General features: G+C 53.6%; 8 protein-coding genes across 13 annotated transcripts in view; 4 read left to right on the top strand and 4 right to left on the bottom strand.

Annotated features, from left to right (window-relative positions):
• SPSB1 (splA/ryanodine receptor domain and SOCS box containing 1) overlaps nucleotides 1-16,900 on the bottom strand; it is a 23,764-nt gene extending 6,864 nt beyond the window's left edge. Inside the window, exon 1 of the mRNA XM_041419548.1 lies at nucleotides 16,866-16,900. The gene's annotated coding sequence lies outside the window, so the exon portion shown is untranslated. The remainder of the gene's footprint in view (nucleotides 1-16,865) is intronic.
• LOC121344142 (translation initiation factor IF-2-like) lies at nucleotides 14,255-17,810 on the top strand. Its single transcript, XM_041419853.1, has 4 exons — nucleotides 14,255-14,259; nucleotides 16,257-16,695; nucleotides 16,903-17,177; nucleotides 17,269-17,810. Exons 1-4 carry the CDS (start codon nucleotides 14,255-14,257, stop codon nucleotides 17,717-17,719), a joined length of 1,170 nt encoding a protein of 389 aa, XP_041275787.1. The 3' UTR covers nucleotides 17,720-17,810.
• Nucleotides 17,811-23,195: 5,385 nt separating this feature from the next.
• Nucleotides 23,196-32,152, bottom strand: H6PD (hexose-6-phosphate dehydrogenase/glucose 1-dehydrogenase). Of its 3 annotated transcripts, none has more exons than XM_041419785.1 (7): nucleotides 32,112-32,152; nucleotides 31,881-31,992; nucleotides 30,547-30,688; nucleotides 28,617-29,272; nucleotides 27,458-27,575; nucleotides 25,700-25,969; nucleotides 23,196-25,055 (listed from the first exon to the last, which is right to left on the bottom strand). In XM_041419785.1, the coding sequence occupies exons 4-7, from the start codon at nucleotides 29,241-29,243 to the stop codon at nucleotides 23,698-23,700; spliced, it is 2,373 nt and encodes a 790-aa protein (XP_041275719.1). In that variant the 5' UTR covers nucleotides 29,244-29,272; nucleotides 30,547-30,688; nucleotides 31,881-31,992; nucleotides 32,112-32,152; the 3' UTR covers nucleotides 23,196-23,697. The 3 variants fall into 3 exon arrangements, with proteins under 3 accessions (XP_041275719.1, XP_041275720.1, XP_041275718.1); XM_041419786.1 differs by lacking the exon at nucleotides 32,112-32,152 and having other exon boundaries at nucleotides 28,617-28,973; nucleotides 29,085-29,272; nucleotides 31,881-32,080; XM_041419784.1 differs by lacking the exon at nucleotides 32,112-32,152 and having other exon boundaries at nucleotides 31,881-32,080.
• Nucleotides 32,153-56,014: 23,862 nt separating this feature from the next.
• On the bottom strand, nucleotides 56,015-60,960 carry LOC121344141 (U1 small nuclear ribonucleoprotein 70 kDa-like). Its single transcript, XM_041419852.1, has 4 exons — nucleotides 60,915-60,960; nucleotides 59,732-60,202; nucleotides 59,393-59,631; nucleotides 56,015-56,442 (listed from the first exon to the last, which is right to left on the bottom strand). Exons 1-4 carry the CDS (start codon nucleotides 60,958-60,960, stop codon nucleotides 56,434-56,436), a joined length of 765 nt encoding a protein of 254 aa, XP_041275786.1. The 3' UTR covers nucleotides 56,015-56,433.
• GPR157 (G protein-coupled receptor 157) lies at nucleotides 60,873-72,411 on the top strand. Of its 3 annotated transcripts, none has more exons than XM_041419685.1 (6): nucleotides 60,873-61,335; nucleotides 65,068-65,103; nucleotides 67,170-67,383; nucleotides 68,611-68,805; nucleotides 69,670-69,947; nucleotides 71,643-71,664. In XM_041419685.1, exons 1-5 carry the CDS (start codon nucleotides 60,959-60,961, stop codon nucleotides 69,910-69,912), a joined length of 1,065 nt encoding a protein of 354 aa, XP_041275619.1. In that variant the 5' UTR covers nucleotides 60,873-60,958; the 3' UTR covers nucleotides 69,913-69,947; nucleotides 71,643-71,664. The 3 variants fall into 3 exon arrangements, with proteins under 3 accessions (XP_041275619.1, XP_041275618.1, XP_041275620.1); XM_041419684.1 differs by lacking the exon at nucleotides 71,643-71,664 and adding an exon at nucleotides 71,775-72,411 and having other exon boundaries at nucleotides 60,876-61,335; XM_041419686.1 differs by lacking the exons at nucleotides 65,068-65,103; nucleotides 71,643-71,664 and adding an exon at nucleotides 71,775-72,411 and having other exon boundaries at nucleotides 60,878-61,335.
• A 149-nt stretch (nucleotides 72,412-72,560) lies between these two features.
• Nucleotides 72,561-84,404, top strand: LOC121344026 (solute carrier family 2, facilitated glucose transporter member 5-like). Its single transcript, XM_041419683.1, has 13 exons — nucleotides 72,561-74,820; nucleotides 75,289-75,407; nucleotides 77,004-77,102; nucleotides 77,409-77,569; nucleotides 78,364-78,488; nucleotides 80,271-80,423; nucleotides 80,504-80,629; nucleotides 81,346-81,533; nucleotides 81,877-81,987; nucleotides 82,249-82,350; nucleotides 82,713-82,788; nucleotides 83,057-83,184; nucleotides 83,790-84,404. Exons 2-13 carry the CDS (start codon nucleotides 75,351-75,353, stop codon nucleotides 84,015-84,017), a joined length of 1,554 nt encoding a protein of 517 aa, XP_041275617.1. The 5' UTR covers nucleotides 72,561-74,820; nucleotides 75,289-75,350; the 3' UTR covers nucleotides 84,018-84,404.
• Nucleotides 84,405-84,546: 142 nt separating this feature from the next.
• Nucleotides 84,547-93,241, bottom strand: CA6 (carbonic anhydrase 6). The gene is made up of 8 exons (XM_041419851.1): nucleotides 93,205-93,241; nucleotides 90,351-90,499; nucleotides 89,768-89,863; nucleotides 89,411-89,477; nucleotides 88,776-88,933; nucleotides 86,816-86,938; nucleotides 86,323-86,416; nucleotides 84,547-86,112 (listed from the first exon to the last, which is right to left on the bottom strand). Exons 1-8 carry the CDS (start codon nucleotides 93,224-93,226, stop codon nucleotides 85,196-85,198), a joined length of 1,626 nt encoding a protein of 541 aa, XP_041275785.1. The 5' UTR covers nucleotides 93,227-93,241; the 3' UTR covers nucleotides 84,547-85,195.
• Nucleotides 93,242-104,385: 11,144 nt separating this feature from the next.
• Nucleotides 104,386-116,844, top strand: ENO1 (enolase 1). 2 transcript variants are annotated; one of them, XM_041419386.1, is made up of 12 exons: nucleotides 104,386-104,537; nucleotides 107,826-107,919; nucleotides 109,197-109,292; nucleotides 111,384-111,442; nucleotides 112,400-112,469; nucleotides 112,641-112,774; nucleotides 112,907-113,129; nucleotides 114,665-114,862; nucleotides 115,086-115,287; nucleotides 115,432-115,540; nucleotides 115,936-115,994; nucleotides 116,387-116,844. In XM_041419386.1, the coding sequence occupies exons 1-12, from the start codon at nucleotides 104,406-104,408 to the stop codon at nucleotides 116,454-116,456; spliced, it is 1,446 nt and encodes a 481-aa protein (XP_041275320.1). In that variant the 5' UTR covers nucleotides 104,386-104,405; the 3' UTR covers nucleotides 116,457-116,844. The 2 variants fall into 2 exon arrangements, with proteins under 2 accessions (XP_041275320.1, XP_041275319.1); XM_041419385.1 differs by lacking the exon at nucleotides 111,384-111,442 and adding an exon at nucleotides 111,719-111,777 and having other exon boundaries at nucleotides 104,387-104,537.
• The last annotated feature ends 18,644 nt before the right edge of the window (nucleotides 116,845-135,488 follow it).

The raw sequence follows: 135,488 nt of genomic DNA, 5'->3' as shown, positions 1-135,488 counted from the left end.
TTCTTTAAAAGTCACATCCCAAAGCACAGGCTGCAAGTACAGATATTTCAGACTATTCAGGGACCTCAGATGTTGGGCCCTGAGACAGAAGATGCCACTTCAATGGGCCCAACCACTTTATCAGCTGCTGAGATGCCCACCACATCCTGGAAGCTAAATAAATACCACCCACAACACCCAAACAAACCCTGGGCCGTGCAAGCCAGCTGGTCACCAGCTGAAAACAAGCAGTGACAGAGGGAGGACAGCCAGGGGACGCCAGGGATGGCTGGGCTGCTGTGCCCCAGGAGTCTGCATGGCTCACAGCCCCTCAGGGGACAAGGAGCAGCAGCATCTCCAACCCAGGCATCCCCAGAGCAAGCCAAAACAGACCTCGGGAGAGGCACGTTAATGCTGACCCAGAGCAGGGATTTTGGAGAAGATTCAGCTCAGGCTCTTTGCTCAGGCTGGGTGAATCCAGACAGGAGCACCAGGTGAACTCCCTGGCACCCCAGGGCCTGAGGCACATGGACAAAAGCTGTCAACAAGGGACTGGCAAGGCACACGTGGAAGTCCACAGGCAAATTCAGCTGTTGGAATTTTGATTAGGATAAGGGAACAAAACATTGACAGAGGGAGGAGAGGCAGAGATTTCCTGTGCAGCACATGTGAGCACACAGCATAGGAAACAAGAACCAAAACAAAGCAGACTGCAGCAGACCTCAGTGAAGCACAAAACACTCAGGAGAAGCAAGGGAACACAACCGTGCTCTTCATTGGCAAAACAATGCCTGGCTCGTTGTGGCTTTTTGCCTTTTGCCAACACAAGCTTCGTGGTATTTCTCTGAGGCTGCTGCAGCAGAAGGGGAATCACACCCCAGTGAGAGCCCTGAGTGCCTGCTCTGCCCCAGAGCAGCTCCCAAACTCTGGCACCACTCATCCCCCACACTGCCCAGGAGCCTTGCCCAGGCACTGCCCAGCACATGGAAGACAACGGCCAGAATAAGGAGAAAGGGGTGAAGAAAGGTAAAATATTGAAACAGAGGGGTGGGTTAGAGCAGGGCAGGGCAGGTGCAGTCAGCCCATGCCAGGATTGAGGTGTAACACAGCTCCTGGGCAGGGCAAGGGAACAATCCCTGCTCACAGCTGGCTCTGCTGCTCCTGGCACCAGCCTGCTGCAGAGGGCAGGGTGGCACCTTGCCCTGCAGCCAGGAGCACAGAGATGCCCCCATCTCTCAGAAGGAAAAGGCTCCTCAGACAGTGCAGGCACTCTCCTGCACAGGAGGGAGACAGAAAGGCCAGTCCTGTGAAATGAATGGATTCATGCAGCCCCACAGGAGACACAGCCAGCCATAAACCAGAAGAGATGCTGGGGAATGAGCTGCTTCAAAACCTTTGAGCTGCTGCAGGTTTAAGTACAAATGTAAACACTGAAAGTGCTTTTATCTGTCTTATCAACAGCTCAGGCTTGCTTCAACTCTGCTCTGCTTTGCCAACACCAGCTCATCCCCAGGATGCACTCCTGCTCCCATGCTATTTTCAGTTCCATTGTTAACCTTCTGGGCTTAAAAACCAGGGAGTGAAATCCTAAGGGTGACTCAGAGAAAAGGATCCACTGCAATTTTCAGCCAGAATTAGACCTGCCTTCCATTTAGGTGCTCAGAGCAAGCTCTCAGCTTGCCATACCAGAAGGAAATGCCAGGCTCCAAAACAACTGCTTGCTGCAAATGGATCAAGGCAGGAGACAGCAGAGACATTTAAATGGAAGGCAAATCCTGCTGTTAAATAGGGAGAACAGCTCTGCAAGTAAGCCTGTGGCAGAGCAGAGCTGCTGTCCAGCTTCCCTCTGCTGCTCAGGAGCTCTGGAACCTCACAGAGTTTGTCCCCAGCTTGCTCTGCACCTGCAGGACCTGTCTGCAGCACCAACAACAGGGACACATCCAGGACCCTCAGCTCCTTGATTCCTGTTTTGCTTTATTTCTTCAAGTCGGTTTACTGTGGCTTTATCTCCTTCCCATAACATTCACTAGGTGTACTTGCACAGATAAGAGGCCAAACCTTTAAACACCTCGCAGGCTCTGGGTGCTCTGCAGACAATGAATCAGAGCCCTGCCCTAGAGATTTCCAGCCTGGAACACACCTCAGGAGAAGAAAAGGAAATTAATATACTGCACATGGCCAGTGACTTGCTTGCAGCTTTAGAAGTTGAACCAGAGGAACCCTGACAGCACCAGTGAACGGGACTAAAAACCCACTGCAGTTTTGCTCAGGTTTCTGTGATTTCAGTAGAAAAGCATAAGGAAAACTTGGTTAATTTTCTTGGGCTGAATGTCCACCCTGCAAGGCAAGAGCCAGAGGAGGCACACAGCTGCCATTCTGCTGGCTAACCTGCAGCAGGCAGGAATGTGCACAGCCAGCAGCCAGACACCCCAGAAACACCCTCCACAATGCCTCCCCTTCTTTAGAACTGTTCCACACCAGGGATTTCCCCTCTCCCCTGGAGGGGCTGAGAGCAGACCCCTTGATCAGAGATATTCTGTGTAACCAAGCTGAAAGGTGGGCCAGCAATGCCACAGCACATCTGAGGTGGGCTCAAGAGGGAAGGAGCCTCCAAGAGCACCCAGACCTCAGCCCCAAGGAGCCAGGACACTGCACTCTCCCTGCTGCTAGTTCTGAGCACCTGAAACACAGCAGGTGACCTGCACTGGGTGTTTGTGCAGGTCTGGGTGGGCTGGCACACCTGGCACACCTGGCCCAGGAGGGCTGGCACAACTGGCCCAGCAGGAGGAGGGCTGACACACCTGGCTCAGGAGGGCTGGCACACCTGGCACACCTGGCCCAGGAGGGCTGGCACACCTGGCCCATCCAGGTGACCTTGTCACTCTCTTCAGCTTCCTGAAGGGTGGCTGTGCTGAGCTGGGGGTCAGTCTCTTTCTCCAGGCAACAACAGACAGAACAAGAGGACACAGGCTCAAGCTGTGCCAAGGGAGATACAGCTAGACTTAAGGAGGAAGCTTTTCACAGAAAGAGTGGTCAAATACTGGAATCATCTGCCCAGGAAAGTGGTGCAGTCACCATCCCTGGATGTGTTCAGAAAAAGACTGGATGTGGCACTTGGTGCCATGACCTAGCTGAGGTGTTAGAACATGGGTTGGATGATCTTAAGGGTCCCTTCCAGCCTAGAAATCCTGTGATTCTGTGTGAACACAGCCCCTCTCTCCCTCACCTGGCACTGCCCAGGCAGCTCTGCTGGAGGTTTCTGGCTCTTGGGCAATGCCCTCTGGCCCGTGCCTGCGGGGTCTGGCTCTCCAGAGCCAGCTCTGAGGTTACCCAGAGCAGCACGTCTGAGCACATGAAAACACGAGGCAGTAACCACCACCCATCCTCAACCAAGCCACTTGCTAGACACTTAAACAAATTTCCACTGCCACCTACCCAGCCAGTTCCTGTGGACTACAATGCTGCATCATCTGGCAGAAAATAGTTCTAAGCAACAGGAGAGAGTTTACTTGGCAAAATATTTGTAATGGTGGAAGCAACTCAGAAGGAGTTCCAGAAGTTTGTGCCAGAGATCTTCTCTCCCACTGAAGGCAGGTCACAAACAGCAATTTTGGTTGCAGAGAAAAGGCATTTCTTTAAATGAAAGAAGTGAACTCGGGCTGGTTTTCCTCACAGAGGAAGTTCAGGGGATGTTTCAGAGGTCATTAGGCTCCTTCCAGCTCTGCATAAGGTGAATTATCAATGTCAACTGCATGTCAAAGCCAGGCACAAATCAGGACTCTTTAAAATAGCTTCTCACAGGCAGATTGCAGTCATTTGTCTGCAACAATTATGGTCCTGGCATGAGGCACTGCTGGTCCAGCTTCCTCTGGCCAGCCCACTTAGGCAGGACCCTGGAGCAGTTCTTTTGTCTCCCTTCCAGAACGACCTGGCAGGAGTTTTGTCCCGGCTGTTCTGAGGACAGCGGCGGCGTGAGGAAGCTCTGCAGGTTAAACTGTTATTATTAATTATTATTAATTGCTGCTGAGTCCAGCAGCTCAGCCCTCACCCTGCTCTGCTGTGCCCATTTCCTGCGGCCTCTGCAGACCAAGCCCAAGGAGGCTCTGGCTGGAAACAGCTCCGTTGGTGCTGCTGCAGCTCGCAGATGCTACAGAGACCCCAGCAACCTGCTCTTTTCTCAGCATGTTAGCTGCACATCAGGAGTTTACTCTGAACACACAGCCCTGGCTGCAGAACACCCAGCCCTGAGCAGCATCATGCTTGTTTTCCCTCCAGCACTGGAGCCATTGGATGGGCTGCATTTAGAGAGGCATTTCCTCCACAATTAAGCCACCATGAATTTTAAACAGTAAATGTTTATGTTCAGAACTATTTGCATTAAAGAAGCCCGGAATAAGACGCCCTCTTGCACAACAACTCCCTGATTTTTGTTACTCCCCCACTTAATTTGCAGCCTGCACTGCCCACTGTCCATCCCCCAGCTCTGTTTAACGCTCTGGATTCATTAGTTTTGTCTGATAACGAGCAGTGGGTGGAAAGGATGAAGTTTGATGTTTCTACCCCTGCCCAGAGTTTCCACTCCTGCACCAAAAGCACTTTTTAGGCTGTGGCTGTGAGATTGGCCAACACCACCACCAACCCCTCAGGACCAAACTTTTGATAGCAAGGCACTGCTTTCCCCTAGAAACAGTGAATGAATTAATTTTGAACAGAAATCCGTGTTCTCAGCAGCCACCTACCAGAAGTGCACTGTCCCTTCCCAGTGACAGCAGGGCAGAGCACTTCCCAAAAAGATGGTTTGAAACCATCCTCAGTGGAGTGTGAGGACTCAACCCCAGCTCCCAAAGGCAATACAACATCGTGTCAGGACACAGAGCCAGCAGGACTCCTCCTCTCAGGTAAAGCAGCTGGAGCTATTTTAATATTAAGGTCGTTCAGTTACTGTCTCTTCCTTTTTTCATTTAAGCACTGCTAACAGTAAAGCAAAAATCCCCACAACAGAGCAGCTGCCAAGCACCAGATTACTCAGCCTGCTACTCCCAAACACGTTTATTGTGTCTGCAGCTTCAGCACATGCATTTACATCAAACACAGCCCTGCCAGAGGGGAAGTTGTGCAAGTGTCTGGTGCTGCTCAGCACTACAGAAACAGCATTGCTGAAACCTGGGCCGTGCACTGGAAACAGATCCATCCTGGTCCACTGCAGGAGTCTCTGCTCCCTGCAGGCAGACTCTCACAGCTCTGGATGCTGCTCTGCCTCAGAGGCCAGGGCAGCACATCCAGCAAAATCAGGGCCTCGTGCTGCAGAGCTGGAGCTCTGCTCCATCCCTGCCTCCCTGGCACTCCAGCCTTGCTCTCTCTCACCATTTACTCCTGTGAGCCTTCAAAACCACAGCCTGCCCAACCTCTGGGCAGCCTGGTCCAAAGCCTGGCAAGCTGCACGGTGACAGAACTCCTCATACTTGGGGTTAAGCATCTCCCTCCCTGTCCAAGTCATTCCAGTTCCTTAACCAGCCCGTTTCAGGCTGAATTTTGTGTTAATCCTCAGGTCAAATAAGTCCCAAACAAGTGAATTCAACCCCTTGTCCCAGCTGTTAGTGCCTTCACACCACACAGCAAATTCCTCTAAGCAACACAAACGTGGATCAGTTCTCATTCCTCACTGCCTTACCTCGACACAGGGAAGAACTCAGCATTCCTCTGTAACATTTACCCAGATCTCTTCATCCTGGGCTTCCTAAGTGCTGAAGAAAAGGACTGAGGCTGCAAGCTCGTGTAGGAAGACCCCAGTGGATGTTTCACACTCTGACCTGCAGCTTCAGGCTCTTCCCATCCCCGGTCTGTGGAGTCTCAGGGTGTCACCACTGGAGACAAAAGCCCACAAGAGGAGACAGCTGAGTCACTGAGGAAGTGACTTTTCTCTTACTGTTTAGGAACCCATTCTGCTCACTTGGCAAAAGGATGTTTTCAGCAGTCACCACCCGAAGCAGGGGTTCCTCACAGGTTCCTCAAAGCAGGAGCCCCAGAGCCTGTCAGATTCTCCAGTGCCTCCAGCAGCTGCTCATAGGCAAAACCAGCTCCCATGGTGTCCCTCAGGGAGTCCCAGCAGGTATTTCCCTGCCCCTGCTCTGAAATGAGATCTGGACCATGCCCTGCTCCATCAGAGAGCTCTTGGAAGGTGCTGAATGATGACAACAGCATCTTCTCTTCCCTGCCCTGGCCAAGCCAGCACAGCCCAAGTTTAGGAATTCTCCATCCCTGGTGCAGGAGCTGGGCTGTGGCTCAGCCCTACCCATCAGCTGTCCTCCCTCTGAGGACAGGCAGGCTCCAGCCCCACATCTGTAGGAATGTGCCCCCTAATGACACAGTGGCAAAACTAACCTTGGTCCCCCAAAAAAAGGGAAGAAGCCCAGAAGTTTCTCTCAACTGTTAGGTGAAAAGCCACCTTATAGAGCCTCAGGGACTTCACCAAACACCAGAGAACATCTAATTGGATAGAAGCCAAAAAGTCCTGCCTGATCAATCAGGTAGAAAAGAACAGAACAAAAGAGAAGAGGGGCTTTTGTGAAGTGTTTCTACCAGGAGCAGACCCCTGTACCTGGCTCGAGTTTTTCTGTTTGTTATTTTGCCTTTTATTAAACCTTTTTTTGTTTCTAACACCACAGCAGAAGCCATCCTGCTTATTTTATACCCCCAAAGTTGTAGCTGAGCTGTCCTTGGGTGCATTAAGTGTTTTTCTAGGGCTTATAAGAACTGGCCCGGGAAAAACAACTTAATACACATCCCCTCTGGGAAGCACGGCAGGGACAGGGCTCCTCTTTGAAGAGGAAAAGATGGAAGGTGCTCACACGGAGCTGGTGCTCAGGACAGGGCTCTGAAGGCAGGATGAATTCTGCCTGGCCACAGATGCCAGCCCTGCCTGAAGGGCCGTGCTCCCCTCAGTGCCCCACGCCCGGGGCTGTGGTTGGCACCCCCTGAGAGCTGGGAGAACAAGCTGCACACACACCCTGGGCACGACACAGAGCCTGGCACTCCTTCCCAGCTCCACCTGCAGCTCCCAGCCCAGGGAAGGCACTGGTGCTCCCAGGGAAGGAGGGAGCTGCACGTTCCCCTGCAGCGGGCAGGGCTCAGCAGCTGCCAGCGCTCAGGTTTGCTTCCAAGGAATCACCTCCAAGATAAAAACAGCAGTTCTATTATCAAAGTTAACTAGGTACTTTGCTTTGAAATACAGTTTCTTCCCCTCCATCAAAGGGCTGTTAATTTTAGTCTTGTAGCAAAAAAAAAGAAAAAAAAAATAGTTGAAGAAATGAAAGCAGCATCTGCTTGGAAGAGATGAAGGCAGGATAAAAGGTGTCTGTGACAGAAAGCTGGCAGCAGCCTTGTGTTTGCTATTCAAGTTTAATCTGGGAACAACAGCCACCCTTAAACACAACAAAAGCTGTGGAAAAACCCTTTGCAAATCCAACAACATAGCCAGAAGATGCAATTTCTCTTCTCCAATTGCTGCAGCAGCCAGCTGAGGTGGGGAGCCCAGACAAACCCAAGCTTGCTACACCAGGGTCACCCAGAACCTCAAGTCCACAACATCCCTGCTTCAGCTTCCAGTTCCTTCTCCCTCCCCCAGGTCTGCAGAGTTTCCTAGAGATCTCCCAGAGCAGAAGGAAGCTCCCAGAGCAGCTCCAGGACGGCTGGGCACCGAGGCAGAGCAGAGCAAACGGCAGTGACACTTCTGCTGTGCCCAGGACAGGCTGCTCCTGCACAGGCTCCACCAGCATCACCCCTGCTGCAGTGGAAGAAGTGAAGCACGGATGCCCAGCCTGCCTCTGGGCAGCAGGGAGTGTGGAAAGCTGCTCCATGTGACCTTAAAGGGTTTGGAGCTGTCAGGCAGGGAGAATCCCCGTGCCCAGCACACTCTGCCCCAGCCTGTGCCAGCCTCCAGCAAAACCTGCTGCTCACCTCCCACTCCTGAGGCAGCTGCCAGGAGCTGTGCCACTCAAACCCCGGCCACAGGAGCAAAAACCCAAGGAAAGAGCAGGATAAACACGGAACAGAGCAGGGCCCAGACGCGTGCCAACATTCAGCAAAGCACTCCAGCAGTGGGCTGGCCGAGGGGAGCCCTCCCCAGGCTGCAGCACACTCCAGCTGGGAGGGATGGCCCAGCAGCTCCCAAGTGCTGAACTAAGAGGATATTCCTGGCAGACAGATTGCACAAGAGACAGCTCACACTGCCAGCTTTACTGGAACACACTCAGCAACTCCCCAGAGCGGAGCATGCCGGGATGATGCTGGATTTCTGACTTGTCATTAGCCAAAAAAGTTTAATGACATGGTTGGACTCTGTGTTTAGCTATAATTGACCTGGGACATCCCATAATTAGGAAGAGACACTGCACATCTCGCTGGAGCTGGCAGCGAGCACAGACTCGGCGTGATGCAATTCTGCTTTCCCCATCACCTGAAAGGGTCCCTGGAAATTGCTGTGGTGGTTTGAGAGAGGCAGGGTGACCCAAAAGCTTTGGCTGGCTTCCTAAATCATCCACCAAAAGGCTTCAAAAAGCAGCAATTTTGAGAAGCCTTTCCAGCTTGCCTGCTTGAAGTTTTATCCCTGTAAAAGCTCCAGCAGACAAATCATATTTGCGAGTGCAGAGTGCACCAAAATGAGGAGGATAAAAGCACATTATACCAACTGTGGCTGCAGGAATGCACATGCTGCTTGCAGAGGACATCTGCACTGTCAGGTGGCCAGATATCCCAGAGCAACTTTTTCCTGGAAATAGCAGTTGTGGTAATACAGAACAAATGTTTTTTTTGCCAAAAAAAAGTGACCAAGACATGCACTGCAGCATTGCTCACAGTAGCTGCAATACTGGTTCAAGTGGAAGGGGTGAAATTTGCCCCTCAGCCTTACTGGGACACACTCAGAAATTCACTCCTAAGCAACAGCTTGACAGGCTTGAACTCTGTAAATCCAGTGATATTTGAAGTGGTTTCCTCACCCCCTCCAGGGTGCAGCATGTCCTGCAGGGGAGGAACGAGCCAGCCACTGCTCAGCATCTGAGCTCTGTGTGGTGGTGACAGGGAATGCCAGGATGGTTTTTACCCCTTCTCTTTCCACCTTCCAAATGCTCTGATGCCACCACAGAAGGCTGAGTAAGCAGGGTCTGAAGAACACACATGTCCTTCCTTCCTTCCCTCCCTCCCTCCCCAGGGCTCCTCAGCAGACTAAACTGTGGCTTTCCCCTCTCAAACAACAAAATTCCATACCTGTAATTGTGCCAACAGCTTTCTGCTGTGACTATCCAGACTTGGCCATCCTCTCCATGAAGGTGACCCACTGGGAGACCTCTGCAGTGCAGGAGACAAGAACCAGGGCAGGAGTCAGTGATGAAACACTCCTGAGCCCTTATCTGGCCTCTAAACAGCTGCCAGCACTTCCAGCCTTCAAAGGCAAGACAAAAGCTGTACAGCCAACCTAGCCTCCCTACATACCACAGCCACCACAGGTCCTCATAAGTCAACATGCCTTCCAAATAAGTGTTTAACATAAACATTTGTAGAGTCACTTAATTCCTGGTGAACCCAGCTATTTGATGTGGGCCACGGAAAGCTCCCATGACATCAATGGAAAGTTTCCAGTTAGAAAAACCAGGTTTGAGACAGATTAATAGAAGTTAAGAAATAGAAATTAAGAAGCCTTGTAGAAACAGTCAGGAGATCTGTTCTTAAGCAAGATGCACTCAACAAGCAGAAAAGAGAAGCTGCCTTGCTTTTTCAAGGTTTAGAGATCAAGAAGAGCAGAGGTAAGGCAGTCATGCTGCCTCCAGTGTGTAGGCTTCTGTCTTTTCTGGGCTGCTCAGTCTCTAAGTATGTTCAGCTGTTCCTTGGCTGCTGCTGAAGTTCTGATTCCTCCTTTGGAGCAGGCTTGGCTGAGATTTGCTGTGTGCAAACACCAGTTAGAAAGCAGTGAGAAAGCCACTGCCACCCACCACCCAGTGCACCACAACGTCCCCAACACGGGACAGATGTAAACTGTCTGGAACATCGAACAAAGCCACCACATCCAACAGCCTTTTCCTCCATTAAAACCTCACACCAGACTAAACTCACCTTGAGGTTTTGTTCCTGCAGTCAGCCCATCACACTGCTGCTGCTGACATTCAATGGGAGCACCAGCTGAACCCCACAGGTAACACCAACCCTTGGAGAAATCAGCCAGGACTGGCCAGAGCTGCCTGTGGAGCTGCTCACCCTGGAGAAATCCATCCAAGCACGGATAATTGGACTGCCCAGCTCTTCTGTCAGACTCTAGGTAAAACAGGGTTCCACTGAGGGTCCTGCAAAGCCACCCTGTCACCAGCTGGGCCATCAGCTCTGTCCCCCTGGACCCCAGGACTTCCACCTGGCACCACAAGCCTGGGTCAGACACCACTTCTGCTCAGACTCCTCCTGTGCTCCTCTCAAACGTGCCAAAACAAGATTAGAGAGCATGCTGAATGTTTTCCTGCTGAGTAGGGTTTTATGCCAACACAATCCCTGCTGTGCCTTCTGCTGTGCTGCTCTGCACCTTGAGATGGAGATTCCCATGAGGCCAAGGATTCTTCCAGAAGCAGTCTAGACTGAGCCTCAGGTGGTGTTTTTGCCAAGTTTGAAGACAGCCTAATCCAAATAGCATAAGAGCACATGCCTCTGAACAAGTGCTGGTTGTGACACCTTCCTCTCCACACGAGTGGCTGTAAGCTTCAACCCCATTTTCCTGTCTTAAATACACAGGGGAATTCTCCTCAGCCCTGACACACAGCACGCTGCTCTCCAGTGCCCACCTGCATCAAGAAATCTCTTCTCCCTAAAGCTCCAGGAGCCACTCAGTTCTGATTTCTTACCAAAACTTGCAATTCTCCTCCATTTGAACAGACAAGCATTGCTATAATTGTCCCAGAGGATAAGACACATACCCCGTTCTGCTCTTGCCTGTTCCCAGGTGCATCCCAAAAGCCTTGCCACACTCTGGCCTAAAGCCTGACCTGCTCAGCTTAGTCAGGGGCTGCTGCCATGTCCCAATGTGCAGGCTCCTGCCCCAGGAGCCACATCCTCCACCAAGGACAAAGATGGAAGGCACCTCCTGAGCCACAGCCGAGTTCCCTTCTGCAGAAAATGCAGCAGGAGGTCCTTAGAGGAGAGATACACCAGGCATGCATTGATGTGCACCCAGCAGCACCGAGTCCCTTCCAAAGTGAACAAAGCCCAGCAGCAGACTGGCTGGAAAACACCTGGAGGTCACAGCTTCCCTGGCAGCAGTGCCCTGCTCTGCAGAGAGCACTGCACAACCCTCCCTGCAGGTGTGGGCACTGCACAGTGCCAGCCTCCCTGCAGCTGTGGGCACTGCACAGTGCCAGCCTCCCTGCAGCTGTGGGCACTGCACAGTGCCAGCCTCCCTGCAGCTGTGGGCACTGCACAGTGCCAGCCTCCCTGCAGGTGTGAGCACTGCACAGTGCCAGCCTCCCTGCAGCTGTGGGCACTGCTCCTTCCAGGCAACCTCACCAGGTGTCCCCTCCCCCTGGAAGTGTTGGCACACAGAGCTGTGCCTCTTGCAAATCCAGTTCCGTGCCACACCAGGCTCTGGCAGATTACCCAGATAAAGGCTGGGATTTAAGTTATTTAACGTTATTGTCACTCGTGCCACAAGTGCAGATTTGGACCTGCGTGGGCACTGTGGGCACACAGGAGCTGCCCCTTCAACAGGGTCACCAGAAGGCAACACCTGCAGCCCCCTGACACCCTGCTAGCCAGGAACAGCAGCACAGCCACACCAACACCAGTGCCAGTGAAACAGGGAAGATGCAGCTGAGTGAGCCCCCAGGAAAGCTCTCCACTCCCTCCAAAACTGCTCCTTGACACACTTTAAAAAATCCAACTATTCAGCAGCTTGTTGGTCCTTGAGTGGATCACCTGAAGATAATTAACTAAGGCAGCTCTCAAGAAGTGACAGTACCCAAGTCCCAGGATGGAGCTCAGTCACTGACACATTCAAAAACACAAGATACACACCTTGCCCTTTTTCCTCTCCCCATCTCAACCTTCAGCAAGTCCAACCCCCAGCCTGGAACCCCAGGAGCACAGTCTGGTGTTGGTCTGTCTCCACTCCCAGATTTCCACCACCACCCAAGCTCCCAACAGCAGATTGGCTGCCCCTTTTGAATTGTGCAGCTTGGCAGGCCAGCGTGCCACGTTCCCAGCCTTGCAGCAACATCCTGCAGCAGCCAGGGCCGTGGTGCAGCCCTCCTGCCCTGCAGACCCAGCGGGGCTGGCAGGTGCCTGTCCCTGAATCAGCCCCAGGGCCAGCTCTGGGGCTGGAACCTCTCCCAGCTGCCCATCTGACCCCTGCCAGAGGGGAGCACAGCATGGGAACGCTGCGAGGTGAGGAATGGGGAGTAACAGAGGGAAAAGCAGCGCCCTGGCTCACTGCACATTAACATCCAATAGTCTGGTTCACTCCCACCCCCAGCTCCAGCCTGTTCCAGCTGCACAGAACACGAGCAGTGACACTGTGGGGACACCAGGCAGGGCAGCTCAGAACCCCGACAGAGGGGACAGCACAGCCTGCAGCAGCTCGCGCCTGTCACACCAGCCCGGAACACACAGTCCAAGCATCCCCATTTCCTGCCCACAGGCATCAAGCCAGGTACTTTCTGCATCCACACAGGCCCACAGCCCTTCTCTGCACAAGGGTCAGCAGGTTTATTCTGCAGCTGCTGCAGTTTACAGGAACTGGGACACAGACACGAGCCCTCCCCGTTCAGCTCACCCCTCACCAGCTGGTCACACAACTCTGAGTATTTCTTCACATGGGCTCCTCTTGAACCTTCAAGCCCCAGATGCATGACTGCCCTGGGATTAGTGTGGACAAAGCAGCCCCTCCCTCACTGTCCACATGTAAACATGACTGGTTTAGCCTTCAAAGAGCACTGAATATCCAGTGAGACTCCAGGGCTGACTGAATATCCAGGGAGGTTCTCCACGTGGAGCTGCTGCCAGCACAGCACAACGCCATCCACCCCTCACCCCCAGCAGGAAGGACCACAGGCTACTGTGTGCAAGCATTTCAGGAGTCATTCTTGTTCTCCTCTCACTGAGCAGCAATGCAGCACAGAGCCAGGGGCCCGACGTGCCACCCAGCAATGAATCAGGGCATCAGGGCAAGAACCACGCCTGGCAAACTCCAGGGCCTGCTACTAACCTGCAATCACTATAGTTAGGGTGCAGGCATTTCTCACATCTCTGCAGCAAGTAGATTTTAATTTACAAGAGGCCATTCAGAGCAGAATTTATCCACGGAGAAGCTTGCACCAAGAATTTCCAAACATCTGAGACCAATGCAGCCTTCTCATGTAGAGAACGCCTTGGCCTTACCCCTTGCTTGCTTTTCTTGGCAGTTTACCATCTGTGGCTCACGTTCTTCAGAACGAAGTTGTTTCTGCAGTTTTTGTGCAACTGAGTGCCTTTGTACATTTATGGTGTCAAGGCCCCATCTGGGATCTCCTCAGGACAGATTCCTGACTTGATAACATACCAGCTCTCCAAAGAAAGCAGTTTGAAGCTAACATCCACACAGCTGCTCCGACTTAGAAGCTTCATCAAATTCCCCTTGCAGGCTAAAAGAAAAAGCCCATGTTTGGTAACTCCATTCAGACATCACCACCTTCTGCCCCAAAGCTCTCAACTGCTCTCGCTCTGGTGTCTGACAGATGGTGCTGGTTGTTGGGGTGCTTTTGTTTGTTTGTTTAAGTAAAAAGCTTTCTCCTGAAAGAGAAAGCTTTGTAAGAGAACAAAGAAATGTGTCACTTTCTCCTCCCAGGGGAGGTTTTACTGTTACACAGCAGCAGCGCTGCTTCAGCTTCAAGTCTGTCTTCCCATCTTCTAGAACAGAAAAAACTCACAAAGCCATGAGACAAGGAAATATCAGTGCACGAGACCCTCCAGTGTTAAGGAAAAAAGCTAAGGCAAAGACATGTGGCTGTTTCTCTACTAAATGAGAAAAAGATGCTAACCCAAAAGACTCTGAATCTGACCTGCAATGCTGCTGAAGTACAACACCTAAAACCAGAAGGGAGGATGACAAGGCATCATCTTTTTGCTATTTTTTAGCTGGATTTTCTCACACTCAGCAGAGAGTATTTGGCCATTACCTGCAGGCCACATCTCATCTTTGTTAAGGACAACTGCACTCTTCCCCCAGCAATTATTCATGGAAACAGGGGCAGCCTCAGCAGTTACTGACATGGAGTAACCCAAGGGAAGATTTCTTTGTTTTCCAGAGCAGTGCAGTGACTGAAAGTGAGTCAACACCTTGACATGAGCTCATTCTGCAAAGGCCACCAGCAAAGGAAGCCAGTGCCTGCAGTCTGGTACCAGACACTTACTCACTTTTACTCTGCAGGCATCACAGAGCTTTGTCTGAAAGCAACTGGTGTCTGACTCGTGACTTGGCAAGGCAAGCTGTGGGTATGAGCTCCATCACACACCTGGAAACACAAAGGACCGGGGCAGCAGCTCCACAGACCCGTGTGGGAAGCTCACAGCTCTGTCAGCTGCTCCTCACTGCTGATGTGCTGAGCTGCCCTGCCAGTTAATGCAAGTACCAGTGTGGGAAGCTCACAGCTCAGGCTGCTCCTCACTGCTGATGTGCTGAGCTGCCCTGCCAGTTAATGCAAGTACAAGGCTCCTGCCACAGGACATGAAGATAAGCTCAGCCCAGCTGAAATCATCTCACTGGTACTGCCTGCCAGCCCCAGTCAATCCTCAGCCCCTGTCAACACCAGCCCTGGGTGACTCCAGGCTCAGTAAGTACTAAAGCCCAAAATTACAACCACCACTTGCACTGGCCTCTCAGAGCCCACCAAAGCCAATTCCAGTGTATGCAGAGGCATCAGCCACAAAATCTGACCAAAACACAAACCACAGAGAGCCACAGAACACACTCCAATCCACATCTTGTATTCTTCAAAAGCTACATTGTGACTTGGAGTATTATCTGTCAGCACTGTCTGCACGCAGTCCCAAAACCTGGCACAGTGGCCTCACTGGCTCATTAGCTACAGATTTTAAATTCCAGGAACTTAATGAATTCTTAATTAGCCCTCACAAGACAAGCAGACCTTGCAGGCTGCTTTCACTTTTTCTGAGGAAAGGAAACAGGGTCCACGGGGAAAAAAGCAACCCAGAGACAGGAGAGCAACAAGCAGAGGCCAGTCCCCACCTCCAGCAGCAGCGAGTGCCTGCACACGAGCACAGCTGAACAGTTCCTGGAACAGCAGCCCACGTCCCAGCAGCATCCAGCAGTTTACAAACAAGCCCCAAAGCACATTATAGTGCACTTCAGTAACCTCCAGAGCAGAGGAGAGAGGCTGCAAAGGCTGCTGCACTGCAACAACCCAGCATCCCCTGAGGAACACACTGCTGCAGCTCATCCCCTGCCTTCAAGGGAGGTGAAGAGCAAATTGCTGCTTGATGCATCCATCAGCACCACTACTGAGAGCCTGGCAGGGCCAGCACAGTGACAGGTGACAGCTCAGGGAAGATGCTCCTCCACTTCTGCAAACAGCAGCACGGCTCTGTGGCATTCCTGGCTGTTCCCTAATTAACTCACCACGGAAAAATCTTTCCTTGCAGGCTGGGAGAGCCACTCTGACCATCCCATGGCCAGACCACTCTCACTGTAAGGCCCTGGAGGCTCTGCCCAGTGTGGTCCTGATGATGCAGCAGCCAACTTACACCAGCAAGACTCAGCTGTCTGTGCTACTGAGCTTTGCAACGCTGCATCTGGTGTAGAAATCAGATGTTAGAGGGGTGGGAAAGACGCAGATTACTCCTGGGACAAAAGGTTCATTGAGCCATCCTGCATTGCTACCATGGAAAAAAAAAAAAAAAAAAAAAAAAAAAAAAAAAGAAAGAGATGATCTATCTCCAAGGAGCAACTCCCACTTTTACAATCATTTTGTAAACTTCCTTATCTCGAGCCACGGCTCACACAATTGACAGTTTTTGAGTCAGGCACGGCCACCAGGCACCCTGGCTGCCCACTTCAGCCAGGGAATAAGGACAAAACACAGCACGGTCCAGCAGGAGGCTACAGCAAGGCTGACCTTATAACGGCAGTCCAGGGCCTTCAGATAGAGGATTATGTAAAGCCCCGTTGTGTTCGCAGAGGTTCATGTAGTAAGAGACGAGACACAGTAACCAGACCTTGTAAGGTGTGCTCCGGACCCCCGCGGTAACCGCAGACCCCGCACCGGTTACCGGTGTCTGCTCCCCGAACCCCCACGGTACCGAGCGACCCGCACCGGTTACCGGTGTCTGCCCCCCGAACCCACACGGTACCGGGCTCCGGCAGCCGCCCCTCCCGCGGCATCCCCGGCGCGGCTGCGGAGCCCCGGGGCCATCACCCCATATCAGAGCCCCCCGGGGCCACCACCCCATCATCAGCGCCCCCCGGGGCCAGCACCCCATCATCAGTGCCCCCCGGGCCATCACCCCATCATCAGAGCCCCCCGGGGCCAGCACTCCATCATCAGAGCCCCCCCGGGCCATCACCCCATCATCAGCGCCCCCCGGGGCCAGCACCCCATCATCAGAGCCCCCCGGGCCATCACCCCATCATCAGAGCCCCCCGGGGCCACCACCCCATCATCAGCGCCCCCCGGGGCCCCTCGCCCCATCAGGGTCCCGGGCCGCTCCCCGCTGCCAGCACCGGGCCCCGGCAGGGCTGCGGCCACCGCTCGGCCTCGCCCCGGCTCCGCAGCTGGCACCGCCCGCGGGCCCTGCCCGGCCGCGCTCGGCGGGCACGGAGAGGCCGCGGAGCCGCCCCGCACCGCCCGGCCCCCGGCTCCTACCGTGCCCGGGCTGCCCGCCGGACCATGGCCCCGCTAGGGCTGGAAACGGAGCGGAACCGAGCAGAGAACAGGGCCGGGAGCAGCGGGACCGGCGGGGGAAGCTGCGGAGCGGGCCGGGAGCAGCGGGGCCGGGAGCAAAGGATCGCGGAGCATTGGTTCGGGGAGCAGCGGGGCCGGGGAGCCGCGGTTCGGAGAGCAGCGGGGCCGGGAGCAGCGGGGCCGGGAGCATCGGTTCGGGGAGCAGCGGGGCCGGCAGCACCGGATCGCGGAGCATCGGTTCGGGGAGCAGCGGGGCCGGGAGCACCGGATCGCGGAGCATCGGTTCGCGGAGCAGCGGGCCGGGGAGCCGCGGTTCGGAGAGCAGCAGGGCCGGGGAGCAGCGGGGCCGGGAGCACCGGATCGCGGAGCATCGGTTCGGGGAGCAGCGGGGCCGGGGCGCTGCCGCCGGCGGAGGTCGCGATCGCGGGCACAGCGACAGCCCCGCCGCGGCCGCCCCTGTGCCCATCCCCGGGCCGCAGGCGGCACCGTTTTGTGTGCAATCTGGGCTGTTCGGTGCCGTTGTGCCACCCTCGCTCCAGGAGCGGCTGGGAACAGCGGGCAGCCCCGGGCGTGGCGCTGGGGATCTCCGTGCGGGCACCCCTCGGTGTCCATCCTCGGTGTCCGCACAGGCACACGGTGTTCCGCATTTCTGCACACGAAGGGGGGTCGGGCACGGGAAGGGCTGCCCGGGGAGCTGGCGGAGTCTCCGTGCCCCGAGGTGTTTAGGGAATGCGCTCGGTGCCATGCTCCGGTTGACGTGGTGGTGTTATGTCACAGGATGGACTCGGGGATCTCAGAGGGCTTTTCCAACCTAACCGATTCTGTGATTTGTTTCAGCCACTCCTGGGAATGGCTATTTGCTTTTTAAAGACTCATTTGTTTACCGAAATAAACCTGGGAAGTACAGTTCTGTTCATTTCAGTCCTCATTCCAAAAACAGCCCTTTGGACAAATCTGACCCGGTAGTGCCCCTTGGAGGTGATTAATTTTTCAGTGCTTCCAGACAAAAGGACTGGTTTGTAGCAATACTGCTCGAGCTGTAAAGCCGTGGATTGTCATAAATTCAGCAAGCCATACTGCAGGGATACCTCCAAGGACCACCTAGGAGCTGCAGGAAGTGCTGTGTGATTCAGGAGGTGGCAGCCTGCCATCTGAGTCACTGTGGAATGAATGCCCCTGCACGCTGCTGCACTCATTGTTTTTTGGGATTGGACATGAGCATGGGTCTTGACATTTCTCGTCACTGATGGTCTTGGGGCATACGTGAGAAAAAAAGCACTGTTCATTCACTAATTTGTTGAGCATATTTTGATATCTGTGGGGAACAGTTGCTCTATGCCAGCCACTGTGGTCCTTCAAAAAAACCCACATTCACATCAGAATAAATGTATTACTCTAGCTGACCAGATCAGCCTGTGACTGACAGGCTGGTCAGTGGACTGTGGTCCTTCAAAAAAAAACACATTCACATCAGAATAAATGTATTACTCTAGCTGACCAGAAACACCGTGGAGATTGTGGATACAGCACAAATATATTCTTTCACACCCTGCAAAATAAAAATAGGAGGGTTTGTGTCAAACAGATACATATCTGGGTAGCTTTTTCAAAACTACTTTGCTTTGGCTTGGTCCTGCTCATATTTAAGTTACTTTCCCCAACTAATTTCAGGGAGAAGTGGGGTGGAGGAGTGAGAGGAGCAGCAGGGAAGCTGGAGGAAACCAGACGTGACAAGTGCTGAAGCAGAACTTCTCAGCTTTGTGGTGGCTTCTCGCCAGATGAGATCACAGCTCCTATGGAATCCTGTCTGCTTTTATTTCCTTAATATTTGACTTTCTTGCTTCCTCAAGAAATAGGGATTGCTGATCTTCAGCCACTTGCTTTGGGCACTGTCTCCATCTCAAACAACAGCACAAACTGAGGCAGAGGGAGGTGACTGACAGGGGCCAGAGTTTGTGGCCTGCAGTGGGATCCCTCTGACTGACTGGGGATGGAGCCTGGATCAGCAGAGACTTTTCCAGCTCCCATCCTTGTGAATTTATGCTGAGACTATCAAAAGGAAGGTGGGAGGAGGAATGGCTTGGCATGCCTGCTTTCTTGTGGTCAGCATTCAGCGCTGCAGATCAGCTCTGGGGTCTGCATGGGGATGAGCATCCACCTTCTGACAACTGCGTCCCTTTTGAATGTCTGGAGTCAAATATTTAAATCCTTTGGACTCTCAGCATGGACTGTGAGGCTGGAGCAGACTCTGGATGTGTTTTCTGCCTGGGTGGCACTGCCCTTGCAGCGGGAGGCTGAGGGCTGCAGCAGCAGAGGGGATCCTGTTGCTGTACCCAGCAGGACAGGCAGAGAGCCCGAGCTCCCTGTGCCCTGGGGAGAGCAGCAGAGCAGCCACTCTGCCCCAAAACACGTCCCTGCTGCATGCAGGCTGTGCCTGCGGGCTCTGAGGGACACACTGCAGCACAGAGGAACAACGAGAGCCTGTGAGTGCAGCCGCAAAGCCGAAGCAGCCCAGTGTGCTGCAGGACAGAGGGGCTGTGAAAACACCAGGGAGAAACACTGCCAAGCCTGCCCAGAGCACAATCAACAAACCCTGCCCAGCTGGAAGATGGGGTGGAGAAGGGAGTAAAAGAGAGTGGGATGGAGGAGAAAAAAGAGGTGTTCCCCAGGGGCGCTTTGCAGGAAAAAGAAGTGGTTATCTTCGTTTTAGTCCCTTCTTGAGAACTGAGATGCCAGCACAGCCAGCACAGCACTTCACACACTGCAACACAAGTAAATGCAGCTGCTGAATGAAACGAAACCCTTCATAAAAAATAAAAATAAGAAAGCAGAACCCAGGTATTTTGCTTTGCGTTCACCTGGAGAGCAGAGTCGTGCTGTGATGCTCCTCTCACGACTCCTCTGCCTTTCTGTCTCAGCACAGGGTGCTGGATGTGAGGGTGCCTTAAAGGATGGGATATATGTAACGGGAGCAGAATTTCCTCCCTGTCCTTAGAGCAGCACTTACAACCCCAGCAGGGCCGAGTCACCTGAGGTACTGTCGGTGACTGTCTCCTCACGAGGGGAGCACCCCGAAACCACAGTGGTTCACTGCTGGCACAGTCCTGCAGGTGCACAAAGGGGCCACTCCCGACACCCCTGCGCTGGTGTCACACACAGCCGGGCTCCTCCGGCACGACAGGGCTGGGAAAGGCTCCCAGCAGCACGGGCAAGCAGCACCCTCTGCTGCCTCCAGAGCGGCTCTGGGCTTGCAGAGAGGAGCGAGGAAAGGCACAGCAGCGATTCCTCTGCAAACGAGGGCTGCTCGGTGTGCTGGACACTGAGCCGGGACAGCTCTGTGTGCTGCAGACTGAGCAGGGACAGATCTGTGTGCTGGACACTCGGACATTGAGCAGGGGCAGCTCTGCGTGCTGGACCCTGAGCAGGGGCAGCTCTGCGTGCTGGACCCTGAGCAGGGGCAGCTCTGCGTGCTGGACCCTGAGCAGGGGCAGCTCTGCGTGCTGGACCCTGAGCAGGGGCAGCTCTGCGTGCTGGACCCTGAGCAGGGGCAGCTCTGCGTGCTGGACCCTGAGCAGGGGCAGCTCTGCGTGCTGGACCCTGAGCAGGGGCAGCTCTGCGTGCTGGACCCTGAGCAGGGGCAGCTCTGCGTGCTGGACCCTGAGCAGGGGCAGCTCTGCGTGCTGGACCCTGAGCAGGGGCAGCTCTGCGTGCTGGACCCTGAGCAGGGGCAGCTCTGCGTGCTGGACCCTGAGCAGGGGCAGCTCTGCGTGCTGGACCCTGAGCAGGGGCAGCTCTGCGTGCTGGACCCTGAGCAGGGGCAGCTCTGCGTGCTGGACCCTGAGCAGGGGCAGCTCTGCGTGCTGGACCCTGAGCAGGGGCAGCTCTGCGTGCTGGACCCTGAGCAGGGGCAGCTCTGCGTGCTGGACCCTGAGCAGGGGCAGCTCTGCGTGCTGGACCCTGAGCAGGGGCAGCTCTGCGTGCTGGACCCTGAGCAGGGGCAGCTCTGCGTGCTGGACCCTGAGCAGGGGCAGCTCTGCGTGCTGGACCCTGAGCAGGGGCAGCTCTGCGTGCTGGACCCTGAGCAGGGGCAGCTCTGCGTGCTGGACCCTGAGCAGGGGCAGCTCTGCGTGCTGGACCCTGAGCAGGGGCAGCTCTGCGTGCTGGACCCTGAGCAGGGGCAGCTCTGCGTGCTGGACCCTGAGCAGGGGCAGCTCTGCGTGCTGGACCCTGAGCAGGGGCAGCTCTGCGTGCTGGACCCTGAGCAGGGGCAGCTCTGCGTGCTGGACCCTGAGCAGGGGCAGCTCTGCGTGCTGGACCCTGAGCAGGGGCAGCTCTGCGTGCTGGACCCTGAGCAGGGGCAGCTCTGCGTGCTGGACCCTGAGCAGGGGCAGCTCTGCGTGCTGGACCCTGAGCAGGGGCAGCTCTGCGTGCTGGACCCTGAGCAGGGGCAGCTCTGCGTGCTGGACCCTGAGCAGGGGCAGCTCTGCGTGCTGGACCCTGAGCAGGGGCAGCTCTGCGTGCTGGACCCTGAGCAGGGGCAGCTCTGCGTGCTGGACCCTGAGCAGGGGCAGCTCTGCGTGCTGGACCCTGAGCAGGGGCAGCTCTGCGTGCTGGACCCTGAGCAGGGGCAGCTCTGCGTGCTGGACCCTGAGCAGGGGCAGCTCTGCGTGCTGGACCCTGAGCAGGGGCAGCTCTGTGCTGGACACTCGGACACTCAGCCAGGGCAGCTCTGAGTGCTGGACACTCAGCAGGGGCTGCTCTGCTCTGTGCTGTGCTGACAGGGTCCATGGAAATGCAACTCAGAGCAAAAGTGGATCAGGGGAAGCTTTCCTGAGCCTGGCCATCCCAGCACCCTGCACAGCACTGGGTGATTCCATCTTCTCACCTTAAAAGGGCTTTGGCTGCTCCTTGTTTTGAAAAGTCCTGGCCTTGCCTGGACGAGACAACAAAAAGAAAAAACAAAAAGCAAGAGTCAGAGTGAACATTTAATACTGCAGCGACATTGTCCACTTTGCACAACTAAAACCCTACAACTTCACTCAGCAGGAGGACAGGGAAAGACCACCCATCTCTGGAAGAAATTAAAAGACACTTCTGGTTAAAAACTACTTATTTTTTAATAAATATAATTCTTTATTCATTAAACAACATGAAAAGAATCACAAAACTTTACTCATGGGAAAAAAATTTTTACAATTTGATTTATAAAAGTTGAAGTGAAAAATTAGTTATTTCCAGTGTTTGTTTTCTGTAAAACATATAATCATACCATTGAATTGTAGGAATGCACTTGATTTTTAAAAAAATGAATAAAATTTAGTATCAATAATCACTTATGGGAGAAACAGACTGCAAGAAGTTACTCCATGGAGCTGCCTTTGCAAAGAAAGGTTAATACAAGCTCTCAAGAAGGTGAACACCTTCTATTAATAACTTTCACAAAATAAAAATAGCCCTGCTTCCTTGGCCATCAGCCCGGTGGATTGCTACCATTCCTCCTCATCAGATTTGTTGCTCATTTAACCCTTCTTCCCATCCAGTCTCTCTCTTTCCAGTCATAAATTTTGTATATTCAAAAATATTTGGTTTTCATTTAGCAAATGCTAAGTATTAAAGAGTTCAACAGAAACTGTCTGTGTGGAAAAAAAATACCCTTCTGAAAAATCCCCCAAACAACCTAGATAGCTCCATTCACCAAGGAAAACATGTGGAAACTTTTAATGGATTTTAATAAAATCTCGGATACCTTTTGGGGTGACCCACTAGATAGAGACTTCAGAAATAAACCCTATTTTCACCTGCAAAAACAGTAGCTCCCTGGGGAAAAACCCACGTGCTAATTTCAAAGTGCAAATAAAGCTTTCAGTGTTCATTTCAAGAGTTGCCAGCCACATATTACCAAGCGAGTGTGCAAAAATAAGAAAACTCTAATGCCACAGTCACCTGTAAGACAGGAATAAACTCTTATTCATAACAATATAGTTACTCTCTCATAGGTCACTTTTTCATTAAAACTTGTTCCCTCACACCAAATACAAAAGAACTGGAATGAAGTTAACGCGGGCATCTTTTGCTTAAAAATAGAAGATTTCTCTGCTAGCTAAACCCAACAATTGCTCTGAGCACCAAGCTTTCCCTCAGTAATTATTGCAGTGCTGGCAAACAGCAGCTGTGTGAGCTGCCACACTCCTCAGCCTGCCCCCCATTATTTTCAGAGCCCCAAAACATCCAGGGCACACCACCATCACTGCCCTGACACAACAACTCTGGCCCAGCCAGGCTGAGTAGCCTGCCCCCCTTATTTTCAGAGCCCCAAAACACCCAGGGTTACACATCCACGTGCACACCACCATCACTGCCCTGACACAACAACTCTGGCCCAGCCAGGCTGAGCAGGGCAGGGACGAATGTGGTACTGTTGTCTTTTAGCCTGAGAATTACATAAAATTAGAAAGAATTTGGCAGGCAGTTGATTTAACAAGCCCCCCGAAGCGCCTGTGAGGTAGTGACATGCCAGTAAGGCCTGACAGGAGAACTGAGGCACTTCAAGGTGAAGCAATTTGTCCAAAGTCCCAGTGAGGGCCCGGAGCAGAGCCAGAGAGGCTGCACTGGGCTCTGGCTCCTCCTGAGCTCTGCCCCCTGAGCCCGGCTCCCCCAGGCTCCAGCCCAGCGCTGCCGCAGGCCGTGCATGTCCCCGAAGGGAGGGTCAGGGGTGAGGCTGCTGCTGGCAACGAGGACACGGTGCAGGACAAGCCAGGCCACGCGGACGAGGCGGGAGGGACGCCGCCAGGCATCACCCCAGCAGAGCTTCGTAATCCACGTACCAGACCAGCTGGCCAGAGCTGGGGCTGACGCCCGAGATCGGCCACTTGCGGGGCTCGCGGCCCACCCTGCTGAGCAGCGTGGTGATGTCGTGCTTGCCCTTGCCCAGGACCAGCACGAACACCCGCCGGGCCCTGTTGATGAGGGGCAGGCTGAGGCTCATCCTCTGGTGAGGCTTGACGGGGCTCTCGGTCAGCACCACGGTGGGAGCCCCTTCCAGGCCGCTTTCGGAGCGGGGGAAGAGCGAGGCCGTGTGCCCGTCCGCGCCCACGCCCAGCAGCACCAGGTCGAAGCTGGCGTTGGCCACCAGGGCCACGATGTCCTTGGCGTAGAGCTCGGCGCCGCCGTCCTCCTCCACGCAGAGGCGCCGGTTGAGGTGCACGGGCATGGGGTGGATGTTGAAGTAGGGCACCCTGACGTGCTGCAGGAGGTGCCGGTGCAGGCCCAGGAAGTTGGACTCGCCGTCGGTCAGGGGCACGCAGCGCTCGTCCACCAGCCACACGTGGCTGTGCTGCCAGGGGAAGCTGTAGTGGTGCCTGGCCAGCCTCTGGAACAGCCCCACGGGGCTGGAGCCGCCCGACAGGGCCAGGTGGAACTGCCCCGAGCGGGCCACGCTCCTCACGGCCGCCTCCTCCATGTCGGAGGCCAGCTGGGCGATCAGCTCCTCGGCCCAGGCCGAGACCAGCGGGCTCTGCCGGAATTTGGACTGGATGGCCCTGAAGTCACTTGGCAGCTGCCCGCTGGGGTTCAGCAGCTCTGCTGGCTCTGGCAGGGTGAACGCCACTCCCCCGGGCACCATCTCGAAGTCCAGCAGCTGCTGGTTCTCCACGCCCCCGGGGTAGAGGCGCGGGGGCTGGCGGGAGGTGCTGTCCAGCAGAGGGGTCCAGAAGGCCCAGGAGGCCAGCAGGCTCTCCGTGGTGATGAAGAAATCCTTCCTGCCGTGGTAGATGTGGGAGATGAGGACGGAATAGGCATCCCTCTCCTTCACAGGGCTGTACACGTAGAAATCAGACAGTGGCTGTCCGAAGACGTGCAGGTCTGACCGAGCCCCCGCTTCTTTCCAGCTGTCTTTGGGCATGGCAGGCTGGAAGAGGTTCCTGCTCACCAGCACAGCAGGGGTGTTGAGAGCGCCGTGCCCGAAGTAGAAGATGATCTGCTTGGGTTTACACTGGCTGAGCCCTGCATCCCTCAGAGTGCCGCTCTGAGGGCAGTAGGCCCTGCTCCTGAAGAGGACGCGGGCGTAGCCCACCCGCTCATCCAGAGCCTTCCCGGAGGTGAGGAGGAACGGGACCCCTTCCCAGCGCGGGCTGTGGCTGTGGATCAGCACTCCTGCAAGGACAGACACCCACCACACCTGAGCAGCAGGCACTCCTGGGTCATCTCCAGCACCTGCCCACCTCCTCAGCTCCTCTGGTAGCCACTGTGTCTCTAGCTCCACATTCAGCCCTTCCATGACTTCACTGCCTACCCAGAACTCGATGATCTTCATGGTCCCTTCCCACACAGGCCATCCATGATTCTCACACCCTCCCAGCTATCCCACTTGTTCAGCCTCCTTTCATCTGGCAGGAAACCAGTTTCTGAGCATGAGCATCATTTAGACAATTCTCTTCATGCTCACAGCATGGCTGGAGATGGCTTCGTGGCTCACTCATCACAGACAATAAAGCTTTACCTCTCAACTCAAGTTTATGGGAAGGCAAAGGAGTTTACAGGCCACTTCTAAAAACTGCAGAGATCTTATAATAATAGGCCTTAGCCCTTACACTTCCCATTCCCTGGATCACTGGTTAACTGACACAATAACAGCACTATTTTGTCCAGCTCCCAGTTACCAGGTCAGTGGTTGCCTGGGCACATCCCAGAGCCAGCAGTGAGCCCCAGGGCCATGGGGCTGGTACTGCAGCGCTCACAGCTCCTGCTCTCCTCAGCTCTCACTGCTCCCCTGGCCAGGGCCCAGCCCAAAGCCTCACCTGCAAAGGTTGGTGTGGTGCTGACGTAGCCCCGCGCCTCGGGCAGCTCCTCCTGCACCTGGCTGTCGTAGGCCTGGTACTGCCCCAGCACGGCGCTGCCCCTCTGCAGCCCCCACAGGGACTGGAAGGCCTGCAGCTTGTGCTGCACCACCTCCTGGGCGCTGCTGACGTTGGCAGGGAGCTCCATGACGAGGAACATCAGGGCCTCGGTGAGGTGGTTCTGCAGCACGTCCCGGATCACCCCGTACTGCTCGTAGAAGCTGGTGCGGCCTGGGCACGGCGAGGAGGAAAAATGCTGCTCAGGTGACCTGGCTCCCCTGCCTGCATCTCAGCGTGGGGCCAGGCACAGCAAAGCTCCAAGCTCCTCTCCTCCCCACCCAGCAATTAACCTGAAGCAATCAGCTCAGCGAGGCTGTGGGTGTCCTGGCACTGGCTGTGTTCAGGGTCTGGTTGGACAGGGCTTTGGGCAACCTGTCCTAGTGGGAGTTATCACTGCTTGCAGCAGGACGAGATGGTTTTCCTGCCCTCAGAAGGCTCTGGCTGAGCCATACCCTTGGGAGACAAAATTTCGTGCACAGAGCCACGCTTCCCTTTCCCTGCCTGGCTTCTCGTGCAGGAGGGAACAGTGGCAGAAGGACAGTGCACTGCTGGAGTGACTCAAGGCTGTGTGTCACCAGCAGCAGGCTGCATCACGAGCACAGGCTCCCCCCACTGACTGATCATTTCTCTCCCCCCCAGTCCAAAGGCACATTCAGTAATGGGATCAATGCTGCAGACTTGCTGGGAGCCAGGCTGCCAGCTGAAGCTGCACAGGGGAAAACAGACATCAAATGACATCAAATGACAAATGACATCAAATGACAAAGTTGTTCAGTGAGGGGGAGGGCACAGGGAGTAGCTGGAGCTGTGCACAGACAAAGCAGCTCTCCCTAAACCTCTCTGCAGTGCACCCCTCTCCCACAAACAGGCTCAGGTGAGCTCTGGGCTGCCAAACCAAAGATTCCACCCCAAGTTTGACAAAACTGCATTAACTGAGTCTGTGGTGGCTGAGTGAGGGAGGCACAGGTAAGGGGAAGCAGTCCTGCTGGTGCAGCAGCCAGGGCACCTGCCGTGGCCAGGAGTGCTGCAGGCAGCAGCCCAGCCCAGGAGCTTTGTGCTGAGCACTGCAGAGGGGATGCTGCAGCATTGCAGGCAGGCAGTGCAGCCGTGTCCTTCAGCAGGAGCCCCACGCCGCCTCTCTGGGCTGGGACTGTCCCTCTGCAGTGCTCCTACCACAGAGAGGAGGGGACACAAACAGGCAGGCAAAGCCAGACTGGCCCAGGGACAGAAACATCCCGGCAGGAGATGCACAAACACCTCCCAAAGAACAGTACAAAGGCACACTCGGGTGAGCCTGGGGTCTGACAGGACAGCAGGACAGCTGAAGTGGCCTTAGACTGCATCAATTCCAAACCCAGGGCTGTTGACCAAGACCTGGGATAGCAAGGTCAGCAATCCCCCAGAGCTCTGCAGCAGAAAAAGGGGGGGATTCTGCCCCCTCTCCCAGATGAATTACAAATGGATTTTTTCCTTAGAGGCAGCAATTCTACCTGGAAGTGAGTCAGTCTCCAGCACAGGAAGGGTGGGACAGTCCCTCTCTGTTTCCAGGGAGCAACACACCATTCACCTGTTCCTTTTGTATTTCTGTACCAGCAGCACCTCAAGGGCCACCTCCCCATTGCTGAGGAGCCTCACCCACCCTGCACATGCCTCACCAACCTTTAGCATCCACAGTCTCCTTCAAGACAACCTCCACTCTTTCCACATGATGTCGGTTCCAAATTGGGTCCAGAAACCGTCGGTTCTGATCCCGAAAGGGCAGGATGTGGGCCACAGCCTGTGAGGGGAAAAGTTCCAAGAGCCAATAAAAACTTGGCAGATTGCCACGGTGCCTCTGCCTCCCTGCCCCACGCAGCAGAGCAGAGTGGGTCAGAGAGGAGAAAAGCGGCAGCAGAGCCTGCAGTGGTGCACAGGAAGGTCGCCAGAGGCTGTTCAGAGCAGACATTAAAGGTCTTTCTGAGGTGTTTTGAGGTTTCATGTGAAAAGGCTGAACTACAAACTGCAGAGCACTCAGTCTGTCAGAGGACAAAGGGCTGAGTCAGACGTGTAAGGCTCCAAAGTGCTGAAATACATCACTTCAGATGCTTACACCACTAAAGCCATCTGCTCTTTTGGGGAGACAAACCCCTAAAACAAAACAGAAGAAATCCCCCCTCTCTGTGGAGATGCTCTCCAGAGCTGGACATGCAACTTCTGAGTAAAACCTGGCCACACTGCCTTGGCTGGAACAGGCTGCTTTAAAGTGTGGCACCACATTCCTGAGAAACAAGGATGGCGTGTCCTTGAACACACTCCCTGTGGGACAGTGCAGCTCCACATCCTGAGCTGTACCTGCAGCAGACAGCCCTTCAGGGCAGGAAGAAACCTTCCCTAAGCATCCCCCAGAACGAACATCCCATCAGCTCCTTATCATATCAAATGAAGGAGTGCTTCCAGAAGCCATGGCTAAGCAGAGAGGCCTGTGTGGAATGAGATGTGGAGCTGGGAGAGGACAGGTGCTGCTTACCCAGCGAAACCAAAGCCCTGACCTTGGGGAGGAGGCCAGAGGAGTTCTGCATCTCTGCTCCAGGCACGGAGCCCAGCCCTGCTCTGCAGAAGGGACCCTCACCACCCCAACAGCACGAAGCCCTGCTTTGGTCTGCACATCTCTGCTCTCCCAGGACAGAGACACAGGATTCCAGGAGCAAATGGAGGCTCTGGATCACAAAGAGAGGCTCAGCATGGATTCGGGAGGGGAACAACGCTCTCACCAAACACAGAACTAACCACCAGCAGTCTCCCAGGCACCGAGCCCCTCCGGCTGCCGGGGGCTGCTCACCTGCTTGCCCAGGTAATGGTCCACACGGTACATCTCCTCCTCCCTGAAGAAGCCTGCCAGCTGTGCAGCCAGCTGCTGGGCCGACCGCAGGTCGTGGCCGAAGGGCTTCTCCAGCACCACGCGCAGCCAGGCCCCGGCGCGCGGCCGGCAGCTGCCGTTGATGTGCCCCGCGATCTCCGTGTAGGCAAACGGGGGCACGGAGAAGTAGAAGATCCTGCCAGCCTCCTGCAGCCCCTCCTGGCGAAGCAGGCTCTCGATCTCTCTGCTCAGGGCTGCGTAGTTCTCGGCGGTCTTCAGCTGGTGGTACTGGCTCAGCTTCAGGAACTGGTCCTTGAGCACGGCACACCGGTCGGGAGCCTGGTCCGGGGGGCAGGACAGCTTCTTCAGCACGTCGAACATCAGCCTCTGCCCCGGCTCCGGAGCTGCCAGGGCAGCCCCGTGGAATGTGAAGCTGTGGCCACTGCTCACTTGGTCCATGTAGAGCTGGAATAGACCCTGCCACAAATACTTCTTGGCCAGGTCGCCCGTGGCTCCCAGCAGGACCACGGAGATGTGGCCCTGGGATGCTGCAGCTGCGGATGGCAGGGCTCCCACGAACAACACCGTGCACAGCACCCTCCCCAGCATCCTGGGGAGAAGAGGGGCAGCCAGGAACACTACAGGGCAGGAATAAAAACACTAATCATTCCATGCTGTGGCACTGCAGAACACAACACAAAGTACCTGCTTTCCCCAGAAGAGCCAGGGGCTCCTCCACCCAACAGCCTCTCCTCCCCTTGATCTGAATCAAGGCAGTAATTTGGGTTCCTGACAAACCTGCAGCCTCCTTCTGCACCCCCAGAAGAGCCAGGGGCTTCTGCCTGGCGCCTCCACCCAACAGCCTCTCCTCCCCTTGATCTGAATCAAGGCAGTAATTTGGGCTCCTGACAAACCTGCAGCCTCCTTCTGCACACCAGAAGTGGAAGGCAGTGTGTGCTGAAGGCCCTTGGGCAGCACTGTTCCCACAGCTGAGGGGGTGTCAGTGCCTTTGCACAGGGAAACAAACTGGAACCCATTTTCATCCAAACCTCAGAGCTGGCCACAGAGGAGCACACTGCCTGCGCCCCGAGCACACGTGCACACTGAATCCTGCTTCCAACATCCTGCTTGGGACTGCTGGGCTGCCTTGGCATGGCTTCATGTCAATATTGTCACAGCAGCTCAGGGACAAACACGAGCACTGGCAGCCCCAGGCTCCTCTTCTTTCACTTGCTGGCTCCTGTGCCCCACCACTGAACTGGGTTCTAATGGCTGCTGGGAGACTGGTGTGATAAAAAACCAGCTCTGGGGAAGAAGTTCAGCCCTCAGATTGATGTGAGCCAGTCCAGATGCTGCCTCATGGTGCTGTGTCTGTGGCCAGGAGACAGCCTGGGGTTTGTGCTCTGCCTCCTGCAGCCTCCACCACTGAAGAGCAGGTCCTGTTCTGCCCTTCTCCACTCAGTGCCCATTCAAACCACTGCAGCCAGGCCAAGAAGTCCCTTTGCTCACTCGTAGTTATTCAAAATTAAATTGTTTTTAAGAGAAAAGACAGATTTAGCACTTACACTGAGAAACACAGCAATGACTTTGCATCTCCAGAGATGTAATGTCACTGAAGAGAGGTTTAGTCACTCCTGCATGGGTGACTAAACCACTGTGCTGCTCTCATTACATCAGGTATTATATCAGCAGCTCTCACACTGGCTATCTCCTTCCCTTAATGTCATTTCATAAGCTGTGTTTAGTTGGACCAGAGCCCTCACAGCACACAATGTTCTTTACTTTAAAAACTTTGAGCTCTGGTCAATAAATGATGATAACTAAATAACTACAAGCAACATCTGGATATCTCTCCCTGTCTGCAGCTTGAACTGGTCTGCAGAAATCTTGTGTTTCTCTCCAGCAGACTCACCTGTAGCTTTAGAGACCACAAAAGCAGCTGGAGATGTTTCTCCTGCCCAGCCTGTCCCAGCACAGATCCTGCTCCTCCTGTGACTGGGTGTCTCTGATCAGTGCTCAGGTGTGCAGGACAGATAAGGCAGGCTGTTCCCTTCCTGGAAAACGGGAGGAAAGAGCCAATTACAACAGAGAAAAAACCAAAAGTGCCTGAGCCAGCAAGGTCCCAGCAAGGTCCCAGCACAGCCGTGCTCGCAGTCCTGCCCTGCTGGCTGTGCTGGAGCCTTTGGCTGCTGTTTGTGAGCAGGTAAAACACAGGCAGGGTGGCAATTCCTGCTCCCAGACAGCTGCACCCAGCTGAAATGCAGTCTGTAAGTTTAACTGCTCTCTGCCCAGCCCTGTGCCGTGGCTGTCTGCCCTCCTTCCCTTCTCTCCTCGCTCTTTGAGCTCCCTGGACCCACTGAGGGAAGCCAGCCAGCTGCCAAGGGGCACTGCTGAGGTTCTGCCTGCAGAATAAATGATTCTCTGGTTCCCCTTCCCCTGCTGTGGGGTTATGACACAGATGACAAAAGTTCCTCAGTGCAATAAAGGGGTATTGGCACTTCCTGAGCAACCTTTGCCCAGGAACCAGAGGCACTGACACCCTGGCAGCCCTGCTGTGCTGGCTGGGGCAGGCACAGCGAGGAATGGGATGGCTCTGGGTGGGCCATGCTGCTCCAGACCCATGGAAAAATGGGAATTAGCCAGGGAACTTCCTGGCAGGTTCAGCCACAGTCACGTGTGTTCCCAAACCAACAGACAGGCAGTTTCACAACCCTCCCAATTGCAAAATATTGAGCTACACTGCACGGAATAAGCTCAGTAAACCCAGCAGTGTTTGTTTACTGCTTTCATATCAGCTAATCATTACTGCTCCCAATAAAAAATAACACTCCAAAAATCCCCCAGCCAGGCAGAACAAAGTTACTCTGTCAGGCTTCAGGAAAACACTCCTGGGCCTGATCCACATAAAACACAGAGGAGCTTGGCCCAGCAGCCTGGCTGTGCACTCCCCTGCACAGCCACTGCAGCTCCCGTCCACAGGAGCTCACTTCATTTCTAGGGAAAAAATGCAAAAGAGCTGGACTTGGATGGTCCTTGTGGGACCCTTCCAGCTGAGGATATTCTATGGTTCTATGGAAAATCAGCATGGCCTGGGGATCCCACAGGGCTCTGCACACAAGGAAAGGGCTCTGGGATTCTCTGAGGACTGGGGAAACCCTACTGGTGTTCTGTACGTGCAAACAGCAGGGCAGGAATGACCTCACCATCAGCTTCTGGAGAAATCCGAGCCTTAATGAGGAGACTCACATTCAAAGCAAGTTGGGAGGTGCACGAATTCGTGTTTGGCCCTTCTGGCTCTGACTCAGCCTCACTCCGTGTGCTCTGGCCCCAGCATCGTGACAGCACCGCTTCCAAAACCCTGGAAAAGCAGGACAGGGGACCGTGAGGAACCTGGCCCAGTGCGTGGGCAGAGCACGGAACGGGGGGGCTGAGCCACGGGTGACAGGGATGAGCCACAGGTGATAGGGCTGAGCCTACCTGTGACAGGGATGAGCCACGGGTGACAGGGCTGAGCCCATCGGGGGCAGGGATGAGCTCACCTGTGACAGCCATGAGCCCACCTGTGGCAGCCATGAGCCACGGGTGACAGGGATGAGCCCATGGGGGGCACGGCTGAGCCCATGGGGGGCAGGGATGAGCCCACCTGTGACAGGGATGATCCCCGTGCTGTCACAGCTCCCGGGCACCGAGCGGGACCCGCCCGCCGCCCCCGCCCCCGGCGCTGTCGCTCCCCGGCCCCGGGAAGGCCGGGCCGGTTCTCGGGCTGCGGGCAGCGGGGCCGGAGCGGGCTGTGCCCGCAGGGAGCGCCCGGCCCGGGCTCCTCTGTCCGTGCCTGCCCCTCCTGGGGGGCCGGGAGCAGCGCCGCTCCATCCCCGATCCCTCCATCCCCATCCCGATCCCTCCATCCCCATCCCCATCCCCATCTCTCCATCCGCATCCCTCCACCCGCGTTCCGGCCGCCCACGCGGCCGCGCCCGCCCCGCGCAGACTCTGTGGTTGGCGGCGGCTCGCGCCCGGTGGCGGCGCTCGGGCGGGAGGAAAAAACCCGCAGGGCTGAGTGGCTTTGGGGACACGGGGACACCGAACCCCCCGAGGGGACACGGGGACACAGAGCCCCCCGAGGGACACAGAATCCCCCCGGGGGACACGGACCCCGCCCAGCACCGGCGCTAGGAGCGCTCACTTTGCCTGCTCAGAGCAGCGCAAAGCCCAGCCCAGCTCAGGGGCACCTGCAGCACCGAGGGGCAGCAGAGCCCCTCTGCAGCAAACTCACTTTTGTGCTTCGTTTCCCCCACTCCTAAACAAAGAACCCCTTGCTGTGGAACAGATTTCCACCGCAATGCCAAAACACAGCCTCTGCCCCGGGTTTATAGGGGCTCTGAATTGATAAGCTGTCCTCTCCAGCTTAATGCTTTCTCCTCTCAAACACCATCTTTAAACACCACCCTGAACAGCTCTTTTTCCTACAGAGCTTTTTATTTGCTTGGAGAACATCTGTCTCCTTAATGCCCCTTTCCTTGCTAGCTGCCTTTTATGCCTTTATTGCCATCACATGTCTCATCTGTCACACTGGACCTTTTTCCCTTAAAGGCACACACAGCTCAGGAGGTCTGAAAAGGCTTTGACAAAAGCACATTCTGATCCAAACCATCATCCTCACAAAATCTTACTTGCCCCAAATTATGAGATGTTACAGCTCCTTAATGAAACAGCTGAGATATTTTTAACATGGTCAAAAAACCTATTTTATAATCTGACCTTCAGCTCAGAAATAGCTGCACTATTTTTTTTTTCCAACTTTCCAAAGAAATGACTGCATAAAGCAAACCACCCCTACAGTTTCAGCCTCAGTATTTAAAGTTTGGCATCATATAATGAGCTGAAAACGTGGTCTCTCAACAGAAGACATTAAATGACTGCTACTACTCCCAGCTTCCAGCTCTTTATAATAATAACTAACTTAAGTGACCAGAGGCTGTTTTGTCATTGCAGTGGAAATCTGCACTGCTCTGAGCAGGCACAGTGAGCTTCAGCAGGGCAAGGTTTTGGTGAGGAAACTTGCCTGTTACCTGCCAGACTGACCAGCCTCTGCAAAGGGGTTTAGTGCCAGAGAACTGCAGGTGTGGCTGTAAACGACAGCCGTTTCTGGGATGCTTTAATTCCTCGGTTCTCTGGTGTCCTGGCAGCCCTGCGTGCTGCTGGAGCTACTGCTACTACTCCCACCTTCCAGCTCTTCTATAATGATAACTAACTTAAGTGACCAGAGGCTGTTTTGTCATTGCAGTGGAAATCTGCACTGCTCTGAGCAGGCACAGTGAGCTTCAGCAGGGCAAGGTTTTGGTGAGGAAACTTGCCTGTTACCTGCCAGACTGACCAGCCTCTGCAGAGGGGTTTAGTGCCAGAGAACTGCAGGTGTGGCTGTAAACGACAGCCGTTTCTGGGATGCTTTAATTCCTCGGTTCTCTGGTGTCCTGGCAGCCCTGCGTGCTGCTGGTGTGGCTGCAAACGACAGTCCTTTCTGGGATGCTTTAATTCCTCGGTTCTCTGGTGTCCTGGCAGCCCTGCGTGCTGCTGCAGAGCTGCTGGAGCTGGGCAGGGGCTGTGCTGGGGGATGAGCTCCCAGGAAAGGAGTTCTGGGCTATCAGGTTCACTTGGCTTTGGGTACAGCTGTTAACTTCTGCTGTGAAGCAAAAAAGAACAGCTGGACAGCAGCTGGAGCTCTTAGGAAATAAAATCACTGTCTGTGGCTTCCCAAAAAGCAGGCTGCAGAGATGTGGCAGCGGCTCCTGAGATGGTGGGGGCAGAATAAGAAAGAGGGGCTTTGTTGTGGCTGCTGGGGCAGGTGGAGGGCTCACCTGCTGAACAGGTCCTGCTCTGTGCTCAGGTGTGCTCAGCCTCCAGCCCAGTTCAGGATGTTTAGATTTAAATGCTTCGGTTTGGTGTTAAGCAATGCCACTTCTGTGCATCCAAACTCTCTTTGGGGGTTGGAAAGCTGACCCACACAGCAGCAGCACTCCCCAGACCCTGCTCTGGGCTTCTGCCTGGCCAGCTGGGCTCTTGAAGAGCTCAGCACCAAAGTACAGCTGGGACACTCCAAGGCGAGAGAGCATCAGAGTAAAGCTGCCTCTTAGCAGCTTTTGTTCCTGTTGTTTGGTGGCTTTCCTCTCCAGACTGTGGCTTTGAAATGGCAAAAGCCTTGCCCAGGGAATGCCACTGGGCTGGGCTGGGCTGGGCAGCGAGGATGGCACCTCCTGCCAGCCCCTCTCTGCTGCTTCCCCAGCCACTCCTGGCACCAAGGCAGGGCTTGGTGGCCCGGCAGAGCCCTGGCACCGGGACAGGTGACAGCCCTGCTGCACTGGGGGTGCCCTCTGGCACCCTGCAGCAGCCAGGAGCAGCTGGAAACTCCTTGGAAGCAGGGCAGGGGGAAAGGAGCTGGGGTGGGGAGGAGGAGAGCCCATCTTCACCCGGTGCTCTGCTTGAGCCCACCAGAAGTGATCAATCCAGTAAGCTGTGCCTGCATCTGCCTCCTGCTCTGGGGAAGTGATGCTCTCCTCGGCTGGATCAGCAGATTACAGACTGAGTGCTGGCACCTTCCCAGTGCTCCTGCACTGGGACAAGCTGCCTCCTGCCTCTCCCTCAGCCTTGGACTGAATGAGGGTGGAAGTGGAGGTTCTGGGCTAAAAATGCTGTTTTTTCCTTGGAGAATGGGGAAACGTGGGGTTCCTCTTGTGCAAGGGAGCAGAGCACACCAGGCAGCTTTGCTGACCAAAGACATCCCTGTGCCTCCTGGGGGCTCCTGCTGCACTAACCAAAAGAGTGGCTTGTGCCTGTCCCAGCTGAGGAGAAACAACCACAAAGCAACGACTGATTCCCACTGCTGAAGCTGGAAATGTGCAGAGATGGGCTGGAATCTGCCTGCTCAAGGAGCAGAGGCAGCTCTCGGGCCAGGGGCTGCCTCCTCTCTGCCTGTGGTGTTAAGAAAACCCATCCTTGTTGGTTCATTTACTTCAGAAAGAAGCCCAGGGTGGGTACCTGGTGCTGCTGCCTGGCTGGCACTGACAGCTTTTGACAGAAATTGCTTCTCTTGGCCTGTGACATGAGGGAGACACAAGACAGGCAGTAGGAAGTGCTGTCATGGTTAAGTGAAGCCTCCCCAAATGTACTTGATTGGGGTTTGATAGTTCCTGTGTCCTAGATAAATATTGACTGATGAGGGATGGCACACTGAGCCTTGGGGCTCCCAACGGGCACTGCTCTGCTGCTTATCAGTTCTATCAGTTCTATCAGTTTTATCCGTCTTAGCAGTTCTATCATTTTTATCAGTTTTATCAGTTGTATCAGTTCTATCAATTTTATCAGTTCTATCAGTTTTATCAGTTATATCAGTTCTATCAGTTTTATCAGTTCTATCAGTTCTATCAGTTCTATCAGTTTTATCAGTTCTATCAATTTTATCAGTTCTATCAGTTCTATCAGTTTTATCAGTTCTATCAGTTATATCAGTTATATCAGTTTTATCAGTTTTATCAGTTCTATCAGTTCTATCAATTTTATCAATTTTATCAGTTTTATCAGTTCCATCAGTCCTATCAGTTCTATCAGTTTAATCAATTTTATCAGTTCTATCAGTTCTATCAGTTCTATCAGTTTCCTGACCAGTGCTGCAGCACAGCAGGGCTGATCAGCCCAGGCTGCTGCACTCAGGGCACAAATGCAGCTGTGGACAGCCAGAGGTTTTCTCTGAGACGCTGCCCCTCTGCTCTTATCTCCATGTCCTGTTAAGATTAGGCTCACTGATAAAGCCTAAACCCAAAATCCTTCCCGGTAACACCCTCGTTCTCCTAGAGCAAAGTGAAATGCACCAAAATGCATGAGCATGTTGCTATAAATGGACTGTGGTGCAGCAGGGAATTGGTGCAGAGTTTGGGATGCTGCGTGCTGTGCGCTGCATTCCTGGCACCCTGCACGCAGCCCAGCTCTGAGCTGCCGGGCTCTGCACTGGTGCCCTCCTCACCCTGCTGCTGCAGGTTAACCCTGGGGTTTTGTGGGCCCCGTGGCCTTGAAATGCTTCATTAAATCAGTGTTTGCTAAGCCTTGGCAAAGACGGGGAAAACCGCAGTGAAATGTTTTTGCCGTCCAGGGGAGTCTCCCCTTGCTGCTGGTTTCAGCACACGCTCAGGTGCCACCCAGGTGGGGTGGGCTGGGAATTTCTGCTGGGAACGCTCCCTGTGCCATGCAGGAGCTGCAGCAGTGCAGAGCTGGTAGCAGGGCACAAGGAACCACGAACACAATGCTGAGTACCAGGTTTGTCTCTCTCCGAGGTTGTGTAAAACCAGGATTATTGAGCATATTACCTTCAGCAACAGGTACAGAGAAATAAAAAGTGATCCAGAGCTCTGCAGAGGGGGATGAGTGCAGCGCTGGGTGCAGACCTGAATCTCCATCTCTCCAGGAAAAGAAGAGACATCCTGTGCATTGGGCTGTGCAGCTGAGGGGTGCAAGGGGTCCACTCAAAAAACTAATCTCCAAATGGAAAAGCAATGATGGTGAAAGGGGAGGAAAAGGCTCCAGGGCAGTGCCAGGACTCTCTCAGATGCAGATAATCAGCAGATCTGAAAACTTGATCTGAAAGCTTTCAAGGGGGGGGGGAGCAGAAGGCACTAATAAATTGAGATTGACCCAGAGGTACACTCTGTGCTTTGCTGTGATGCATTGGAGTGTGTAGGTGAAAAACTGACGTGTTTCAAAATTATCCCTTTGCAGCTGTTGCTTCCAGAGCCAGCACGTTGCAGAGCTCTTGCCCAAATATTTAAAATGCTCTGTGCCCCTGGAAATGTCCTTCAATAACCTTGAGCTTAGAGTGGTTTCCCCTGCCTCAGTCTCGCTGAAGACCAGAAGAAGAGAACCAGGAGTCCCTGTGCTTGGTAATTCCAGGATGTAAAGTGTCTTCTCTGGACACTTGTTCCCCTGGACACTTCTCTTCCATGGATCAGAAAATGGGCTGGTGCCTGTTGTCTCTGTGCTCTGCCATGAAAATGGGCTGAATCCCCCGTGGAATGCAAACTCTGCATCATTGCCTGCAGCCTTCCTGGGCCTGGATCAATGGAATAGCTGGGGATGAACTGTGCATTTTGTCAAACCACTAAGGGGCAGGGATTAAATTACACGGGGCAGAAAGCATTTCTAGGCCTGAGCTGGTTTAAAACAAGGTAGTTTAGCTGAAGTTAGTGACAGGCCTTTGGATGAGGTGTTGCACTGTTCTGTGTATCAGGAAAAGAAATGTCAAGTGCTTGGGGGATGCGTGAGCTTTTTGTTTGGGGTGTTTGTTTTATTTTTTCCAAATGTATTATTTATACTTGCAGCTTCTGTCTGAGTTCTTGACGTGGCTGAGACCTCTCAGCAATGCCGTGGAGGACGAGATTTTGCCCTGTTCATTCTGTCACCCCCTGTCCTCCCTGGCACAGTTAAGGAACGCATTCCCTGCACCTCACAGCAGAGAACACGCTGCCGACTCCTGAGCCAGCTCCAGCCTGCTCCCCAAACTGACACCAGCTCAGGGGGGAGCAGGGTGCGCTCCAGAGGCTCCTGCAGATCGCTGGTTTGCTTTTTGTTTTTGCTCTTGGAACAGCAGCGTGGCCAGGTGAGAAAACCCGGCAGCGACGAGAGCTCCGAGTCCCCACCTGGCTGGGAAATCCGGCTGCACAGGAGCCGGCGTTCCAGACCCGATCCTATAGGATCAGGCTTCTTGCAGTGTCAGGGATTTAAGACTTTTTAACTCCCCCTCCCCCGTTTTTCTCCCTCGCCCGTGTGAGCAGCTCGGGCTCTCCCGGCATCACTCCGGAGCCAGCGCCGTGTGGCAGCGCTCCGCCAGCTCCTGCCGCTGCAACTTTTGCTGCTCCAGACATCGCTGCATCCCTGCGAAAGCACAGCTCCTCCGGCCGGATCTGGGGTAAGAAGAGACAACTTGGGAGGGAGAGGAGCTTTCCCAACCCGCTTTAATGGAAGCTCTTTTCCTTTGCATGCTCTTTTAGGAAGGGAGGTGTTTTAAAGAGGCTGCAGTCCTTCCTCCTGCAGGGCTGTCTTTTATGATTGATAAAAGCTCAAAGAGTGCAACTTCTGCCGTGTGCTTGCTAATTAAACTTCATTCAGTTCGTTTCCTTTCTGCCTTTTACATTCTCCTTGGGACCAGCGTGAGGGAAGCTGAATCAGTGGATGTTTTTTTTTTTTTTTTTTTTTTAAACCGCTCTGCTTTTTTAAAACAAGCCGACAAAACCAAATTTAAAAAAAAAAATGGGAAAAAAAAATAAAGCAGAGAGAAGAGAAGCCGGCAGAAGCACTGGCGAGGAGCTGCGGCCGTGCATGCCGGCAGGCAGGTGGGATTTTCCCGGCTGCTGCTGGTGCAGTTGTGCTGCAGTCCGAGCCCCGCGCTGGCTGCGGAGCTTTGCGGGAGCGCAGCAGGAGCTGCCGCAGCCCCCGGGCACGGCAAGTGCCCGCAGCTGGCACTGCCCCGCCGGGCTGGCACTGCCCCGCCGGGCCGGCACTGCCCCGCCGTGTCCCCGCCGTGTCCCCGCTGTCCCCGCGGGGGGAATGCGGCGCTGCCGCTTTAAGGGTGCGGAGCTGCCCGGGCGCTGCTCCTCCGGGGCATCCGCAGAGCAGCATCCTCGGCCAGGGATTCCCTCCCTGCCTCCCGAGCTGAGCCTTCTCCCGCACTCGGGGCTTTGCAGCCCCCAATGGTTCCCTTTCACCCCGCATTTCCGAGCCGTGCCTTTAAAAAACGCGTCTGGAGATGTCCAGGCTGGGAGCTGAGCTCCAGCAGCCTCCTCCCAAAATCGCGTGTCCTTGTAGCTGCTGAGCCGAGCTCGGAAAGCGTCCTGGGAGAACCCCAGCACAGCGGTCTCATGACCTCCAGGCGCTGCTGCCTTTCTACGGCCGCCCGAAGTTGAATTTGCATGAGGATGTGTCAGCACAGCCTCTTACTGCAGAAGTTTGACTTGCGTTTTCTGGAGGCATGTGCAGTCTGATTTATTAATGGCGCAAGGACCGCTTGGTTAATTTTAACTATAAAGTTTAAAAAAAAAATCACTTTGACAAAAATATCTGCTAGCAACTTGCATTCTCCTAGTGTAAAAATATCTATTCATTGAAATGTAGCTTCTTAGCAATTCCAGAGTCTTGGGAACTGTATGGGGCAAGGGGGAAAAAATGCAGTTTGAGCAATTATCAATTCTGTTGCAATAGCAGTGAAGTCAGCTGTGCTGAAATCCCTGCAGATCTGGGTTTGATATTCTGTGTCTGGGGGAGGCTGCTCAGCAGTCAGTGCTTACAGCACATCCCGAGCCAGAGCCTCGCTGCAGCCTGCAGCTGATGCTGGCTGACATTAGCAGCATCTCAATATTTGACTGAATATTTGACTTCCCTGCTCCAGTGATGTCTCCTGACACCAGGAAGGGTGTTCTGCTCCCCGCTGGGGCTGAGGCAATTACTGGTGTCTGCCACTCTGTTTGAGAGTAGCAGTGCATGTTTACACTGATTAGATCTGTAATTGGGGTGGGCTTTAATCGTGTGCTTGCACAAGGACCAAGAGAAGTCACTGGGATCTGTAGGAAAGGCAGTGTTATCCCCAGCACAGGGGAGCTGGGACTGGAGTGTGATCTCTCAAGGTCACAGTGCCAGCTGATGGCAGAGACGAGCCCTTGGCACCCTCAGCTGCTCCTTCACATTCACCAAAACTTTCAGATCTTCCTTCAGGGATGTCTGTGGCCCTGAGTCACGGAGGCACAAGGGGAGCCAAACCCCAGAGTTTTGTGTGATTTAATGCAGACTTTATGCAGCACACTCACACCCTGTTACTTCTCTTCCTTACATCATCATCTTAATGAGCAAGGAGACTCAAACTCATCTGTACAGTACTTGTGCATTAGTTTGTGGCCTTCGTGGAGATCTCTCTAATTGGTAGAACAGGAGCAAAGTGAAAGTAACTGAGCTAAGAGCAGGCTTGGTGTAAATCACTGAGGGGCAATGAGTGTGCCAGGGTGCTGGGTGTGTGGAAAGGTTCTCAGCATAAATAAAATCAGTCTCTGCCTTAGGGAAAAATCACACAACTGCTGTAGAACTGAACAGAACAGACTCCCCAGAGGGGCTCCAGTGGGGCAAGCTGCTGCATTCCCTGGCTTTGCTCTCCAGAAGTGGGCAGACAGCCTCTCATGCCTCCCCACAAACCTGGCGTGATGACTGCCCAGCAGAGGGAAAATAAGAGTGATTGTAGAGGGGGAGAATGGGACAAATCAGAGAACTGAGGCTTTCAGCTGGGAGCCCCTGAAGTGTCCCTGGCCTGGAGATCAGGTGATGTGTAGCTGGTGCTCTGCTGCTGGAGGGAAGTTCATGGCACAGACCCCTTCAGTGCTGAGCAGTGGCAGGAAGAGTCCCAAAACACAAAATAGCACCAGGGTGCACAGGGAGGGAGAGTGCACAGGGAGGGAGAGTACACTTCCTGCTATTTCTCCTCTCACATCCTCTGCTGCTCCAGCAGTCCTTGCTTTGCACACCTGGGAAGGCGCCCTCAGCACTAAAATTAAATCTTAACAGGAATTCACAGCCCCTCCAGTGGCACCTGGAGCTCCTGTGCTGAGCCTGGAGCAGCCCAGGTAGATCCCCAGGCAGTGTGAACACAACCTCAGCCAGGCTCTGAGCAGCCTGAGAGCAGAGATTCAGTGCCTCTGACACCTGCACTGTGCTGTGCCTGATCAAAGGCCATATTTCAGCTGATTTCTTCCTCCAACGCCAGTCTGATCTGGAAAGCAGTGATCCTTTCCTCTCCTGGCTGCCATAGTGAATTTTAGAGTGAGTTTTAGCATTCTGGGCTGCCTGGGGTATTCACTCTGCTGGAGTCTTTTCCTTTAGTGAGAGGAAAGTGTCTTGAGAAAGAAGTGGCTTTATGAAATGCGAGGAGTTTACTCCTGGTGCTGCTGAGCTTGCACAGACAGATGCCATCCGAAATCCTCTGGTTACGGCAGCACCGCTGCCAGAGCCTCAGACAGCTCAGCTTCACCACAAGTTTAAGGAGTGGGACTTCAATTGTGCTTTGCTTGTTGCTACTTGACTTTTGAGCTCTGTTTCCAGGGGGCTGGTACAGAAATGTTTCTGGAGGACTGGGTCAAGTGGCAGCATGTATTTTTGGAGAAGGTCACGGGCCCTGTGCCTGGTGCCCCCACTGCAAAGGGCAGAGAGCCATTAAATATCTGGGTGTGTTTGTGTGAGCTCTGTGCTGCTCAGGCAGGGCAGCAGCAGGCTCTGTGCTGGGCTGCAGGGATGGAGCTCCTTTCCAGGCTAATTTGTGCTCCTTATTCCCTCCCTTAATTTACGACAGGCTCTGTGGGTATTGAGCAGCACTGCAGCAAACCCACACGCTCCAAGTTTCTCTCTTCCAAGAGCTCTGGTGTTATCATGAGTGAAGGAACACAGGAGTGCTGTGAGGAAGGGTCTGCTCTACAAAATGGGATTTTGGACCCCGGTGGAGGGTCACTGGCAATGCCTGCTCCTGGGAGGGATTGGGAAGATGCACTTTTCCTTCCTTTTTAATGGAAAGCAGCTTTGCCCGCTTTCCTGCAGAGCAGGAACTCTCAGGCTGGGGCAAGGAGAGAGGCTGCTTCTTGCAAAACCTCTGCAGGTTCTTCCAGCTGGCTTTTCCCTGCAGAACTGGAGTGACCAGGAGTGCAGGGGGAGGGCAGCTCGTTGGCTCAGTCCTGTGCTGCACCACTGTGTTCAAAACCCTCCCCAGCTGCTGCCAATTGCTTTCTGCCCATCCCTGTCTGACACGTGAACACAAGAATTCCCATGTGCTGGGAATCTTAATGTTTCCTTCTCCTACCTCCGTGCCTGGGTATAAATGTCCTTAAGATGTAATTTTTCCAGCTCAGCCTTCAGAATTTCTAATGATGCCCAGAGAGCTGGGCTGCAGTGGGGCTGCCATCCTTGTGCCTTTCCCTGCTTCCCAGACAGCTGAGCTTTTGAGAAGGGGCAGTCCCTGCTGCTGAGGGAGGGAGAACTAACATTTGGCAAATCTCAAAGAGTTTTCATTTGCGTCAATATTCTGCAGCAAATAACTTTGCACATTTGTAAACAGAGGGCAAACTTACCACATTTTAAGAGCTTTCTGGGGGTGAATTGGAAGTACTCTGCTCTTGTCTGACAAAACAATATTCAGTGAGGGATGTGCTTATCCAAGATGCCTTTCACTTGGTTTAGAAGCAGAAATTCTGTTGAATCCTGTGGAAACAAAATAAGGTCCCTGCCCTAGAAAGCTCACAGGCAAGAGCTTGCTCAAGAAAAGAGTGGAAATGGCCTTGAACTGTCTGTTGACCTTGAGCTGTTGGTGAGATTTTTGGTTTTAAAATCTTGGTGGATTGTAACTGAGCACCGCTCGTGAGCCCTTTGCCAGCCCTGTCCTTCAGACAGGCCTGGCTGCTTGATGCCATTTGGCTGAAGATGGGCAGGGATGTGGAGAGCCACTCTGAAGGTCACTGCCAGACTGGGCAGGGCAGGGAGGAGGCTGGTGGCCGAGGTCACCCCTCAGGAGCTGAGTTTGGCCCCCTGGAGCTGCCAGGCCCTGGGATGGGGGACATCTCCCAGGGGACACCGGAGCGTGCCCTCCCTCAGCCGCGGGCACGCTTGGCAGGTGCCATTCGGCTGAAGATGGGCAGGGATGTGGAGAAGGTCACTGCCAGACTGGGCAGGGCAGGGAGGAGGCTGGTGGCCGAGGTCACCCCTCAGGAGCTGAGTTTGGCCCCCTGGAGCTGCCAGGCCCTGGGATGGGGGACATCTCCCAGGGGACACCGGAGCGTGCCCTCCCTCAGCCGCGGGCACGCTTGGCAGCGCTCACCGTGCCAATGCAGTGCCACAGAGCAGGTGACACCCCCTGTGTCCCCTGCAGGCTTTGCAGAGGTGTTCGACACTCAGGGAGCTGCTCCAGGGCCTCAAGGAAAGGTCCTGGGGGTGAAGGGCAGGAGGAAGGGGGCACGGGAGGCTCGGGAGAGCTGGGCACCGAGGAGTGGAGCTGCAGCCCCGGGCGGCCACAGCCGGGCTGAGCACCTGGAGGGGTTCTGGGGGTGCTCGGGGCAGGGGGGCTCTGCGGAGGGGCACAGGGAGCAGCTGCCCCCGGGGCTCAGAGCAAACCAGAGCCGCTCCTCCTGGAGGCTCGCTGCTGCCCCGGGGACTCGGTGTCCGGTTACCGAGCGTCAGCTCCGCGTCCGGGGGACCGGGGAGAGCAGGGAACACTCTGTGGTTTGCTGGCAAGTCACCCGCTCTTTGATGCACTGCAGCAAAAGCCCTGTCTGGAAACTCCTCGGCAAAAAGGACATTGCAGGGGAAGGGGAGGGGGGGACCACGGACGCAAAGATGCTGCTGCAAGGGCTGTGACAGCCAAGGCTGGCCCGTGCTGCCTCCCCTGCAGCCATTTAGTGATTGAGTTGGCCAAGCCCATTGCCTGGTGTCCGGGGCTGGATGCTGTGTCCTTTCCCTGCATGTCCTTCAGGCGCAGGAGGGCCAGGACTGCGTGCTGCTGTGTCCCCAGGGGCTCAGGGCAGCCGTGCAGGGCTCGGGAGCAGCTCCGGGAGGAGCAGGGAGAAGGGCGAGGAGCCGCCGCTGCAGCAGCACCTCTGCAGTGGCCTCGGGCAGGCTGCCCCAGCCTTGGGGACACGAGTGACAGAGGCAGCTGGGGAGCAAGGAGCAGGCTGCCCCCGCCTTGGGGACACCAGTGACAGAGGCAGCTGGGGAGCAAGGAGCAGGCTGCCCCAGCCTTGGGGGACACCAGTGACACAGGCAGCTGGGGAGCAAGGAGCAGGCTGCCCCCGCCTTGGGGACACCAGTGACAGAGGCAGCTGGGGAGCAAGCAGCAGGCTGCCCCAGGGGGATCCTTGGCTCGGTGTGGCAGCCTGCCTGCCCTGCAGCTGAGATAAGGGTGGTTCTCTCATTTATCTCCTGGGGGCTGAAGCTCTGCCCTTGGCAATGGCCCTTCCTGGCCCCCAGCTGATTCCCTGTTGTGCAGATGAAGACTGCAACCTGCAGGCCACCCTGTTCTGGGGGGATTACCCCCAAAGTGACACCCCAGGGATGGGGGAAGACCCCCCTGCTGTCTGGTGCCACATCTGGGCAGGAGCAGGGCTGCTGGCCACAGGATCACAGGAGGGCTCAGGAGTGCATCCCAGCTCTGGGCAGCACAGCAGAGTGGCCACCTTGCTCTGGAAGGACTTGCAAGGGAGTGTGGTAGGGCTTTTAACCTGGTGTTTCAAAGTGAACCTGTTATCTTAACTCCTCATACCACAGAAAACATAGTGAGGAAGAGAAGGGGGATGCTTGCTGACGTTACCAGCTCCCTGTGGTGCCAGTGACTGATATTTGGCACTGGAGAAGCGAAGTTTGAGGAGCCCCTGGATGCAGAAAAGCCTCAGAGCTCTGCTCCTGATGCTTGCTGAGTGCAGAGCCCCCTCAATGGCCTCAGAGCTGCTTCTGCCCAGGCAGGAGCGAGGAGCTTGGAGAAAGGTGCATCAGGAAAAGCATTTCTGTCCTGTCATTTCAAGGAGAGGCAAGGGCTTGCAGTGGCAGGAGAGGAGGAGTGCACAGGTGAGCAGTGTCAGTTTTCTGCTGGCCTGGCACCACCCCTGGGTGCAGTGCTGCTGCTCAGATCCCCTCCCTAAGCCCTCTGTGTGTGAGGCACTGAACCTGACCCCTTTTCTTGCTGGAAGCTCTGTTGGTTCTGCAGATGTGAGCGTGGAACAAAATAAAAATACCTGCAGTCTGCTGGGCGTGGGGGAGGGAAAGGAGCTGACAGCAAAATCCCAGCTCTCTTAAACTGACCCACCAGAGACCCTTTGCTTCCAGCTCCCAGTCTGAGCTGCCCCCGGTGTCACTGAAGGACACTGTCACCCCCTGTCCCCCGGGTGCCTGCAGGGTGGGGATGTCTCTCCAGCAGCTTGGATTTGGCCGGGAGATGTCACTCCCAGGACAAGGTGTCCCCTCTGCCTGGCTCCCAGCAGAGGGAAGCAGCAGCTCACATCTCCAGCCCTGAGCTGCCCTGGTGTCACTGAGACAGCCAAACAAGCCCCACAACACCTGCCCAGGTAAAGACTGATTTCTCCTGCTGCTGGACAGTAAAACTTTTAAATAGCAGGGAATTGCTACCTGTAATTGCACCAGCTAATCCTACCTGCAAGCTCTGTCCTCCACCTCAGGTGCTATTCTTAGTCCAGCCCCTGCTGGATTCCTGACAGAGCAAACACTGAGGCTTGGTCTGTGCCTTTGGAGAGATGAGTGGGCTGAGAGAATTGGGAAGGACCTTCCCTTTTATTCTGGAGAACCTGCTTTTCTGAGGGAAATGAGTCCAGTGCTGCTGGAAATGCTCAGGCAGTGGTGGGAGTGCAGATGGATGAACTTGGTGAACTGTGGCTGGCCCTAACTCAGCCCGAGGGAGCAAACGGAATGACTTCAGCATCTTGTGACTCTTTGCTCTTGTGACCTTAGCCCAAAAGTCTCTCTTTTCTCTTTTTGCCTCTTTTTGATCTGAAACTGGGTCTCCAGCTCGCTGCTCTCCCATTTTTTCCATCAGCTAATTGGCAGGATCCCTGTGCCATGCAGGCCCTGCTCCTGTGGGTGAGTGTGACAGTGTGACCCTGGAGAGGAGGGACACAGCCCAGGAGGAGACCAGCAGCTCTTCAAGGGGTGTCTGCTTGCTGCAGGACTAATGTGCCTGCCATGCCCTCAGCAGCATTTCCCCCCTGAGACCACAGGAACAGGTTTTTCCATTGCAGAAAAAAAAAAAAAAAAAAAAAAGCAGAAAATATGTTTAAGTCCCTCTACTTTGGGCTTTTGCAGCCGAGTGGAACTCAGTGTCTTCCAGTCTCTCAGTGCTTCCTCACAGGGCAGCAGCAAGACATGTCAAGTGTGGAGATGTACCTGCACCTGCCAGCTGAGCCTTCCCAAGGAGCACAACCTCTCCTCATGCAACTGGAACATGTCTGAGCAGGAGCAGGGCAGCACAGGGAGGGAGGAGTGTGAGCAGCCTGGTGTTTCACTGGGAGCTGCCTGGAACACCATCCCTCGCTCTGTGCTTGAGCTGGCTCAGGTGCTTGTGCTGACCCTTCTGCTTCCTGCTCCTGCCGAAGGGGAAATGTTCACAGGCTGTTCTGGGAAAGCTTTTGCAGTGATCCTGGGCACTTTGCTCCGTGTTCACACCTGTGCAGCTGCAGAGACGTTGTGCCCATCTGATGATCTGTGGTTTCTCCCCAAAGCGTGTGTGCAGCGGTGCATGGCTGCAGCAGAGGTGCCAGAGGGATCTGCAGGGCAGCTGAGCACAGTTGGACCTGCACCTGGGTTTTCCAGTCAGCAGGTTCCTGCCAGCTCGTGCTCCCGGAGCAGCCTGAGGACTTCTCCTGTGCTGCTGCTGCAGTTCCAGCTGGAAATGTCCCTGGTCCCCAGCCCCTGTCCCCTCAGTGCTGTCAGCAGAGCAGCTGCAGGGGGAGGCAATGCCAGCTTCAGGCTCCAGTGGCGTGGATCACTCTGGAGAGTGAAGCAGGTGCCTTTGCCTCCCTGCACAGCCTGCAGCTCTAACAACCGGTGCTGGGGGAGAGGGGGAGCTTCCTGGGAGATGGGCTGCATGGACGGGCAGAGGAAACCCTCCAGAGCCTGTGGGGTGAGTTTGGGGTCTGTGCTCCAGCCTTGGCTCCTGCGCCCAGGGTGTTCTGCTGAGGGTGGATGGATGGATGGATGGATCCCAGCTCCCAGCTGCCTTTCCAGCTCCTGGAGCCTCTGAGAGGATTGCAAACTTGTAGGTGACATCCCTTTGCCAGGAATCCTGCATCCCTCCTCCTCGTGTGGTCTTCCTCAGTGAAACGCTGGATTCAGCCCTGGAACCGTGTGTGGAACTTCAGGGAGTCTGAGCACCTCTGCCCCGGAGCTGGGGCAGGAGTCAACCCTGAGCTGGGGCAGGAATCAATCCTGTTCTGTGACAGGAATCAGGAGCTGGGGCAGGAATCAATCCTGTTCTGTGACAGGAATCAGGAGCTGGGGCAGGAATCAGCCCTGAGCTGGGGCAGGAATCAATCCTGAGCTGGGGCAGGAATCAGTCCTGTTCTGTGACAGGAATCCCGTGCTGTGACAGGAATCAATCCTGTACTGGGGCAGGAATCAGGAGGTGGGGCAGGAATCCCGTGCTGTGGCCGGAGCTGCTCCGTGTTCATGTCCGTGTCCCTGCACTCCCCGCTGTCCCCGCTGTCCCCGCTGTCCGTATCCCTGTCCCCCTGTCCCGCTGTCCCGCTGTCCCGCTGTCCCTGTCCCGCTGTCCCTGTCCCGCTGTCCCCGTTGTCCCCGCTGTCCCTGCTGTCCGTGTCCCCGTCCCGCTGTCCCCGCGGGGCTGGCTCTGCCTGCGGCCGGGCAGGCTCAGGAAGGCAGAGCCTTTCCCGGGGCTTGTCCGGGCTTGTCCGGGTCTGAGCCCGCCTCTGGCCGGGCGCTGCGGGCCCGCGGGGCTCTGCCTGCGGCTGCGGCAGCCCCGGAGCGCCGGAGAGCGGCGGAGGAGCCGAGCCCGGTACCGGAGCCGAGCCCGGGTAAGCTCTGATCCCGGTACTTGTCCCGAGCCCGGTGCCATCCCCGAGCCCCGGTACCGGAGCCGAGCCCGGGTAAGCTCTGATCCCGGTACCTGCCCCGAGCACAGGTAAGCCCCGAGCCCCGGTAAGCCCCGAGCCCCGGTAAGCTCTGACCCCGGTACCTGCCCCGAGCCCCGGTAAGCTCTGACCCCGGTGCCTGCCCCGAGCCCGGTACCAGCCCCGAGCCCAGGTAAGCTCTGATCCCGGTGCCTGCCCCGAGCCCCTGCTAGTCTGTCATGTCGGGGTAAAGAAGGTTTCCTTCTCCTTTCTCTTTCTCTCCCCTTCCTCTTCTGTCGCCCTTTTCCTTCAGGCCCCTCGTGCAGAATCCCACGCTGCCTTTGGGGATGCTGGTCTGGGTTTGGGGAAGCTGGTCTGGATTTGGGGATCCCGGTCTGATTTTAGGGATGCTGGTCTGGATTTGTGGATGCAGGCCTGGTTTTGGGGATGCAGGTCTGGATTTGGGGATCCCGGTCTCGTTTTGGGGATGCAGATCTGGATTTGGAGATCCCAGAAAGCAGTTGCACTCTGGATTTGGGGATCCTGGTCAGGTTTTGGGGATGCCGGTCGGTTTTGGGGATCCCGGTCAGGTTTTGGGGATCCCGGTCTGGTTTTGGGGATGCCGGTCGGTTTTGGGGATCCTGGTCAGGTTTTGGGGATCCCGGTCGGTTTTGGGGATCCCGGTCGGTTTTGGGGACCCCGGCCGGTTTCGGGGATCCCGGTCGGTTTCGGGGATGCCAGTCAGGTTTTGGGGATGCCGGTCGGTTTCGGGGATCCCAGGAAGCAGCACAGCCAAAGAGCAGCGCTGTGCCCGCGCTGCCCGTGCGGGCAGGGCTGGGGGCTGCAGAGCCGGGAGCAGGGGGGATCCCGGGGGGCTGGGTGACACCAGAGCCCGAATCCGTGTGGATTGGGCTCTCGGTGCTGCATTGCCGTGTCAGGGTTTACACGGGGAGCATAAAGCACCCAGCTGTCCCCTCCCCTGCCACACCTGCACAAGCTGTCCTCCCATCCCGTCCCCAGTGCTGCTGCCTGGCCCAGCGTGTTCCCCCAATTCCCTTTGTGCTGGAAAGTGTAAATAACACAGCTCAAGTGCTCGCACGGGGGAGGAAAGCTCTGGTTTGCCTTGATTCTGACAGCACCCGTGCTTTATATCTGATATAAAATGCTTTCAATTGTAAGCAGCCCACCCCTCATCTGTGCAGTTTGATGTTTTATTAGCTGTATATGTGCCAGGGTATTTTGGAGTTTCCACAAGCAGTCAGTTTTGTAGGCAAGTCTGCTTGCTTGTATTTTGAAGGTAAACCACCAGTAATCTTCTAGGAACTGGTACAGATCATTTCTCAATGCAAATGGAGAGAAGTTAACAACACATGAGCCATTGTTTTGTTTCCAAAGAGAGACTCAGCTGAAGGGGCTTATACCAGAGTGGGGATCTAATTCAGCTTTCAGGTTTATATTTCTTTCTGTTTTCATTTGAATATATTGTGGCAGAAGGTACCAGGCATTCAACCCATGCCCAGCCTGCCTGGAGCAGCCTTCCCCCTGAAAAAACAATCCTGCACCCAGTGGACCAGAGGAGGCTTTGGTAAGAGAAATTAGAGTTAAAAAATTGAGGGATTAAAAAAATTCCTGCAGATGTTCCCCCTGGTGCTGTAAGGCTGCTGCTGCACCTGCACAGGGGAGGCAGCTGAGGTGCAGGACTGTCCTTGTCTGCAGTGCTGCAGTCACTGCTGGGGAGCTGAGGAATGCATCTCCCAGGGCTGGTGTCCTTTCTGCTCGGGAGGTGTAGCCAGGGTCGGGCTGGGGGAAGATGGGGGAGAGTAACAAAGGTAAAATTGGGTGGTCTGGCCTTGGAAGAAAGGAGAGGGGCAGGTCCAGGGGTTCTCCAGAGATCCCTCAAAGCCCTGATAAAGGAGGAGGCTGAGTCTAACAAGGTAACAAAGGTGCTGTGACAGTGAAATCTCTGCTCTGCATCAGCCTGGCAGCATCCTGTGTCCCAGCAGGAACATCTTGACTTGGATAAACTTGTTTTTCCAGGCCCACCTGGGGTGTAAGCCCCAGATTCCTGTTTGGGCTGACAAGCTGGAGCAGGGATGGGATGCTGAGAGCCCAGCCTGGCTCCTGAGCCCAGCCTGGCAGTGCTGGGTTAATGAGTCATGGCTCTCCCTGGCTGCAGCAGGCTGGACTCTGCCCAGGCTGTCCCGAGCTCCTGAATCAGCAGAATCCCTCAGCCTGCTGTCCTCAGGCTGTCCTGGCTCTGCAGAGAGAGCTGGCAGGAGCAGGGGCAGCTCTGCTTGCAGGAGCATCCCTGCAGCCAGGCTGGGCTGGGCTGGGCTGGGATGGGATGGGCTGAGATGGGATGGGATGGAATGGGATGGGATGGGATGGGCTGAGATGGGATGGGATGGGATGGGATGGGCTGAGATGGGGTGGGATGAGCTGAGCTGGGCTGACAGCAGCCTCTGCTCATGACCAGAGCTGTGTCATGCACCACAATTAACAGCTCTGGCAATTAACAGCTCTGCTCAGCTGCTGCTGGAGCTGAGAGCTCCTCAAAGACCTTCTCCAGGGCAACATGGGCAGAACTGGTGTCTGTGGTACCTGACAAGTGAGCACAGCAGCTTTGGCAGAACATTTGGGCTCTGCCTGAACCTTTGGGCTCAGTCTGTGTGTTTTATCTGAGTTGGCTGGGATGCAGGAGGCAGTGGTGTGAAGGAAGGGAACATGCACCACGTCCATGCACTAGGGTGTGAAATACATTCTGGGGGCACAGAGGTGCTCTCGTGGTCACTGAGACAGGGCTGCTTTAAAAGCCTGGCAGTCAGAGCTCAGGATGTTGCTGCTGGACATCTCTGATCTCATCTGGGAGAGAAGAGGGTGGAAAAAAGTGAGGAAAGCTCTGTAACTCATTGTTACTGCAAGGGGAAGAGCAGAATTTCCGAGAATGTGGAAAGCAGAGTGTGGAGTTTTTGTTCTCAGTGGCTCAGGGCAAAGGTCTTGCCTCATTTCCCCAGGTGTTGCCCCATTTCCAGTCTGGGCTCAGCCTGGGAGTGGTGGCAGGGCTGGGAGGAGCCACAGCCCCATCAGAGGGTGGAACTGCCCAAGAGTTCAGGTGCCTGCAGCTCCTGGAGCCTCTGCTCCTCCTGCCTGCCTCGGATCAGCCTGGAATAGGAGCATGGCATCACCTGGAGCAGGAGGTGACATCACCTGGAGCAGGAGGTGACATCACCTGGGAGCAGGAGCATGGCATCACCTGGAGCAGGAGCATGGCATCACCTGGAGCAGGAGGTGACATTACCTGGGAACAGGAGGTTGGCATCACCTAGAGCAGGAAGTGGCATCACCTAGAGCAGGAAGTGGCATCACCTGGAGCAGGAGGTGGCATCACCTGGAGCAGCAGGTGGGGTCACCTGGGCCTCCCATGGACCTCAGGGACTGCTGCCAGCTGGACCAGCTCCTGCCACTGCCCTGGAGGGACCTGGTCAATCTCTCTCCTCTCTGGGGAGTGTCTGCCCATCTCTTGGGGGAGTTCCTGCGGTTAATCAAAGAAAGGCCAGCAGGAGTTAAGGTGGCGTCTCGTATTTAGGATGCTGTGAGGAGCCTGGAGGAGAAGACAGCACAGGAGGAATCCAATAATGACAGGGCTCAGTGAGCACTGCCAGCAGTCAAAGCCCAGAACCGTTTGCTGGATGATTTGGTGAGATATTGCAGGAGAAGGTGGGATAACAGAGCTCTAACCTGAGAATAAAGTCAGGGTATAAACTCCACTTGTTGACAGCAGGAGGAAGGCACAGTGCTGGGTACAAGCTCAAACAAATGTGCTTGATTAAATGAAGCTTGTGGGATCACATATTTCTGTGCTGACAAAGTGACTGCTGCAGATCTCACCTGGCAGGACCTTTTACCTTTCTTGGAATGCAGATTTTCTGTAACAGGAGAGTTTTTCCACCCTCCACACCCCTCAGCTTTCCTTACAGTGAGGATTTCTTCCCCTGCTACATGATCCACCAAACAGCTTTTTGCTGCTGCTTTGTCACCCCCACGGTGACACTGAGCAGGGGCTGGCATCCAGCCACCTTCCCCAGCAGCCAGGGGGGAGTTGCTGTGGTTTCTGCATCCTGGGGTCCCTCTCTCCAGGTAAAGCACCCCACAGTCAATGGGGAGTGAAACAGGCCACCTGTTCTCTTTTCCCTAAAGAGAAAATTGCCATTTTGGGGAAAAATGGAGCCCTTAAATGGAAAATTCAACAAATTGTAAACATTGGGTGGCACCTCTTTAAATTGTGCTTTTGTGAATTTATTTGTTTTCTCCTTTCCTAAAGCACTGGGGATTCTTATAGGTAGCAAGCAGCAGACGTTGGCTAAAATGATCTGAAAAATTAAAAGCAGTGTCATTATCTTTCTGCAGAGATGTTCCCCAAAACATCTTTTCCTGGCCGTGTCGTGCTTGGTTTTTAGTGGCTCAAAGGAAAGTTTTACAGCTCCCAAAACAGCAATTCTGCATCCCGAGGAGGATGAAGGATGAAGCAGGATCTGCCTCTCCTGTACCAGATTGTTTTGCTCTCCTATGGCTGTGCTTGTCCCTGAGCTTTCCTTGCCCTTGAGAGAGGCAGGTTTGTCCTGGTCCTGGTGGGAAATCTTGCAGGGGTGATGAGGACAAGGTTGGAACAGGACAGCTCCTTCAGAGAGGGGCAGGACAGGAGCTGGGTGCCCCTGCCAGGTCTTGGTCCTGATGTTTGAGAATTGTTTTGGGATTGAAATCAGCCCTTTTCTCCTCAGGGTGAGAAGGTCACGGCCAGGAAGGGATTTGTGATTAATGGTGCAGGCTGCTGGGGATGGAGCCCTGGCAGTGCCTGGCAGTGCCTGGTGTGCCCTGGTGTGCCCTGGTGTGCCCTGGTGTGCCCTGGTGTGCCCTGGCAGTGCCGTGGTGTGCCCTGGCAGTGCCTGGGGTGCCCTGGTGTGCCCTGGTGTGCCCTGGCAGTGCCTGGTGTGCCCTGGTGTGCCCTGGCTGTGCCCTGGCTGTGCCCTGGCATTGCCCTGGCAGTGCCTGGCAGTGCCTGGTGTGCCCTGGTTGTGCCTGGCAGTGCCCTGGCTGTGCCCTGGCAGTGCCTGGTGGGTGTCACTGCTCTGTGCAGTCCTGGGGGGTGCCATGGGCAGCCACAGCACTTGTGTCACCTTTGTGATGCCAGGGCTGTCCCCAGCAGCTGCTCTGCCGTCCGTGCGAGGGGAGCCTGGGGCCTCGCTGTGCTTCTGGCAGGAAACCCAAGAGCTCTGTCTTCAATCTCGGTGAAAACACCTGCTCCAGATCCTGCCCTGCTGGGGAGAGCCAGGGGGGTGGGCTCTGCCCTTCACCTGCCTGCAGCCCGAGGGGCTCCCCTTGCCCTGCAGGTCTGCTGCCTTGGCACGGGAGGAAATGTCATTGCACTGGGAGCAGAGCAAAAAGAGCAAAAAGAGAGCCCGGAGTCTCAGCCCGCTCTGCCTTGCTGTCTGAGCACAGAGCAGACTCTGGAGCTCTTGGAATTTGAGACTCGGTGCACTGGGAGGGGGATGGAGGCTCAGGTGTCAGAGATGCAGGTGTGGGGTGCAGGGGGCTCCTCCCGAGCAGCACCTTTGCTCTCTGCGTTGCACAAGAGCCCCTTGGGCAATCAGTGCTGCTCCTGAGCCTGTGGGGAGAGGGAAGCAGCTCCTTGGTCCTGCAGGCTGCCTTCTCCCTGGTTTTGTGTTTCCAGAGGGCTGCGGGAATGCTGGAGAAGCCCAGACCTTGGTGTGACAGCCAAAGCCACTGGACAGGTGAGCCTGTGCCTCTCTGCTTTGTGCTCCTGGTGAATTCTCTTTCTGTCCTGCCTGTGCAGGGAGCACACCAACAGTCTGAGCAGGTTTGTGTCTTAAACTGTTCAGCATTTGGGAGCACTTTAATGTTCCACTGCCTTGCCTGACTGGTGGTGTGGGAGCCCTGGGAGCTCATTGGGATAAATACAGATTTCAGACAAGCCAGCTGTGTTTGTCCTGTTAATATTGGTGATTTTTAGAGGCCCTAACCACGGTCTGGGGGCAAGGGACAGGACACCAGTTGATTTATGAGTTTCTCCTCCCTCGAAAGCTTTTTCCTCAGTACTGCTGCACGCTTCCCTGACTCTGTGTTTGTCCCCAGACCCCTGAGAGCCAGAAGAGAGGAGGATTCCAGCCCCCCCCGCCTGGTGCCAGCTGTGAGTGTTTCTTTGGCAGTGTCTTAGCTGGTTGTTGTGAGCAATGGTCAAGGAAGCAATCAGCAAGTATACTGCCCTAGAAGTGCTGCACGTTGTTGGGCTGCCTCACCTCGCCCCGGGGCAGGGGCACTGCCCGAGGAGCTCCAGAGGAGACCAGCACCAGGAGGAGATGAACCCCGCTGCAAGTTCTCTTCTTTGTTGTTGCTACAGGACACAAGACAACGCTGCTGCTCCCAGGCCAGGAAGAGAGAGATTTATTTTCTCTATAGATTTCCAAAGGTGACACAGGATAGGAGGGTGACAGTGCCACCTCTCCAGGGACACTGGACAAGCCAACAGTCCATCAGGTTTCTCCTCCTCCATAAAGGAACGCAAAACAATGAGTTGTTTACAGAAAGGGTGTGAGAAAGTTCGATACAAGACAGTGAACATCAGAAGGCTTAGAAAATCTTAAGAAATCAGGGCGACACTTTGTCCTTGCCCAGTGCCTCTGGAGGGCTCTGCTGCACCTTCCCCTGCAGCTCAGCTGTGCTTTTGCTGCCTGGCACTTTCCCTGCTGCAAATCCCTTGCACAAGCAGCTGCAGCGAGGCTCCGGGGCAGCTGTGGGCGTCGTGAATCCGAGGCTCTCCTTGCCAGGTTTGTGTCTCACCTGTGCTAGAGCCACACCTGTGGGCAGCCCTTTGCCCTGCACAGGCTGTGGGATTGGCACTAAAAGCTGCACCCCAGAAATCCTGCCACGGTGCAGTCCAAGCCTTGCTGTTATGGGTGATGAGAATACTAGTTATGGGTGATGAGAATATTAATTATGGGTAATGAGAATATTAGAGAAATATCCTGCACCTGCACTGCAGGCCCTTTCATTCTGTGTCAGTGCCCTCCCCCAAAGTGCCACCCCTCCCTCCACGCTGCAGTCTGAGCTGCTGGGTCCTGTCACCAGCTCCTAAATGTAACTTCTGGTGCTTGTTGGTGGCATGCTCTGTTTCATTATGGCATGTACAGTATTAATATCTTTATTTTTCTCCACACAGCCGCAGCATGAAGGAATATCCCATATTAATCCCCTAATTTAAATTTGAAATTAATAACTATCACAACACTTGGAGCATCCTTTAATCCATTGATTGCTGCTGGCTTGGTTCCAGCAGTGTCACTAATTACATTCTGCCTGCAAAAAAAAAAGTTCTCATTGCTGGTGGCTTTTCTTCTGAGAGCTGCTGGCTGGAATTCCTGTGCCATCCCTGCAGCCTGAGACACTTTTTAATGCTAATGGAATTGTTTAAAATGACTGAGCATCTCTGCTGGCTGCAGGAGAAGGCCCTGGGCTTGCTGAGGGGGTGCCCAGGGTGGGGGCTGTGTGTGGGGCACAGACTCTCTGTTTTGGGGTCCCTCTGGCACAGGACACACTCAGTCCCACCCCAGCAGCTTTTCCAGGGTTGTGTTTGCTCCTCCATCCCCACCCTGAGCCTGCCAACAGCTGAGGGTTTGTTACTCCAGGAGCTGCTCTTGTGCTGAAGGTCTGCTTAAAGGGCATTTCCAGAGGGCTGGGCATAAATTAAAATAGCTTTAATTAAACTTCTTTTCAGCTAGTGCATCCAGAGGACGTGGAACAAACCAAAACCAGCTTTAATCCCCTCACTTCCAGTTACTGTGATGACACGAGGTGGCACTGCCCCCAAGGTTTGCTGTGTGGCACTTCTGGCTCCTGGAGGAGAGTGGGAGCTGTTGGAATTCAGGGTGGATGGAGTGGCTGCTCCTCCAGCTGCCTGCCTGCCTTGCTGCTCCTTTTCCTAGCTAGACACGCAGGGAATGTATTTCCTTGGGGGCTTTTTACTTCAGTCTTCTGAATCTCCTTGAAGAAAGGTGTCTGGAGATGGTTCTGAGGGCTCTGAGTGATCATTCTGGAATTTCCTGAGCAGCCCGGGTGTCTCTCAGCAGTGCTGTGTCCAAAGCTGGCAGCATTAGAGTCTATCCAAACTGGAAGAGAAGGGGTTAATGAAGTCAAGGATCAGGTCCTTAATCTGTGCCAGGAGTGCAAGAAATGTAGATTTTTTGTTGTCACAGGCTAGAAGGAGCCACAAAGGACAGCATGAGGGTTTTCCCTGTCTCAGGAGCCTTCTCTGACCCTCGCTCCCCTGGCTCTCCTTTCAGCCCCCGCAGTGACCCCGAGCATCAGCTGGTGGCTTTGAAAAATGCTCCCACTCTCCAGGAAATGAAGAGCCCAGGTGCTGGTAAAACTCTTGGCCCTGTTTTTTCCTGACTTGTGTTCCAGTTCCAGGGCCAGGTCTCTGTTTCAGGTTTGTTCCCCCTGGCTGGGTCTCACACAAACCCTGCCTGGCTGCGCTGAGGGTCTGTGGGAATGGATTTACAGGAATTCCCTGGGCTGTGCAGGGTGCATTTCATCCTGGATCCCTCTGAGGAGGGTGGGACTTGTGTGTCTGAGCTGCTCTCAGGCTGGGCCCTGAGGAGCTGGGCAGTTCAGAAGGAATTGTTCTGCCTTCCTTGGCTGGAAGCAGCTCCATGGTGTTTGGGACCCAGACATTGAAGGGTTCTGGTTACTGCAGTGCTCATCTGCTTTCAAACCTTTTTTAAGGGGTTCAGTGGAACTGGGCTCACCTTGTTTCAGCTGGGAGCAGTGCCCGAGCTGGGGGTGCGGGCAGGTACAGGAGGAGGTGACACCTCCCCGTGCTGTGACAGGGACCAGCAGTGCCCTCTGTGGGGCTGGGGACACTGGGGGGGCTGCTCTGGGGGCAGGGGCTGCTCCTCCACCCGGGCTCAGGGCAGCTCAGGGCTCCCTTGGCTCAGAAATAAACAGAATAAACGGTGCAGGGGCTGGGATGTGGGGCTGGGATGTGGGGCAGTGATAGGGGCTGGGATGTGGGGCAGTGATAGGGGCTGGGATGTGGGGCTGGGATGTGGGGCAGTGATAGGGGCTGGGATGTTGGGCAGTGATAGGGGCTGGGATGTGAGGCTGCATTGTGGGGCAGTGTTAATGTGGCTGGGATGTGGGGCAGTGTTAGAGGATGGGATGTGATGCTGGCTTGTAGGGCAGTGTTAATGCCTGGGATGTGGGGCAGTGACAGGGGCTGGGATGTGGGGCTGGGATGTGGGGCAGTGACAGGGGCTGGGATGTGGGGCAGTGACAGGGGCTGGGATGTGGGGCCGTGTTAGAGGATGGGATGTGGGGCAGTGACAGGGGCTGGGATGTGGGGCAGTTTCCGTGGCCCAGGGCAAGCCCAGGCTCTCCTCCCTGGCCAGCCCTGAGCTGGGCTTGGAGCATTTCAGGGCAGTAAACCAGAACTTCTGCTGATGTGCTCTTCCCAAGGAGTGTCCATCTCTGGTAGAAGTCTCCAGAGGGCAGCAGGCCCGCGGGAGCAGCAGCCCTGTCCAGGCTCTGTCTGTGACATGCAGAGCTGCTCCTCATCCTCACTGAACAGCCCCAAGGCATACGGCCAGGTTCCCAGTTAATGGAGAACTGTGCCTCAGCCCAGCTTCCTACCCAGCTGCAAAGTCAAAACTTCTGGTTGAAGCCATTAAATAAAAATTTAAAAGGTTATATCGGTACATTCTGTCTCACAGTGGAGGTAAATTTATGTAGTTCCAGCTCACCCAGTGCTTTATAAGATGCAGAGTGCAGCCTGTGTGTCAGAAAGCTCTTTTAGTAGTTGGTGGGGTGAATTCCAGTCATTAAAAAAGATTTTCTGTGTCTTTTCACCAAATACCATGTTGCTTTATCTCCCTATGCTGTAAAAAGCATCTGAAAGTGAAATTCTGAAAGGAGAATTTTCATGGTGCGCAGTTGCTCTATGACAAACCACTTCCTTAGATTTTTGTCCCTGAGCTGTAGACAATGCTGCCTTTGAACTGAGATGTGTCTTGGGCACTTCCCAGACATTCCTGCTCTCCGGGCAGCTGCAGATTCCCTGGGGCTGGAGCACAGAGACAGCTGCTCCCTGCCCTGCAGAGAGGTGACAGCATCGGGTGCCAGGAATGCCACAGAGGTGCTGAGTGTCCTGCGGAGGTGCCAAAAAAAATGGGAGGTGATGGGGATCTTTAGTAAGAATTATTTGCCTTTTGTCGCTCAGGTTTGAAGCACAGACTCTGGGTGTGAAAACAGGGAGAGACCCGGCAGAAAATCCTCTGCCTGTCCTATTTCTGATTGTTGAGGCAAAGATCCATTTCTCTGGGTTTTAGCTCAGCAATTTATGATGACCTGACGAGCCTTTTTTTTTTTTTTTTTTTTAAGAACTGAAAGAGTTCTAAAAAAAAAGAAAATCAAGAAAGAGAATCAAGATAAATCCAGAACTTGCCTCTCCACTGACTTGTGGATTCAGATATTCCTATCTGGCAAGACTTAATTAAGCTGTGCTGTGGAGCCACATCCATCACCCAAAAAAAGGCAGCACTCAGCAGGCAGGGTGTTTGCTGACGTGCTTTGACTGGATGTCTGTGCTAGGTGGGGCTTGTGCTACAAAAGTGGGGAAAAGGGAAACGGGGAACAAGGAGGAAGCCAAGAATGTGCGAGAGCAGCAACTGGGAATGCAGCCCTGACAAAGCTTTGTCTCCTGGGTTGTTTTTTGGGTGGGTTTTTTTGGGGTTTTTTGGTTTTTTTTTGGTTTTTTTTGGTTTTTTTTTTTTTTTTTTGGTTTGGTTTGGTTTGGGTTTTTTTTTTTTGAGGGCTCAGATGGGAGCTGAAGAAAGCCTGCAATAGTGGTACAGTTTAAAAAGCTGTTGGTGCCAGGTTGTGTGCGGGGCACGTGCAAGTTGCTGCAGCTTCCTTTTTCTACAAAGAACATGCAGGGGGCATCACGCTCCGAAATAAATTCCTAAAAAAAGTAAAGGCTGCTGGGCTGAAGTTTAACCGAGTGGTAACTAGGGTACGTTGGAAGAAGATCTCGTTTCCAAAGGCAGCAGCTTGTGTACAAACCTGTGGATGAATCCCGGGGCCCGGGCTCAGCAGGAGAGTGTGCGCTGTCCTGGGGAAGAGGTGTCCGTAGGAAAGGAGAGACAGCGGCAGCCCCGGGCTTGGATCCTTCCCGCTCCCGCTCGTCGGCCGGGGCGGGATTTTCCATTGAAAGAAAAAAAAGCAAAAAAGGGTTTTCTGCGCTGCGGGGCCGCGGTGCGTGCGCTCCGGCGGGAGCGGCTCCCGGCCCCGGTCCTTATCCCGGCCCCGGTCCTGCTCCTGGTCCTTGTCTCAGTCCTTATTCCGGTCCCGCTCCCGGTCCTTGTCCCGTTCCCGGTTCTTGTCCCGATCCCGATCCTTGTCTGTCCCGGTCCTGCTCCTGGTCCTTGTCCCGTTCCCGGTTCTTGTCCCGATCCCGATCCTTGTCCCGGTCCTTATTCCGGTCCTGTTCCCGGTCCTTGTCCCGTTCCCGGTTCTTGTCCCGATCCCGATCCTTGTCCCGGTCCTTATTCCGGTCCTGCTCCCGATCCTTGTCCCGCTCCCAGTCCTTGTCCCAGTCTTTGTCATTGTCCCGGTCCTTATCCTGATCCCAGTCCTTGTCCCGTTCCCGGTCCTTATTCCGTTCCCGCTCCCTGTCCCGCTCCCTGTCCCTGTCCCGCTCCCGGTCCCATTCCCTGTCCCTGTGCCGTTCCGGTCCCGGTCGGGATTCCCCGGGCAGCGAGGGCCGGGCCGCTCTCACATGACGGCGGGGGCGGGCCGGGCCCCGCCGCTCCCGGGGCTCTGCGGCGGCTGCTGCGCTGCTCCGCCCGGGGCCGGGGCCGGTGCCGGGCTCCGCTCACCGCGGGCAGGGCAGGGCGGTCACTCCGGCGGAGCGCGCCCGCCCCGCGGGGCTGCATCGCGCTGTCCCCCGCTCCATCCCGCTGTCCCCCCGCTGTCCCCTCTCCGCTGTCCTCTCGCTGTCCCTCGCTATCCCCTCGTTGTCCCCGCTGTCCCTCACTGTCCCCGCTGTCCCCTCTATCCCGGCTGTCCCCTCACTATCCCTTCACTGTCCCCGCTGTCCCTCTCTGTCCCCTCTATCCCGGCTGTCCCCTCCCTATCCCTTCACTGTCCCCGCTGTCCCTCGCTGTCCTCTCTGTCCCCGCTATCCTCACTATCCCCCCTCTGTCCCCGCTGTCCCTCGCTCTCCCTGCTGTCCCCGCTATCCTCACTGTCCCCGCGCTGTCCCGCTGTCCCCCCGCTGTCCCTCTCTGTCCTCTCTGTCCCGCTATCCCCTCACTGTCCCCCCACTGTCTCGGCTGTCCCTCCCTGTCCCCGCTGTCCCCGCTGTCCCTCCCTGTCCCTGCTGTCCCCGCTATCCTCACTGTCCCCCCGCTATCCTCACTGTCCCCCCGCTGTCTCCTCACTGTCCCCCCTCTGTCCCCGCTGTCCCTCGCTCTCCCTGCTGTCCCCGCTATCCTCACTGTCCCCCCGCTATCCCCTCACTGTCCCCCCGCTGTCCCCTCTGTCCCCGCTGTCCCGGTGTCCCTGCTGTCCCCGCTATCCTCACTGTCCCCGCGCTGTCCCGCTGTCCCCCCGCTGTCCCTCCGGGCCATGCCGGCCCCGCTGCCCCCGACCCGTTTGCAGTCGGCGGAGCGGGGCGCGGTGCTGCTGTCGTGCGCGCTGTCCTGCGCGGGCTCGGCGCTGCTGCTGGGCTCGCAGGCGCGCTGGCCGGAGCTGCGGACGCGGCCGCGGCAGCTGCTGCTGCACCTGAGCCTGGCCGACCTGCTCTCCGCCCTCTCCTACTTCTACGGCGTGCTGCGGGACTTCCAGAGCACCTCGTGGGACTGCGTGCTGCAGGGCGCCCTGTCCACCTTCGCCAACACCAGCTCCTTCTTCTGGACCATGGCCATCGCCCTCTACCTGTACCTGAGCATCGTCAGGGGCTCGCCCGCAGGCCCGGGCTTGCTCTGGGCTTTCCACGCCGTCAGGTGGGTGCTGTGGGATGTGCTGGGACCCCCAGGCACCCCACCCTGCGCTGGGATGGAGCCTCCGGTGTCCTTTGAGCCTCTGCACTTTCCTTCTCTTTTCTCCTCAAATTCCTTTTAAACAGGGATCTTGCTGTCTTTCAATGACCAGCCCTGCTTGTTCCCCCTTTCCCTTCCCAAGTGAACAGTTGGAGACGTGGAAAAGCTGAAGGTTTTTTTTGTTTTTTTTTTTTGTTCAACATCGCTTAGGAAAATCTCTGGCAAGTTCTAATCACTGGAAATCCTGGCTTCTGCTTTCCCTGCAGTCTGCTGTGATGCTCTAAGAAATAACAAAACAAACCTTGTGTCTTTGGTACCTGCCTGCTGCTGCCCAAGCTTCCGTGTTTGGGATCTGTTTCCACAGGTCCCCACCCTCCCTGTCCTCCCTGTCAGCCTGGCCTGTGGATCCTTCCCCTCTGCCCAGGCAGGTTGCTGTAATTCCATACTCACAGGGAATTGTTGCCCACAAGTGATGAAACTGCTAGGGAAGCGCTCTGAAGGTTGTTTTGGCGTGTTTGATTGAAAGCAAGACAAACCAGTCCACAGCGTAGCTTTATGTCTCAGTTTCTGCTATTTAGGGCACTGATTTTCCACATTGTGTTTAGTAAAAGCTTTCATTATGCAATTGGAGCTTGTGGAATCATGTGCTACGTCCACGCTGAGCAAAACAGTGATCCTTCAGTCCCCCGTGCTGCCAAGCTTCTGCAGTAAATTATAAGAGGAGTGATCTGCTTTAAAAGGGAATAAAAAAAGCCCTCAGGACAAGTAGAGCATTTTCTTTGGTTTCTTAGTCAAATTTTTGACACCTTTTAGTTTCAAACAGCAGAATTTGGCAGATGATTGCAGAGAGCCGAGTCCAGGTGAGGATGGGCCAGGGAGACCTTGAGGCTGAGTGTGAGCCAGGAGGAACTTCAGTCCCTGCTGGAGCTGCTGCTGGGTGAGGAGCTGAGGGGCTGCTCGAGGCCCTGGGCACGCCAGGCTGCTGCTGGGCTGGGCAGGATGCACTGCAGGAGCATTTCTGCTGCTCCATCTCCAGCAAATTGAGGGTGGCACTCAGAGCTGCGGTGAGCACAGGGTGCTGGGGAAGAGCCACGTGTTGCTTAATGGATGTAAAAACCAAGCCTGTCTCCTTCCTGGGCATTCTGGCTCCACCAGGCACTTCAAAGAGCTCAGGCAAAGCTGGCCTAGTTGTAATTTTGCTGTCTGCTAATTGCTTGTGTGGCTTTTGTCTGTGCTTCTGTTTCTCCATCTGGTTTAATGCTCCTCAGCCTTGTCAGCTACCAAGTGTGGAGAGAAGCAGAGCCACTGAAGCAGTGCTGGCTGCTGTCTGTGCACTCCCTGAAAGCTGTAAAAATCCTGGGAGAGAGATTGCTCCACCCCTGCAGGGAGAGATGCTCACACTGAGCAGCTCTGGGTGAATTTGGTTTATTTTTGGTTCTTTACAGTAAAAATGAAATGCCATCTTCAGTCCTTGCTGTTGATCAGCACCATCTGCTCTATTTAAAGGCTGTTGGGCACCTGTGGTCAGGTCCTGCTTTGTAAATGCCTCCTGTTCTGTGCAGAGCCAGTGTTCAAAGCTGCTTCTGATTTATGAGGTGTCTGAAAAGCCAGAGCCAACAAGTGAGGACGTGTTCCCTGCCCATCCCCTCGTGACACATCACCCTGCTTTCCTTCCCTGCACTTTTGTAGCTACCTGGGAGATGAAATTCTGGACTTAATGCTTGGAGATGGAGCTGACTAAATACACGCTGGAAGTCAGAAGCTGGAATTTTCCTGAGGGAAATCAGGATGTCACAGTGGCTCAGACCCGTCAGACAGGTCTGTGCCCCAGGGATCCATTCCTGTGGTAACACATCCACCAGTTCCAGCCTCTGCTTTGGTTTTAAACCTGGTGAGCTCAGATGAAAACAAGCCCACAGCCAGCTTTGGAAACACTTACATGGCTGTAAAATGTGAGTTCTGGCACGCAGCGTGCCGTGCAGGCTGCCCAGTGCTGCTGAATTTCCAGGGCTCAGGTGTCCTCTGCTGGGAACATCACCTTGGCTGGGAGAGCTCATCCACACTGGGGCTGAGTGACGGGCCAGGCAGAGCCCACCTCGGGCTGTTTCCTGCTTGGGTTTTGATACCAACAGCTGACAACATTTGGAAGGGTTTTCATGTCATGGTCAGGCTGTGCAGGTCATCATAACCATAAATATACTCACTGTAAAAAATCTGTTACATATGCATGCTTATATATTAAAATATGTTTTATATATACACATTTATAACCATGCGTATCTATTATGTTATATATTTAAAATATATATATATACATTTATAAACAGGCATATCTATTATATTATATATTTTAAAAAATATATATATATACACACATTTATAACCAGGCATATCTATCATATATTAAAAAATATATATTATTTATATATATAAACACATTTATAACCAGGCATATCTATTCATGTTAAATATTAAAATAAATTATTTATATACATACACATTCATAAGCATGCATATATATTATGTTATATATATATATATATATATATACGTTTATAACCATGCATATCTATTAATTATAACCATGCATATCTATTCTGTTATATATATATATTTAATATTTTATATATATATGCACATTTATAACCATGCATATCTATTATGTTATATATATATATTTAATATTTTATATATATATGCACATTTTTAACCATGTATATCTATTCATGTTATATATATATATATATAATATTTGATATATATATGCACATTTTTAACCATGTATATCTATTCACATCCATGGAGTGCCTGGCTCCTCTCGTGCACGTCTGCACTGTCCCTCTCTCCTTCACGGGCTGCCTCCTGCAGGGTGGGATGGGGCAGATTTGGGAGTTCTGCTCGCCAGGTGTGCTCAGAGCTCCTTCCCGACTGCCTGACTTCTCCCTCCTTCCCGAGTACAAACTCCCGCAGGCAGGACGGCTCCTTGGCTCACCTGTGCAGGCAGGTGACACAGATCACCTGCTTGTGGGAGCCTGGGGGGAAACCAGAGCGTGGTCACTGGGCAAGCTGACCCCAGGAAAGCAGGGCAAGTGGAGCTGGGCACTGCTGGAGCTGAGGGTCCTCACCTTGCCTTGTTTTGCTGTGGCCGTGCAAAGACCTGCTGGGCTGGATGGTTTTTTAATCATAGGTGACCAGGAGCTCTGCTGTGTCTGTCCTGCAGGTTGGATTTCCAGCCTTTTACAGGAGAGGAGTGCTCGTCCCTTCTCTCCCAACTGTTTGCATCCAGGTGTGCTCTGCAGAGGCCCAGCCTGCTCTTTGGGGCTCAGAGGGATATTTCTGCTTCTCTGTTACCTGGATCCCTTTTATTCCAGTGCTCACACACCCCTGGGTGATGATCTCTCCCGATCCCTCCTTTTCCCCTCTCCTAGTTCAGAAAAGCACTGACGTTTGGCAGCCCTCCTGAATCTGTCGCTTTGGAGCTCCTGAGAACTGAATCACCAGTCTCAGTTCTCCTTTCCAGCCTGCAGAAATGCAGCTGAACTTCACAGAAATGTCTGATTCCTTCCTAGGTCCTCTCTGATTTCCCTTTGTTGGTGGTCCTTTTGCCTGGTGTTAGTGGTAAATGTCCTTCTGATCCCAGACTGCTATTCCAGTGCAGATTAACTTCCTGCTCACTTTGATTCTTCCTTTCCCCAGCTGTCACCTGAAGGTTTTTGGGTCCCTTTCTCAGTGGTGAGTTATTTCCTCCCGTGGCCTCTCTGTGTCTGTACTTGCACTGTCCTCTCTTACATCCACACTCCATCATTGGACCTGGTTTTATTGTCATTCTTTTGCAGTTTCAGCTCACTGGTGAGATCACTATTTGTAAAATCCTGTCAAATTAGTGTCTTAATTCACTTCCTTTTTCTTGCTGCCTTTGTGCCTTTCCATGGTTTCTTTTAGGAAGTGCCATTTCTCTTGAATTCTTTACCCTGGTGCTCGGTGCTTGCAGGAGTGCTGAGAATGGAATGTCTTTGCATCTGCAGTTGTTTTCTGAGAAATCCCCAGTTTTACCAAAAGGGCTCCTGAATTGTGTGGAAACTTTCATGGTGGTGGTGACGTTTGGGATGTTTTTAGAAGCCTGCTCTGATAACAGAGTGGGGAGGGCTTCCTGCAGCACAACTGTCCTTAAATAACAGCACTGGCTTGGAATAGCTCTGCCTGTTCTGAGCTGAGCCCTGAGACAAAATGTTCCCAACGGGCTGCAGAGTGGACTCTAAATTTTCTTACAGCCTTATATTTGTGTTTGTTTATTTTGTGAGTGGGTGAATCCAGACATTACTTAAGAGTAGGAAATGGGGCATTTTGGAAATCTAATATCATGGGGTTATCTCTGGTTCTGCAGCTGGGCTGTGGAGGCTCAGATAATCTGTTTGCCTACCTGGTCTGGTGTCTGATTTTTGGGGCAGGATCCTTTCATGCTCCCTGCAGCTGCTCCAGGCTGTCAGTGGAAGGCTGACAGAGAGCCAGGCAGTGATGGATTTGTTTTCTGTGCACCTGGGGAGAGCAGGGGCTGTGCTGGGAGCCAGCCTGAGCTGGGCTGGCCCTGGGGAGGGCAGGTGACACCCTCAGCCTCATGCAGGGCTCTCCTGTGGTGGAACTTCTGTTTGGGCTGGTGGGATTCCTCTGTTCTTCCTCATGGCTTCCTGTGGGCAGCCCCAGCTGCTGAGTGACTTCAAGTGTGTCACCACAGTTATTTTTCTTCTAAATGCTTCCCTGTATTTGCCTCTGCCATCAAGTGAGAAGCCAAAGTCACAGCTCCAAGTTATGTGGATGTGGCTCCTCTTTGCTTTCTTAGCTTTTTGCTCTTACTCCCAGAACTTTTCCCTGCCTCTTTGTCCTTCAGAAATAATATTTTTGCTCCCAAAATACTGAGTACATCTCCACTTAAAAGCAAAGCAAACACACAAACCACTGGCAGAATGAAGTTGTGGATTTCTTTGTGTGCAGAGTTTCACTTTGGAATCAGAAGGTGGGACTTGGCTGCTTGTGCTCTGAAAGCTCAGGATCAGCTGGCTGGGTCCTGCAGGAAAATCACATTTTACAGTGCCCTGGCCTTGTGTAATCCCCCACCTCCTTGTGTCCAGGGGGGAGTGGAGAGGGCAGGAGGTGGGATGGGTCCTGCTGCCCCCTGAGCGTGCTGTGAGGGCCAGCTCAGAGTGCAGCACATCCCTGCAGCCCTGGTGGATCTGCAGCCCTGGATCACTCAGTGCCCATCAGGGGTGGATTTGCAGCCCTGGTGGATCTGCAACATCCCTGCAGCCCTGCCCTCAGGGCTGGGCTCCCACTCCACAGGGTCCCCAGGGGTGGATCTGCAGCCCTGGATAACTCAGTGCCCACCAGGGGTGGGTTTGCAGCCCTGGTGGATCTGCAGCCCTGGAGGATCAGTCAGTGTCCAGTTCCAGGGGTGGATCTGCAGCCCTGGTGGATCTGCAGCCCTGGTGGATCAGTCAGTGCCCAGGACCAGGGATGGATTTACAGCCCTGGTGGATCTGCAGCCCTGGAGGATCACTCAGTGCCCAGTTCCAGGGGTGGATCTGCAGCCCTGGAGGATCACTCAGTGCCCAGTTCCAGGGGTGGATCTGCAGCCCTGGGGGATCACAGTGCCCAGGACCTGCTGGCCTCTGCCCGCAGTGCTGCTGCTCTGGGCTAAGCCCTGCAGTCCTGTCTGGGGGAGAGCCCCTGGCTCTGTGTGCTGAGGAGCGGGGGGCTCAGCTGAGGCTGCTCCTGGCTGAGCCCCCCTCTCCGTGTCCCCCCAGCTGGGGTGTCCCCCTGGCCATCACGGTGGCCGCCGTGGCTCTGAAGAAGATCGGCTACGACGCCTCCAACGTTTCTGTGGGCTGGTGCTGGGTCAACCTGGACGCTGAGGATCGGCTCCTGTGGATGCTGCTGACAGGGAAGGCCTGGGAGATCCTGGCCTATGTCACCCTGCCAGTGCTCTACCTCCTCATCAAGAAGCACATCAACAGAGCAGTGAGTATTTTGCTGGGTGGTTCCATCCCCTGCATTTCTTGCTCCTTGTTCCCCTGCATTTCTTGCTCCACGGCACCGAAATGTCCCTGGGAGAGGCAGTGTCCTATCCAGCAGCACCATCACACAGTGACTTTGCACAAGCAGAATGAAAAAGCCCTTTGAAAACGAGCAGGGGTTGTGGGATGTTCATGAGGGAAATGCTACAGTAAGAATTGAAACGGAATGTGAAGGACAAATTCAGCTTTAATCAGTTTTCTGCAGTTCCTCTTGTACCAAGATTGCAATTCTCAAGCCTCGGTCCTTTCAGTGTCTCCAGTGATAGTTTGTGTTTGTGAATGTTATTTTGTACTGCAGCTCAAAGCTGCATTTGGGAGCCCAGGCACTGGATGGCTCTGGGCACCACACAGGAGACTCCCTGTCCTGGCAGGGGCTGGAATTCAGAGCTTCAGTTGTTCTGTAACCTGTGAACACACAGAATCCAGGCATCTAGGACAGCGTTTGCATACCAGACAAACCCAGATGAGAGTGGCAGAAGGAGCTGCACCCAGAGATTCCTTTTCTCTCTGAGCTAGGTTAGGGAAAAAACCCCTTGTGTGGGTAATGTCCTTCTGGAAATTCTGCCTCTGCTTGGCGTGCAGCTGTGGTGGTGGTGGGGATGAACACAGCCCTGGTTAGGGCAGGAGCCTGCAGATATTTGGAAGAATGAGGTGATCTTCAGCAGCCCTGAGTGTCAAGGGAAGGGAAGGGAAGGGAAGGGAAGGGAAGGGTTTGCTGGTGCCTGTCAGCATCACCTGGCACGCAGCAGGCAGGACACGCTGTCCCAGCCTGGGCAGCACTGTGACCTCCTGGAAACCTGACCCGGCTCCTGCTGTGCCAGGGACTGCTGGGCACGCTGCTGTCCCTGCCCGGTGCTGGGGACAGTGCTGGGGGGCAGCTGGCCCCCTTCTCACCTCGGGTTCAGGGCAGCACAGGGAGCCTCCCGCAGTCACCGCTTGGAATTGCTGTCCCCAAAGGCAGAGCGGGCTGCTGGAATTGCTGTCCCCAAAGGCAGAGCGGGCTGCTGGAATTGCTGTCCCCGAAGACAGAGCGCGGCTCCTGCTCCTCACTGCAGCCCTGCTTCCTCCTGAGGGCTTCCCTTGCTCTGGGGAGGGGTCCTGGGGCTGTCCCCTGTGTGCAGGCTGCTGCTCAGCCCCTGTCCCCTCGCTGTCCCCGTCCTGTCCCCTGCAGCACGCCGCCCTCTCCGAGTATCGCCCCATCCTGCCCGGGCCCCCGGCCCTGCAGCCCCGCGCCAGTGTGGCGGACAAGAAGCTGATCCTCATCCCCGTCATCTTCATCTTCCTCCGCATCTGGAGCACCGTGCGCTTCGTGCTGACCCTCTGCAACTCCCCTGCCGTGCGGAACTCCGTCCTGGTTGTCCTGCACGTGAGTGTTCGCTGGGAATGCAGCCCGGGGCCCCCGCTGTCGCTTTTCGTGGTGGCACCGAGTGTTGCAGGAGCGCCTGCTCCCCTCAGAGCTGCACGGAGCAGAAATGCAGCAGGAGCTGCTCCAGCAGCATCTAGTGGCTGCAGAGGAAAGCTGCACTGGCAGGGATGGCATGGGGACAGGGATGGACAGGGATGGCAGGGATGGACAGGGATGGACAGGGATGGCAGGGATGGACAGGGATGGCCAGGGGATGGCAGGGATGGACAGCCCTGTGGGCAGTGTTGGGTGTCTGTCCTCCAGCAGGGCTCAGCCTCTCCTTCCCTACACCAGTGCCAGCACACAACAGCCCCTGGGCTGCTTTTGGGTGCTTTTTGGGAAAAAACCCACACATTTTTCTGAATTCCTTGTTCTCAGAGTCAGTGACTGCCAGCACTGCAGCTGCTCCTGTGCCAGCACTGCAGCTGCTCCTGTGCCTGTGCCAGCACTGCAGCTGCTCCCGTGCCAGCACTGCAGCTGCTCCTGTGGCTGCCAGCACTGCAGCTGCTCCTGTGCCAGCACTGCAGCTGCTCCTGTGCCAGCGCTGCAGCTGCTCCTGTGGCTGTCAGCACTGCAGCTGCTCCTGTGCCAGCGCTGCAGCTGCTCCTGTGGCTGTCAGCACTGCAGCTGCTCCTGTGCCAGCGCTGCAGCTGCTCCTGTGGCTGTCAGCACTGCAGCTGCTCCTGTGCCAGTGCTGCAGCTGCTCCTGTGGCTGTCAGCACTGCAGCTGCTCCCGTGCCAGCGCTGCAGCTGCCCTGGCAGGGTTTGCTCTCCCCTGGGGTGCCCTGGCAGCAGCCCCGGGTGATTGCTGTGCTGCCCTTGCAGGGCATTGGGAACACGTTCCAAGGAGGAGCCAACTGCATCATGTTCGTGCTGTGCACGCGGGCGGTGCGCGCCCGGCTGCTGGCCCTGCTCTGCTGTCACCCGCCGGCCTGGCCTGGCCAGGGGTCCCCCGGCTCCCGGCAGCACCCACAGCCCCACAGGGACGGGGACAAGGACAAGGACAAGGACAAGGAGAAGGACGTGCCTGGCCCCGGGCAGACGAAGCCGCTGCTCCCCAGCACCTGAGCCGGCCCCGGCTGCTGCTGGTTCCTCCTCTCATGGTAAAATCCCAGTGAGCCTTTCCTGCTGAATGGGCTGCCCTGGGAGGGTGGGAGTGGGGACAGGGAGCGGGGACAGGGACAGGGGACAGGGAGCGGGAACAGGGGACAGGGAGCGGGGACAGGGGACAGGGAGAGGGGACAAGGACAGGGAGCAGAGACAGGGGACAGGGAGAGGGGACAGGGGACAAGGACAGGGAGCAGGGACAGGGGACAGGGACAGGGAGCGGGGACAGGGACAGGGAGAGGGGATAAGGACAGGGAGCAGTCACGGGGGCAGAGAGGGAGCAGGGAGAGGGGACATGAAGCAGGGAGCAGGGACAGGGAGCAGTCACAGGGGACAGGGAGCAGGGAGCAGGGACAGGGAGCGGGGACAGGGACAGGGAGAGGGGATAAGGACAGGGAGCAGTCACAGGGGGCAGAGAGGGGACAGGGAGAGGGGACAGGAAGCAGGGAGAGGGGACAGGGAGCAGTCTCAGGGGACAGGGAACAGGGACAGGGAGCAGGCACAGGGGACAGGGACAAGGAACAGGGACAGGGAGCAGGGACAGGGGACAGGGAGCAGCGACAGGGGACAGGGACAAGGAGCAGGGACAGGGAGCAGGGACAGGGGACAGGGGCAGTCACAGGGGACAGGGGACAGTCACAGGGGACAGGGAGCAGGGACAGGGGACAAGGAGCAGTCACAGGGGACAAGGAGCAGTTACAGGGGCAGGGGACAGGGGACAGTCACAGGGGACAGTCACAGGGGACAGTCACAGGGGACAGAGAGCAGGGACAGGGGACAGGGGACAGGGGACAGTCACAGGGGACAGTCACAGGGGGCAGTGCCAGCGGGTTCTGCTGCTGCCCTGGGCATTCCCTGTCTGACTCTGCAGCCCCATCACGCTCCCAAACCCTTTACAGAAGTCTCTGCTCCCTCCCCCTGAGCTCCTCGGGTCTCTAGGAGGACCAAAGGAGGAACTGAGCTGCAGGGCCCACAGGGACAGGGCACCACAGGGCTCAGGAGGAACTGGTGGCTCTTCCTAATGGGAAATGCCACGTGCACACACATTTTGTCAGTGTGCACAGATCAGATGTTTGGTGCCCCGAGTTCCCCCCACAAGGGGATACCTCTGCTCTTTCCTGAAGCCTTGGCATTCACTTCATCATTACATTAGTGTATTCAACCCCCAATGGGCACAGAGTAAACACTCCTGAGCCTGTTTCATGGCTGGCTCTGCTCCTCAGCCCCCCTGGAGCCTTTGAAAGGTAGATGGAAGCATCTTATCTGTGCCATGGATGACTTCAAGAGTTGTTTTTTCTCCTTTCAAAAGGCTTTTAAAAACTTCTGAAGGCTAAATAGCAACCTTGCTAGCTCAACCTCTTGTGAGTCCCACAAGGCTTGCAAGGAGGAGATGTGTTAAACTTCTTGCAGAAATGGAGGATAGAAATGTTTAAATTTTATGAGACTTGGTATCGTGCTGTGTTCAGTTTTATTTGGAGCCAGCCCTGAAGACAGAAAGAAGAATTGTCACCAGCTTGGCTTAAGGGGAAACAAAACAGCAGGAAAAACAACACCAAAAAGAATCAAAACAGATTCCATGTCCTCAGTTTGCCTTTTTCCATTACAGAGCTCTGAGAAATGCTTTTGGAGGAGTGGGCCAGGGTTACATTTCAGCTCCAGGGGGGTGACTGTCCCTGCCCCTGTCCCTGCAGGTGCAGGGCGCTGGCACAGCCCTGCAGTGTGACTGTCCCTGTCCCTGCAGTGACTGTCCCTGTCCCTGTCCCTGCAGTGTCCCGGTCCCTGCAGTGTCCCTGTCCCTGCAGTGACTGTCGCTGTCCCCGCAGGTGCAGGGCGCTGGCACAGCCCCACAGAGGGAGCTGCAGCCCGGGGAAAGCGGCGCTGGAGAGGCCGAGCCCTGCACAGGCTCTCGGCTGCCGGGATGCTCCGGAGCAGGCTGCGCCCCGTTATCTCCCCTCCCTCCCCTGCACCGGCAGTCTGAGCGCTGCTTTGGCTCTCGCTTTTGTGCCTGCTGAGCTGTGAGGTGAGCAAAGCCCCGGGCAGGCTGCAGGAGCTGCTGGAAGGGCCGAGCAGGGCTGTCCTGCAGGGAGCTGCAGCCTCTGAGCTGGGACAGCAACGCTTGTGCCGCGGTGCTGATGGCTGGACGGTGCCTCTGCGTGGTTTCCCCTCCTCCCTGGCCTTTCGGGGCTGTCACCGCCGGGGTGTGTGGGGGTTCTGCTGAGGGAACGAGGGCCCTGCAGGCTGTGGGTGCCCCAGGCTCCCCGGGGACAGCCCCTGCCCTGCAGGACACAGCCCGGCTCAGAGCTCTGCGCCTTGCCGCTGCCGGGTCACGCTGGGGAGGGCTGGGGCTCCGTGTGCCCTCTGGGGATGATAACGTTTTACCTCATTCACAGCTCCTCACTTGTGGTTTTTAAAGTATTTTCTCCGACGTTTACAAAATAAAAGTTTGGTTTCTTTAGCAGGGCAGTGGCCAGCGTTGCATTTGTGCAGCACAAACAGATCTGGGTCTTGGTCCCAGAGCCCAGCTCTGCTGCTGTCCCTGCAGAGCCCTCGTGGATCCAGCCCTGTCCTTTTGCAGGGCACCAGACCCAAATCCCCCTCTCCTTGTTGGACTGGAAGCCCCTGGGACAGCTGATAAACACGGTCTGGGTGTGATTTATTTTCAGGCAGATCATTAATTCCTGAAATCCTTGTTTCACCTCAAGTCCCGTTGTAGCTCAGGGGCCCAGAATGTTGAATTAGCCTTGCCTGAGCATGCAATTCCTTCCCAAAATGCAGGTGGGAAGGTGTCACAGTGGATATATTCTGTGGGATGTCTCCTCAGGGTGGGCACTGCCATGAGCACCCTGCAGCAGGGCTGGCTGCCAGCTCCTGCTCAAACATCACATTTCAGAGCTCACCACTAACGTTCTCCAGCACATGTACTGTCCTGCAAACTAAGTTTGCCCTCTTCATCATTTTTTTTCCCCCTAAAGATATCAGGGTTTCACAGGATCCAGCCTTGAGCACAGATTAAGCTGAGGGTAAATAAATCCCTGCACACCACGAGCTGGGTGAGGGCAGGGCAGACACAGAGTGAACATCCCCAGGCACACGTGCAGATGTAGAACCTGGGGATGTGCTGCAGCTGAAATGTGTAAATGCCTGTAAAATCAGCTCTTTGCTCGTTCCTGGCTCTGTCCTTTGCCAAGTCCAGCAGGCTCCCAGCTGCTGAAGATGTCACACCCCTGCAGCCACTTTGAAAACCCAAGGAGTTGATTTACTGTCTTGTCTCCCTTCACCAAGCTCCTCCAAGATCATCCCAGTGCCAATTACAACCACAGAGATGTTGTTGCCACACTCCTGCTGTGCTTGGAAAATATCCCAACTGTTCTGCTGCCATAAGCAAATGTTTACTCCGATGAAGGGGTTTTGATGACAAACATGTGTGTTCTCTTTGATTCCTGCATGTTTCAAGATCATTTCTTCAAGTTCAGGAACAGAGTTTAAAGACCATGACAGAGAATTCTGCTTCCTTGCATTAAGTGAGTGTCAGAGCAGCTGTCATTCTGCCAAGAGCTCCCAGAGGCCAATACTGCCTTTGAAGGACTGGAATTCCATGATGGAAATTTGCCCTCTTTGCAGTTTCCCCAACTCTGGGGCAGAATTTTCCCTCTTGGCTTAAGATGAAGGTGAGGGAGCAGGAGCTGTGGCACAGGAGCTGTGGCACAGGAGCGTGACCCCTGTCAAGACACCTGGGAACTGTGCCTGCACTGGGAGAAATGCACCAAAGGAGAGAGGGCCAGGAGCTGGGGACTGAATCCTCCACGTGAGAGCAGCAGGGCTCTGCTCTTCTGTCGGGGTTGCTGTTATTTGGCTCTGCCCCCTCTGACATGGGAAAAGTGGTTCTGGGTGGCTGTGATTCCAAGGACGAGTCTGGACTCTCAGGTTTTCGGTCTTCAATCTTGTTTATTAATTCTTATCTACAATATTTTCTTTCTGCCCAGCCGAGGTCTGTTCAGCAGGACAGCTGAGTGCACTCTCCCCCACCCATGGGATGATTGTGTCCTTTATAGTGAAAATTATGTATTTACCTTTAATTCCCAATACTTTTCACCCTTAGAGACAAGTGTACCTTCACCATGAACCAATCCAAAAGTGCCAACATCACTACAGAAAATGGAAAACATGAAGAAGAAAGAACAACCCAGGACTACGTCCTGAATCCTCCATCTTGTCTTCATGACCCCCCCACCCCGGACCTAATTTTCTAAAATCTATATTTCATCCCATAAATACACTCCTCACACCCTAGAACTTCTCATTTCCTCACACACAGATATTTCATCTCTAGATGGATCGAAGTCAAGCCACCAGACACTTTTGGCAGCACTCCAAGGTCTCCGAGCCCCCCAGGGGTTCTCTGGGTGACTCTGGACATCCAGAGTGATGTGTTGAGTTCCCCACTCTCCCTGCTGCATTGGAGCACGCTGCTGCCACGTGCAGCAGGCGATGCTGCAGCCAGCCAGGGAGCCTGTGCAGGGCACGTGGCACCGAGGTGTTGCTCAAGAGATGCCTTTTTTTTTCCCCCCCTGAACCGCCTGATAAAAATAAGCAGACCAACAACCAGCAGGTTTTGTTCTAGTTTATCCGGCTGCTGTGAACTTTGCATTTCTGTGATAAACTCGGGAGTTGTAGTGGATGATTAACCAGGCGCTGGGCTCTTAAAGAATCCCGTAACAGAGGGGGTTAACAGCCAGCCAGCAGCACGAGGTGCTCCTCCTGCATGGAGAGGGAGAGGACCTGCTCTGGAGGAGACACGGGCAGGCACAGCTCTGGCAGGATGAGCTCTGGGGACTGCAGCAGTGCCTGAGGCAGGAAAGTCCCTGCAAGGTAGGAAAGGAGCAGCCTTCTGCAATTTTTGGGGGGCAGAGCTGTGCAATTTCTCTGCAGGGGGGTCAGTGGGGTCCAGCTGCAGTGCTGTGGCTCAGGGCAATCCCTCTGTTGCCAGGGCTGCTCCCCACACTCCCTGGTGCCACAGCTGCTGGGCAGCACCTCTGGCTGTGCCTCCCCCTGGGCTCTCCTTGTCCAAATGTCCAGATACTGGGGCAAACTGGCTCATTGTACCAGCTTGGGTGAAAGCCTGCCCCTTCTCCCTGGAGAGATGAGCTGTGCCCCCTCTCACTGGGCAGCATCACGAGACAGGGTCTGCTAAAAGAACATCTGTCACTGGCAGCAGAGTTGGAAGAAAATGAAATCGCAGCAGAGGAAGGGGAGGATCACTCACAGTGCCTCACCCCGGCTGACAGAGCCTGCAAGCGTTTGGAAGAGTCACAGAAGGGTTTTTTTTTTTCTGTGCAGGGTGTCCCCATGCCCCTGTGACCGGAGGAAGCTGTGCTCAGCACCTGTGACCCCGGGGCAGCATGAAGCTGCAGGGAGGGCAGCGGGGCAGCTCCGAGGGCGCTGCAGGTGCCAGGGGGGTGAGTATGCAGCCTGCTGCTTCCAGCTCCCACGGGGATGCAGGACAGCCCTGGGCACCTGGGGGTACCTGCAAAGAGGGGAAAAGACCCTGAGCTTTCGGGCTGAGGTGTTTCTGCTGAGCCCAGTTTGTGTCTGTGTCGCACTGAGTGATTGTCTGCAGCTCTCCCACTTCTGTGTGACTTTTCCCTTCTGTGTGACTTTTCTGTGTGACTTTTCCCTTCTGTGTGACTTTTCTGTGTGACTTTTCCCTTCTCTGTGACTTTCCCCTTCTGTGTGACTTCCCTTCTCTGTGACTTTCCCCTTCTGTGTGGGTTTTCTTTCCTATTTTCTGATCAGTTTTAGGCTGCAGATGCTTCTGGATGGGGCTGCCTTTGGCAGCAGTGTCGGGCAGTCTTGCACAAGGCACTGCTGGGCAGTGCCAGGGGTTTTCTTGAGAGTGCTGGATGTCAATAATTAACACCAGCGGCTCTTTGGAAGCTCCTGGGATTTGGTTCATGAGAGCAAGGCAGCTGCTTCTCTTCACCAATGGGAGAATGTCAGCAGTCTCCTCCCAAAAAACGGACCTGGCAGCCTGAGCTTCCTTCCAATCCTTAGGCTGAGACAGACTTGAATTTTGATCTCCTGTAACACCTTAAACTCTGCAGATCCCTGGAGCTGAGCTGCCGGAGATCCTGAGGAATAGGAAGAAGCACCAGCAGCTATTTGGACAAATGTTCAATTAGGGAAGTGGCAGAGTCCTCTGTGGGACCTGAGCTGAGTGCTGGAAGGAAAACCTCGCAGACATTAAGGCCATTAAGGCTGGTGACGGTGGCAGCAAACGGGATTAAAATGAAAAATGACTTTATTGATGTGGCAGCAGTGAGATGCATTAGCGAGCTATAAAACCCAGCCGAACAAAACCCCAGCAAGGCAGCTCTGTCAACACAGCCCGGGGGCTGAAGTGCAGCTAAACTGTTGGGAAAATCGAGTTCTTCTGGTTGTTTGCGACCCCGGGGAATGTGTGCCCACAACGGGGTGTTGATCCCCTCCAGAAGGCAATTCCTCTCCTCTGCTCTAGTGCTAAGGGCAGCTCTTGCACCCCTCAGCCTGGATAAATTCTAATTGGCTTCAGTGGCAATAAGTTAGATCCATAAATAGCTCTATCCCAAAATGCAGAGGAAGAAAAAACGAACAGGAAAGGGATTTGGCCACTTAATGCAAAAATCACTTCTTTTTAAAGCTTTCCTCTGCCAATATCCTGTGTTATTGCACTGCCCAATTTGCACATTGGAAAAGAATAATTGCATACAACCTTTTCCCCTGCAGGGTGCTGTTTTAAGAACGGTAACTTGGAAAAAAAAAAATAATTAATCCTCCAAATGATTCATCAATACCAGCAAAGCAGAGTGAATTACTCTAATGACGTTGGGCATACCGAGCAGAACAAAATGAGCTGTAATGGAAACAACCCATTGGGCTTTTATAAAATGAAGGCAAAAACACAGAAAGCAAGACTTTGTGTGCTTCATTGTTTTTACTGAACGTTATTAATGCCTAAGAGCCAGGCCCACTTCCAAGGAGGTGTTCATGGGGGTTTTTTTTCTGTCCCTCTGCAGAAAATGACACTTCCCCTGGCCCTGGTGGCTCTGATTTCTGCCTTTGGCTCTTCCTTCCAGTACGGCTACAACGTGTCTGTGATCAACTCTCCTGCCCCGGTGAGTAGAGCAGAGCAAGGCAGATGAAATTCAATGGAAATTCAATGTACCTTGGGGGTGTTTGTGGGCAGGGGGTTGTCCCCTCTGTGCTCTGGGAGCCAGGCACATCCCACAGGGCAGGAACACAGGCTTCTCCATCCTCCTGCACCCCAGGCTTCTCCATCCCTCTCTCTCTTTCATTTCCCAGCTCACCCGCTCTGGTTTTTCCCCAGGACAGTTGTTTTTATGGCAGAGCTTTATGGCAGCAGTTGTTATCTAACCCTTCCAGCAGGGAAATGGCACTCACTGCTCTGTGCTTCCTTCCAGTACATGCAAGACTTTTACAACAGGACCCACCTGGACAGGACTGGAGCGCCCATGGACAGAGGCTTCCAGACGCTGCTCTGGTCTCTCACTGTGTCCATGTTCCCCCTGGGTGGCCTCTTTGGGTCACTCATGGTGTGGCCCATGGTCAACAACTGTGGCCGGTAGGTGAGAGCCCTGTCTGGGGCCCTGCCCTCACTTTGGGAGCTGATAACTTCTAGCATTTGAGTAGATAACATCTAATATTTGGGCAGATAACGTTTAGCATTTGAGCAGATAGCATTTAATATTTGAGCAGCTAACTATTTGAGCAGCTAAGCCAATGGTTGTGAGCAGGTAACATCTAGCATTTGAGCAGATAACATTTAATACTAGGGCAGATAATATTTAATACTAGGGCAGATAACATCTAGCATTTGAGCAGGTAACATTTAATACTAGGGCAGATAACATTTAATATTAGGGCAGATAACATTTAGCACTTGAGCAGATAACATTTAATATTTGAGCAGATAACATTTAATACTAGGGCAGGTAACATTTAGCACTTGAGCAGGTGACATTTAGCTCCTGCTGGCTCCACCTTGCCCAGCCCTTCAGCTGCCCGAAATTCCCCCTGCACACCTTGAGGCTGAAGCAGGTGGGACAGGGAGAGCTGCTGGGCTCTCCTTCCCCCCAGGGTGAAGGAATTTATGGGGTTCTGCTGTGGCCAGGGCTGTGGGCTGTGGGGAAGGAAAGTCCTGGGGTCTCAGATCAGGCCCAGCTTCTGCTGCTCAGGTTTCCTGAGAAACTTCACTTCTTCCTGGAACCTGCAGGAAAAACGTGGCCATTGCCATTCCCTCCTTGATCAGCGTTTGGCATGATGGTTAATTTGAGTTTTGGACAGCAGGACACAGAGGGGATCTTCCTGCAACTCAGAAATGCCCAGCTGAATCTCCCTCTCCTCCTGTTACTGCAGGAAGGGCACTCTGCTGATAAATAACCTCTTTTCCATCGCTGCTGCAGTCCTTATGGGAACCTCAGAGCTGGCAAAAACCTTTGAAGTAATCATCATTTCCCGTGTTGTCATGGGAATATTTGCTGGTAAGTGGGTGGTAAAGGGAGAGCAATAAATATTTCTCTGGCTGTGTAAAGGTGTTTTATTCTCCCAGCAGATGTTTTCACAGGTATCACACTCTGGAATCTGCATGACAAGGCTGTGCTTTAGCCCGGTGCAGAAGTACTAAAGATCTTTGGGAGATAATGGCCCTGGGACTGGAATTTAAGCTGTAGGGAGGAGATGTGTGTCTGTGAATGCAGCAATAAACATCTGCTGGGCACTGCAGCCCCAGACCTGCTGAGGATAATCTGTTTTCCCAGACAACTTAAAGCAGATAGTCTGCTTCTTTCCTTTTCAACATAACCAGAATAATCCATCAAAAGCATTGCCAGATCCAGTAATCCACTGCTGGAACTGACTGTTCTTCCTGCAGGAGAAAAGCAATGTTAAAAGGGAGAGCAAAGGGCTCAGAGGCACTGGATTTCCTGCAGGGAGAGGATATCTGAGTGTTCCTGGTGTGAGTGGCTGCACTGGAGCTGCAGGAACAGAACAGAACCATGCTGGGCACCCTGAGCACAGCCAGGGCTGTAAGGGTCCTAAGAGCATTTAGGCTCGATTAATTGGCTTTGGGCTGGTGAGACTGGCACACTCCATGGTTTGTTAATGAGCTGGGGTAGCTTGTAAAAACAAATTTCCTGCCTTAGCTGGCCAATTGTATTTGCTGCATGTACAGATCAAGTTGTTTTCCCAAGGCAGTTTCTTGGTTTCCATTTTTTTTTTTTTTTAAGCCAATGGTTTTACTTTGGCTTTTGACTCCCTTAAACCTGGCAGCTGCTCTCAGCACTGGAGCTTGGAATAAATGCTAAGGGTCTTGTTAAATGTGATCCCTCTGTGCAGTTATTTATAACCAAGAAATCCAGCCTGGCTGCCCTGGCTTGTCCTTCTCAGGCTGGCCTGGCCTGAACTGTGCCTGGGGAGGATCTGGGGGATCCCAGGCAGCGTCACCCTCTGGCACTGGTGGCACTTGTTTCTGTGCCTTTTAGGCCTTTCAGCTTTCAAATATCAGCCTGATCACCTTGGTAACACGGGGCTCCTGAAGCCTAGGGGCTCTAGAAATGTCAGGGAAGAGTTCCCTGCGGTCATTTGATTCCAGGAGTTGGGAGCTGCCAGGATTTGCAGCGTGAGCACAGGAGCTGGCAGCTCGCTGGGGTCACTGTGGGCAGCCCTAGAATGTTCCTAAAAATAACCCACGTCCCTGGTGCCCTTATTAGAGCATAAATACCTATTCCAGCAAGCCACCTGCAAGACATCACAGAGCAGCAAAGCTCTCAGCACAACCTCCCTGAGCAGGGAAGTTTTAAAAGCCAACACAAAGTCATTTCCTTCCACTTTCACACCAGCGTGTCTGGATACCGATTTCTCTTCTTGTTTTAGAGGAAGCAAAAAGTTCCTCTCTTCTATTTGGAGTTTGTTTCCAAACCTGAAGCAGCACAGTTTTTCTTTGTGTGTCTTGTGCTCTTCCTGGCAGAGCCTGCTGGGAGAAAGCTGCATTCAGGAGGATGTGCTCTGAACACTCAAACCAAGACACCCCCAAATCATCTGCTGGCTCTGTGGGCAAGGCAGGCTCCTGCCAATCCTGTCAGACTCCAAAAGTGCTTTGCTGCCCAGCAGCTGATAACCCAGACACTCAAAGCAGAAGGGGTTGAGTGTGGAGTTCCTGTGCACCCTGTGGTTATCAGGAGTCTCTTTTGTTGCCCGCTTTTTTGTTGAAATCAGCAGCTTCCTGAAGGCTGAGCTGCATGTCTAACACTGTTCTCAACTCCTAGGTCTGGCTTCCAACGTGGTTCCTATGTTCCTTGGAGAAATGTCCCCCAAAAACCTGAGAGGAGCAGTTGGGGTGGTGCCACAGCTCTTCATCACCATTGGCATCCTTGCAGCTCAGGTCCTTGGTCTCAACAGCATCCTTGGGAATGCCGAAGGTAAAGCTCTGGCTCAGGCCCCTCCAGGGCTCCTCGGGGGGAGGATTTCTCTCAGCTGACGTGCTGTGCCCTTGCTGCAGGCTGGCCTGTGCTGCTGGGGCTCACTGGCATCCCGTCCCTGATCCAGCTCCTGACACTGCCCTTTTTCCCCGAGAGCCCCAGGTACCTGCTCATCCAAAAGGGCAACGAAGAGCAGGCACGGAGAGGTACAGTGCCCCCCTCCCTGGCAGGGAGCTGGCAGGGGATGGCTCTGCCCGTGGGACAGGCTGGCAGCACCAGGGTGGCAGGGAGCTGGCAGGCGATGGCTCTGCCCGTGGGACAGGCTGGCAGCACCAGGGTGGCAGGGAGCTGGCAGGCGATGGCTCTGCCCGTGGGACAGGCTGGCAGCACCAGGGTGGCAGGGAGCTGGCAGGCGATGGCTCTGCCCGTGGGACAGGCTGGCAGCACCAGGGTGGCAGGGAGCTGGCAGGGGATGGGTCTGCCCATGGGACAGGCTGGCAGCACCAAGGTGGCAGGGAATGGGTCTGCCTGTGGGACAGGTTGGCAGCACCAGGCTGGCAGGGAGCTGGCAGGGGATGGCTCTGCCCGTGGGACAGGCTGGCAGCACCAGGCTGGCAGCACCAGGCTGGCAGCACCAGGGTGGCAGCACCAGGCTGGCAGCACCAGGGTGGCAGTACCAGGGTGGCAGGGGATGGGCCTGCCCGTGGGACAGGCTGGCAGCACCAGGCTGGCAGATTCTCCACTGCTGTGCTGCTGGGGGGTGGAATTCTCAGGACACTGCTCCTTTCCCTGGGTGTGTGGATCCCCAGGTGCCCACCACGGGACCTCAGCTGCCCAGGGTCACACCCTGCTGTGTCCTGGTCGAAGCAGGACAGCTCTCTGTAAACCTGGGGCTCACAGCTCCCTGTGCTCTCCCCACCAGCTCTGCAGAGGCTGAGGGGCTGGGAGGACGTGGATGATGAGATACAAGAGATGTACCAGGAGAACCAGTCAGAGAAGGAGGAAGGGCAGTTCTCTGTGCTCAGCCTGTTCACCTTCAGGGGCCTGAGGTGGCAGCTCATCTCCATCATCGTCATGATGGCAGGCCAGCAGCTCTCCGGGGTCAATGGGGTGAGTGGGGAAGGCTGGGGGGCACAAACAAGGGCTGGAACTCCAGAGGGTGCTGGGGACAGACCCCTGGCAGTGCCCCTGCCCCCAGTGTCACACGGGGCTGGGTCAGCCCTGGCCAGTACCAAATCCACGGGCAAGGTGCAGGGTCAGGTGTCCTGTTAATGATCACTGGAGTGTGTCTAGAGCAAAGAGCTCGTGCCCACATCCAAACCAGTGTCTCCAGAGATGGACAAATTCCACCCTCGGGCTTCTGTGCACCAGTGCCAGGATTTAAAGCAGCCAAAAGGGGCTCCCCACGCGCTGCCTCGGGCCATGCATTAACACAGCTGTGGCTCTGCTGCAGGTCTTCTACTATGCAGACAGAATCTTCGAGTCAGCAGGGGTGCACAGCAGCAGCATCCAGTATGTCACCGTGTCAATAGGTGCCATCAACGTGGTCATGACTCTGCTGGCTGTAAGTTTGTGCTGGGGCTCTCTGAGCTCTCCTTGCCCACTGTCTCCTGCTTAAATTAGGTTGTGCTCATGGAGTCTGACTCACAGAATGGTTTGGGGTGGAAGGGTCCTTAGAGATCACCTCACCCCAAAAACCTTCCACTGGAGCGTTCTTTGCACACACTGGGAGGTGTTTTCCATGACAGATGTCTTGGGGTGTCCCTTGGACAAAAACATCTGCAAGAGGGGTGTCTGCCCCTCTCCCCTCTCCTGTCTCTTCCAGGTTTTCATTGTGGAATCCCTGGGGAGGAGGATCCTTCTCCTGGCTGGCTTTGTGCTGTGCTCTGCCTCCTGTGCAATCTTAACTCTGGCCCTCAATCTCCAGGTGTGTATGAATGGCTCAGCTGGTCCCTCCCATGATGTCTGGACTTTCCAGAACAGGCCATTGGAATATTCTGAGGATGCTTTTACACCCTGGGGAGGAGGGGTCAGCATGAAAGTCTCTGTACTTGCATGTCTGCCTTAAAGAAAGGCTGTGATGCTGCATGCTCCCCCCAGGATGTCATGTTCCCTGTTCCTGCTGCATCAGGACCCTTGGCAGCAAGGATCACAGCCAGGCTGTGCTGTCTGTGTCTGACTGGCACTGAAGGGTGGCACTGCCTTGGAATGCCTTCAGATCTTGTGGGAACAGTGCCTTGGTGATGTTCAGACAGGAAGCAGCCCTAACCTGTGACTCAACCCTTGCAGACCACTGTCTCCTGGATGTCCTACCTCAGCATAGTCTGTGTCATTGCCTACATCATTGGACACGCCATTGGACCCAGTAAGTGCCCACAGCCTCCCCCACCAGCTGGGTAAAGGTGTTGGCTTCAATTTCCAACCAAAACCTTTGTGGAGCTCATCCAGGGAGGCTGAATTTCATCTCTGTGTGGCCATGCCCCATGCAAGTCATTTAATTTCCTCGTTTTTTCCTTTAAATTTAATCCTTGTTTGGCTTACTGATAGTTGAAACCACTGTCTGCCACTGAAGTGAGCAGTCTAACTAGGAACTGAGGGTGAGGGGATTGCCTCTGGGGTGTCCCCACCTGCAGGTCCCATTCCTGCTGTGATGATCACGGAGATGTTCCTGCAGTCGTCCCGACCCGCGGCGTTCATGGTGGGGGGCTCTGTGCACTGGCTCAGCAACTTCACCGTGGGGCTGGTGTTCCTCTACATGGAGGTAAGAGCCCACCACAGGGCAAAACTTGGGCTGCACAGCAGCTTCTTCCCCCCTGTGTTCTTACAGAGAGGCTCTGAGGAGTGTAAATGCATTTGTTGGTTCCCAAAAGCCGTGTGTGGGATGGTGTTACAGGCAGGACACTGATGATTCTCAGCATTTTCTCATCACACAGGCTTTAAAAGAAAGCAGTTTGAGTGCCAGGTCTCATCCTGAGCTCAGGAGCTTGGTAAAGATGGCAAATTCCCCATCTGCCGCTGCAGGGTGTCCTTGAGGGAACAATTTTAGGTTCTGAGATCTGGGAGCCTGGTTAAACTGCCCCCAGCAGCAGTGACCATGAACTGCTGCAGCCCTGACTTCACCCTGGGCAGAGGCAGCTGCTGAGTTTTGTGTGAGTTATGGAGCAGACCCTCAGCCTCCTCTCCCAGGAAGTCTCCAACAAACCCGAGGTGCTGGTTTGGGAAGACAGAATCCAAAACCACCCCAGCTTTGAGCCTTTCAGGTTAAAACACGAGCACCTCACCGTGGCAGCATTTCCCACAGCCAGTGCAGGTAACTCCCAGCTGGAATGCTGCCCTGACCCCTGCTCTGTCCTGTCACTGCCCTAGGCTGGGCTGGGGCCCTACAGCTTCCTCATCTTCTGTGCCATCTGCGTCGCCACCGTGCTCTACATCTTCTTTATTGTTCCCGAGACCAAGAATAAAACCTTCATGGAAATCAACAGGATCATGGCCAAGAGGAACAAAGTGGAGGTTCAGGAAAGCAAGGAGCTTAAAGATTCCTACCCCCTGAGCAGGCCAGAAGAGAAGAAGTGGCTCTCCAGCAGTGAGATGTGACCCAGCTGTGTTTGGCCTGACAGGATCTGTTCAGCAGGAAAACAAATGCAGGGATTCCTCCCTTGATGCTGACCTGACAATCACGGAGCTGCTAAGGCTGGAAAAGACATTTAGCATCAAATCCAACTGCAAACCCAACGCTGCCAAGTCCTCCTCTTGTTCCAAGGAAAAGGAAATGTCCTCAGCCAGCTCAGTCCTGTGACCAAGTAGCCGGTGGCACGAGCTGATGTGTGTCCCTGGTGTCCTGGTGACACATCCAGGGGACACAAGCCAGCTCTAGGGCTGGGTGTGGGGCAGTGGTGTGCAAGGAGTGCTCTAAACTCCTCTGAGGAACTGTCACTCGTGTGTTTGAGGGTCCAGCAAGGGGAAATTAAATTCAATTTGGTATATCAGCATGCTGCCCTCTGTTTTGAAAAAAGCAGAACCGTTGAGCAGCTTGGCATGGATCTTGTGTAGTAGATGGAGAATCCTTCACATGATTTACTTTAACCTTAGCAAATCAGTGTATCTATACAACACACCTGTGCTCAAGTTTGTGATATATAAGTGTTGAAAAAGGCACTGTTTCTGTGCTCTGTCTCTACATCCACTGCAGAAAAGAAGGCAAAGTTGTGCCACAGGCCAAGGCACAGGGATTGCACAGGACCTGTCCTAGGACCTGCCCTGCCCCAGCCCCACATCCACTCTCCTGTGGGATATCACTGCAAGGGAAGGGGTGCTGAGTTGGTGGTGACAAACAGAAGGAGAGGCAAGCAGGGAAAATGGTGAGAAACTGAGACTAGGTGAGGGATGGGAGAGAACTTTTATTTGAGAAAGCTCCTTTGACCAGAGAGCAGCTCTTTGGCATGAAAAAAAATCTGTGCACGGGGATCTAAATCAAGCCCCTGGGAGGGATGTAACAACCCAGGGTGCTGCATTGTGCCAGATTCTGCAGTTCATCACTTTTATCTCACAGATGGAGGTTTTGGTCTCTTGGAAAAACACCCTGGAGCACCAGGAGGTGCATAGTGAGCCCACAAAGCAGGAGCAGAAACAAGCAAGGAGTGCACTAAACTCCTCTGAGGAACTGTCACTCGTGTGTTTGAGGGTCCAGCAAGGGCACCCACCTCAGTTTTTCTGGCTTTCCCCAACAAACAGCTCAGACCCTCTGGATGCCCTGAGCCAGGCAGAGGCTGTGCTCACTGGCAGCTGGTGTCAGGCAGCAGAAGCACCCCCCCGAGGAGGGCCATGGGGGTCTGTCCCCAGGCGATGACATCCCCCGGGGGCTGCCCTGCCTTGCACAGCGCCAGCGCGCGAACCTCGGCGGCGCCGAGCACGCGGCTCCACAGGTTCACCTGGCTCATCCAGCCCGCAAACCCGTTGGAGAAGGTGCCAAGCAGGCTGTCCCTGTCCTTGCCAAGGAGCAGGGTCCCCCCAGGCCGGCTCACGTAGCCCTTCTGGACGCTCTTGGCTTTGCCAGCTGCTCCGTTGAGCCACAGCTTGGCCGTTCCCTCTGGGGACGCCCAGGTCACGCAGTGGTGCAGCCAGCCCTGCGTCTCCTGCTGCAGGGGGAAGCTCAGGAAGTGGCCTCCCACCCACAGCCCCAGCTCCGTGCCCACCGTCACCACCAGCTCGTGGTCACTCTCCCCAGTGGAGTAGGACAGGATGGTCTGGCTGCCCACGGGCTGGGCTCTGCTCCAGAAACACAGCGTGAAGGCTTGCAGAGACACAGCACGGAGGGGATGAACCTCCACAAAGCTCTCAATGTTTTCCACGGGGAAGTAGAAAGCTGGGAAGGTGCTGGATTTTGTACCTGAAATAACCCAAAAGCCAGCAGTTACATTTCCTGTAAACAAGCCCAAATTCTGGAGGGTAACAGCCGCAGAGCTGGGAGGGCTGTGTGGTCTGGGTGTTGTTACTGCTGTGTGTTGTGTCAGCAGGGAAGGGGATTGGAATGATGAAAAGATGAGCTGAGCTCCCCCACCCAAATGTTTGGGAAAATCATGGTTTTCCCTCCTTCCTCCTCTTTTCTCATGTTGTATAAAATAGAGGTGATGGTTATTTATCCTGGGGGAACTGAGATGAGCATTTTTACTGTCTGTAAATATGTGTTCCCCTGTGGCAGGAGAGAGCTGCAGCTGCTGTGGGAGTAGCTGGCTTAGGGCTGGCCTTGATGATGGTGAAGGGTTTCCATCAGCAGGCCCAGACATGGCACAAATCTCTGCCTGTGTGTGCCAGTACCAAACCTGTCAATGATTTGGGCCACCAAGCCCAGCAGGGCTCTTCATCCTCACAAGGTGAGCTGGACTCAGCCTGTGTTTCTCACCTGTGTGGCTCAGCCCATTCAGCAACTCTGTCTTCATGTCCTGGAGCTGCATCTGGATTTGATCCAGCCTGAGGGTGAATTCCTCTGGATGGCACTGTGCTGGAGCAATCAGAGAGCTGACTTTACAGAGGGCTGGGACCTGCACAAGCTGCATTTTCCAGCTGGAGCCAAAGCTGCGTTCCAAACTGCAGCTCCTCTCCTCTGTGTGGCCGCCCAGCCAGAGCTGTTCCCACATGCTGCAAGCACCAGACACAGCCCAGCTGAGGGTCCTGACGTGGTGCCAGGCAGCACCAGCTACCCTGGAGGTGTGACACTCAAAAGGCAGGGCTGGCACACACCTTAAACAAGGGGTGCCAGGCACACGGGACACCTCCACCCGAGCAGGGACACTGCCCTCCCAGACAGGGGATTCCAGCCCGTCCAGCCCCAAGGGCTGGCAGTGCCACAGCCTCCCCACGGGTGTTTGTCCCCCCCAGTGTCCCCTGGGCCTACCCTGGTCCTGCTGGGCTGGGAAGGAGGCCTCCACCACGCGGCCCCGCAGCGGCTGCGCGTGCCGGTAGTCGTTGCGCAGGGTGCGGTTGTGCCAGTCCAGCAGGGTGTTCTCCAGGAGCTGGACCTGGCACAGGGACAGGGACAAACACAGGGCATGGTGGCGTGGGGACATCACTCAGGGCATGGGGACATCACTCAGGGCATGGGGACATCACAGGGAGAGGGACAAACACAGGGTATGGTGGCGTGGGGACATCACTCAGGGGACAGGGACATCACTCAGGGCATGGGGACATCACTCAGGGCATGGGGACATCACAGGGATAGGGACAAACACAGGGTATGGTGGCATGGGGACATCACTCAGGGCATCACTCAGGGCACGGGGACATCACAGGGACAAGGAAAAACGCAGGGCATGGTGGCGTGGGGACATCACTCAGGGGACAGGGACATCACTCAGGGCATGGGGACATCACTCAGGGCATGGGGACATCACAGGGACAGGGACAAACACAGGGTATGGTGGCATGGGGACATCACTCAGGGCATCTCAGGGCATGGGGACATCACAGGGACAAGGAAAAACGCAGGGCATGGTGAGGTGGGGACATCACACAGGGCACAGGGACATCACACAAGGCCAGGGACAATCACAGGGCATGGTGGGGTGGGGACATCACTCAGGGCATGGGGACATCACTCAGGGCATGGGGACATCACAGGGACAAACACAGGGCATGGGGACATCACACAGGACACAGGGACATCACACAGGGACAGGAACATATACAGGGCACAATGGCATGGGGACATCACTCAGAGTATGGGGACATCACACAGGGCACAATGGCATGGGGACATCACTCAGGGTATGGGGACATCACACAGGGCATGAGGAAAGCAGCTGTGCCTGGAGTTGCAGTGCAGAGTGGCACAGGGATATCACAGGGACATCACAGAGGGCACAGCCTGCAGTGCAGAGTGGCACAGGGACATCACAGGGACATCACAGAGGGCACAGGGGCAGCAGCTGTGCCTGGACCTGCAGTGCAGAGTGGCACAGGGACATCACAGGGACATCACAGAGGGCACAGGGGCAGCAGCTGTGCCTGGAGCTGCAGTGCAGAGTGGCACAGGGACATCACAGGGACATCACAGAGGGCACAGGGGCAGCAGCTGTGCCTGGAGCTGCTGCTCAGGATTGCACTGGGGATCAGACAGGAATGGAATCCTCAGGGTCTCTTGCTGAGCAGCAGCTGGGGAAGGAACAGGACTGAGGGCTCTTTTCAGCTAATTCACAATAATTCATTTTGCCTGGGAGTTCTGAGCTCCTGCCTGATGCCAGCACGGATGGAGATTCTGCTGCTATTCTGTACCTTTCTCACAAGTGCCTTCTGGCCTTCCCCTGCCAAAAAGAGTATTTCTTTTTCAAAGAGAGCACACTGTGATCCCCCACTACTGTGGTCTCACTTTTATCTTTTTCTTCTGCTGGAAGAAAATGTTTCTGATGCTTCTTTATTATTTATTAACTTTAAACGATTACTTTCTGTGAGTTTAGACACAGGAAAAACCCTGAAATACCTTCTAAAATCTGCCAATTATTCTGTAATCATTTTAATGTTATGAATGACTCTTTTTTTGGTGGTTTTTTTATTAGTTTTGGGGTTTTTTTCAGGGAGACTCTTGTAGTAGTTTTTGCCTTGCTAATTCTCACTGGTCTCTTCCTTTTTTATAGTGCTTCATGGCTGAGCTGAGCTGAGCAGTTTTGTTATCAGTCACCAGACCTCTGTCACCTGCTGCCACGCAGAATGACAGCCACCTGTAACTCCAGCTGCTCAGGAATGCCCCCAAAATCTCCGTGGGAAAGGTGCCCTCAGAGCTCTCTGTTCCCAAAATCCCTGGAGGACAGAAAGGGAGCCGTTCAGAGGGAGGAGGAGCTGGTGAGAGGCAGCACTGACCTGCGTGTGTGAGAGCACAACTGGGGAGTGGAAGATGGTCCAGATCACGCTCTCGGAGCAGGGCGGGGTGGTCAGGGAGCCCTGGTACCTGTAGAAGTGGGAGAGGTTTTCTGGCAGCATGGCTTGGATGTCCAGAGAGCTCAGCGTGGTTGACTGACCTCCAAAGGAAGCAGAGATGGTACCAGCACTTAATGGGGAGGGAAGGGAGAGGTGGAAGAGCTCTTGGAGCTGGGGTTGGCAAATCTCTGCCCACAGCACTGGCCCATCAGACCTGTGGTGGAGCTGGCTGGAGATGGAGGGGCATGAGAGGCCCTTTCTGGGTCTGTGGTCTGTCACTCAGACAGGTGTGGGTCCTGAGGGTGCTGAGCAGCTGCTCTCAGCACTCTGCCAGTCCCTGGGGTGCTCCAGGAGGCATCAGGGGCTGTGCAGGCTGCAGGGAGCTGATATTTGGTGCTGCACAGATCCCCAGGAGTGCATTTATTGCAGCCCTGAGCACCCTCCCCACAGGAGTTGGAGTGCAGGGCTGAGGATGCTCTGCCAGCACAGCAGCAGGAAAATGTCTGTTCCCAGAGCCAGAGTGTACACACGGGCTGGGAGCATGCCAGGGACACAGAAAAGGCACTCCCAGGTCTCACCTGCAAACCTGATCCTTGCCAGTTTGGAAATGAATTCACTGTAGTAGGTGTTCTCAAAGTGCCCATCCTAAACACAGCACAGACACAGACACTTGATCAAAAGGTGTGACCCATATATGAGAGGTGTATATATATTTATATATAAAATACTACTTAAGGGGCAGTTTTCTGGGGCTCCCAAGGGGTTGGCTGGTGCTCTGTGAAGCCCAGATGGCCCAGGGGAAGCAGCACAGCCCCCTAAGGAGGTGCCAGACCCCATCTCTTGGGGCAGCTGTACAAACCTGGCCTGGGCTGCCCGTGTCTGAGGGAGGTTTTAGCCCAGCCAGTGCCCCCTGCCCCAGCCTGGGTCACACCTACCGTGTACAGGAAGGCCAGCACAGCCAGCCCCTGGGGCTTGTCTTTGGCTTCTTCAAAGCTGGAGTAGTTAGCAGAGTTGTAGTGGACAATGTGCAGCTGCCAGGAGAGAGATGGGGTCATTTAGCAAGATGTGATGAGTGGCTCCTGCGTGTTTAGAGGGACACGCTGAGGGGACAGTCACCACCCCAGTTTGTGCTGTTTGTGCCTCATAGCAGGCCAAAGGGACCTCTGGTTTAACAGGTTTGTGGTGACTGTGGGGGAACACCTCTGAAGGACACGAGTGCTCCTGCCATGGATTTTCTTGGAGTTTTCTGTGCCAGCACTGTCAGGCTCAGCCCTCCCACTGCCCTGCTCCCCCCTGTGCCTCCCTCCCTGCAGGTTCTGTGGATGCAGCCCCCTCCCACTGGTGGATGCAGCCCCCCTCCCACTGCCCTCCTCCCCCCTGTGCCTTCCTGCAGGTTCTGTGGATGCAGCCCCCTCCCACTGCCCTGCTCTCCCCTGTGCCTCCCTCCCGGCTCTGTGGGACGCAGCCCCCCTTTCCCAGTGAGCCCAGAGCCCCTCCTGCCCCCCGAGCCCCCCGGACCTCGGCGAAGTAGCGCATGCCGTCGATGGTGTGCTCCGAGCCGCTGCTCTCCAGGTCCAGCCCACCCCAGTGCAGGTGCATCTGGACAGCTGTGTAGACACCTGGGAGCCCTCTGGAGATGTTCATGGTGGGTGGCAAATCGATCTGAACTGAAAAATGACAGGGTTGGAGGCAGCAGGGGGTGCAGCCGTGCCCATCCCTCTGGTGGCACCTCCTGGAAGGAGCAGGCACAGTCACCACCCGGTGAGGGAGGGAAAACACTCTGAAAAGTGAGTTCACACGGTGAACTTTAAAGCTGGGTGTGCTTGAAACCTTTCCCGGGCTCAGGCTGGCCCAGCACACCAGGCACAAGCAGGACTGGGCATCCCCAGCTGTACCTGCAGACCCTTCTCCCCCTGAGAGCTCTGGCTTTGGCAGCAGGCATTAATGAAAGCTTGGATGCTCAGCTCACCCAGCTCAGCACACCTGGCACAGGTCTGTTAACCACTTCATTTCCAAGGCAGAAAAGGGGAATAGGAATCGACACAGCCAGTGGCCTCATCTGTAATCACAATTCCCAGGGAGGCCCAGCCATTCTGGGAACGCCCTGGAGGTTTGAAAAGGCTGTGTCACTGCTGAAGGATTTGTGGAGACAAAGGTCTTCTCTTCTCCTTGCCAAGGAGAAGTCACAAACCCTTTGTCTTCCTGCTAATTCACTGCCAGAAATCATAGATTATGTTAATAAATCTAGGAGTGGAAGTGGAGAATTGCCTCATCTAAATGAAAGCCCCCAGCATGTTACAAAAACTAGCAACTATCCTTGCAAAATGCAGCTCAACAAATTATTAATTAGTCATAGTTTGGGTTTCTGAGGAGTTTCTTTTTTTTGTGAACTGTTTTCATAGACAGACAAGACAAAAGCATGTTTCCTTTTAATAAGCCAAAGGCTCTAGAGTGGAAGGGATAACATAATCTACCTTTTTCATGAGTTCCCTGCTGACTGCCTTCCATAATGAAGGTTATTTACTTCAAGTACCTCACCAGGGTTTCTACTTTCTACAAAACACAGCCAGGGAATTGTGTTGTGAGTTTGTAACAAGCTTAAGTCTCCTCTAAGATATTCTAGGCAAATATTTGCTGCAAGCACAAGGTAGGGAGCAGCCTGGTTTGCTTCTGCTTTTCTCCCACGTGGAGTGTGGCTGCTCCGAGCTGGCAGTGCCTCCCTCCTGCTCTGCCCTGGCTGTGCCAGGCGGTGGAGAATCAGCTGGGCTGAGCAGGGTGAGTGAGCTGAGCCTTCCCCAGAGTTCCTGCCCTGCAGCTTGGCCTCTGGCCATCCCTGCCTGCAGGACAGCAGGCACAGCCAGCCTGCCTGCCCAGCCCTGGGAGTTAATGGGGCACGCTGGAGCTCCCAGTTAAATCTGCTCCTGGAGGAGGATGCACACATGGGTGACATTTAAATTTTGCTTGTCCTCACTACCAGCTGGAGGACCGACTTTCTTTAAAAGAAGAAGAAATTGCAAATTCAAAAGGCTTTGTTAAGCCCAGGCTCTCTGTGTGAGCACTCACACCAAAGCAAACAGGCATTTTCAGGTGGGATCTAACAGCTCTACAGAAAAAAATGAACCTGGTATCCTGGGTGAGACATTTGGGGTTTGGTTCTGAGAGCCTGTAAGGAGAGTCCTGCTGGTAAATCCCTCTCCTGTCCCTTTCAGATGTGCTGAGAGATTCTGCTGCCCTGTCCCATCTCACTGAAGGCAGTAGAAAAGCCCAGCCTGCCTCACAGGAGCTGTGAATAGGCACAGTCGTTTGTCTTTGTGCTTTAGGAAACTGCCCCGCTTCAGAAAAGCATTGTTGGGAAGTTAACAAAAGAATGGACAAATACACACACGCAGTCAAAAAAGCTAAACCTGCAAGAATTAATGTCTAGGCAGGCAGGGCAGTAGTGCTGACAGAGAGCTCCGGGCTGAACGCTGACTTGGTGAGGGCCACACAAAAGGAGTTCCAGTTTTCAGGAGCAGTCACAGCAGCCTTCCTCTGCTGGCACTTTGTCCCCCAGCCCTGCACTCCCTGCCCTCACACAGGACTCCTCTCTCTTTGTGGCAGGCAGGAAGAAAGAGCTGCTGTGCAGGACTCAGGAGCCGACAGCTTTATGTTCCCAAACCTTCCCAAACCGCTCATCCTCTCTCCCCTGCAGCCATCAGGAAATTCTCTCACTGCTCATCTGTAGTCCAAAGGCGTTATCCCAACAGGACCAGCCGATGAATTATTTAGGCAATGAATTACAGACTGCAGCAGGGGGATCTGGGATCTCCTAAATTATAAGCATTGCCCTGAAACTGTGTAGCCAAAGGCCGGGCTTTAACATGTGCTGTGCTTCACTTTCCTTTCCTGAGCCCCAAAATTCCAATCCTCTGGTGAGGGGGGGATCCTCCCCTGTGTTGTACTTAGGGTGACCTACATCCCACCAAACCTGGCATGCAGAGGTTCCATTCCTGTCACTTCTGATTCATGCACAGGCCAAAAGATGCATTTTCCTGAATGCAGAGGAGTCAGTGTGCCCCAAATACCACACACTGCTGCTCTCCTGTTGTCTTGCAGCACACTAAAGGAAAGGATCAATCTGGAATTCTCCAGCTGCATTTTATCCCCTTTTCATGTCCAACAGAGAAAACACCTTGCAGAAACCTAACTGCCTTTTATTTGTCTGATTTATTCATGCATTTCTGCAGAGCTTTCCTGCGTGCCTGAGGAAAACAGCGAACCGAAGGGAGCGGAATGAAAGCGAGATGGCAAAGCAAGGTGAGTTCAAAACAAGGGCATGGTCTGGGAATGCATTCCCACAGCTGAAACAAAAGGTCTGTTCCTGGAGCCTTACCAGAGTGGCCGTTGTTGGTCATCCTGAGCTGCCCCTGCAAGGGCCCATCGTAGCCACCGAGCTCCAGCTGCAGCAGGGGGTTGAACTTCACTTTCCTCCTCTGGATGTCAATGGGGGATTGCTGCTTGCCAGCACAGTCTGGGAAGTGCTGTCCCCAGTGCTCCTCATCCAGCTCTCCTTCTCCTGGAGGGGAGGCAAGGCAGGTCACAGGGATGTGCTGTCTAATTATTGGAACGCCAGGAACTGCAGCCACAACGGGTTGCTTTGCCTTCCCCAGAGTGAAAATGCACATTATTGTGTCTGCAGGACAGCTGTGCTGTAAAGTAAGGAACCTGCATTGCAGCAGCGGCTCGGTGATGGCTGAATCTCCACCAAAAGAGGAGGGTGTTTACATGGAAATGGGGATTTAAATGGGTCCCAGCTGCCAGAGGTGTGGAATTGGCTTCTTAACCAGCCATGAATAGGATCAGGGCAATAGGCAGGAAGGCTCAGCTTGGGATCAGGAACTGACAGCAATTAGCTATTTTTAACTAGGGAGACAGCGATTGCAATATTGCAACTCCTCAACAATATCCTTTGTTTAAGCTTAGCCCGCTGAAGATCATAAAAGGATTAACGCCTACTTCAGTGAGCTCTGCGAACAACTCCCTGACACAAATGAAATTTAGATAAAATTCCACCCAAAAAATTATAAATACCTAAACAAGTACTTCTTAGTGCTCTGTACTGCCTGGGATATGACAATAAAACAAGAAGCAGGCAGTATTTAAAGCTTTTCCTTGCAGGATCATCCAAAGGGCAGCTTTTCTTCTAACACACTCTAAAGATTTCCCCCATTGTTTGAACCTCGTTTTGCTGCCAACCCTGACAATGTGTCCTAACCACACAAAGGAGTAAAAAGAGTTGACATCGAGGAGAATCACTTTGGCATCGCATCGATGAAGTGGAATAAATGAGCTGCTCGGTGACCTCTCACTAAGGGACAGCACAGAAGGGCAGGGAGCCTGTCCAGCAGCAGCAGCACCCCGTTTTTACCTTTGTATGTCCAGGACACCTCGTGGCAGCGGCTGAGGGGTGCCAGGAGCAGGAGGAGCAGGAGCGCTGCCATCAGCATGTCTGTGTTGTACCTGCAGCACAGCAGGACTGGTTAAAGACCCCTCAGAAAGCCCAAATGCTGGTTTCTCCAGTGCCAGCAGCCCTCCTGCCCTTCTCCTCGCCCAGCCCCAGAAGGACAGGCAGTTTGGCTCTCTAAGCTGTCCCCACAGAGGGGACAGGACCCCCGATGGTCAGAGCTGATGGCCTGGGGTCTGTGTGACCCCTGCACGGCTCTTCCCGTCCATTCATTCCTCATCAATGGGTTGGAAAGCTCCTCGCTGCAAGCGTGGGTACAACAGAGCTTTGTAAGCAGAAACACCCAGCCCAGACCTCAGGGCTGCTCCCCTTTGCAGGGCAAGGAGCAAGGCAGAAGGCATGCAGAGGACTGGATTTCAAAAGTGCAGAGCACTCACAGTCCTGCTAGAAGTCAAAACTGTAGACGCTTTGCTCTTCTGGAAACTGGAGACTGGGTTTAAAAGCACTCCACACTCCTGAGCCTTAGCATTCAAAGTATTTTGCTTTCCACACCTTTCCTCATCACTGAAAATCTAGTTTTGAATGGGAGAGTTTGAATCCTTTAAAAAATTCAGAGTTCTCAAAAACTTGAAAGGTGCAGGAGACTGAAACCCTGATGGCTTTTCAAAAAACATGCAGGAATTCAAATAAAAACTAGCAGGTGGCAGGTGTCGAAATGCTCTGGTGGACTTCTGTATCTCTTCAGACACTTGATTTCCTTAAAAATGTGTCCCAAGCAAATACTTGTCTATGGTCCAGTAAAAGTCACTTGGCAGAACAGGGAACAGACCATGGATTCTCTCTCTGCCTTTTTGTATCCTGTCACCAGGCAAATGCCATTCCCTTTGAAAATCCTCCTCCTCCCTCAGGAATGACACGCTGCTGGCAGCCCTTTCTTCCCAGCCATGGCCCCCAGCTCCTAACCCCGTGGTTTCAAAACAAAAGGGGAGCAGAATTCTCCCCAGGAATGGAACTTTTACCTTCTATGGAAAAGAACTAGAGATTCCAACAAAAGCAGCACAGCTGGGCTGCTGGTTTTAGGTGACAGGCAGCAATATTAAACACGAGGCAAGAAGGTGCAGATCAGTGAAATCTCAGCACTTCTGTTCCAGCGTCCCTGCCACTTGTAATAAAATTGGCAATTATTTTCAGGACAAGGTGATTTTCAGCCACTCAGTGAGGTGGCAGCAACTGAGGTGAGTCTGGGGGCGAAGGTCAGGCTGAGCTGCACAGAAGGCAAGACCCAGTGTGGCAGTTTGGGGGGAAGTTTGGGGGACAGTTTGGGGCAGTTTGGGGCAATTTGGGGGGCAGTTTGGGGTGGGGATTCTGCAGCACAAGCAGCCTTGCTCATTCTGTGATTCTATGAACAATAACAGCAGTTCACCAGTAAGAGGCACAGGTGAGCCACAGGTGCCATGGGAACTCAGGTTTCTGTGCTGAAGAACAGAAGCAGGTCTTTGACTCAAAATCTTATTGTTTGCAAGTGAATTGTTAACGTAAAAAGGCCTCTCCTGGGTTGCTGCTTTGTGCAGTGCATATTTAATCTTTGGCAACTGCTGTAACATTGAGCTGATTCACCAAATGTGTTTTTTCCCTCTCTCCTCTGAAGAAGTCATTTATTCTGACGGTTGCACTGAACTGTGCAAGGACCAAACCAAGCAAACCTGCCCTGCAATGCACTTCTTAATCCTTGTGTATCCAGTTGTGTAAATAGGCTTTGAAATTAGCTGAGGGTGAAATTTTGGGGGTTTATACCTCTTTGCACTTCAGGATTCCACACAGCAGCACAGGAGGCTGTGAAGAAGAGCCAGGCACGGGGATTACCTCTGCACTGGAGAGGTGCACTGGAATTCATTTTTAATGGAGCTTTTGCAACATTTGTGACATTTCACTTGACATCAGCAGGGGCTGTGGGTGCTCAGCACACCCAAAACCCACATCTGTGTTAGCTCAAATTCTTGTCTTTAAGGTCCCTTCTAGCCCAAACCATTCTGTGATTCTATGAAGACACAGCAATCCGTGGAAAGGATTTACTAAGGGCACAAAGCATGAATTTGTTTTGAGGTTAGGACAAAACAATAATTTCAATTAAGTTCTTTAATTTGGATATTGAGCTTCTAACTAGGAGCTGAATGTTATGGGAGTCCTCCTGTATAAGCATTGCCCACGTCACCCACTGGTTACTGGTTCTTGGAGCTTTTTTAGTGTATGTGGTATTAACCCTGGCTGGCCTGAGGCTTGCCTTGGTCAGCTCTTTTGCCACCTGGACATAATTGCTGGAGAGAAGAATGGACATAGTGCCTGGGAGCTCCAGGCAGCACAGCAGCTCCGTGCCTGAGGTGAGCTGAGCCTTCACAGGTGGAGACTGGAACAGGACTCATCCCTGCACCGAGACTCAGCCAGTGAGAAAATCTGATGTTGCGTGTGTCAGCCATGAATATTCTTGGCATGATTTCTTCCCAGAGGCAGGGAACTTTCACACAGGCCTCAGCTTCCCCCTCCTGCCTCGACTGCAGTAGGAAATAAGCCTTTTATCCCACATTGTTGGCTTCCATGCTCTTCACTTTTATCTCTACAGTTTCCCCTGACTCTTTGCCATCTTTTAAATCCTGCTTCTCCCAGGCTATTCTCTTTGTCCTGGCTGGCCTAAAGCTCAGCTCAAGTCTGGCATTCTGAGTATTGGTGGCCACATTAAAACCTTGATGTGGCATTGATGTAGCTGGCTCAAACCTCAGTGCTCCTTTGACCCAGAACTTGAAAGGGTTAACTCCTCTGCCTCTGAATCAGCAGGAATTCCATCAGGGCTTGCAGTAAGAGCTGCATCACTGGCCAGCCCAGCAAACATTTGCCCAGGAACAGGCTGTTTGAAGTGAGATGGACAGAGTGCCTTCAATCGGGCCGTTCAGGTTTTTCTGAGTGACTCTAAAACCTCTTCAAACAGAGCTCTCTCTGCTGAGGTTGTGCTGGATGAGTGAAGGCATCCAGAGCCTACACAAGTTTTATGAAAGGCAAAGATCAGCCAGTGCTGGCAGGCCCAGACCCATGAGGAAAGCTGACAATAGCTGTGCGGATTGAAACACGAGATTCTTTTATTCAACAATTCCTCTAATGTTTCTACATCTTATTTCCAAAACTGGCCCTCTTTTCTTTGATATTTTGCCCAGGCTCTTTTTTTTTTCTTCCCTTTTTGCCCCTGTTTTTCAAGTACGTACAGAGATCACAGAGCAGAAAAGCACTGGAATTCATTTCTCCAGTTCACACAATCCCTTTAGACCTCCTTCATCTTATACAATATTTTGATGTATTTGACTAAATTTAATCATAGAATCAGAATGGTTTGGTTTGGAAGGGACCTTAAAGAATATCTAGTCCAACCCTCTGCCATGGGCAGGGACACCTTCTTACCTTCTTCTGATATAAATTCAGACACCTTTATGATTCTGCTGAAGCTTTGTGGAAGAAATGGGCTTTGAGGCAGTCAGAGACAGACACCAGAGATCTACACCAGTGCTCCTAAAGGCAGGATTTGCCCATTTGAAAGCAGAGAAGTTCCCTCTGCGAATTCCATTTCACGGTCTAACAGATCTCAGCATTACTTACCTGCACTTCATTGTCAACCTAAATTTTCTTTTGCTCAGTTTCAGCCAATTACTCTTAGTTATAGCTGTAACCCTTGGATTATCTTAAAATAGTTTTCCCTTTTTAATGTTCACATCACTTCTGGGGTGGTTATCACCTCGCTGCACCATGGGCAGGAGCAGCCTTTCACTGCCATTTCCCCAAGGTGGAGAAAAGGACAATGTGATGCTATAAAAAGGAGAGAACATGGTCAAATAATCCCTCTTCATTTTAATTTCCAGGAAATGTCATTACAGCTCTTGTAATGTCTCTTTAGGGCTGCTCTACAGACTTTGCTGAAAGGGGATTTCATGTTCTGGATCTCTGCTTGAGACTTTGGAAGAAAGCAAAGCATGAAGGCAGGATTAGGAAGGGGGAGGCCAGACTTGCCACTCATTGTGTGTGAGGAGCACTGGAATGTGGTCTGAGTGAGGGGAGGGAAGCAGCTGTGAGAGGGAGAGCCTTGGAGAAAGGTTTCCCTCATGCCAGGGCTCTGTGCTGTGCACTGGATGGGACAGAGAAGGAATAACAAGGCAGCCTGGCAGTGTGTGCCAGTACCTGCTCACGGTGTAATTAGTGCTTTATACCTGTCTGCACTGCTCCCCTAAAAATGTTCATTTTGCTCCCCATCTCCCAGTGTTATGGCAGGCAGGGGAAGCACAACAGCTGCTCCATCTCTCTGAAAACGGACATTAGCAGTGCACATACAAAGGAGAAGATCCCCAGGTCCTTAAAAAACAAACAAACACAGTGCACAGAACAAGGAAGGGCTCTGGAAAGCGCTGCTGCTCACTGCTGGGTAAGCACTTTTCCTTTCTGCATTGTGTGTTGAGCAGCTGTGACATCCAGTGGCCAAACACAATACGGTTGGGTCTGGTACAGACCTCTTCATACGTGGTAACAATAACAGAGCCCTTCCACGGCACTTTTCATCTTCAAAAAGCTGTATAAGCAGGAATTCATTAACCCCTGCACAGCTGACAGGGCACAGCAACGCAGGGATGCCAAAGGTACACGCAGGAGGGGACAGCACTCTCCAAAGGCATGGCAATCAGCTCTCCAGGCACGTGGAGAACCTGCTGCAGGAGCAGAGTGCAGGACCTTCAGCCCCAAGGCAAGGAGCCGAGAGATAAGGGATCGGAAAGGTGGAGCTCACTCAGCACCTGATGAAGAGGCCACACCTCAGGGATGAGTTGGGCTTGTTTTCCCAAGGGCAAAAAAGTCCATGGGAAAAAGAGAGGAAAAGATGGGGGAAGCTGAGGGATCCCAGCAGGACCAGAGCTGCTTTGGAAGAGATCCTTTGTCAGAGGCCTGGCCATGGGAAAAAGCTGCAGCAGGGAATTTCTGAAAACATCAGAGGACATGATGAGATGTGGAAGGTAAGGAAGGCAGCACAGATGTGGATTTGGATTAAGAAATGAAGCAGTGGATTGGAAGAAATGTGACTACAAGGAAATGTGACTACACCTTAAACTTCCTTTCCAGCCCAGGCAGCAAACCAGCCTTGACAGAGGTGTTGTGTTTTACATGGGCATCTCTGGCACCCTCCAGACATGCCTGCTCCTTTTGATGATAAAAGCAGACTTCAGTGAGGTGCATTCAGAGATCCAAGCTGGGGACAGCTGCACCCAGTTTCAGTGACCAAGGGACCAGTCCTGAGGTCATCAGTGCCCAGTGTTTGCCTGCCCAGCTCTGCAGTGTTTTTTTCTGCAGGCAAGGTCATTGCAGGGACCTTCAGAAGGAGCAAAGTGCCCACAGTCCCTCCTCTCCCAGCAGCTCATCACCACTGCACTCTGAGGAGCTAAGAGTGCTGATGGGAGCTGAAAGTGTTTCCCATGAGAACGAGGTTGATTTTTAAGGCAGGAAGGACAACATGAAGGAAATTTAAATCCTACTGTCTGTGTTGTACTTGTTCTGTGGCAAGAGGATCCTGCTTGATAACTCTTGTGCTTTACATAACTATTTTGCACCCATTAAGGAAACAAATTAGTTGTTATTGGACTACTTTTTTTTTTTTTTTCAGGTTATCGTTTAAAAAACCCCAATCTTAAACACCAAAAAATCAATTCCTAGCTTTCTTTCCTCTTTATAGTGGAATACATTTCAAAGAGAGGGGGAAGGCCCTGCCCAGCAAGGAGCCTCAGACACGCTGAGAGAGGCACTGCAGGACTTGCACTCTGGCCTCCACAGAGAGAATTACTGCATGGTTTCAGCATGGCTGCAACAAGCAGCTGTGGCCTTTGGATCCACTATTCCTGGCAATTAATATCCAGCTGGTTCAGAAGCTTTCAGTCTCCCAACAAATCGCCATATCAGATCATCAGCTCCTGGGAAATGTACTCTTTGGTATCAGCACCCTGATTCATGCATTGGTTCCTTTCCAAATGACCATTCCCCTGCTCTGAGAATGGATGTGGTGGTTGTAAATGTAGGTCAGCATTTCCAGCAGTAAAGAATATCCTGCCTGGTCCTGTCTCACACAGCCCTCGTGTACTCAGGGAGGCTGAGGATGGAGCCACACTACACAGACCCACACTAACCAGAATGGACTAACCAGCCCTTCCCCAAAGCCCTGGAGAAGACAGCATAATGAAGACTGGAAGTTAAGAGCATTAAGGAAGCTGGAAGTGCTGGGAGTTAAGAGCATTAAGGAAGCCATGAGGTCTGTCACCTCCAGCCATTTCACTATTCATGTGCCTAAAGGTGCCTCACTGCAGGGTGAAGCTGTGAGACAAAGGCATGGCAGAGAATGGGATGAAAAGTGAGGGAGAAGGATGTAAAGTCCGAGGAGGTTCTGAATGCCTGGAAGAAAACATCTTGAACAGTCATTTCCACAATTTAACAGACACCCAGACAGAACATTAGTCAGACTCTGCCATTACCTTTCCAATGAACGCTCCTTAAAAACCCCAGGATCTGCAGGGTCGATGGAGAGCAGAAATCTGAGCGGCAGAGTGCTCACATCCACATCCAGTGGCTTCCCTCTGGAGATCCCAGCTGGACCGAAGTGAGGTGCAAAGCCTGGCTCCCTGAGATGTACAGAGCTCCCAAAGGAACCTGCTCAGAACACAAACAGGCTGGCACTGGCTGAAGGGGAAGGAGCAGGCGAGGGAGGTGCCAATGCAGCCACCCATGCACATCTTGAGGTGTTCTGGGAGGCACTGGGGGGAAAGAGAAGTCCCTGAGCATGCAGGAAGTGCTTTCAAGGTGCTCGGAAAGCTCACGCCCTGGAATGTGCCCTGCACTGCTAATGGTTATTAGCACTTGAATGCATCTGCATCGCAAACAAGTCCTGATCTGTGGTGGTTCTGCTCTGCCTTGGCACCCTCAGCTGCCTGAAGCAGCGATTTCACACTCAGCAGAGCTCAGAAGGCTCCTGCCCAACTGCCCTAAACAGGGCAGGGAAAGGCTGGCCTGGCTGGCTTCTGTGCTCATCAGCCACCAAAAAAATCAAAAAATTTATCACACTTCCAATTTTACCGGTAAAGCACAAGGAATGCGAGGCCTTGCAGTGGAGGGATTTTGCTCCTGAGGGTCGTTCTCCATTTCTGGCTGGTGGTCCCTGTGAGCCAGGTCTGTGCCGTGGTTTTTCCCCCTGCTCCAGCAGCAGTTCCTCTGCTGTGTGAGTGTTCCTGCGTGGGCTGTTGAATGGGAACACTGGCTTTATGTGTCCCCAATCTCTGTCCCCAGTGTCCACCCCATTAGACAGGCCCCTTCCAAAACAAGAAATACTTTAAGAGTGAACTGAGTATTTGATAAATTGGTAATAAGCTTGGATTCCCAAAGAAACTTACGCCTCCTTGAAGTCTCATAGCCTTGGGGATGCTCTTTAAAGCAAGACAAAAAGAAAAATCAGGCAGGATAAATGACTGAGCAGCAGCACTTTTAATACCAGCTCTGAGTTTAATTTTAACATGTATGGCACAGCGCAAGCTTAAATCTGCTGATCCGGGAAAAAAATTATACCAACACCTGAACAGCACCAGGCCTGTGCTCACGGATGCCTGAGCACTGCTGCCTGCAGCCCCGTGTCCCCAGCTCTGCCTCCTCGGGGACAGGGCCAGCGTGGCCAGGGGTCCTGCTGGGATGGGGAACGCAGGCTCCAGCCCAGGAAATCTGCTTTGTGCCCTCTGTGCCCACAAGGGAAGGAGGGTGAGGCAGGGGACAAGTCCTAAACTCCTCCTGACAAGTTCTGAGGGAGAGCTCAGTGGGGTTTGCTTTAAACCCACTTCTGCCCCCCGCCAGGGCAATTATGGCCTTCCAGAAAACGTTTTGTCCCCAAAGAGCACCCTGCTGCACTTCAGCATCAGCCTTTGCTGCCTATACAATGTTTAATTTCCCTCAGCCTCGGCCTTTCTTGTGCTCCATTTTCTTTAGCTCATTATAAGACTCGACACCTCTGTGTGATTTTCCTGCATGGTAATAAAGGCAAAGATAGTGAAGCATCTCTAATCCAGCAGTTAAAATGCAGCATAAAAATGCAGCTTTAGGATTTCCAGCATCTGGATTGTCTTTTTACAGGGAATGTTTCCCTTCTCAAGAAGGGTGAGGCTGCAGGAAAAGGCAGTGCTGCCAAGGATGAAGGGGTACAATGTGCAGTTTGGGGGGGGACTGGCACTTCAAAGAATTATCTACCTGTGACAGTTTGATTCCAAGCTTTTCCTGCCCAATGGTGCCTCATCTCAGCTGGTAGGACCCAGCAGCATCCTGCCCTGATTCACGGCTGTGCAGGCACACGGATGTGCAGGGAAGGCACAAAGCCCACTCCCAGTGGGCACGGGGGACACGGGGCACTGTCACAAACCAGCCTGGCTGGCATGGGGCTTCTCCTCTGCTGTCCCAGCCCGGGGTCACAGCGGGTCCGAGGGCACTTGCAAAGCCTGGGGAAGGTCAGTCCAGCTGACTTCCTTTGCTCTTTATTAGACTTTAAGCTTGTCCCGAGGGCATGTTCTCAGGAAGGATAGAAAAATGTGCCCAGAAGGTACAACAGGCACAGGCTGGCAGGGTGAGGCAGGGCTGGAGGAGCACAAGCTTCACTGATCTGTGAGCAATAAAACGGCTTTGTTGGTGCAGTCAGGGTGAACTGGGCACTGCCACATCCTCGCAGACAGAACACAGAATGGGACCTTACAGCTCAACCCTTCCCTGACACGGGCAGGGACACCTCACTCGGGAAAGTTTGTGTTCCTGCTGGCACACTGCTGTGCAGTGTCACAGCCCAGTTTTCCACACGGGGAGAAGTTTGTTCCTGCTGGCACACTGCTGTGCAGTGTCACAGCCCAGTTTTCCACACTGGGAGAAGTTTGTGTTCCTGCTGGCACACTGCTCTGAGATGTCACAGCCCAGTTTTCCACACCGGGAGAAGTTTGTGTTCCTGCTGGCACACTGCTCTGAGGTGTCACAGCCCAGTTTTCCACACTGGGAGAAGTTTGTGTTCCTGCTGGCACACTGCTCTGAGATGTCACAGCCCAGTTTTCCACACTGGGAGAAGTTGGTGTTCCTGCTGGCACACTGCTCTGAGGTGTCACAGCCCAGTTTTCCACACTGGGAGAAGTTGGTGTGCCACAGCCACCACGTTAGAGCTCCTTCTCCCACCCAGGAAGTGTGGTTAGTCACTTCAAAATCAGAGTGAATATTTATTGTGTTTGTCATTAACCTTTCCCTGGAGCACACAACATCCATTCCAGCCTTCCTCTTTCCAGGTTATTCCCACCCTCTCAGTCTCCTTGGACTACCCAGGCCCAGCCCTGCCGTCTCTCCTCATGAGGGAGATGCTCCACACTCCAATTTTGTGGCCTCCACTGGACCCCTTCCACTGGCTCCTTGCCTTTCTTGTACTGAAGAGCCCAGAACTGGACAGGATTGTGAGGAAAGGCGGAGGGAATTGGGAATTGGGATTGTTCTGTCTGAAGAGAAGCTCTGGGGCAGCCTCCTCATGGCCTTCCAAGGCCTGAGGGGAACTTAGAGGAGAGCTGGGGAGGGACTGCCTACAAGGGCAGGTAGTGACAGGACAAAGGGAATGCGCTCAGCCTGACAGAGGGCAGGTTTAGATGGGAGATTAGGAACAAATTCCCTGTGAGGGTGGTGAGGCTGTGGCACAGGGTGTCCGTGGCACTCTGGATGGAGGATAACTGAAAGCGCCCAAGGCCAGGATGGACGGGGCTTGGAGCAAGCTGGGGCAGTGCGGGATGTGGCTGCCCACGGCAGGGCTTTGGAACCGGCTGGTGTCCAGGGTCGGTGCCCAGCCAGGCCTCCCCTCACGCCATGCCCGTCCCCCACGGCTCCCCCCGCGCTCCGCTCCACATGGTCCCGCCCGCTCCCCCCGCCCGCATGCGCCGCGCCGGCCCCGCCCCCTCACACGGGGATTTTCCACGAGGCCCCGGCCCGGCCGCACGTAGCGCACGCACTCGAGCTCGCCGCTGGCGCGAGGCGGCCGCAGCCAATCGGAGCGCGGCGGGGGGCGGCGCTGGCCAATGGGCGCGGCCGGGGGGCGGGCCCTGTGCGCGAGGGCGGCTATAGGCGGGCGGGCGCGGAGCCGTTGGGTCTCAGTCAGAGCCGGGGCGGCGGTAGAGGAGCGGCTGCGGAGCGGGGTTGCCGGCACAGCGGTGAGTACGGCCGCCGCAGCGCCCCGCGGGCCCGGAGGCCGCGGTTCCCTTCTCCGGGCAGCGGCCGCGGAGTCTCGGCCGTCCCCGTGGCAAAGGGCCGGGCCGAGGCTCGGTGGTCCCCGGGGGGTGCAGGCCGCTGTGTGTTCCCGAGGCACCGGCGGGGAAGGGAGGGCCTGAAGCCCGGCAGTGTGCGGGGGTGGGGATGAAAAACGGGGGGTATGGTGGGTCTGGCAGGGCGGGGGCAGAATCAGGGGGATGTGGTGGGTCAAGGCATCCTCAAACGCAGCGTTTAACCTCTTTCTTTTAATCATTAACAGTCGCTGTAGGATTGCGTGTGGTGATTTGGACCTTCCCCTCTTTAGCGGATGTCCTTCAGCTTCCCATCTCAAATATTTAACGTTTGCTAGGTTTGCATCCGTGCCTGAGGTCTCTTAGCGGGTGTTTGAGTGCGGGTTGTCCCGAGGCAGCGCTGGTGGGGAGCAGCCCCTGGATGTGCAGGTGTGGATAAAGAGCTGCCTGGTACCCATCTTGCCTCGTGCAGGGCTGCCAGAGAGGATCCTGGGCTCCCTCCTGCTCCGTTACTTGCCTGCTGAGTCACAGGGTAGGGCCACGGCTCTCTGAGCCTGCCAGGAAGTACTGAAGTTTGTCATCCAAACCCACAGGATGAGCCAGCGCAGTTTCAGGCCTCCATCTTACTAAACGCAGAGAGAGAAAGTGGTTGGACGTGTCTGTGATTTGCTCCCTGCCGGGCATCCTTTAGAACCCGTTGGATCGTGTTTTGGAGGTGGATTAATGCCCCGTGGAGTGCAGAGGAGCAGGGTTGGAATGAGCACATTTGTCCAGTTTCAAGGAGTGCTTTGGCAGGGGAATTAATACGTTGGGATCTGATAGAGTGCACTCAAAGGTCTCAGCTTTTTTCAGAGCACTGGTGGTATGAGAGTTACGGTCATGAGGACCTTTAAGTGTCAAGAGAGGCTTCCACTGATAAATGTGGCAGGCCTGTAATAAGACACTCACTAGGGCAGTTATTTCTATGGCTAAACTTTAGTGTTGCTTTTTAAATCTCCATTCAGATTGCAGTGCTCAGCCTTAACCCTGTATTGATTTTAGAGAAGTGTGGCTGCAAGATGGCTCACAAGGACAGGGTTTGGTGGTAGTGTTGGCTATAAGAAAAAATCTTTGGAAATAATTTTCAATTGGAGTATTTCCAGTTGAGAATACTGCATTCCCTGTGAGGGTCAGATGAGGAATAAGTGCTGATTTCTTAGACTTGAGCTGGTGGTGAAGAAGGTCCTCAGAGCTGGCAGGGGTTGTAAAACTTAGTCTTGGAGTAGGTGCTCCTGGGCAGGCCAGGCAAGCTGGAGTGTGTGGCTTCCCCTGAAGGGAGACAGTGACCTTGCCAGCAGATTATGCTGCAAAAAAAGCTTTAAGGCAGTGTGCTCGTTAAATACCACCGGGGCGTTTGCGTGTTTGGCAGAGAACAAAGGTCAGACAGTGCTGCTGTGACCTCTCTGCCTTCAGTCAGCATTTCTGTGGTTAAACCTGGGCACACAAGGGCTGACCCTTGTGTTCCAGATGAATTGACTGATTCGATTGAGGCAGAATAGATCGTGGTGAGCTAAACAGCATCAGTTTAACTCTGTAGCTCAAAGGGAGAGTTGTGTCTTGAGCTCAGAAGTGGGGAGTTTGCAAAAGGAGCATCAATGATTTCTGGGGTAGTGGAGTGCTGTGAAATGCCTCTTTGTGCAGAGGAGGGAGGGACTTGTGGTCCTTTGTCAAGGATGCTTGAGTAATGTCTGACCTGGCAGACATTCCCGGTGGAAGTTCTTGCAGTGTGTGTTCCTGAAGTGCCTCCTTGGTGAAGGTCAGCAAACAGCTGTAGCACTGCACTGAGAGGTCCTGGGAGCTGGCTGTGCTTTCAAAGAATGAGCCACCTCCAGTTCTGTGGCAAAGCCAAGGTTCTAAAAATGAAAGTAAGGTTTAGCAGGTGCCAGCCTGATAAACTCTGAAAGCCCTTTTTGGATGAGAGGGCGTTCTTCCTGTTAGCCATTGCTCAGTGCATCTGCAGAGAGCTGTGTTCGTGTGGGTGGGACTGATAAGCAGAGACTTGCAGGGATTTATTTCCAGCTTGTGTGTTCCCTGATTGAAGCTAGGTAGTGGCAGCATGAAGGTCAGCTCGAAGAAGCTGTCTTGTTTCATATTTTGGTCATATCGTGTGTCAGTGTGGGGGTCTGACTGAAATCCTAGACAACTGCAGGGGCAGGACAGCTGGAAGGGACACAGGGGGAAAGCACAGGCTGCCTGGGGAGGCCTTTTGACCTGGGGAGGGCAGAGTTTGCTGTGGGGGAGGAACGAGCAGCTGCCCCCTCCCAGACTGTGAACCAGCAGCAGCATTTCTAAGGTCATGTTTTTTTAACTTTGCAGTAACTGTGGAAGGATTCGTGACCATTTCTGTAAACAGGGTTGCCACCCACATTGGCTTGCCAAAAAACCAGCTTCCAGATAGTTCTGCTTCTGAGGCTGAGCTTTCTTCTGTGCAGATGGGCTGGGTTTGGTGCCAGTCGATGCCTTACAGGCATGTGTATGACTTGATTTTTAAAATCTAGCTGGGCTTACATAAGAATCCCCTTACTGCAGTTTTCTGAAGTGGATAAATGTGAGAAGGGGAAAAAAGTATTCGTAAGACGTGGGGGATTTTTATTCCTTTTAAGAGGAAAAACTATTCCTGTAAATGCTCAACAGGGTGTAACTATTAATGCAAGTTTTTAACGAGAGCTGTGGCTGCTTCTCTTTCGTCATTGGCTCCGTTTGGCTCTGAGCAGCTGCTGTGCATACTAAGAGCACTCTGCATGCTGAGAGCTATTGCACTCTGGTCTCTTGTCAAAAAGAACTCTTAACTGATAGCACAGGGTTGCTGTTTTGGGAACTCTTTGCTGCTCTGACATGGTGAGGTGACTTTCCTTTAGATTTGTCATCTACTCCTACTGCGCTCCTACTGCTCTGATGATACTGCAGCTCAAGTCATTTGGAAACATCAAGAAATTGTCCCTTGCACATAAGGAAGTGATTTTTTTTTTTAATTATAAAAGTCATGGGACGCTGGTAGAGCTTTCCCAGAGAAGCTGTGGCTGCTCCATCCCTGAGAATGTTCCAGGCCAGGCTGGATGAGGCTCATCCAGGAGCCTGGTCTGGTGCAAGTGTCAGTGCTCATGGTGTGGGATGGGTTGAGCTTTATGGTCCCTTCCACCCCAAACCACTCAGTCAGTAACTGTAAGCTCCTTTTCTCAGGTACTAAAGATGTCTATCACCAAGATCCACGCCCGTGAAATCTTTGACTCCCGTGGCAATCCCACTGTTGAGGTAGACCTCTACACCAACAAAGGTGAGTCCTCACTGCAGGTGTTCCTCCCTGGCTTAGAGCTGATGGAGCTCAAGGCAGGCAGAAGTATACAACCAGTTTGTTCTAGCAGTGGGACTGCTGGCTTCTTCCTCCACGCAGAGAACTTGTTGGAACTTGCTGTGAGACTTGCAGAAAAAGCCTCTGCCTCATTCTGTTGGAGGAGTTGGATGCCTCATTCTGTTTACTCAAGTTCTGGCATGGGCAGCGCAGGGGTTTTTGGAGGATGCTGCTTCTTATGGCCTAAACTGTGGGAGAGCTGTTCCAAATCTGCCCTCCTTCCCTTGGCCCAGCATCAGCTGGGATAACACCTGGAAACTCTGTTCTTGAGGATTGCTAATGGCCCTGCTTGTCAGTGCTCCCCACACTGTGTGAGAACACTTGAAGTTTAATTCTTAATTTGTCTGCAGTGGCTTTCTGTAGTGACACAGTCTTCTGCTGCACAGTTGAATTTTGGGTAATGGTTTCTCCTCTGCCTAAGTACTCGGGCACGACTAAAGAACATGCCTAATTGGGCTTTCACATGTAACATCTTATATTTTTAATTATTGTAGGGCTTTCCCTTGGTTTGTTAGTTGTTCATCCCACATCTGATAGGATCTGACAAAAGCATTGTGCAGGCTCACACCGATGTGATTTGGTGGAATGAGCAAACACAATGGCTGTAATACACTGACTAAGGAGCTGATCTTTCTGCCTCAAAAGATTAATGCAGTCATTTAATGAGACTGCCCCCACTAAGCTCTTTGATTTAGTGGGATAAGGGAAAGACTGGAGGCTGAAGTTGGCATCTTGAACCCCAGGCAGAGCAGGCTCCAGTGTGCAGATTTGCTCCAAGTTCAGCATCCTTGGCTGAAGGGATGGGCTGTCTGGTGGCTCTGCTGTTGCCAGAAGAGCTCAGAACTCCTGTTGACAAAACAGGTCTCCTAATGTCCCTTTTATGCCATATCCTAGAAGAATTTAAGAGCTTGCCTTGCCTGAGCTCAAAGGCAGATCCAGTGACTGAAGCTATCCTTTTTGGAAGGGGAGTGGCTGCCTTCCTTAACTCTTGAAATGCCAGTGGAAGAGGAGTCAGTTTGCTGTTGGTCAGCGTGAGGGAGATGCTGATGAACTGGTGATGCTGTAAATGAGCAGGAAGCTTTGTGGGATCACTGTGTGTGTGAGCAGAGGTGTGCTTTGTGTCCCTCTCCTAGCTGCAGGGCTGGGATGGTGTCTGGCTGGGTGTGTTTGTGTGACTGAGTGTTTTCTCCTGTTGTGAACAGGTCTGTTCAGAGCTGCTGTTCCCAGCGGTGCCTCAACTGGAATCTATGAGGCTCTGGAGCTCCGTGACAATGACAAGACACGCTACATGGGCAAAGGTAAGCCTGGGCCCCCAGCCCTGCCACTGCTGGGCTCCTGTGCCACTGTCTGTGCTCTGCACAAGGCCTGGCAGCTGAGCAGGACACACAGGGAGTGACAGCAGTGCCTGTCAGGCGTGGGCTGTGAGCTGGGCACAGGCACTGCCGAGGTGCTGGCTTGCTTTCCTGGGCATGACCTGGAGGGTGAGTGCCTCCAGCAGTGCAGCTGCCTCGTGCTGCAGGGCAGGGCACCTGCATGGCTGGGTGTGTGGAGCTGGGCACACCCAGCCAGGTGACAGTGTCTCTGCTACAGGGTGTCCAGGTGTACTTTGGTACCCTGCTGCTCTTGCACTGTGTGTTGGTGCGTGGCAGAGTGCAGAGTGCTTTGCCAGTGTTGTAAGGGCATCTCAGCTGCCAGCTCCAAAAGCCCCAGTCATCCTGCAGTTAGTCACAAGGTCTTTTCATAGACCAAAATTTTCCAGAGCTCTTAATTCTGTCAGCTCTGGGACTGCAGACTCCTTAGATCCCAGCATGTTAAATCCTGAACCTGAGGTTTTATGCCAGCTCTGCCCACTGTGAATGTGCAGCTCTGCACTGCCAGTCCTGGAAGGTGCCTCTATTTCAGACCCCACAACAGCTACAGCCACTCTGACTTTTTGTCTGCCATTACAGGTAGCCAGGATAGTTAAGTTTGTGTAAGCCCCAGTCATCCTGCAGTTAGTCACAAGGTCTTTTCATAGACCAAAATTTTCCAGAGCTCTTAATTCTGTCAGCTCTGGGACTGCAGACTCCTTAGATCCCAGCATGTTAAATCCTGAACCTGAGGTTTTATGCCAGCTCTGCCCACTGTGAATGTGCATAAAACCTCATGCACTGCCAGTCCTGGAAGGTGCCTCTATTTCAGACCCCACAACAGCTACAGCCACTCTGACTTTTTGTCTGCCATTACAGGTAGCCAGGATAGTTAAGTTTGTGTTACTGTTGTAATATTTTACTTGTCTGGAGACTGGCTGTGCATTCTGAAAAGAACCTAAACCCAGCAGTCACCAGGCTGGCTTGGGAACAAGTATGGGTGAGAAGGAATAGCTGCAAACAAGATGTCATTACCTAATAAACATCCCAGTAGTACTTCTTGTGATTATTCTGAGAGCTTGGACAGTCAGGGCTCCTTCTTGCTGCTCTGAAGGCACTAGTGATGCGTGAGCAATCTTGACTTTTGGCTGGAAGAGAGAATTATTTTCAAACTTTCCTGCCAGGCAGGTGAAAAGAAGCTGAAATATCTTTTGCCCATTAAGAAAGAACAATTAAAGTGCATAGCTGAATTGAACTTGGAGAGCCTTGTCTTAGAAGATTCATGGCTGTTAATACCTTAACAGAGAATAAATGCCTGGATGACTGAATGTCCCAAAAACCTGAGGCTCTTACACTGCTTACCCAGGGCACTTTTTCTTGCAAAGAGTAAATGTGTATTTACCTCACTGTGCTAAATGTGTGTGTGCTCAGACCCGTTAAGTCTGATCCTATGGGCAGTTCTTAATGGCATTTAATTAGACTGTGGTTAACAGGCTGTAGCTGAAGGGCTTTGTCAGCTGGGAAATAACATGAGGTATGAAAAAATAATTATCAAATGGGAAGAGTTGCAGATAGCTGTTAGGCCTTTTGTAATAGAAGTCTGCAGACTTGGACCATTTGGAAAAGCAATTAATATTGTTCAGGATGCAGTCAAATAGCATTCATCATTCTGAAGCTTAGGTTTTTGGAAGTCTTTAAACGCTGCACAGTAAATAAGGTGATGCTGTTGCAGTGTTCCAAAATAGTGCCTGAGCTGCTGTGTGTGTAACTTCTGGGGAAACCTTTTCCTTCCCCTTAAGGAGAGCCCATCCTAAAACCTTCCCTAAATGCTGTGGTTCAGGCCCTTGAGGTTTGGCTGGCAGTGGTGGTGGCAGAGTTAGAGACCTGGCTGTGGAGCCTTGCACAGCTCCCTGTGCTCCTTGAGCCCTTTGTCTGCAGTCCAGGCTCAGTGCCAGTGTCCTGCTGCCTGTTTGTGTCCTCCCCTGCACTCCTGTGGTTGGCTGGGTCCTCTCCTTGACGCCGGTGTTTGGCTTCTGTCAGGTGTCTCCAGAGCTGTTAAATATGTTAACGAGTTCCTGGCCACGGCACTGTGCACACAGGTAATGGATGTGCTCCCAGTGCAGCCCTGGCACTCGGATGGGGCTCTGCAGTGCATGGCCTGGCACCCTAACCTGGCATTCCTGGATGAGTCCTAGCCAATGCATCCTTCATGCACCTCCAGTCCAGCCAGGGGCTCTGTGTTCATCACACCTGGCCATGAGCTCAGCTCGGACTGGGGCAGCATGAGGTGGTTTTCCTGGATGTTCCTGCCATCCCCCACTAATCCCTGCATAACCTGTGTGTTGACCGGTGTCTGATTTGCTTGTTCCTTCCAGGTGTCTCAAAAGCTGTTGAGCACGTCAATAAAACGATTGCACCTGCACTGATTAGCAAGGTAGGAGCAATCTGTCTTCTCTTAACATCTCCTACAGGCAGGCAGTGTCCAAACCATGCTCTGGTGGGGTGTCACCTGCGGGGTGTCAGCCTGCGTGTTGGGGTGCATGTGAACAAACTGACCACAGCCATGGTTTTACTTAATTTACTTAATGAGTGCACATCTAACACGTAATGGAACCTTCTCCAGCAGCCTGGTGTTGTAGTGTGCAGAGACACTTCAGCCCCTGGGAGCTGCAGTGCTGCAGCTGGGATACAAACTGATTTATGCTTCAAAGAGTGGCTGAGTGATGAGGAGGGGCTGTGTTTTATCCAAGCAGGGTAATTGGAAGGGAATCTGAGAGGATCCAGAAAAGTCTGCTTGAATGAGATTCCTTTGTGCTTTGTGGGCACCAAGCCCAGCCTACAAAGGCTGGTGCAGAACTGAGTGATAGTGGGTGAAGTGATGGCACAGCCAGCTCAGCTGTCAGCCTCGGGCTGCTGCTGGGTGATTGTGGCAGGGATTGGTCTGGCCAGCTCTTGGTAGCTGCCCTTGAGGGAGTGTTGGTCCTGCCAGGGGTGGGCAGGTGAGGGTTTGTGGGCCTGTGCTTGGTGTCAAATGTTTTGGTTGCTTTCCTCTGCAGAATGTGAACGTTGTGGAACAAGAAAAGATTGACAAGCTGATGCTGGAAATGGATGGGACAGAGAACAAATGTGAGTGGCTTTTGTGTTGCACTGAGGGGTGAAAAGATAAAGATGGGTCAATAGAATTCTGTTTACCAGAACCAAGAGCCATGTGCTGTGCACTGCTGTAATTCAAACCATGGGCTGCTATTGCTGAGTCTTGATAAAGACACTTCTCTAATGAATTTCTTCCTATTGCAGCCAAATTTGGTGCTAATGCCATCCTGGGTGTGTCTCTGGCTGTGTGCAAAGCTGGTGCTGCAGAGAAGGGTGTTCCCCTGTACCGTCACATCGCTGACCTGGCTGGAAACCCAGAAGTCATTCTCCCAGTTCCTGTGAGTCCCTGGGTGGGGCAGGCCTTGCTTTGACTTTAGCCTGGTGCTCTTGGATCAAACTCCAGAGAAGGAAGAGTGTGAATGTAAGGGCTGTTACCATGCTCCAACCTGGCTTTTCCTGCTTCCTCCAAGGCTTTCAACGTGATCAACGGGGGCTCCCACGCTGGCAACAAGCTGGCCATGCAGGAGTTCATGATCCTGCCCGTGGGGGCAGACAGCTTCAAGGACGCCATGCGTGTCGGGGCAGAGGTCTACCACAACCTCAAGAACGTCATCAAGGAGAAGTATGGCAAGGATGCCACCAACGTGGGGGATGAGGGTGGCTTTGCCCCCAACATCCTGGAAAACAAAGAAGGTGAGGATGAGCCAGGTGTGGGAGGAGAGGTAGCTGATAGCTGGAGAATGAACTGATAGTCTGCCCAATATAATGACAAGTAGGATCAATATCAAAGGTGTGGAACTTCCTGCTTTGTCTTTACTCTGCTTCTTATCCTGGCAGACATCCTAAGGTGCTCTAGTGATGTGGTCAGGTATTCCCTTGGATATCAGTTTATGCAGTTGGACAGGATGGATTTTACTTCAGTGCCTCATTACTCTCATTCCTGTAGCAGCTTAAGGGAGCCTTGTGCCCTTCCAGTTGAAAAGTGGTGTGGGAACTTCTGTGCACTGCAGGTGTTCCAGAAGTCAACAGTCAGATCAGTGGAGATGTTTTTCTGCAGACAAAGAGGGAAAACAGTTGGTGCTCTGCCTGGTTGTGTGTGGGAGGACACGAAGGCTTGCCTGGGAAGCTGAGGCAGCTGCTGCTTCCATGGCCAAACAATTCTGTTCAGGAACCTGTGGGAGAGGCAGTTTGACTGTGGGAAGCAAAATACCTGTTCCTACAAACACTGTACCAGAGGAGCTTCCTCTGCCTCTCCAGAAATGGAGCTGCTCTCTGGCAGCAGGACACGAGCTCAGTGCAGTTGCTTTTGACTTTACAGCTGTTGGTTGTGTTGCTGTGGAGGGGGTGGTGACCTGCACTGCCTTTTCTGAGGGTACTGGGACAGCACCAGCACTTGTGCCATTTCTGAGTCCCGGTGTCACGTGCAGCTTTGCTGGGTCTGCACCCTTGCAGGCATCAGTGAAGATGACCTTGAATGACAATTACATTCCAAGGAATTTCTGTTGCTGGCAGCAGCTGCTTTTGCAGTTTGTGCTGCATTAGCATCTTACAAAACACAACCAAACCCACACAAAAAGAACCCAAACAAAAAGCCAACCCAACAACAAAAGAGAACACTTGATCTAAGCTTCCTGCTGCAAACAGGGCCCAGCTGATCCCAGCTGCTCCCCTGTAACTCAGGGTGGTTGGGACTCTGCCAAAGAGTTCCACAGTGGGCAGTATCCAGAGAGTTCTGCTGGGTGGTTCTGTCCCCTCTAGTGCAGTAAATGTGCACGTGGAGAGCAGGTGGATGCCAGGAGGGGCCTCCTGTGCAGAGGCAGGCTCCAGCTCCCTGCTGTCAGGGCCTGGGTGCTCCAGACTTCCATGGTCAACACCTGCTCTGGACTAAAAGGGATTAGAGTGCAGGCACTGCTTCCTGCCCACATGCATGAAGTTGAAAGAGGATGTGGTATCACCTAGTATTAAGCTTTCTGGGCTGACAGGTAGTCCTGCCTGAAGAGATTAGGAATCCCATAATGGTGTCTCAAGGGTATTACAAGCTAAAAGCAGTGTTACAGTAATATCTTGCTCCAGTCAGTTCAGAAGTGGGAGAATTTAAGAACCTTTTCCTTGGGGCTTTCTGAATGGTGAGGGAGATTCTTTGCCAAGTGGATGTGCTGCTGGGCAGTGAGAGCTGAGGGGCTGGGCTGCCTGCAGGCACTCAGCAGCTGCTGTTGTGTGTGTTGCAGCTCTGGAGCTGCTGAAGACTGCCATTGCCAAGGCTGGCTACACTGACAAGGTGGTCATTGGCATGGACGTGGCTGCCTCCGAGTTCTACCGGGATGGCAAGTACGACCTGGACTTCAAATCCCCTGATGATCCCAGCAGGTACATCTCTCCTGACCAGCTGGCTGACCTGTACAAGGGCTTTGTCAAGAACTACCCTGGTAAGTTGCTCTTCAGTGAGAAGCACAGAGGTGCTGGTGAATTAGGGTTGGTTGCTGAAGGAGGGAGTTGGTGTGCAGCCCCTCTTACAGGAGAGATTGAGAGCTCCTGCCTGACTCAGGGTCTCAGGAATGTTCTGGGAAGTGGGTAGCACTTGTCTGCAGCACTTTGGTGCCACTCACCCAAGGCAGAGCATTGTCCTAAAGCTGCTGTGTCCCTCTGCAGTGGTGTCCATTGAAGACCCCTTTGACCAGGATGACTGGGGTGCCTGGAAGAAGTTCACCGGCAGTGTCAACATCCAGGTGGTGGGTGATGATCTGACTGTGACCAACCCAAAGAGAATTGCCAAGGCTGTGGAGGAGAAGGCCTGCAACTGCCTCCTCCTCAAAGTCAACCAGATTGGCTCCGTGACAGAGTCCCTGCAGGCGTAAGTTCTGCCCTCTGGGCCAGGCCAGGGTGGGGCTGGTTTTACCTGGATGTACAGAGCAGGGTCCTGTGCTGCCCCTTGGCAGTGCCACTGCAGCAAAGGCTGCTGGGCACGGTGTGAGCTGCTTCTTTTGATCTCTTGCAGCTGCAAGCTGGCCCAGTCCAATGGCTGGGGTGTGATGGTGAGCCACCGCTCTGGAGAGACAGAAGACACCTTCATTGCTGACCTGGTAGTGGGTCTCTGCACTGGCCAGGTTGGTACCTGCAGCTGCTGCAGTTTGGCTCTTTGCTTGATGGGCTAATTTGGGGGTGAGGCCAAAGCCATGGTGCACTGCACTGCCTCTAGGGGTGCAGGTTTGCTGGGTCTGTTTGCAGGGAGCTGATTTGTTAATGGAGTGTGACAAGGGAACACCTTATCTTGTGCAAACTCACCTTTAAACAGCAATGTCAAAGGTCTTGGCTGAACTGGGGTTTGCTGGTCCTGCAGCTGATGGCAAATGCACCACCTCCACTGCTCCCAAGACCTGTTGTGTTTGTTGTGTGGATACTGAGCTTGATGCCCAAGCAGAGCTCGTGATGATGCTCATTACTCTGGGCAAGTTTTGTGTTGGCACTTGGAGTTCTTCCCTGACTTTGTGATTTCCCTCAGATCAAAACCGGTGCCCCGTGCCGATCCGAGCGTCTGGCCAAGTACAACCAGCTGCTGAGGTGAGCCTGGGGCTGGGAAAGGGATCCATTGTGCTTGGGCTGTGCCCCTCAGAAACACCTGCAGCACATGGCAGAGGTGCTGCTGGCTGTAGGCTGAGAGGAGCTGGGTGGGTGAGCCCCAGAACAGATCACACCAAGCATCCTGTGATGCTGGACGGAGACATTGCCCTCTGTGCACGAGGCAGTTCCCTTGGCAGGCATCTCAGACATTTGGGTTGTGTCCCACGTGTGGCACACTGTGCAGGGGCTTGGTGGCAGCTGCCTGGTGGCTGTAGGACCTCCAGGCCCAGGTGGGCTGGGTGTTTGAGGGTCAGGAGTTCAGTGAGAGGCCTGTGCCAGTGCAGGGGTTCTCTGCTGGCTGCTGACACCCTGTGCTCTCTGTCCTTCATCAGAATTGAGGAGGAGCTCGGCAGCAAGGCTCGCTTTGCTGGGAGGAACTTCAGGAACCCTCGTGTCAACTAAGTGTGGAAGAGTCTCCCCTGTTCTGGTTCAGCACTAGATATTGACTTAGATCACAATTACCTGTACTAGAAAGATAAGGGCAGCTGAAGGAAAAGACCAGTCTGCAGGTCCTCTTATCACCTAGATGATCCCTTCACCCAGTGTTTTCACCAACTCTGGTCTGTCAATTGTAATGCTCTGCTGCTTCTGTAGAACAGTCCTGGGGGTGTTGTGTGTATTTAACACCCTCGGGGGTCATGACATTGTGATTCTGGGCATAAACACTTCAGTTCCCTTCTCTGTCTCATCTTCAGCGTTTGGAGCTGTGTGATTTGCAGTGCAGCAAGAGGTACCTGCAGACAGACAGTAGTGTTTTTACATGTGATAAATAAAAGCATCAAACAACCCAGCACTGTGTGTGCCTTGGAATTATTTGGAGGAGTTTGGGGAGCAGGGATTCCTACATCATGGAGTCATGGAATGGTTTATGTTGGAAGGGACCTTAAGGCTCATCTTGCCCTTTTTCCCAGGATTTGGCAAGAATTTTTGGTGTGTCTGTGCCCATGGTGGTTCTGTGACAGGGAGCAGAATTGTGACCTCAGCCCGTTCCCAGACAGGAAAAAACAAATTATCACACAACTGAGCGAGAGGATGTCTCAGCCAGTTCGTGCTGTTCTTTTCCGTAGTGCAGATCGGTAAGAAAATCATTAATTTCCGATCCGTTAATGACTCTCGCGGCGCTCAGCGCTGCCCCCCGGTGGTTTATGCCTTGCACTGCACCCGCACCGGCCCATTCTGTTACCGAACATTCGGGATCCTGGCCCAGCTACCGTAAGGAATCTTCTCATTTCTGCTGTGGAATAACAGGGAAACGACCTTCCCTGGCGCTTGGCAGCTGGGTTTCCTTAGGAGCATTATCTCCTTTGTCAGGCTGCTCTTGAGAAGAGCAAATAAACAATAACAGGGAAACGACCTTCCCTGGGCGCTTGGCAGCTCTGTTTCCTTAGGAGCTTTATCTCCTTTGTCAGGCTGCTCTTGAGAAGAGCAAATAAATACCAAATTGAGCAGCCCCAGCTCAGCACCCGGCCAGGGCCTCCTCTCTCCCACATTTGTCCTTTCCCCAGGCCTTGCTCTGAGCTGGTTGCACTCTGTGGCACGTTTGAAGCCCACTGCACTTTTCACACTTAGCTGATCTCTGAATTAGACCTGTTAAATGAATAAACCAGCTAATTACACACAAATCCTATCAGGGGATTTTTCTTCTCTCGAAGAGGCAGCTTCTACTATCTGCAGAATGGTTTAGGAAGCTTTTTAGCAGAGCTGTGTTCAGGAGCACGAGTAGGGCTGTTCCCCACCCGGCACTTCAGTAAGTGAAGCCAAATGCTCAACCCCCTTACCTGGGCCTCTATTTGCACCTGGTGATTTTCTTTTAATAAGCATCAGAAAGCAAAAGGAGCTGGAAAATCAGGTCACTGGTTGCCATAAATCGCCCAAAGCCCGAAGGGCGGTGAGGCTGTGATGGAATGAGTGACATGAGCAGGGAAATCAGGTCACTGGTTGCCATAAATTGCCCGAAGGGCGGTGAGGCTGTGATGGAATGAGTGACATGAGCAGGGCCTGTGCTCGTGTGCAGCCACATCATTGTGGGGGAAATCCTGGAATCCTGGAATCCTGCTCTGCTCAGGGGAAGAGCTCGGTGCCAGCTCTGACAAAAGCCCTTCCACTAACGCTGCAGACGGAGCCGGGCATGAATTCATTATCGTTCACACCTTGTCAGAGCAAGGTGGAGAGAACAGCTCCAGGTCAATTACCAGGTGTGTGCTGCCTTAAAATAACCAGGGAAGGGCAGGGCTGGAACATTGCTCGGGCTGCACAGCCCGGAGCTGGAGCCAGCTGCCACTGAACTCCAGCTCCTCCTGCGCTGGATCAGTCCTGCCGTGTCAGATGCTGTGCTCACCTGTCCCATCAAACCCCTCACAGAAAGCTTTCAAGTTCAGCCTCAGAGAGTATTTGGGCCGGATCAGCAAGGTGCTTCCAGCTGCAGCGGATTCAGGCTCTCCCTAATGAGGCTGCAGCGTTGAAAGGAGTCCCTTGCAAAGGAAGAAAAGAGCCCTGAGCGGGGAAGTGCTGCAACGTGGGGCTGGGGTTTGTAGAAGGATTTTAAGCGTGTTAGAGAAAAGTGAATGATTGGGAACGCCGTGTGTGTTTGGAGTGAGGGGAAGGATTGAATAGGGAACAAGGTTTGATTGCTGAAAATCAAGACCCAAACCCGCAGTGCTGGAGAGGGGGGAGCTGTGTCTGCTCCTTAATCAGGGCTCAGCTCCTGCTGCACAGCTCCTCACCTTTCCCTGCTGTCCCCACGGAGTTGGACTCGAAAGGCTGTGCTTTATAACAGAGAGCAAATGTGGCACAGCCAGTGCCTTTATTACTGCAATAATTTGCAGGGATGGCACTCCTTGGAGCAGAGGAGGCATCAGCTTAGCAAACACGAGCTGGGAGGCTGCTCTGAGAATAGCAGCCAGGCTTAAAAGCAGAGCTGTGGTGACTGATGGGCAGAGGGGAGAGGCAGGAGCTGCTTTGGGAGCTGTTCAGGAGCAGGATTTATAATGGAGTGATGCAAAGGAGTGCAGTGGGAAAGCTCTCCCATTCCTCCTGGCTCTTTCTAGGTGTGTAGGGGTGCCTTTTCTGCCTTGTAGCCCAGCCTGCTCTTAGCACTGACTCCCTCGTGTTGGTTTTGAGGTCTGTTCCAGGCCCTGTCCCAAGGAGTTTGCTCTGGAAGGAAGGAATGTTGCCATCCCTCAGCGATCTTGAGAAACCAGATGATTCAGCATTTGGCTTTCCCTGGTGCGAGTCAGGACATCCCTCCTGACCTTCCCTCAGCAGCTGAGGCTGGGGCTGAGCCCTGCCAGGACACCCAGGGTGGCAGTGCCACTGGGACAGGGCTCAGGGCCAGCCCTGCCTGCCCCCAGCAGCTCTGGGGCTGTGGCAGCACTGAGAGCTGAGCCAGGCGCCAGCTCCCTTGGGAAGCTGTGCTTGCTGCTCCTTGGTGTGGCAGGGTGAGATGATTTCCCTGCAGATAGGAGCCGTGGGTGGCTGTGGGAACAGGAGCCTGGCTCCTCTGAGCCTTGGATGGGGCCTCTCCCTCCAGCTGCTCCTGGGGCTGGGGCTGTCCCACCCTGGGGAGCCCAGGTCTGGCCCCTTCTGCAGGAAAAAAGACCCAGAGGGAAGCAGGTGCCATCACATCTGGTGCATTTGTGCTCCATGGAGAGACACCCTCAAGACTGGAAGTGCAGGGTGTGGAGAAAGGGAACAAGGAGAAGAAATAAAGCCAAGCCAGCTGCAGACCTCAGTTCTGCTAGGAAGGCCTGGAGGTGAAAAAAGGAGGAGGAAAAAAACCCCACAAAAATTAAAAAAAAAAAAAAAAAAAGGAAGAGAACTGAGGAATGGAGGAAGAAAAGGGGTTGAATAAAGAACTCAGATGATAAAAATGGCAGATACAAAACAAACTATGAGGAAGAAAACAATCACAATGCCCAGATGACTTCCTTGTGCCACACTTGCAGTGAGCGTGCGGTGAAACCTCCGGCCTGGAGCAGAGGCACGGGCACAGCTCTGCCTGGAACCACACGTTTAATCATCCAGGTGCCAGCTGCAGGCTTCAGTTACAGCAGAGAGGAGGAATACGGGCTGATTCTGCAAAAGAACCCCCTTGGAGGAAGGCCAGGCAAGCTGACACCGTGCTGCCAGCAGTGTCTGAGGAGCACCCGGGGCCAGCCCCGGCCACTGTCCCCTGCTGCTGGGGCTGGCAGCAGGCCCGGGGGGTGCCTGTGATGGGCACAGGGTGGAGGTGCCCTGGGAAGGAGCCAGGAAAGCACCTGGGCTGCAGAGTGCTCCCAAGGGGACCCACAGGGCAGTTTCTGTCCTCAGCCCCCAGCAGGAGGGCTGGGGGCTCCAGCAGGCACCAGGGCTCTGTGGTGCTGAACATGCCTGACTGCTCCTGCCCAGCTGCTGGGGTGAAGGGTGTGAAGCACAAGGGGAGCCCAGGAGTGAGCCCTGCTCAGCCCTGGAGACCCTGCCTCTGCTCTGTCCTTCATTTCCCTGCTGCTCGCTTGTCTCACCTGTCCCCAGGCGTGGGTGACACTTCCCAGGGCGGTGGGGAGGATTCCTCAGTCGGTTTTGTACAGTGCTTTGAAGATAACAAGTGCTGAGGGGAAAAAAGAGACGGTGCTTGAAATGGAAATGTTCCCATTGCTGCGGCTCTGTTTGCTCTCCCTTCAGAAAAGGCCATTCAGAGGTGCCATCAAAGGCAGCAGTGTTGCAACAGCAGGGAAAGAGCAGCTAGGAGGGGAGGTGGCAGCCAGGCACCTCCTCCTGGAGGAGCAATTTGCAGTGGGAAGGACAAAAATGCAAATCTGAAATCAATCCATCTCTCCCTTGAATGCTTTGGGCATTTTTAACAGCTCAAAGCCAAGCTGGTCACTTAGGACAAGAAGCCTGGGAATGCATTTCGTGCTCTGCACTGGAGGAGCAGTGGTGCATTCACAGGGGCATGCAGAAGGTGCCAGCTGAGGAGTCCAGGCAGCTCAGCAGTGCCAGAGCAAAGCTTTGAACACCCAGAGAGCAGCAGGCCAGCCCTGGCAAACAGCCCCTGCTCTGGGCTCCTTCCCTGCCCTGGATGTCACATTCAGCTGCTTCGACATCTGCTTCTATTGTGAGGGCTCAGCCGATAATTGATCACGAGCAATCAATTGATAGGAGCTGTGAGGAATGCAGAAATGAGCCAGCTCTGCGCTGTGCTCGTGGCTGGCAGTGAGCTCCCTCCAGCAGAGCCCAGGAGTTCAGCAGTATTGGAAATACCCCTCTTTGGGCTGGGTGAGATCCCCCTGGATCTGCACCAGGCAGCTTGTCCTTGTCCCCTGCATGGCCTGATGGAAACCTGCTTTGCTGCTGGGAAGGAGATGGAGAAGCCTCGAGATTTGGGGTGTGTGGCCATGGAGCTGGATGTGAAGGTGGCTGTGAGAGTCAATGTGCCTGAGCTCAGTGTCCAGTGGCTGCTCAGACACGAGCCTGGGAGGCTGGAAGGTGAAAAGGCACCAAAAACCACAACAAAACCTCACCCCAAATCCTCCTGTGCTTGGATGCCTTGTCCATCTCCCTGCTTCAAAGGGCTGCAGCCAGTTTGTGATGTTGGTACAATCCAGCAGCTGGTTGGGGCTGAAAGCAAGTTAGTTCCATTTAATTTGTTTAGCAGGTTTTTTTATCTGGTATGCAAATCCCAGATTGGGCTCCTGTGCCTGTCCCTCGGTGTAAGCAGGATCCGGAGCTGACATCAAGGGGTGATGCAATTAATCCCACTCCTGAGGAAAGACTCATTAGTCATTTGCAGCTTCAGCACTGGTGCCTTTCAAGGTGCACAAATCTCTCGTTAGACACGTCTCATGTTCTGCAGATGCCATTTTGTCCCCTCTCCACATGCACTGGAACATGCCCAAGTTTACAGAAATGAGAGGAGCGATTGTTAGGGCTGAAATTTTTTTGTTCCCTTTCAATGGGATTTTTTTCCCTTTGCACGGCGCACATCCTGGGCTTTGATAAATGAGTCTCACCAGACACTGTGGTAAGCCAACCTCTGCTAATATTCATTATGCAGAACCCACTAGGAAATGGTCTGAGTCAGGGAAATTGAAAACCTTTAAAAGATAAAAAGGTTTTAAATTTTTTTTTTTTTAATATAATGAGGAAACTAATTTATAACATTTTACATTTCCGGGATTTAAAATATTCAGAATATTAAACCCAGAAATTTTGTGGTTGTGTGTGCTGTGTGTTAGAAACCTGAGAATAGGAAATAGAGCTTTCCCCCCAAATTCCTGAGCTGTCTGGGAGGTGTGCAGGGACAGGGTTTGCTGGTGCACTGGGTGGGGTTCATGGTTGGGCTGGGTGAGGTCAGAGGGCTTTTCCACCTCAATGGTTCTGCCACCAGTGCTTCAAAACTTCCTGGCAGAACAGAAGGACTGAGCCAGTTCAGAGTCAAGAGACCTTTGGGTGGCATGAGGTGTTGGAAGGGCTGAGGGGGCTCAAGGACCTGCAGGAGCCCCCGAGGTGGGCTGGCTGGGCACGGCTCCCACGGGCTCCCTGCTCTCCTTCCCCTCCCCTGGCACTGCCCAGGAGCTTCTCCCTGTCCCACGGGGACACCAGGAGTGGCTGTGCCAGGGTCACCTGCCAGCTCTAGGAACTTGTTCCTCCAGCCTGGAGAAGTTGCACCAGCCCAGGGGAGAGCTCTGGGCTTTTCCACCGGCTCTGCTCAGCCCCTGGCACTTGCTGCTCCCTCCAGTGGGTGGGAATGTGCCCAGAGGGATTTAAATCTCATTTCCATGACTTCTGCTTTCGTTGCAACCCATGCAGCCACTTCCAGACAGAGATCTCAGTGTCCAGGAGGAGTTCACACACATCCAGAGCACTGGCCTCCAAGGGGGATGAGCCTTCCAAAAATTCCCTGGTAATACCTGTGGAAATGAGATTTTAAATTCCTGAGATTTCTACAGTAAACAAAACAAAGCAGAAAACCCCCAAAGCAAACAGTTTTCAGCTAAAGGGCTGATATTCACTGTGACAAAGGGAAAGAGAGAATATAATCCTTTTTTGTGAGTGGAGTTAGGTCATCTGTAAAAGCCTCTCAGAATATTATCTCCCGAGCTAATCGCTGTATTGACATTTGCCTGTTTCATTAGAGCTGAGTTTTTACTGCATTGCTGAGGTTACAACCTGACTCATCTGTCATGGTCGAGCACTGGTTTGTAATTTCATGACTGGAGAATTAAAAACCAAAAAAACCCTCCATTATTTTAACTAGCTGGGCTGAAATGGTGTTCACAAAATCCTCAGTATTGGTGTGTTTTGACTTCATAGTTCCTAGTTAGATTTTTTTCCTCGTAGAGTTTTCTTTCAATCAGTTGGAAAAATGTCAGTTATTTAAAAAAGAGCCACCTTAAAGCGGATTTGTAAAGAGATAATTAAAAAAAGTTAAATACACCACATACCCTGCCATATGGATGTCAAATAAAATAGGTGCAAGGGTTGGCAAGGGGAGGGAGAACCACTGTGGGCTTTTGCCACTGTTTGGTTCTGCCCCCCTGAAATGGAGATGGAATGGTAACAGGTGAAACGGGGCGTGAAATTTCCGTGACGACAACAACCACAACAAAACCACAATAGCAGTAATAATTTGAGGCTCCTGCTGCTTCCTCGCCTCGCTGGATCTGGGGGTGCCCAGAAGAGCTGACCCCCGTGACCGAGGGCCCCAAAGCCCTGGCAGGGTGTGGGAGTGGGGAGCGAGCAGGGGCAGGGGCAGGACGGGGAGCCTGGAGCGCTGCAGAGCCACAACACTCAGCAGAAACTCTCCTCAGAGCCTCACAAATATCCCGGGGTAAGGAGCAGGAATGTGAGCATTAACGTTCTGTGCGGGTACCCCGCGTGGCACGCTGGAATTTCGGTGGATTTTGGCCGACGAGGCTTTCTGCGTGTCGGCAGTCCCCACCCCGGGAGCGCTGCGAGACAGAGGCACAGAACACGCAGAGATTCACACTCTTCCCTGCCAGAGCCTGCCAGGCTCTCCCAGGGACAGCCTGCACCAGCATCAGGTGTTTCACAGCCAGAACACAGGACGTGCCCGCTCGTGCCACCAGCGACCTCTCTGCACTTGGGTGTGAACCACAAAACTCTGCAGTGACCACGCAGAGGGACAAAGGTCTGCTCAGCAGCATCTGGGCTTCCTTCATCTTCCTCGTGTTAGCTAAACCCCGTGGCTTTAGCTGGGAGAAGATTATGGGACAAGCTCTGTGGCTTTGTTTATTATTGTCCACAGGGAGAGCTGCATCTTTGCCAGAAAAAAAAAAAAAATAAAAAAAAGACAACCCAAAAAAAGCAGCAGCTTCAAGTGCTATTCCTGCAGCAATCCCCTGGCTACGAACCAAACTCATAATTGGATCACTTGGTGGTGGTGAGAAGATGTGGCTTTGCCTTCTAGGACTGGCTGGGAATAATTTTGGGGGGTACAGATGTTTATTACACAACAGAATCCCAGACTGGCTTGGGTTGGAAAGGACCTCAAAGCCCAGGCAGTGCCACCCTGCCATGGCAGGGACAGCTTCCACTATCCCAGGCTGGCCTTGGGCACTGCCAGGGATGCTCTGGGCACCCTGTGCCAGGCCTGCCCACCCTCCCAGGGAACAATTCCTGCCCAAAATCCCATCCATCCCTGCCCTCTGTCCCTCCAACCCTCTCTCTCCATCTTCCCTGCAGCTCCTTCAGGTCCTGGAAGGCCACAGTGAGGTCAGCCCAGAGCTTCTCTTTTCCAGGGTGAACAGCCCCAGTTCTCTCAGCCTTTCCTTGGGCCCCATCCCTCTAACCAAGGTGGTGGCCTCTGCACTAGGATACACACATTGAACATATATTTGTGAGGTTATCCCCCCCAAGAGTGCTTGGCCTTGTTTAACAACAAAATCTGGCATCAAAATCTTGTGAGTAAACATTTCTAATCCTTGTGTGGCCACTCCCTCAGCAGGGCACAGGAGAGGAAAGGGGAAGAGAAAGGGGCAGAGGCTGCTGTGGAGAATTTCCCCGTCACAGAGAGAGCGACTGGGAAAAGCTGAAGGCAAACCTGCCACCGTGGCAATTCATGGAGATTTCAGTGCAGACATCCAGAGGCCAAGGAACATGAAATTGTAATTAGTGCAGAAAATAGGAGATGGAATGGGGCTCTACCAAGGACAGCCTAAGTGCAGCTCTGAGATGGCTGTGTCAGCCACTGAGCTGACGTGCATTTCCAGACCTTATCTAAATGAGTTATTAGAACACAATCTGCTCCGGGTCTCACCCTCCGGTGATGCCCCCGAAGTTGTGCTGGGGATAAATTTGTCCTGTGTGTTCAGGGCAGAGAACTGAATTGCTGTGATGTGCCGAGCTCAGATCTCCTTGTGTGTTCCCTTCTCTTCAGCGAGAACAGTTCCCACTTCCCCCTGCTGAAGGCAATAACAGCCTCAAACTTATCTCTGCAGCACCACTGGAATCGACCATGGAGACAGTTTACAGAGACAGCAAACAGTTGGGGTTACACGGGTGTAATTGAGGGCAAAATCTGCCCTGACATATCCGAGTGCCTTTTGAGAAGGAAGATATAATTCCACATGAAAATGCTCGGATGCCCGGGAAGAACGTGTGACTTTCTTTACAGCCGTGTGATTTATTCTGCTGGCCTGTGGAGGAGAGGTGAGGTTAATGTTAAATAACAAGTTTGCTCTATTTTCAGCTCCGGTACCTTCCTGTTATCTTGTCTAAATATGTGATAGCTCGGAGATGAAGAAGCTTAAAAAATCTCCTAAGTGACCAAGTGTTTTATTAATTGCTACTCGGTAATTTGGAATTCTGCTGTTGTGTCAACTTCCTCGCTGCACAGAGCAGCAAGAAGCAGCATCAGCTGTTTATCCAGCAAAGCACTTATGCATAATCTGAACGTTCAGTGCAGGGCCAGCCACCGCAGCTTAATGTGACTGATCCGAGTGTGAACCTGGGGCTGATGGGCTGGAGCTTCTGCCAGAGCCATCAAATGGTGCCCCTCGCTCCCACTGCAGACACGGCACACGCGTCCCCTCCTAAGGCTGAGGACTGTTCACTGATTTGTGAGAACGAGCCGGCTCGGGGCAAACAGCGCACGTGGGACAGAGGGACGTGAGCACAGCAGGGCTGCTTGTCCTGGGGCACTGGGGTCACCGCAGGGGCTGGCTGTCCCTCAGGGTGTCCTGGGGCACTGGGGTCACCCTCCTGGGCTGGCTGTCCCTCAGAGTGTCCTATGGCACCCTGCCGGGGTCACCTCAGGGGCTGGCTGTCCCTCAGGGTGTCCTGGGGCACCCTGCCGGGGTCACCTCAGGGGCTGGCTGTCCCTCAGGGTGTCCCGGGGCACCCTCAGGGGCTGGCTGTCCCTCAGAGTGTCCTGGGGTCACCTCAGGGGCTGGCTGTCCCTCAGGGTGTCCTGGGGCACCGGGGTCACCTCAGGGGCTGGCTGTCCCTCAGGGTGTCCCGGGCCAGCCCAGGATAGGGGAAGCTGTGGGCTGGGATGGGGTGGGCTCCAAGGTCCCTCCAAGCCGAACCATGCTGTTTCTCTGTCAGCTGCCGCCTCCAGCCGCACCTGGAAGGGCTCAGCTCGGAGCTCTGGAAGGTCTGTGCTGTCAGGCCGGACTTTTGGACATTGCGAATCTCCTCACGTTAAGGGTGGTCAGACACTGGCAGGGGCCGCCCGGGGGGTTTGGAGCCCCCATGGCCGGAGGGAACCACCGCAGGTGGCACTCGGCGGGCACGGGCCGAAAGCGGGACTCGATGGTCCCACAGGTCCTTTCCAACCTCACCCGTGTGGTGAGTGCACAGCCGGCACCTGGGCTGGGAGCGGCGGGGGACAAAGACACCTCAAAACAACCCCCGTGGGGCTCGGGATCGCAGGACTGGGGAAGGAAGAGAAGGAAGGAAGGAAGGAAGGGAAGGAAGAAAGGGAAGGAAGGAAGAAAGGGAAGGAAGGAAGAAGGGACCAAGCCGCCCCTCCCTCTCTCCCCCTCACAGCCGCCTTTGTGCCCGGCGCCGCCCCCCGCCTCCCCTCGCGTTTAAATCCCCTCCATCCCGCTCCGCTATTGGCCGGCGGCTCCGGCGGCGCGGCGCGGCGGCCAATGGCGGGCGGCGATACTGGCGGGGCGCGCGGCCGGCGGCGTTGCTGGGCTTGTTCCCCGGGAAGATGCCCCTGGGCTGCCGCTGCTGAGGCACCGCACCGCGCGGGGTCCCCGCCGCTCGCTCCCCCGCGCCGCCAGAGCCGCCGCCGCCGCCGCCGCCGCTTTGTCCCGGCAGCGCCCCGGAGCCGCCGCGGATGGTGTAGAGCCCGCCGAGGTGGGTGGGCCGCGGTGGCGGGGAGAGGCCGCGGGCAGGGAGCGAGCCCCGGCGGGGATGCGGGGATGCGGGGATGCTCCCACCGGGAGCCTCGGCGGAGTTCTGCCTGCGTGCGCTCGGGGGTGCGGGGGGGGTTTATCTGTTTATTTATTTATGTTTTTTTTTTTTTAAATTTCTTTATTTTGCTGCTTGTCTGCCTGATGCTCCGTGGGGATGAAAAGCTTAACTTGTTAACCATAATAAAGGGGGTGTGTGGCTTATATATATATATATATGATTTAAATGCGCGCACACGGGTGTTGAAAGGGGACACTCGCTTTCATGTGTGCGGGTATGGAATCCTGAAATGAAGATTTTATGCAAATTGATTTAATCATAACATTTTCGGTAGCATAGGAAGGGGTGGGGTTTTCTCTTTCTTCTTCTTTTTTTTTTTTTTTTTTTTTTTTTTTTTTTTTTTCCTCTCTTTCGTTTGTTTTGTTTTGTTCTCATTTCTCTTTCTAAAGCGTGAAAAGAAGATGCCCAGAATCAGGAAAGTAGTAGGAGGTAGACAACATTGGAGGTTTCATTGCTGAAACTGACTGCTCAAGAAATTGCTGGGAAGAAAACAATATGATTCATTGTTGAGGTGTCTCTGCCCTTAGATTTATTTTTACAGGCTGCTTGCAGTTATTTTGGTTTGCTGAGTTCTTGTGCTGAGTTGTTCCTCGAAGCAGCAGCGTTCTTGGAGATGAGCAGCTCAGAGGGTTTTTATGCAGTCAGCAGGCTGATGGCTGTTTACTCCTGCCTTACATCGGCCAATTATTGAAATCAAAGGTGTTATTTCGCTTCTGCACCCGTGCAGCTGAATTGAGGAGCCTCACGCACTGGTTCACGCCGTTAGAATTCAGTAAAAATGCGTTCTCAGAGCTGATCTGAAGTGACAATTCAGGCAGGGGTTGAACCACATAAAAACGAAAAGAAGTAGTTCTTGGTCGTGAAAGGCACATGTCAAATTTTTGAATGATATGCAATATACAACATATTTTTGCTGTTCCGGCATTGCCAGGCAAACAATGTGGGCATTCCTTTTTTTTTTTTTAATTTTTTATTTTTTTTTCCCCCTTTTGATACCCAGCTCCCATAGAACTGAGAGATCCATGGTGGTTAGGAGGCGTGGAACCGTTTCTATGATAATAAAAGCGCTTGTGCTCGAGCCGTCTCCTCCTGGTTGTCCTGCTGGAGCCGGCCCCGGGGCTGCCGGCGGGGCTGGCCGGGGGTGCCCGGCGTGGCCCGGGGCCGCTGGTGGCTGTGGGAGGCAGGGCAGAGCAGGAGGAGGCTGCACACAATGCCCGGCCTCGGAGCTCATTGTTCTTGCGCGCCCGCCGCCGCCGGGACTCCGCCGCCTCGCACTCGGCTTTTTCCGCCCAGCGGGGCCGCGCGGAGCCCCGGCAGCGCTGCCCGCCTTCCCTGCCCCCCCGGCACGGCCCTTTGTGCCCGGGAGGGGGGAAAAGGGGGGAAAAGGGGGGATCGGAGCGGCGTGTGCGCTGTGCTGCGCGGGGCGGATGGAGCGGGAGCACGCGAGGTGAGGCTGGGAAGTGCAGTGCACTCCATTGAACTTTCTCCATTCCTTTCCTCCTCCCTTCCTTCCCACTGCCTCTCCTGTGCTCTCTGTGTGTGCAGGGGAAGCTGCTGCCAGGGGAGGACACGTCACAGAAAAGCCTCGGGGTGACAAAAGCAAGAGGAAGTGCAGAGGTTGACTTGGGTGTACGCACGGTTTCCCTTCCTGGTGGTTGTTTCAGGCTTTTGTTTTGCCAGCAGCGCCTGTGAGAAGGCCCAGAGCAGCTGTGGCTTTGTGGTGTCTGGAGCTGGGGTGCAGCCCAGGGTCTCTGAGAGCAGCCCCTTCCTCCTCACAGGGCTGGGCACCTAAGGGAGCAGCTGCTGCACGAGGGCTTGAGATTTGGGGTGGTTAGGCTGGTGGGGTATGGTAAAATCTATGGTGTGGCTAGCTGCTGAGGCTGAGGTGTTCAAAAGGGAGTGAAAAATAACGTGGTTGTTGAGCAGAAGTTGCCAGCGTGCTGGATCCTTTGGAAAACAGGAAACAGTGACTGTCATGGTTTAATCATGAGGTCTCCGAGTTTTGGTTTGGACTCTTGAGCTGACTTCAGTGTGTAATTGGGGTGAATGACTTCATTTTCCTCACCTGAATGAAACGTGGTGGTTGCCTCTGGGTTGAGGACACTTTTGGGTATTTTTCTCCCATTCCCAGCTTTGGTGTGGCCAGAGACCGTGGCTATTGTGTGCGTGAATGCTGTGAGGTCAGAGAGGTGCAGGGAAGCACTTGTGCTGCCTCTCTGTGCCTCCTGTGCCCCGTGAACTTGTGCTCTGCAGGGACTGGGATGGCTAACTCTGCCCCTGGACAGAGCTGCTGCTGCTCCTGTGCAAAACAGGGAGCTTTTCCTGGGCAGAAAAGGTGAGTGGGAGCAGGAGAGACAGCCCTGCCCCCAGCAGCCATTCCTGTGGCTTAGCAAGCAGTGATTTCTGTGCATCCAGGGGTTTGTTTTGCCTTGGTGGGGTTGTTTGCATGCAGAGTCCTTCCTGTGGAGCTGTGGGTGCAGATTCAGGGCTGCCACAGCAAAGTGAGTCAGTGACAACATCCATGGGTTTGAGGAGATGTGTGTGTGTGATTTTTGAAGCTGTGAACTTACAAAGCTGTGCCAGGGGAGGGTCAGGTTGGATTTCAGGGAAGGGTTCTTCTCCCAGAAGGTGCTGGGCACTGCCCAGGCTCCCCAGAGCTCCAGGAGCTCTCAGGGATGCCCTGGGTGGGATTTTGGGGTGTCTGGGCAGGGCTGAGAGCTGGACTCTGATCCTCACAGGTCCCTTCCAGCTCAGGAGATTCTGTGATCCTGTAATTGTTAACACCGGTTGCAGCTTAGGTGAGAAAAAGGGCATTTTGATGTTGTGGTTTAATAGCTGACTTTTTAAAATAACACTCCATCTGTAAATTTATTCTCACAGCTCCAAAAGCCGGGTGGTTGTTTCGCCCATAAAGAACTTCTTTCACTTTTGGGAGAGGGAGGGGACCCAGGAGAATTGGGAGTGTTGGTGGAGGGGCGGTGGCCCTGCAGAAGGTGCCTGTCCTCCCTGCAGGGCTGTTCACAGCCCCCAGTGCCCGAGGGGGCTCTGACTTCATTGGGAGCCCTGGGAGGGACCCTGAGAGCCTCAGTGCCAGGTTACACTCTGCTCTTGGTGTGTGAACAGTGCCCGGATTGTGCTTAATTTCTAGTGGGAAAAATAATGACAATTGGAAAACAATTAGTTATTATGTGATCCTGAAATGAGATGAGGGAGCAAGGACATAAATTAGAAAGGGGTGGCTGGGGTTGGAGTTAACCATTAAAAAACCCAAACAAACTCAAAACAACCAACTCTAAGTTTCTAATGAACTGGTATTTGGGGTTTTTTTTAAGTGGCATCCTGGCTAGACTAACTATTTTTAATGTTCAGCTATTTTTCACTCTGGTTTTACTATATGTTGCAGTTGTCTCAGTTTCATGGAGTCTAAACAAATCATCCTGCTTCACTTAAAGGGATGCATGCTCTCTGATTTTAGCTCACAGCTTAAATTTAAATCAATAGGTTTCAAATGCAACATATTTTTAAGCGAAACCTACCTTTGAACCATAACAGAACAAACCCCCTATTGATTAGAAACCTGCTTATTTAAGGTGCTTCTTTTTAAAGCTGCCTGAAGTGAAGTTTGTAGGTTCCTGGTGTGGAGCTGTTGGCTGGGCCAGGGAGATGGGGAGGTGTGTGAGGCTGGCACGGCCTCTGAGGGAGGTGAGCATCATCAGCTGCTCCTTGGGAATGGCTTTTCCAGCAAGCTGCTGGGACAAAACCCCAGCCCTCCTTGGAGGGATGGAGGTGCGGGGAGCAGGATCCACAAGGCAGCTTTGTGCTCTGCCTGTGGCTTTGCCAGCAGCGTTTTCCACAGGCTTTGCTAATGTTGGTGGCTGTGCCCAAGTGCTCCTTTCAGAGAGGCTGCTGGGGGAACAAAGGAGCAAACAGGATCTGAATGCTGCTCTGGCTCCTTGTGCCTTCGCAGCCCACGGGGGCAAGGGCTGCCTGCAAGGGACTGAAAAGCACAAGCAGATCGAAATATTGGCCTGGCTGTGCCTGCCTCAATAGGTGTTGTGCGCTTGGCTTCGGGTTTGTTTTTTAATGCAAATGTTTTGTTAGTTCACTGAGCAGCCAGAATTGTACCCTGACCTAGAGAAAAGTGAAACTAGGAGGATACAAACATCGCTTTTCCCTCTGTGCCCAGCGGGGGGAATGGTCACCGGTTTGTGTTTTGTTTTGGGTTTTTTTTTTTTTTTCCCTTTGGAATTCTTAGAACCGTGTGTTTGGAATGCGCTGTCAGAGGCGCTGGTGTTTCTCTGGATTGCAGACAGAAAGGGTTCTATTTGCATTTGGTATCTTAATTATGTTAGAAGTGCAGTTCTGAAAATGTGGAATGCTTTAGGTAGTGCATAAATTCCATAGATGAAAAAGAAAGTTTTGATGATTGAGTTAGTGAAAAATGGGCTGTTCTCTGACTGTGTAGGTTGTCTTTTGTTCTTCCTACAGAACACAAATGAGAGGCCAGTTCACATGATAAGATTCAGGATAAGTGCAAGAAAATGAGTGCTCGTTAATTTTGAGGCCTTAGTTAATCTATGTGTTTAATCTACTTGTCTGCAATAAAAAAAAGTTACCGTGGTATTATTAATCCCTGACTGAGAGTCAGTTCTGGCCTGTTTCAGATATGTAACAGGATTTCTCTTTTATGGTGGTGTGTGTTCCGTGATCTTTTCTGGTACAGGCAGTGAGGGCTGGAGTGTAAATTTCTTTTCCTGATCAGCAGAACTAATGAAGGTTCTGTTTTAGTGTTTCTGCTGAGGAGACAGGAGCTGCTAAGTCCTGAAGTTTGCTCCCTGCATCCCTGTTGCCAGTGAAATCCTTTTTTCCTCTGTCCCTCCTAACAGTTGAGTGGGCAATAACGTGGCTGTGCCTACGGGCTCCTGGCTGCCAAGCAAAACCCCAAATGCTGCTTTCTGTCTGGCCATGCCTTACTGGGGATGTAATTAATTAGAGAGTTTTTTCCTATCCATCTGCTGGCTTGCACAAAACTTTCAGGAATGTTGGTTATTGCTGAGATGACTGTCGTGGCAGGCTGGGTGGAAATTCATTATGCACTACAAGTTACTGGCATGAAATAAGAGGAGGAGGGAATTGGGGAGGGGGGAAGGGGGAACTGAGGTGAATTAGGGAAGTTTGTTTTCTCAGAGGAAAGGGGATAAAGAAAGAGAAAGGAAGTTGTGTCATCCAGTGCTAATAAATATTTCTGTCTGGGTGATGAGCAGTGTCTCCTTTATGTTGGTCCTTTTCATGTGGCCAACTGGTTTGGGGTGGAAGCAGACAAATTATTGGGCACTGGGCCCATCTTCCTGCAGATTTTCCTTCTTTTCTTTTTGGAGCTCTTTGAAAGCACTGTAGTGTCAGCTGGTCTGGGAGCAGGCATCTCCTGCAATGTTGGTAAAATACCCGGGGGAAACATTCTTGTCATGTACTAAAAACGAATAAAACCGGTAAGAAGCAGAATTTCTTACCGGTGAGAAGTCACTGTTTAAACTTTTAGAAAGGCCAGCTTTTCTCTGGTTTGTTGTGAATCTGTGTGTGTGTTGGTAGCATTTTCCCCAGCAGTGGCAGTGTCAGACACTGCTCACTGCCCTGGAGGACTGGTGACTTCCAGCAGCCCTTTTGGGTCTGTGCTTTAGGAAATGCCTCTGGACACTGAACTCAGAGTGGCTCTGACTCCTGGCATCTCAGCCCTGCACTCAGAGCTTGGCTCAGCAGCCTCTGAGCACTGCCTGTTCCATAACCACCCATGCATTGCACAAACTGACACATGGTCTCATTTTAGCTAATGTCGCTAAAATTTTAACAAAAACTGAGCCAGAGAGGCCTTTTCTCTGCTGCTGCTGCTGAGGTCACAGTGGTCTGGAGGGACTGCACCACGTTTTAAACCTGAGCACCTACAGTAGTTATGTGGTTGCATTGCAAAGTAAAGCAGGATGATCTAGACTTGAGTGTTTTGGTGTGCTGAAATAGAGAATTAAACCAGAATATGATGGTTTCTGTCAAAGCTTACTGTTTTGGCAACCAGCTTATTCCCTGGTTTAAAGAAAATGGCAAATGCAGTTAGTAATTAACTATGCATTGTAGGGTGTTAGGGGATCAGCAGCTTTGTGCTAAATATCAAAGCTATTAAATATATGTGTTTAAGGATTATGAATCTTCTTAAACAAGTGCATATATGGCAGTAGTCTGCTGATGCCAGCATCCACAAGGGACTGGAATATGTTTACATGAAAAGTGTCATGAATATGAAAGAAGAAAGTGCTGTAGATCATGGAATTCTAGTGCTTTAAGGGTTGTATTTCTGAGAAATACCCAGTAAAAACCAGTGTTGTCAGACAATTGGGACCTTCAGAGGGGCTTTGAATGAAGAAAGAGCACAGGTTGATGCTCCCTGCTTTAAGGGAAGGAAACACAATTTTTCCAGTGGTTGTGTCCTTTGGTGGCTGGTGCTGCCTGCCAGGGGTGTGCAGCCTGGCTAAGAAGGAATGCAGTGTCTCCATTAAAGATCTTCTAATGAGGTCGGTGCAGGAGACTTAAACACTTAATCCTCATTTCTACAAACTGGGAGTGAGATGCAGGAAATCTAATTTATGTCTCTAAGGTCATTCATTTTCATGAAACTTAATAGACCTGGCTCTGACTGCTCCTTAAACCACTGAATTATGTTACTTGCCTTCCAACGTGAACCCTTCAGATGAGAACCTTTACTCCATGATTCAACAAACCTATTTACCTGTACACTTCAAGACTGCTGTGTGTCAAATGCCCAGCTAATAACTCCCCAGGAAATAACTGGCTTAGCCCCTTGATTTGCCCCTGCTGTCTGTGGTTGCTCTTGGAAGAAAACCGAGGCAGAATCCAGGTTCTCTTCTGCTCTGCTGGAGCAGGCCTGGCTGCTGTTTGAGTGCTTGATCAGAGTTCTGAGCTATTGGAGGGCAGGAGGTGAAAAGGCAGTGGTGCACACAGTCTGGTAATCTGAAGGTTGTTTTTTAGCTGTACTAATTCACAAGGATGTTCTGGATTTACCAGTGACGTGTTCCTGATCTCACACGTCCTTAGCAGGTCACTAGAAGTGTATGTGACTTGTAACATGTTTATTTTCTACCTCTGCTTAGGTGTTTTTCATAATTCTGCCCATTTCCCCGCTGTAGACTTTGAGATTCTCCCCGTTCTGCTTTGTGGTGATTAATGTGAGTGTTTGAGGGTGTTTCTTTTTCCCTGAGTCTCAGTCCCTGTGACAGCTCACCTTCCAGGGCTGGCTTTGTTAAACAGCCTGTAAACAGCATATCTGCTCATTCTTCTGCCTGGAAAAAGTCATTTGATTCTTATTTCCTGCTTGTCTTCATGCTGAATAGCCTCAGTCCTTCATTGTTGGGTTTTATTGTGCAACTGCTTCTCTTTGGAGAAGGCTCCGTTCTCTGCGTCCTCCTGCTCTCTGCAGCCCTGCCTCAATTAACGCGCTCTTCCCTGCGCTAATTAGTCAGCAAATAACTCCTTCCACGGCTTTTGTCCCAAAGTACGAGTTGGCAAGACGTGGAATGTAATTACTTTTGTGTGCCTTTAGTCAAGGCTCGGGCGTCCCCAGAAGTTCCGCTCGCGCTGGTCCTCGCTGTTGGGTTCTGGTGAGCATCTGGGGTGTCCTGGACAGGAGCTGGGAGGATTCCTGCTGAATCCCGTGTTCGGGGTGTTCTCCTTGAACCTGGACACATGTCCTGTGCTGGATCCCAAGCATATTACACTTAGGTAATAGCTTTTATTCCTGGAGGAGTCAGGGTACAAGCAGGCAGCGAGAGACTGGGAAGATTCCAGGTTGTTAGTTCCTGACAAGAATTTAGATGTTGGTACCACAATATTTGGGTTGTGTTCCAGATGCTTAAAAAACCGGCCAAATTCAGTGCGTGACCTTGAGCCGAGTAACTCCTTGCAGTTGTGTTCTGCTTACAAGAGAGGTGTGAGGGTGCTTTGTTA

The sequence above is a fragment of the Onychostruthus taczanowskii genome, unplaced genomic scaffold (assembly GCF_017590055.1).
Source record: "Onychostruthus taczanowskii isolate IOZ18803 unplaced genomic scaffold, ASM1759005v1 scaffold61, whole genome shotgun sequence".
Taxonomy (NCBI): domain Eukaryota; kingdom Metazoa; phylum Chordata; class Aves; order Passeriformes; family Passeridae; genus Onychostruthus; species Onychostruthus taczanowskii.
The sequence above is the reverse complement of the archived record's forward strand: the minus strand, read 5'-3'. Positions and strand labels throughout refer to the sequence as shown.

Coding starts and splice junctions, on each gene's coding strand:
- LOC121344142 (XM_041419853.1), top strand. Junction 16,696..16,902: donor GGGCCCCTCGCCCCATCAGG/GTCCCGGGCCGC, acceptor TGGCCCCGCTAG/GGCTGGAAACGGAGCGGAAC. Junction 17,178..17,268: donor GGCCGGGAGCACCGGATCGC/GGAGCATCGGTT, acceptor GCACCGGATCGC/GGAGCATCGGTTCGGGGAGC.
- H6PD (XM_041419785.1), bottom strand. CDS start 29,243: ATGCTGGGGAGGGTGCTGTGCACGGTGTTGTTCGTGGGAGCCCTGCCA. Junction 25,970..27,457: donor GGAGACTGTGGATGCTAAAG/GTTGGTGAGGCA, acceptor CGCCGTGCCCAG/GCCGCACCAGCTTCTACGAG. Junction 25,056..25,699: donor CACCACACCAACCTTTGCAG/GTGAGGCTTTGG, acceptor CTGTCCTTGCAG/GAGTGCTGATCCACAGCCAC.
- GPR157 (XM_041419684.1), top strand. CDS start 60,959: ATGCCGGCCCCGCTGCCCCCGACCCGTTTGCAGTCGGCGGAGCGGGGC. Junction 61,336..65,067: donor TGGGCTTTCCACGCCGTCAG/GTGGGTGCTGTG, acceptor TCCTTTCCCCAG/CTGTCACCTGAAGGTTTTTG. Junction 65,104..67,169: donor TTTGGGTCCCTTTCTCAGTG/GTGAGTTATTTC, acceptor GTGTCCCCCCAG/CTGGGGTGTCCCCCTGGCCA.
- LOC121344141 (XM_041419852.1), bottom strand. CDS start 60,960: ATGGCCCGGAGGGACAGCGGGGGGACAGCGGGACAGCGCGGGGACA. Junction 60,203..60,914: donor AGCGGGACAGCGCGGGGACA/GTGAGGATAGCG, acceptor GCCCGCGGTGAG/CGGAGCCCGGCACCGGCCCC. Junction 59,632..59,731: donor CCAGGAGCAGGACCGGGACA/GACAAGGATCGG, acceptor AGGACCGGGGCC/GGGATAAGGACCGGGGCCGG.
- LOC121344026 (XM_041419683.1), top strand. CDS start 75,351: ATGAAGCTGCAGGGAGGGCAGCGGGGCAGCTCCGAGGGCGCTGCAGGT. Junction 80,424..80,503: donor CATCCTTGGGAATGCCGAAG/GTAAAGCTCTGG, acceptor CCCTTGCTGCAG/GCTGGCCTGTGCTGCTGGGG. Junction 82,789..83,056: donor TGGACACGCCATTGGACCCA/GTAAGTGCCCAC, acceptor CCCCACCTGCAG/GTCCCATTCCTGCTGTGATG.
- CA6 (XM_041419851.1), bottom strand. CDS start 93,226: ATGACCAACAACGGCCACTCTG. Junction 88,934..89,410: donor GGCAAGGATCAGGTTTGCAG/GTGAGACCTGGG, acceptor CTTCCTTTGGAG/GTCAGTCAACCACGCTGAGC. Junction 86,113..86,322: donor GAATGGGCTGAGCCACACAG/GTGAGAAACACA, acceptor CTCCTGCCACAG/GGGAACACATATTTACAGAC.
- ENO1 (XM_041419386.1), top strand. CDS start 104,406: ATGGGCGCGGCCGGGGGGCGGGCCCTGTGCGCGAGGGCGGCTATAGGC. Junction 112,775..112,906: donor AAGTCATTCTCCCAGTTCCT/GTGAGTCCCTGG, acceptor GCTTCCTCCAAG/GCTTTCAACGTGATCAACGG. Junction 115,541..115,935: donor TGGGTCTCTGCACTGGCCAG/GTTGGTACCTGC, acceptor GATTTCCCTCAG/ATCAAAACCGGTGCCCCGTG.